General features: G+C 57.7%; 11 protein-coding genes and 2 long non-coding RNA genes across 37 annotated transcripts in view; 7 read left to right on the top strand and 6 right to left on the bottom strand.

Moving 5' to 3' along the window:
* Positions 1-2,389, bottom strand: part of CXCL16 (C-X-C motif chemokine ligand 16) — a 3,587-nt gene extending 1,198 nt beyond the window's left edge. Inside the window, exons 1-4 of the mRNA XM_043582840.1 lie at positions 1,868-2,389; positions 1,370-1,508; positions 1,020-1,102; positions 1-148 (exon numbers count right to left, since the gene is read on the bottom strand). The exon at positions 1-148 is cut by the window's left edge and continues 272 nt beyond it. Of these exons, the coding sequence (XP_043438775.1) occupies positions 1-148; positions 1,020-1,102; positions 1,370-1,508; positions 1,868-1,934 (437 nt within the window). The 5' untranslated portion in view covers positions 1,935-2,389. The remainder of the gene's footprint in view (positions 149-1,019; positions 1,103-1,369; positions 1,509-1,867) is intronic.
* A 74-nt stretch (positions 2,390-2,463) lies between these two features.
* On the top strand, positions 2,464-7,849 carry ZMYND15 (zinc finger MYND-type containing 15). Of its 2 annotated transcripts, XM_043582839.1 has the most exons (13): positions 2,464-3,527; positions 3,952-4,186; positions 4,285-4,440; positions 4,695-4,855; positions 5,304-5,456; positions 5,772-5,852; positions 5,998-6,114; positions 6,226-6,314; positions 6,396-6,494; positions 6,627-6,780; positions 6,862-6,920; positions 7,182-7,342; positions 7,553-7,849. In XM_043582839.1, exons 1-13 carry the CDS (start codon positions 2,942-2,944, stop codon positions 7,722-7,724), a joined length of 2,223 nt encoding a protein of 740 aa, XP_043438774.1. In that variant the 5' UTR covers positions 2,464-2,941; the 3' UTR covers positions 7,725-7,849. The 2 variants fall into 2 exon arrangements, with proteins under 2 accessions (XP_043438774.1, XP_043438773.1); XM_043582838.1 differs by having other exon boundaries at positions 6,627-6,920.
* On the bottom strand, positions 4,734-5,748 carry LOC122484835. The gene is made up of 2 exons (XR_006297726.1): positions 5,646-5,748; positions 4,734-5,492 (listed from the first exon to the last, which is right to left on the bottom strand). It is a non-coding gene; the product is annotated as an uncharacterized LOC122484835 (long non-coding RNA).
* An 18,545-nt stretch (positions 7,850-26,394) lies between the features above and the next one.
* TM4SF5 (transmembrane 4 L six family member 5) lies at positions 26,395-32,914 on the top strand. 2 transcript variants are annotated; one of them, XM_043582837.1, is made up of 5 exons: positions 26,395-26,770; positions 31,822-31,902; positions 32,241-32,377; positions 32,562-32,676; positions 32,823-32,914. In XM_043582837.1, the coding sequence occupies exons 1-5, from the start codon at positions 26,597-26,599 to the stop codon at positions 32,835-32,837; spliced, it is 522 nt and encodes a 173-aa protein (XP_043438772.1). In that variant the 5' UTR covers positions 26,395-26,596; the 3' UTR covers positions 32,838-32,914. The 2 variants fall into 2 exon arrangements, with proteins under 2 accessions (XP_043438772.1, XP_043438771.1); XM_043582836.1 differs by having other exon boundaries at positions 32,562-32,745.
* An 849-nt stretch (positions 32,915-33,763) lies between these two features.
* On the bottom strand, positions 33,764-37,110 carry VMO1 (vitelline membrane outer layer 1 homolog). The gene is made up of 3 exons (XM_043582835.1): positions 34,636-37,110; positions 34,391-34,506; positions 33,764-34,121 (listed from the first exon to the last, which is right to left on the bottom strand). Exons 1-3 carry the CDS (start codon positions 34,831-34,833, stop codon positions 33,824-33,826), a joined length of 612 nt encoding a protein of 203 aa, XP_043438770.1. The 5' UTR covers positions 34,834-37,110; the 3' UTR covers positions 33,764-33,823.
* GLTPD2 (glycolipid transfer protein domain containing 2) lies at positions 36,620-38,176 on the top strand. Of its 2 annotated transcripts, XM_043582833.1 has the most exons (4): positions 36,620-36,725; positions 36,834-36,898; positions 37,157-37,323; positions 37,412-38,176. In XM_043582833.1, the coding sequence occupies exons 1-4, from the start codon at positions 36,620-36,622 to the stop codon at positions 37,947-37,949; spliced, it is 876 nt and encodes a 291-aa protein (XP_043438768.1). In that variant the 3' UTR covers positions 37,950-38,176. The 2 variants fall into 2 exon arrangements, with proteins under 2 accessions (XP_043438768.1, XP_043438767.1); XM_043582832.1 differs by having other exon boundaries at positions 36,620-36,898.
* A 5,832-nt stretch (positions 38,177-44,008) lies between these two features.
* Positions 44,009-46,063, top strand: PSMB6 (proteasome 20S subunit beta 6). Its single transcript, XM_043582834.1, has 6 exons — positions 44,009-44,173; positions 44,604-44,671; positions 45,004-45,135; positions 45,251-45,380; positions 45,576-45,720; positions 45,846-46,063. The coding sequence occupies exons 1-6, from the start codon at positions 44,072-44,074 to the stop codon at positions 45,986-45,988; spliced, it is 720 nt and encodes a 239-aa protein (XP_043438769.1). The 5' UTR covers positions 44,009-44,071; the 3' UTR covers positions 45,989-46,063.
* Positions 46,064-48,997: 2,934 nt separating this feature from the next.
* On the bottom strand, positions 48,998-56,488 carry LOC122484825 (uncharacterized protein C17orf114-like). 2 transcript variants are annotated; one of them, XM_043582831.1, is made up of 4 exons: positions 56,381-56,488; positions 53,147-53,284; positions 49,736-50,184; positions 48,998-49,286 (listed from the first exon to the last, which is right to left on the bottom strand). In XM_043582831.1, the coding sequence occupies exons 3-4, from the start codon at positions 49,806-49,808 to the stop codon at positions 49,114-49,116; spliced, it is 246 nt and encodes an 81-aa protein (XP_043438766.1). In that variant the 5' UTR covers positions 49,809-50,184; positions 53,147-53,284; positions 56,381-56,488; the 3' UTR covers positions 48,998-49,113. The 2 variants fall into 2 exon arrangements, 1 of the variants encoding a protein (XP_043438766.1); XR_006297724.1 differs by having other exon boundaries at positions 49,175-49,286; positions 49,990-50,184.
* On the top strand, positions 55,312-67,687 carry PLD2 (phospholipase D2). The gene is made up of 25 exons (XM_043582827.1): positions 55,312-55,407; positions 55,885-55,994; positions 56,086-56,216; positions 56,331-56,473; positions 56,861-56,966; positions 57,056-57,121; positions 57,252-57,310; positions 57,482-57,574; positions 57,666-57,818; positions 58,311-58,460; positions 61,520-61,603; positions 61,736-61,814; positions 62,515-62,625; positions 63,052-63,222; positions 63,574-63,700; positions 63,860-63,978; positions 64,064-64,177; positions 64,295-64,399; positions 64,606-64,694; positions 64,807-64,920; positions 65,097-65,146; positions 65,338-65,472; positions 65,668-65,821; positions 66,569-66,683; positions 66,924-67,687. Exons 2-25 carry the CDS (start codon positions 55,886-55,888, stop codon positions 67,146-67,148), a joined length of 2,802 nt encoding a protein of 933 aa, XP_043438762.1. The 5' UTR covers positions 55,312-55,407; position 55,885; the 3' UTR covers positions 67,149-67,687.
* Positions 67,688-73,339: 5,652 nt separating this feature from the next.
* MINK1 (misshapen like kinase 1) lies at positions 73,340-116,366 on the top strand. 21 transcript variants are annotated; one of them, XM_043582814.1, is made up of 34 exons: positions 73,483-73,765; positions 100,303-100,368; positions 102,071-102,127; positions 102,209-102,334; positions 104,031-104,141; positions 104,510-104,600; positions 105,006-105,136; positions 105,364-105,418; positions 105,523-105,601; positions 106,067-106,242; positions 106,594-106,663; positions 106,927-107,140; positions 108,584-108,697; positions 109,146-109,232; positions 109,445-109,666; positions 109,811-109,984; positions 110,273-110,533; positions 110,972-111,057; positions 111,213-111,323; positions 111,472-111,581; positions 111,782-111,870; positions 112,071-112,094; positions 112,181-112,341; positions 112,561-112,663; positions 112,746-112,883; positions 113,043-113,151; positions 113,514-113,681; positions 113,786-113,929; positions 114,110-114,244; positions 114,401-114,501; positions 114,574-114,723; positions 114,806-114,965; positions 115,050-115,189; positions 115,524-116,366. In XM_043582814.1, the coding sequence occupies exons 1-34, from the start codon at positions 73,709-73,711 to the stop codon at positions 115,605-115,607; spliced, it is 4,104 nt and encodes a 1,367-aa protein (XP_043438749.1). In that variant the 5' UTR covers positions 73,483-73,708; the 3' UTR covers positions 115,608-116,366. The 21 variants fall into 21 exon arrangements, with proteins under 21 accessions (XP_043438753.1, XP_043438761.1, XP_043438741.1 ...); XM_043582812.1 differs by having other exon boundaries at positions 111,171-111,323; XM_043582806.1 differs by having other exon boundaries at positions 73,482-73,765; positions 110,333-110,533; positions 111,171-111,323; positions 112,746-113,151.
* A 3-nt stretch (positions 116,367-116,369) lies between these two features.
* Positions 116,370-122,301, bottom strand: CHRNE (cholinergic receptor nicotinic epsilon subunit). The gene is made up of 13 exons (XM_043582828.1): positions 122,055-122,301; positions 120,985-121,056; positions 120,627-120,769; positions 120,500-120,544; positions 120,287-120,396; positions 120,046-120,201; positions 119,815-119,915; positions 119,267-119,464; positions 119,076-119,190; positions 117,750-117,864; positions 117,469-117,655; positions 117,262-117,368; positions 116,370-117,176 (listed from the first exon to the last, which is right to left on the bottom strand). The coding sequence occupies exons 2-13, from the start codon at positions 121,028-121,030 to the stop codon at positions 117,027-117,029; spliced, it is 1,473 nt and encodes a 490-aa protein (XP_043438763.1). The 5' UTR covers positions 121,031-121,056; positions 122,055-122,301; the 3' UTR covers positions 116,370-117,026.
* On the top strand, positions 117,860-118,969 carry CE1H17orf107 (chromosome E1 C17orf107 homolog). Its single transcript, XM_043582830.1, has 4 exons — positions 117,860-118,058; positions 118,158-118,349; positions 118,464-118,742; positions 118,830-118,969. Exons 1-4 carry the CDS (start codon positions 117,993-117,995, stop codon positions 118,950-118,952), a joined length of 660 nt encoding a protein of 219 aa, XP_043438765.1. The 5' UTR covers positions 117,860-117,992; the 3' UTR covers positions 118,953-118,969.
* A 2,200-nt stretch (positions 122,302-124,501) lies between the features above and the next one.
* On the bottom strand, positions 124,502-125,787 carry LOC122484826. The gene is made up of 2 exons (XR_006297725.1): positions 125,288-125,787; positions 124,502-124,726 (listed from the first exon to the last, which is right to left on the bottom strand). It is a non-coding gene; the product is annotated as an uncharacterized LOC122484826 (long non-coding RNA).
* Positions 125,788-131,837: the final 6,050 nt, after the last annotated feature.

Here is a 131,837-nt window from a genome sequence, read left to right as displayed (position 1 = left end):
TGGGTGGACCGCACGGCAGGTGGCAGGTGCGTCTGGGCAGGGGAGCCCAGGTCTAAAGGTGCCGTTCCTGTGGGCTCAGGAACCTGGCTGCTGGGGGGAGGTGAGTGCTGCCGGGAGGCCGCGCTCCCAGCGTCCACATGTCCACATTCTGGAGAGGCAAGAAGTAAGGGATCAGGGCTCTGAGATGAGGGACAAGGTGAAGACGCAGAGGGAAGCGTGGTACATCAAGGAGAACATCAAGGTAACAGCAGATGGCCAGAAGAGGAAGGCAGAGGCAGAGGGGAAAGTGGGGGGCAAGGAAGTGAGCCGACCTCAACGGGGAACCACTACAACAGGCATGCGCTCTGCGCTGGGAGGTAGAGCGACCCCAGGGGTGGGGGTGGGGGGACCCTGGCTCTGCTACAAAGCAGTTGTGTGACCTGTCCCTTGCCTCTCAGCCTCTCTGGGACTCCTTTCTTTCAGTCGTAAAGCAGGGATAATGTTAGTACCAACGGCCACAGTAGCTAGGAGGCTTAAACGCAATAATGTAGGTCTCTGGAGCCTAACGTACATGCTGAAATGATGTGAGGTCGTGCCTGCAGCAGACTTGGAAACGCATCGGAAAGTAAGGCGGGCCGATGGTGGATGGAAGGACGGACAGACAGATGGACACACACTAAGGCAAATATGGCTTCCGTGTTGGAAACCTGATACTGTAAAATATAAGCTATATTTATGCGTACAAACTACACAAAATGCATAAAATATGAATATGTAAAAGCCACATACTGTAGAACCCAGGCCATGGGTATCTGGATGCTCACTATACAGTTCTTTCAACTTTTGTGTATATCTTTAAATTTCCTTAATAAAGTCACAGTGAATGATGTTGGGGGAACTGGGACGGAAGGGGCTTTGGCCGGCACCAGAAACCATAGAAAAGTGAGGTGTCACAGGAGAGGAGCCAGGTAAAGAAGACTGTAAGGGGGAGGACGCAGCCCTGGAAACAGATCTCAGGGAGGAGGGGGGAAAGCTCGTACCTCTGAGATCAAAGCAGTTCATCAGTTCTTGAACCCATTGGTCTCTGCTGCCCCCACACACACTCCGGACAGGTAGCTGGAACCTGCCGAGGAAAGGCGGGGTCTCACAAGCTGCACCCCTTCTCCCAACCCTTTCCTCATTCCAAAGATGTGAGGTCATCACCAACAGCAAGTGAGGCCTTTTTCCCAGAACAGGAAATTCCCACGTACATAAGACAGGGAAACAAAGCTGTGCACACTGTGGAGCAAACACAACCCGGAGAGGGGGCTCCCAGGGGTTCCAGTTTGACCAGAGGGGGGTCCTCTCGCCACCCGGAGGCGCTGCCCTCCCCAGCGGTCAGTGAGATTACCGGATGTAGGAGTTACAGCGATGATACACTTTCAGGTGCTTTCGGAGATGTGCCAGTAACTGACGCTTTGGAGGGGAGCCGGAAGAAATTGTTGTCCCGCAGTAACAGCTGCCAGTGACGCTGCCCTCGTTGCCATCGCCTGAGCGGGACAGGACAGAGGTAGTCGGCACAGGTTCCCGGCCGGAGGGGCTCCCCCGGCTGCCACCGAAGCTCCAACCCACTGCTCCGTTGCAGCCTCTTCGCTAGATCCCGGGATCTCACCACCGGGCACAACCCACCCATCACACCGCCAAACGCGTCCCTGATCGTCCCCCAGCCCAGGTGTCCCCCAGCCTGTCCCCAACCTCAGGCAGCTGGCCCCCTCGCTGCCCCGGCGGCCTGGGGACCCGGGCTCGGCACTTACTTACCCACCACAACCCTGCGGCCCTCGGCGCCCCCCTCCCATCCCGTCCCGTTCCCGGACTCGGGAGTCTGGGCGCCACCCCGCTCCGGACGAACCTGGCGGAGGCAGCAGCTCCAGCAGGAGGAGGAGAGCGAGGGACCGGAGTCCCCAGGGCCGCCTCATGTCGGGGACCCGGCGGCACCGGAGCGCGGCGTCCAAAGAGTTCCTCCCGGTCCCGTGGGCGCGAGCCCGGGTCGGGGGGCTGCGCGAGCTGGCGGCGCCCTCCTGCCGCGCACGCACCGTCCGAACCGACAGCGCGGTCGGTACTGCGAGGACCTCGCGGACCGCGCCTCCCGCCGCGGGGAAAACCCCGGAGGCGGGGCCCCGCGCCCCCGCGCCCCCGCGCCCGCCGGGAACGCGCGCCGAAAGCAAAGGAAAAGCCGGCTGCGCGGGGGGCGGGAGGCCCGACGGGCTGACTCCGGCTGCCGTCCGCCCGCCTAGGTCAGGCCTCGAGCTCAGGACTCCGACGCGCTTTCGCCTCCCGGCGCGCCCGGGTCACATGCCGGTGATGCCGGCCGGGGAAGTCCGGGCGGGGGCCGCACACCGGCCGGGCCCCCTCGGCGCGCGCTCCCGACGCGCGGGGCGTGGCCACCGAGGGCGGGCTCGGGCGGCCCTGACGTCACACCCGCGCCCCCCACCCCACCCCCCAGCCAGCCCCGAGGTATTTACCTTCGAAAAGTGGTGGCGGCTGCAGGTACCGGAGGAGCGGAGCGGCCGGGAGGGGCTGGGTCCCCTGGGGCTCCCCGCCGAACCGATCCAAGCCGGAGGGATGCCCCGGCTCAGACGGATCCCGGAGTCTTGCCTCCTGCCCAAACCCTTCCCCTCGGGTTGGCCCTCCAAACCTGCTCAGCGCTCGAACCCCGGTCCTGAGGGTTTGAACCCCCAATACCGCCTCTCTCGTGACTACTCCTCTTAAAGCCTCCTCGCCCCCTTCCAAGTCTATTCCCCATTCCCACCCTGAGCCCCGAAAACTAGCCTCTGCTCCTAACATTCCTCCAATCCAGAGGTTCCCCTCGTACGTGACCCTCAGACCCACGCCCTCCCCATCTTGTGACCCGGCCCCCAACTCCCCTCACCATACATCCGTTCCTCTGCTCAGTCTGGGCCCAGGCCCCTGTGGCCCTGAAGACATGGAGTTTGTATCTGGATACCGGGATGAATTCCTTGATTTCGCTGCCCTCCTGTTTGGCTGGTTCCGAAAGTTCGCGACGGAGCGCGGGGCTGTGGGGGCCAGCCTTGAGGGCCGCTGGCGCCAGCTGGAGACGCAGATCAGAAGGCTGCCCCAGGACCCCGCCCTTTGGGTGCTGCATGTTCTGCCCAACCGTAATGTGGGCATCAGCCTGGGGCAAGGAGCAGAGCCAGGCCCTGGATCGGGCCTGGGGGCTGCCCAGTTCCTGGGAGATGAGCCCCCACTCCACCTGCGAGACCTAAGCCCCTATGTCAGTTTTGTCAGCCTGGAGGAAGGGGAGGAAGCAGAGGAGGAGGAGGAGGAAGAGAGTGGAGAGGAGGAGGGTGCAGGCTTGGAGAAGGTAGATCCAGACAAAAATGGGGCCCCTGCCCCTACCAGCAGGGACTCCCCCCAGGAAGCAAACCCTCCAGGGAGGCCAGAGGAGCCGGAGCGACAGGCAGGAGGTGGAGGAGGTGGCCAGGATTGCTGCCGAGAAGACAAGGCAGAGGACGAAGCAGTCCCTGAGAGGAGGAAGGGGCGGAGAAGTGGTAAGACCCCGGGGTGGGGGCCTGGCCCTGCCCTGACCCCTCTCTGCACGCCCCCCCCCCCCGCCCCGCTTTGGAAGACCTCCTATACCTCTCAGAGCCTGGCCAGGAGTCACTGACGGTGGCCTGCAGGCTGATGTCGCCCGAAAAGGTGTTTTCATTGACCCACAATGTTTTTTTGGTTTTTGGTTTGTTTGTTGTTTTTTTTTAAAATTTGAGTCAACATTTATACATTGAAATTAAAAGCCAAACAAACTCAAGAAACATTTAAAGTTGCAACAGCAGGCCTGCATTTCTGCCTGTGCGGCAGTTGGCCCCAGCAGATGAGTCACGTCCTCTCTCCCTGGTCCCTCCTGTTCATTTTGTTGACTTGCCCAGCCCCCCTAGGCCTGATGTTCACACCCCTGACTTTCCCCTTCTTCCCCAGAGGCTGCCCCCCTGCACCTTTCCTGCCTCTTGCTGGTAACAGACGAACATGGCACCATCTTGGGCATTGACCTACTAATGGATGGAGCCCAGGGCAGTGCAGGCAAGGGCTCAGGGCCAGAGAACCTGGCCCCTCGGGCCTATGCTCTCCTCTGCCACAGCATGGCCTGCCCCATGGGCTCCGGAGACCCTCGAAAGCCCCGACAGCTGACTGTGGGAGATGCCCAGCTGCATCGGTACAGAAATCCAGTATCTGAGATCGAGGGGTGGGGGGAGCTAGGAGTCTGGACTCCTGAGCAACCCCGAGGCTGACTCCGTCTCCACCCCCACTCAGAGAGCTGGAGAGTCTGGTCCCGAGGCTGGGAGTGAAGCTAGCCAAGACGCCGATGCGCACATGGGGTCCCCGGCCAGGCTTCACGTTTGCCTCCCTTCGGGCTCGAACCTGCCACGTCTGTCACAGACATAGCTTTGAAGTGAAGCTGACACCTTGGTGAGCAGCCAGAAAGAGGGGGGTGACAGGGAGGAAGACCCCAACAGTCAGGCAAACAAGACAAAGCTGGCCGCTGGGGGGCCCAGGAGACAGAATGGGGACGGGGAAATAAAAGGAAGAAAAGGGCAGCTGTTGACAGCAGAATATACAGGAAAACAGACCAGGTGATATACGGGCAGCGGCAGGACGGACAGACAGCAGACCGAGGGCCTCCAGAGATTAACGCCGGGTGTCCCCACCCCCCGTGCCCCCAGCCCCCAGTGTAGCGCGGTCCTGTACTGCGGAGAGTCTTGTCTCCGGGCCGACTGGCGGCGATGTCCGGATGACGTGAGCCACCGGTTTTGGTGCCCGAGGCTCGCGGCCTTCATGGAACGTGCCGGAGAACTGGCAACGCTGCCTTTTACCTACGCCACAGGTACCACCAGGAGATCAAGATGGGGTGGGAGGAACCGGGGCTGGGTGCCCGGCTACGGGGTCCTGGGGCTGACGGGTTAGTAGTGCTGGGGGCTGGATCCCAGAAACAAGGGCTGGGGACTAGACCCCTGGAGCTGAACACACGGTCTGGGGCTGAGGAGTGTGTGCCTGGGTCCCTGAGACAGCTCAGGGGATCCGGGCAGCCCAGCTCCACCCCTAACTGGTGACTTAACTTTTTAGACCCTCTGTTTCCTCATCTGCAATATAAGTATATTAACAAATGCTCAAGCCCGGAAAATCGTTCTAAGGATTCTGTGGTGTTCACACCTGCTATGCTGTAGACACTCAGAACGAGATTCAGACCCAGGGTCCTTGGGAGAAACTGAGCAGAGCTGTAGTCTGGGGTCCTGGCCACCAGGCCCTCAACCCCTCCCCTCCTCCTTCTGCAGAGGTGACCAGTGAAACCTTCAACAAGGAGGCCTTCCTGGCCTCACGGGGCCTCACTCGTGGCTACTGGACCCAGCTCAGCATGCTGATTCCAGGCCCTGGCACGCCCAGGCACCCCCGGGGCAGCACGCCATCCCTCAGCCTTCTTCTCAGTGGTTTGTGGGGTTCTCTTCAGGCACGGGCCCCTCAGCCTAGAGGGAAGGACGGGAGAGAAACAAGTTGTCCGGATCCCAGATAATGCCTCTGCATAAGCACCAAACTCCACCATCACCCCCAGGGCTATCGTAGACGTATCCCCAGTCCTCAGGGAAGTCACCCCTGCCCGCCCCTTCCAGAAGCCTCACCCACAGGCCACTGTCCACTGCTCTTGCTTGCAACTCCGGGGAATACAACTCCTTTGGAAGGAAGAGGGGGAAGGGCTCGATGGGGGTCTCTCTGACACCAGGATCATCTTCCTTCCTTCCTCTCAGGAGATCCCTACCAGCTTCTCCAGGGGGATGGGCCTGCCCTGATGCCTCCTGTGCCCCCAGATCCACCCAGGAGCCTCTTTGGTGAGCTGGGGGGCCTTAAGGGAGCCACAGATAGAGACAGAGACCGGAGGACGCAGTCTGGGTGGCGGAGAAAAAGGGGGCTGTTAGACTGGAGGGGCTGGGGTCCAGGCCTGGACCAGGTCCCTCAGTAACCCACTCTCCCCAGGCTCATGGCAGGATTACTACAGGTGGAGGGGCCTCGGCTTGGACTCCCCCATGGCTGTGCTTCTCACCTACCCGCTGACTGTGTACTACGTCATCACCCACCTGGTGCCCCAGTCCTGTAAGGAGAGCCGAGCAGGGGGACAGAAGTGCAGGGGGCAGGGGGGCAGGGGGCTGGAGGGGGACGAGGGGAAGGGAGACCATCTTCTTAAGTAGCCAGCTTCTCCCCCAGTTCCTGAGCTCAACATCCAGAACAAGCAGTCACTGAAAATCCACGTGGTGGAGGCCGGGAAGGAGTTTGACCTGGTCATGGTGTTTTGGGTAAGTCCCTCCGGGACAGAAGGTTGGGTATGTGGAGGTGCGCGCAAGGTGAGCCCCTGATCTGTCTTCTCTGTCCTTCAGGAGCTCTTGGTCCTGCTCCCCCACGTGGCCCTAGAGCTGCAGTTTGTGGGCGATGGCCTGCCCCCCGAGAGTGACCAGCAGCATTTTACCCTGCAGAGGGTGAGGGCTGGTGGGCGGGTGGGGGTGGGGCCTGCTCTCCCGCCTCCCTCCCGCTCTCCCCTGTCTTGCCCAAGGCAGCTTCCCAGCGCCCTAACGTCTAGCCGTTTCTCCACTCCGCTCCTGGCTCCCCAGGATGGCCCAGAAGTGTCTGTCCGTCCTGGTTCCGGGGTATCGGGGCGGCTCAGCTCCGGGACCAAGGAGAAGGGGGGCCGCAGGGACCTGCAGATCAAGGTGTCTGCACGGCCCTACCACCTGCTCCAGGGGCCCAAACCTGACCTGGTTATCGGTAAGAGCCTGGGGGAGGCGTGTGGGGAGGCGGGAGAAGGCCACGGGCGACAGCATCTGCCCGCTCTCCCTCTATCTGCAGGGTTTAACTCCGGCTTCGGTCTCAAGGACACCTGGCTGAGCTCGCTGCCCCGGCTCCAGGTGGGGGATGGGGCAAAAGGGACCTGCTCTCTCCTCCTGCCCCGACCCCTCCTCCTTTTCCGAAAGCCTCTTCTTCCCACCATCCGCTCCGGACACGGGGCGCGCCCAGGGTCCTCCTGGCCCTGTCTGTCCGTCTGTCTGTCTGTGTGTCTGCCTGACTCGGGCCTCTCCCCCTCCCTGTCTGCCGCTGGCGCCCGGGGAGGGATTGGGGTGAGGCGCCGCTGGGAGAGACTGAGGCCCGCGCACCGCCCCCACCCCTAGTCCCTCCGAGTGCCGGCCTTCTTCACCGAGAGCAGCGAGTACGGCTGTGTGATGGACGACCAGACCATGGCGGTGGCCACGGGAGGGGGCACCAGCCCCCCGAGGCCCAATCCCTTCCGCTCCCCTTTTCGCCTGCGAGCGGCCGACAACTGCATGCCCTGGTAACTGCCCGCGACCCCCGCGGGGTCCTCCGCCCTCCTCCTGGGACCCCCTGCTCCGCCCCCGGCCCCGGCCCCCGGCCCCCGGCCCCGCCCCCGCGGGCTCCCGCCGCCTGCACCTGCCGCCCCGCCCCGGGGGCGTGTCCCGCCCGGGCCGCCCCGCCCCCCGCTCGGGCCGCCCCGCCCCTCCCTGACGGCGCCACGCCCCCTCAGGTACTGCAACGCCTTCATCTTCCATCTGGTCTACAAGCCCCCGCAGGGGGGCGGGGCCCGCCCGGCGCCGGGTCCCGCGCCCCAGGCCCCGCCCCCCGCCGCGCCCCCCGCCCCCGCCCGCAGACGCCGAGGGGAGAAGAAACCTGGGCGGGGGGTCCGCCGGCGCAGGTGAGGGCCCAGGTGTGGCCGCCCGGCGCCCCCCGCCCAACACGCCCCCGAAAGCAGATCGGAGCCGCGCACGGCCGGGGGGAGGCGTTTGGCGGATCGCGCGGAGGTAAATAAAAGTGCTCGTTTGAAGCCACTGAGTCACGCGCCTTCCGGTTATACGCCCCGGACGGGGTCCTTAAACGCGGAGGAGAGGAAAGGATTTCGGGATGACTCATTTTCCTCCAGCTTCTTTCCGCCCCGCCATGGCTGTCGCCTCCCTTCCCCGCGGCTACGACCCTCCTTGGCAATCCCAAACTCCTGGGGTGTGTGTGGGCGGGGCGGGGGGGGGGGTAAGTCATTTCCAGGCCCCTGTAACCCTCGGGGACCTGCCCCAACGCAAGACCCGAGAAGGGGAAAGTGGCTTCTCACTAGCAGGCAGGGCAAAAGCATACAGGCTCCCAGGGGCGCACAGACCCCGTGGTTTAGAGGCAGCGAAGGGCCCCAGGCCACCCAACCCTGGGCCCTCCTCCGTCCGGTCTCCACCTTCTCTCGTTCCGCATATCCAGTGAAGGGCCAATTTCTGAGTCAGCCTGCCAAAGGCATTCAAGTTCACCTGTTCGTTCACCAGGCAGAGAATTCCCTCTAGGGCATTAGTCCCCTGCTTCGATCCCCTTTCCTCCATTCTTAAAATCCCCGTGAGTGTGGGCTGGGCTTAGTGCCTCCGTGGCTAAGTACAGAAAGGGAAAAGTAACAGAGAAGCTTGGCACACACCACTTTCCCCCAGTGAGTAAGTCATGTTGATGTCATGTGCTCCCCGACCTGTTGCAATGAGGCCCCATCACCTTAGTGTTCTTCCTAAGAATCCCTAAGCTCTGTCTCATCCTGAGAAAACATCGGACGAATCCAACCTGTGGGACAGTCTACAGAACGCATGACCACTCCTGCCAAAGTGTCAAAGTCACGAGAGGCGAGGAAAGACCAAGAAACTGTGACAGACTGGAAGAGACAGAGGGGACATGATGTCTAAAGATGACGTGGTATCCTGGGTCGGATCCTGGGGCAAAGAAAGGACTTTGGTGGAAAAAACTGGGGAATCCAAATAAAATCTATATTTAGCTAACGGTATGGTGTCTGTGCTAATGTCTCAGTTTCCATAAACACACTGTGGTGGTTTAAGACATAACGTTAAAGGAAAATGGGTGAAGGGGTACAGGAACGTTCTGTCTTTGTAGCTCACCTATAAATCTAAAAATTATTTCATTTTTTACAATGTTTTATTTATGTATTTTGAGAGAGAGAGAGGCACAAGGGAGGGGCAGCAGGGAGAGAGAGAGGGAGACAGCACTCCAAGTAGGCTCCAGGGAGCTGGCTCACTGGCTGCATAAGGAAATGCAAATTAATAAGAAAAAGAAAGTGAAATACACAATCCCCTGGTTTGCATCTATAATAGCTAAAATGAAATTTTAAAAAAAGTTCTGAAAAAATTTTTTAACATTTATTTATTTTCAAGAGACAGAGAGTGAGCAGGGGAGGGTCAGAGAGAGAGGGGGAGACACAGAATCCGAGGCAGGCTCCAGGCTCTGAGCTGTCAGCACAGAGCTCAACACGGGGCTTGAACTCACTAACCCTGAGATCATGGCCTGAACCGAAGTCCGACCCTTAACGGACTGAGCCACCCAGGCACCCCCTATTTTTGGTTTTAAATCCTGCAGGGTAGGAGAACATGTTTGGGGCAATGTGGGACCCACAGCTCCCTATGGAACAACCACAGGTGTCCTTACACAGTCCAGACAGGCAGGAAGTCATTCCCCGGGGAATAATCCGGAAGCCAGCTGTCCAGCCGCCAAGAGTCACCGCATTAGCATACACTCAGGTACTGTTCAAAAGGCCGTATTATGAGTAACATAAGACCCTCCTCTCTCCCCTATTACTTGGGAAATTCCAAGATTTTAAGAAGCACTGTGCCAGGAACTGGGACACAGACAAAATATATATTATCATATCACAATATCACACCCCCAGCTTTTTCCCAGAGTGTTTGAAGGCACAGCCCAGACATCAGTCATCTTACTGTTATGCATCTATAACTAACTCATTAAGGGCCTTGAAAAAATTGTAACCACGGGGCCATTATCACACCGAAAAAGTTAGCATTTATTCTTTAATATCTTGTAATACCCAATTCACGTTCAAATTTCTTCGATTATCTCAAAGATGGCTTTTACAGCTGGTTTGTTGCAACGAAGAAATAAACAAGGTCCAGGGCGCCTGGGGGGCTCAGTGGGTTAAGCGACCGGCTTCCGCTCAGGTCATGATCTCATGGTCTGTGAGTTCAAGCCCCGGCATCGGGCTCTGTGCTGACGGCTCCGAGCCTGGAGCCTGCTTCGGATTCTGTGTCTCCTTCTCTCTGCTCCCCCACCCTTAAAAATAAATACACATTAAAAAAAGAAAGAGAGAAAGAAACAAGGTCCACACGTGGCTTTGGCTGCTGTGTCCCATCGGTCTCTTTTACTCTGTAAGGGGATTCCCTGTCTTTTTTCTTTCTTTTTTGTTTTCATGCCACTGTGAGAAACTGAATCATTTGTCCTGTAGAAAGTTTCTCATCCTGGATCTGGCTGACCGCTGACTCGGGATTTTTTTTTTTGTTTGTTTTTTAATTTGTCTGTCTTCCTTAGTGCCTGTAAGGGGGTAGATAGATCCAGCTGGGAAAGGCCCTTCTCGAGTGGCCTCTGCCAACCTCCAGGCAGGGTTCATGCCACCTTCCGCCCCCTCTCCACGCTCCAGCCAGCAGCCTCCAAATAAAGACATTGTGGAACTTCCCCCCTGTTCTTGCCTAAATATCACTTCCTTAGGAAAGTACAACTTCCTTGACTCCCAGATAAGGGTAGACCCGCCCACCCCACCCCCCCTGCTGAGCCCTCAGCACCCTAAAACTCTAAAAGGGAAGCCTAGATCCCTGCTGAATTGAGGGGGAATGGAGCTTTTTACCACTCTCTTGGCCAGAAAATAACCTTTCCCTAAATTCCTGCTGTCTACCGCATAAAAGTCTGAAAGGATATGGTTATCTCCGACTGGTAGGATTACTAAGGATTTGCTGGCTCATCTGACTCAGCCGTGTGGCTCATTTTTTTCCATAAGCATACGGTACCTGTAGCACAAAAATGTTTAATTTACGAGTTGCTGTCTTTAATAATTCACTTCCTCAGTACTGATTGAATGCACACGAGGCTTCGTGCTGTACTTTAGAGAGGTGACGGGGAGAACAGACATGCTTTCTGGCTCCGTGAAGCTTTCAGTCCACGGCAGGGGCCAGCAGGCTGTGGCCTCCGGCCAAATCTGGCCCTTTCGTACGACCTGCAGGCTACGAAGCCAAAAGAAGAACATTTTGTGATGTGAAAATTGTTATGAACTTCAAATTGCAGTGTCCCTAAATCTATGATGAAATAGACCCACAACTATTTATGTGTTGTCTGTGGCTACTTGAATGATGCAAACAGACTTGTGCTTGTGACAAACCATACGGCCCCACAAAGCCTAAAATATTTGCTAACAGGCTCTTCATAGGAAAAGCACACCGACCCCTGGTTAGGGCAGGATTTTCAAAAAGCAGGGGCCCTGGCTGGCTCAGTCGGAAGAGCATCCAACTTTGATCTCGGGGTTGTGAGTTCGAGCTCCCCGTACTTGATGTAGAGATTACTTAAACCTAAAAAGGAAGATTTTCAAAATGCAGATTTATGAGAGTTTATTAAGTCAATTTAGTGGGCCTCAAACAGTGTTCTATTTTTAAAAATTTTTTAATGTTTGTTTTTGAGAGAGAGAGAGAGAGGACAAGTAGAGGACGCCGGGCAGAGAGAGAAGGAGACACTGTTGCATCCACACGACTCCTGAAACAGAATGCTACGGGCACCAGTGACAGTCACAACAAAGTTTATTACGATGAGAGGCAAAGCCGATCGATCGGGACCAACACTCTTGATAAGAGTGTGGCCCCGAACAGCTGGGGTACAGAGTGTTTAAAGCTGATCACATCGATTTATCGTCACCTGGGAACAGAACAAAGAAACAGTTTCCAGATGAGTTAGAAACAGTTGCCTAATGAGGTGTTTACTTTAGACTTTCTGCCTCTAAGTTGCAACCAGTGGATCTCCTTGACCCTGCCTCTGATGCTCTTTCTTTGAACTTTTGTTTCCTTAATCGGGAAGCCTAATTTACAAGGGTATGAGGCAGTAGTTTAGCAGAGCAAAGCAAGGCTGTTATCTCTTAACCTTCAGTGTCAACACAAAGCTGTTATTTTTCAAGCTAAGCATTAGCCCTACACTACAATTTAACCCTTACAACACAGAATCCCAAGCAGGCTCCAGGCTCTGAGCTGTCAGCACAGTACCGGTGTAGGGCTCGAACCCACGAACCACGAGACCATGACCTGAGCCGAAGTCAGATACTTAACCAACTGAGCCCCCCAGGCACCCCGCACCATATATGTTTATATGTGTGTTGCATCATGATATGAAATGCATTCCTCACTGTAGACCATGGTCAAAACATCTGCAAGTCACTGGCTTAGAAGGAGGCCTGGAAGACACAGAGAAGTAACCAGAAAGTTACGGTACAGTGTGATTGCTGTGAGGGTGAAAAAGCTACAGACTTAGAGACAGAAGAGGCACTTAAGACAGCCTTGGGGTATCAGCGAGGTCTTCTTGGAAGAAATGACATCTAAGCAGTGACCTGAAGGACAACTAGGAGTTAGCCAGGTAAAGAAGAGAAAAGATGGTCACGGCATGTGCAAAGGTCCTGGGGCAAAAGTAAGTAAGGCCTTTGGGAGAAACTACAAGGGGTTCGGAGTTTAGAATGAGGTGAGGCTTCTTTAAATTACTTCTTTCCTTACTCTCCATCACATTACTCTTCCATTTTCATTGAGCAATTATCAGTTACTTGGTTATCTCATTGATTTATTTACGTTCATTACACCTCCTCCAACACATTCGAAAAAGTAAATTCCATGTCAGGGGACACCTGCCTTGTTTATAACTACGGCTTTCGCTTATAACAGCCACTCAGCACTTACTACAGGAGTTTCAGGAACATACCCCTGCTAGATTGGAGGGACGAACGGACCCTGGGAGGGTTAAGACTTGAGGAGACCCACCCACTCGGAGGCTTTGGTAAAATTGCGGGCGAAAGCTTATGGTGCCTTCGATGTTGGGGACAAGCAGATGGACGTTAGGGCTAATGAGGAGCCGGGTAGGATCAGCGAACGGATACTGGGGCCAAGAAATGAAGGGTGCTGGTGGCTCCCAGCTGGGGCAGCGAGACAGACACAAGAGCCACCTGCTCGTGACAGCACGGCCATGGACGTGAGGAGTGGAGTTAAGTAGCTAGAAGGGGGTCGGAGAGAAGGGCGAGGAGTTCAGGAGGCTCTGTGAAACGCGAGCCCTCTGTGGGCCTCCTCGTGACTCCGGAGGCAGCTGACAGAGTGATGGGGGCAGGGGTCACACAGCCAGAGGTGAGGGACAGCGTCCGGAGAGAGCGAGGTGCCTTCTCAGCAGAATCCTGGTGCAGGACAGGACAAGGAGGAAGAGGGGCCGGCAGGGGCATGACAAGTCCTGAGGGCGGCAGAAAAACCGGGAGAGACCGCAAACAGAGAGAGGGTGGTCAGCTGTGTCAGATGCTGACACAGGGTGCGTCAGGGAAGATAAGGTGATGAAGTGTCCCCTGGACGCCGGACCGGGACATGGGAGCATTCGATAGAGTGGCGGGTGCAGACTGGAAAGGGCAGGGAAGGGGGGGTGCGAATTAGAGGCAACCCTAAGAAGAAAATTCAAAGGACCCTTAATCCCAGCACCCGGGGACAGCCACTGTCACCGTGTCGGTGTGTTCACAGCCTCTGCACATCCTTTTTTTTTTTTTTTAAGTTTATTTATTTATTTTGAGAGAGAGAGAGAATCCCAAGCAGGCTCCACACTGTCAGCACAGAGCCCGATGCGGGTCTTGAGCTCACGAACCGCGAGACCGTGACCTGAGCCAACGTCGAGGCAGATGTTTAACCGACCGCGCCACCCGGGCGACCCCCTCCGCGCATCTTTTTACAAACCTTTAATGACCCCGATGGACACGGTGCCAACCAGCCTGCTTTTTTTCATATAACATGTGACCCAACGGATGTCCGCGTCCTCATGCACTCTCTCTTCATCGATGGCTCAAGCTGATCTAGTTTATGAACGCGACATACCCAGGCCCACACTGGGGACAGTTGGGACATTCCTGATTTTTCTCTGCGATAAATGAAAGAGGAAGTAGAGAGTGTCCCGGGACACAAAATAGCCTGAGCCTGCCTGGTGGGTGGGGGAATGCTTTGCACGGAGTCTCTGGCCGAGGACCGAGGAAGTGAAGTCCGTATCAGGGGGAAGGAAGGCAACAGGGGTCTGTGTGGGGCCCTAGTCCCAACCAGGACAGCGCCTGATCTCAGGACACAAAGTCACCCACAGAGGGAGCTCCTCCCCCTTCTCAGGGGACACGGTGTGGCTCTGAGGGGGGAGGACACTGAAAACCCCAAAGAACCCAGAAGAATGGCGCTGGCGGCCGGACGACTAGAGGGTTTGGGAGCTGTCACTTTGCACTGGGAGCATCGCCCAGGAGGGACAGGAGGCACCACGGATACGGGTACCCACCTGCTCGGGAGGTCATGGCTTTAGTCTCCCAAGTGTTTGGAGAGTCTCCTGCTGTCTTTCTCTCATTGATTTCCAGTTTGCGTACCTCGTGGTCAGAGAGCACACCCTGTGTGATTCCAGAGCCTGGTCTCGGGGCCCGGGAGAGGGTCCGTCTTGTATATGTCCCATGGGCACTTGACAAAAACGTGAAGCTTGATGTCGTTGGGTGAAAGGTGTTATCTGTCAGCCGACGGTGTGGCTGGCCTCTCTAGCCTTGCTGACTTTCTTCTGCGTGGTTGCTCAGTCAGTGGCTGGAGGTAGGTCATGGGTCCTGGGCTTAGACAAACCCGGTCTGAACCCAGGCAGATTCAGACCCGGAACCCTGGAGAATCTCGTGTGAGAGCCACGCTCTGTTGGCCTGGCACGGAAAACACAAAGAGGCAATATGCACGCAGGGCTTAGTCGAGTCGGACTGTGTTCTAAGCGCTTTATTTACATATGTGAGTAAGTAAGTTTCATCCTCGTAACAAACCTGGAGGTCAGGTGTTCTTAGTATCCCCGATTTTACAGATGAGAAGACTGAGGCACCGGGAGGTTAAGTCAGGTCACCAAGGTCAGTAGGGGAGCCTGGAAACAATATGTGCTTGTAACCTCTTGGGAAACTGCTTCTTGGAAAACAACACAACTTCCCGGAACAGATAACAGAGGGCTTACTTTTGAAAGGCTTTTATTTCCCCTTCATGATTGGCCATGAACAGAATCACAAACACGTCTGCCGAGTTTTCTGTGAAATTCATGGAGAGATTTAAGGGGGGGGGGGCTCCTGGAAATGGATCAGCGAGCTTCTAGAAAGATCACTAAACTCCCCCTGACACCGCCCGCCTCATCGCTGTTTGTTTGTTTTCAATGTTTATTTATTTTTGAAAGACAGAGTGTGAGCAGGGTAGGGGCAGAGAGAGAGGGAGACACAGAATTCGAAGCAGGCTCCAGGCTCTGAGCTGTCAGCACAGAGCCTGACACGGGGCTTGAACTCATGAACCGTGAGATCACGACCTGGGCGGAAGTCGGACCCTTAACCGACTGAGCCACCCAGGCGCCCCGGGCAAGTCCTGACTTCATGTGCCTCAGGTGTAAAATGCAAACTCAGCTTTGAAGACTTATTATTATGGAGAAAAGAAATAAATATCTCGTTAATAATATTTTATATTGATTACATGGTTAAATAACAACAGTTTAGGTATATTAGGTTAGTTAAAATATCGCCTTACTGGCGCCTGGGTGGCTCAGTCGGTTAAGCATCTGACTTCAGCTCAGGTCATGATCTCATAGCCCATAAGTTCGAGCCCCGTGTCGGGCTCTATGCTGACAGCTCGGAGCCTGGAGCCTGCTTCGGATTCTGTGTCTGTCTCTCTCTCTGTCCCTCCCCCACTCATGCTCTGTCTCTCTGTCTCTCTCTCTCTCAAAAATAAATAAACATTAAAAAATAATAAAAACATAAAATAAAAATTAAAAACCTTCTGGGGTGCCAGGTTGGCTCAGTCAGTTGAACGTCTGACTCGGTTTTGGCTCAGGCCATTATCTCACGGTTTGTGAGTTCGACCCCCGAGTCAGGCTCTGTGCTGACAGCACAGAGCCTGCTTGAGATTCTCTCTCTCTCTCTCTCTCTCTCTCTCTGCCCCTCCCTGCTTGCGTTTGCTCCCTCTCTCTCAAAATAAATAAATAAACATGAATGAAAATAAAATAAAATACCTTCTTAATGGGGCGCCTGGGTGGCGCAGTCGGTTAAGCGTCCGACTTCAGCCAGGTCACGATCTCGCGGTCCGTGAGTTCACGATCTCGCGAGATCTCGAGTGATCTCGCGTGAGTTCGAGCCCCCCGTCGGCTCTGGGCTGATGGCTCGGAGCCTGGAGCCTGTTTCCGATTCTGTGTCTCCCTCTCCCTCTGCCCCTCCCCCGTTCATGCTCTGTCTCTCTCTGTCCCAAAAATAAATAAACGTTGAAAAAAAATTAAAAAAAAAAAAAAAAAAAGACAAGCCTCAGGGGTCAGATGCCTGAGTTAGAATCCAGGCTCCCCGCTTACTAGCTTCACGATCTTGGACAAGTTGCGCTCTCTGCATCTGTTTCCCCACCTGCAGAAAGGGGACAGCAATAGGACTGTCATGAGCACGAGGCAGATCACTAACCCTAGATGCTTACGAGGTCTTTGGCACAGAGGCTTCCATAGATGCTGCACATTGTCATTACTAGCCCAGCAAAGTGCCGGAGAGGACAAGCCCGGGACGGAATCCACAACTGAGACGAACCCTCCACTTTCCCAGAGACGCCTTCTGACCCTGTTGGCCACCTGCCACCCCCCGAAGTCCACGTTTGCCAGGGCTTATCCCCGAGTGACGACCTCCTACCTCCCCCCATCGTGCCTCAAACCATCAGACTGTTTCTCAGCTGCCCTCTTGCTCTCGTGGGAACTTGGCTCTGCTCCGAACTGAGTCCTCGAAGGGACGGTGGTCTCTGCCACATGGCTCGCATCCTGAGGTGAGGCACGTGTCTTTCGGCCTCCCTGCTGCTGCTTCCACTCTGAGGTCTCTCGCCACCGCCCCCCCCCCCCCCCCCGCCCCCTGCCACCACCTTACTTGCAAAACCCCAAGTGCGACTGGACCAAACCCCACCGACGACGGGGACACTGTGCCCGAGCTCCCCAGCACGGCTGGGGGCGGCGGGTCTCGCTGCCGTGAGTCCCCAGCGGTGAAGCACCCGGAGGCTCTCAGCCCTGCCCTCCTGGGTTCTCTGGACGGACGACTGCGCACCGGCTCGCTCCCCAGAGGGCAGCACGGCGACTCGTCGCCACCCTCGGCCAGCCATCCCAGTTCTTCCCTTTCCAGAGAGGCCACTGCTCATCTTTCCCCTGGGACTTCTCACTGTGACCGCTCCCTGCAAATTCCTTTCTGTTTGTTTCATGGTCTTTTGTGTTGAATTTGCCCCTTGGGTGCCTTGGTCACCTCTGTCCCCCCGTTCCCGTCCCTGCCACTCCGATGGAGGCACCCTTGTTGAGACGGTCTTGCCAGACCCCATAGGCAGGTCCCACCCTCCGGGGGGGGGGGCGCATTTCACGAAGCTGCCCTCCCTCCTCGGAACTCGGCCTTGGCCTCCAGGACTCACACTGCCCTGGTCTTCCCCAGGCCTTGCCGGGCGACCCTCTCCTGGCCCCTCCACCTCTGGCCCGCCTCCTATTCTCTCGCCTCTTTTCTCGCCCACCCTCCCTCTCCAAGCCCTGCCCCACTCCTGCCTCCCCCCTGCCTCCTCACGTTGATAATGGCAGCCCCATCCCATCACCAACTCCAGATCTCAGGGTCAGCTCCCTCTTCACCTCGTGTGGTCTCCCCTGGCTCGCCAAGCTCGGGCTGCTCCGCCCCTCTGCCGCGCCTGCCACGGCCCACGCTCATCCCCAGGGCCTTTGCACATGCTGTTGGCTGCACCCCACACTCTCCCTGCCAAACCTCTCTTCTTTCCTGGTCGCCCCTGCCTCAGAAAGCCCTTCCCGGGCCCCCAGAATGACAGCAGTCCTCAACAGCTGTGACTTCAGTGCCTAAACTCCTATTTTTCTGCACGATTCATTGCTACCGAAGGCTGTGCATTCATTGGCTTACGTGCTTACTGTTTGCCCCTCCCAACTGAACCCCCAGCATGTTCAGCAGTGCCTGGTATCAGGGTGCCTGCGTGGCTCAGTTGGTTAAGCGACCAACTTCCCTCAAGTCATGATCTCACAGTTTGTGAGTTCGAGCCCCGAGTCGGGCTCTGTGCCGACAGCTCAGAGCCTGGAACCTGCTTCGGATTCTGCGTCTCCCTCTCTCTCTGCCCCTCCCCTGCTTGCATCCTGTTTCTCTCTGTCTCAAAAATAAACAAACATTAAAAAAAATTTTTTGGGGGGGCGCCTGGGTGGCTCAGTCGGTTAAGCGGCCGACCTCGGCTCAGGTCACGATCTCACGGTCCGTGAGTTCGAGCCCCGCGTCGGGCTCTGTGCTGACAGCTCAGAGCCTGGAGCCTGTTTCCGATTCTGTGTCTCCCTCTCTCTGCCCCTCCCCCGTTCATGCTCTGTCTGTCTCAAAAATAAATAAACGTTAAAAAAAAATTTTTTTTAAACCCCCCCCTTTTTTTTTTTACATCTCAGCACTTCCCCTCTGCCTACGTCATCAGGCCAGTGGATGACGCACCAGACCAATCACGAGCACAGGACTTAGAGTCTGACAGGCCCGAGTTCAAGTCCCGGCTTGAGCGGTCCCAGCTGTGTGGTCTTAGGCAAGTTACTCAGCTTCTCTGAGCCACGTAGACTCATTCTGCAAACATGTGCCGAGTGCCTACTTTACAACGGGGTCACCTTGCTACGCCCGTCCTAAGGATTATAGAAGATAACATAGGCCGTGTCTCTAGAACCAAGCCCAGCTAATTATGATTAAGTACTCAATCATCTGGTGCCGTTTATTCTTCACGTTTTGTCATGATACGGTCTCAGAGTCTATTTATAATCATCCATGTTTACAATCTGGATTTTCTCATTGGTCAAAAACTATTTAGGGCCAGGGCACCCGGCTGACTCAGTCTCTGGAGCGTTGAGACTCTTGATCTCGGGGTTGTGGGTTCTAGCACCACGTTGGGTGTAGAGATTGCTAAAAAAAATTAATAAATAAATACACTTTAAAAAATTTATTTAGGACTGCCTCGGGGTCCTAAAGGGGTTGGATTTTGTTACAAACACTTGGAAGTTTCCAGTTTATTGCACTGGGGGGGTCAGAGAATGTGGTCAGGTCAGTTTCAGGTTTGAGGAACTTGGAATTTCTTTCAGGGTCTAATGTTGATTTGTGAATGTTTCATTGGCAGTGAAAAGGTGTGTTCTCCATTTATAAGATACAAAGGTCAAGTATTTGAACACAAGCCCCAGGATGGATAATTTATGACTGACCACTGCTGTATTCCTGGCATCCAGCAACTGGCCTGATGTACATCATCCAGGTTCAATAAATATTTGTTGAATGAGTGGCTAATTAATCAAGCAACCTTATTATCACTTAGATTCTCAATACCTTTGTACCTTTGCATATTTTTTCCCTACTCCATCTGTCAAAGCCTGGTGAGTTATGTCACATCTTCCCATCCCAACCCATTACATATTTTTTAAAAGATTTTAGGGGCGCCTGGGTGGCGCAGTCGGTTAAACGTCCGACTTCAGCCAGGTCACGATCTCGCGGTCCGGGAGTTCGAGCCCGGCGTCGGGCTCTGGGCTGATGGCTCAGAGCCTGGAGCCTGTTTCCGATTCTGTGTCTCCCTCTCTCTCTGCCCCTCCCCCGTTCAAGCTCTGTCTCTCTCTGTCCCCAAAATAAATAAACGTTGAAAAAAAAAAAAAAAGCATTTTTAACTTGCATTTCTTGGTGCAAAGTTGAGAGCAAAATAACATGGCAATTAATCAAGAAATTAAACTGGGGCGCCTGGGTGGCTCGGTCGGTTAAGTGTCCGACTTCGGCTCAGGTCATGATCTCACAGTTCGTGAGTTCAAGCCCCACATTGGGCTCTGTGCTGACAGCTCAGAGCCTGGAGCCTGTTTCTGATTCTATGTCTCCCTCTCTCTCTGACCCTCCCCCGTTCATGCTCTGTCTCTCTCTGTCTCAAAAATAAATAAACGTTAAAAAACAAAAAAAAGAAAAATTAAACACATCGCCTTCCTGCCCTCCCCAGATAATAGTGACAGAATTACAGACACAATCTGGCCCCGCGGTTCCAATCTGTTCCAATCTGGCCCCAAGGTTGGAAGGGAGGTTTCCGCACCTGTTAGTGCCCCACTGTGGCTCCTGTAAAGTCCTATGTTGAAGTCCTAGGCTCCAGGACTTCCACATGTGGCTGTATCCAGAAGTAGGGTCTTTAAATAAGTTAAAGTGAGGTCACCACAGTGGGGCTTTACCCAAAATGACCGATGTCCTTATAAAAAGAGGAAATTGGGGCACAGACACGTACGGAGGGAAGATCACGCGAAGTCACAGGGAGAAGGAAGCCAGAGAAAGCGCACTCAGAAGCAGCCAGGCCAGGGGCGCCTGGGTGGCTCGGTTGGGCGTCCGACTTTGGCTCAGGTCGTGATCTCACGGTCCGTGGGTTTGAGCCCCGCGTCGGGCTCTGTGCTGACAGCTCAGAGCCTGCAGCCTGCTTTGGATTCTGTGTCACCCTCTCTCTCTGCCCCTCCCCCGCTTACGCTCTTTCTGTCTTTCAAAAATTAATAAATTTTTAAAAAATAAAGAAGAAGAAGAAGAAGCAGCCACCAGCCCTGCCAACCTCCTGATGCTGGCCTTCGGGCTTCCAGAACCGTGAGAGTAAATTTCTGCTGTTTAAGCCCCCAAGTCCGTGGTCCTTTGCTCCTCAGCCCCAGCAGATGAATACATCACCCAGAAGGGCCAGCCAGAGGGGAACCTATGGAGGGGACAGAGCATCCTGTGGTCCCAGCCAGGCTGCCCCCTGCTGGGGGCTCTTCCTTGCTGCTCAGCGGTCCCTAAGTAGGATGTGACCCACACCTCTCAGTAGCACTGAGCAGAGAGTGACCCTGAAATAAATGTACAATTGACTCTTGAACAACATGGGTTCGAACTGCGTGGGTCCGTATATACACGGGTTTTTGCAATAAATACAGTACGGTGCTGTAAATGTATTTTCTCTTCCTTATGACTTTCTCACTAACACTCTTCTGTTTTTACTTTAGAGAGAGAAAGAGAGCGCGCGTGCGCTTGCGCGAGTGGGGGAGGGGCAGAGAGACAGAGACCCTCCCACCCAAGCCGGCTCTGCGCCATCAGCACAGCCCCGTGCGGGGCTCCAACCCACGACCAGGAGATCGCGACCTGAGCCGAAATCGGGAGTCGGGCGCTCGAGCCACTGAGCCACCCGGGCGCCCCTTCCGTTGTTTTATTGCAAGAATACAGTTTATAATATACAAAAGATGTACTCGTCGACTGCTCGTGTTCTCGGAAAGGCTTCTGGTCTATGGTAGTACATCACTCTCAAGCTGGCGGGGTGGGGGGTGGGGGAGATCAGAAGTTACACGTGGGTTTCGACTCCGCACCCCCACACCGTTGAAGGGCCAACGGCTCGCGACTTTATAAGGGGTTAAGCAGCCTTCACTGCAACGCTTAGGCGCGTCCTCTCCTGGGGGGTAACGGGGAAGAGGTTAAGGAGTCTTCCTTCCCACCCTCCGCCTCCACGGCCTTGACTCCCCCACCGCAGGAAACAAAACGCCTGTCCATTCGGTTACTGGGACCCAAAACCGAGGAACCACCTGCGATCTTTTTTTTTTTTTTTAATTTTTATTTATTTTTCAGAGAGAGAGAGAGAGAGAGAGAGAGAGAGAGAGATTGCGAGCACCAGCAGGGAAGGGGCAGAGAGGGAGGGAGACACAGAATCCGAAGCAGGCTCCAGGCTCCGAGCTGTCAGCACAGAGCCCGACACGGGGCTCGATCCCACGGACCACGAGGTCATGACCTGAGCCCAAGTGCAACACTCAACCGCCTGAGCCGCCAGGCGCCCCTGTGGTATATCTTTTCACACGCTATTTGCCACTTGTACATCCTCTTTGCTGAGGTGTCTGTTTGGGTCTTTTGTCCAATTTTTTAAACTGCTTGTTCTTTTTATTTATTTTTATTATTATTATTGTTGAGTTTTAAGGGATCTTTGTATATTTGGGGGAACAGTCCTTTATCAGATGTGTCTTTTCCAAGTATTTTCTCCGAGTCTGTGGCTTACCTTCCTTCTCCCTCCCTTGCCAGTGTCTCTTGCAGAGCAGAAGTTGTTAATATTGATGAAGTCCAGCTTATCAATGATCCCTTTATGAATCATGCTTGAAACTTAGTTCTACCTTTGAACGTTTGGATCACCTGAACCAACAAATTCCCCTTTTGTTTCAGCAGAGGTGGGTTTTCTGTTATTTCATGGGCATTTCTTTAAAACGGACTCTGGGCACAGCAGGCGATAAGCAGTTGACATCCTGACTACTGTTTAATGTAACTTCTGGAATTTATATATATTTTTTCGCTTTAAAAGGATTTCCTTTCGGAAACTTACATTCAGTTTCATAACTACATTGACGAAAATTATTTACAGTCACGTCAAGACTTCCCCATTTTGGAGTTTTTCTTTGACTACATCTCTTGGTGACTTAAAATGCTTTCTTAAAAAAAAAAAAAAAAAGGAGAAGAAAGAGACGCAGTGGAATTTCAAACCCAAGCCTTCTCAGAAATGCAATTCTACTGCCCTTCATACACAGCAAGTACCTTGGATATTTATACAATTAAGTCATAGTTTTGTGTTTTTTTGGTTTTTTTTTTTTCCCTCTCAGAACTGTAGATGTTGTTCCTCTGTCTTCCAGTATTTAGTAACGCAGAGAAATCTCTAGCCAGACCACTTTTGTTTCTTTCTAGGTGACCTTTAATTCTGCCTACACGTACCCTTCAATGACATGGCTCTTCGAGATGAATCTAGATTAGTTTTGTTTTTTTTTTTTTAGTGTAATGTTTATTTTATTTTTAAGAGAGAGAGAGATGGGGGCGCCTGAGTGGCTCAGTTAGTTAAGTGTCCGACGTCAGCTCAGGTCACGATCTCATGATCTCATGGTTCACGGGTTCGAGTCCCACGTCAGGTTCTGTGCTGACAGCTGGGAGCCTGGAACCTGCTTCAGATTCTGTGTCTCCTTCTCTCTCTGCCCCTCCCCTGCTCATTCTCTGTCTCTCTCTCAAAAATAAAATAAAAACATTAAAAAAATTTTAAAAGAGGGGCACCTGGGTGGCTCAGTCGGTTAAGCGGCTGACTTCGGCTCAGGTCATGATCTCGCGGTCGGTGAGTTCGAGCCCCGCGTCGGGCTCTGTGCTGACAGCTCAGAGCCTGGAGCCTGTTTCGGATTCTGTGTCTCCCCCTCTCTCTAACCCTCCCCCGTTCATGCTCTGTCTCTCTCTGTCTCAAAAATAAATAAACGTTAAAAAAATTTAAAAAAAATTTTTTTAAAGAGAGAGAGCGCGTGTCATTGGGGGAGAGGCAGAGAGACAGAATCCCAAGCAGGCTCTGCGCTGTCAGCACTGAACCTGACGTGGGGCTCAAACCCACGAACCGTGAGATCATGACCTGAATCGGGCGCTTAAGGGACTGAGCCACCCGGGGCGCCCCTTCAGTTTGCTTTTCACATTTTCCCCAGGACGCCATGTGCCTTTCCAGAAGCTGACTCAAGTGGATCTGCGCCCAAGGCAGCCTCCTCCCGGCACAGACTGTGAACGGTGGGTCGCGGCCATCAGCTCCACAGGGTCTCCGGGAACAGTTTGCTCACCCAGCGTCTCCGTCCCATCAGCGTCCCTTCTGGTGCTTTAACTGCTGCTCTCTCTCCGAGTAGAGTGTTTTCTGGAGCGTGTCCCCCGCACGCCTCATCCACATGGGCCCAGTTACCGTCCAGCTCTCCAGCGGGACTGCGCTTGGATTCTCTGGGCGCATTTGGCGGTTCTGTGCCATTCTCCCTTTTCTCCCCCAAATACGTGGGGGCGCCCTCTCATCGCGGCCCTTTCTTTCTCGGTACTCTGCTCCCGCTTCCCAGAGAGAGTCCTGGCGAAAACCTTCCTGAAAATCCCATCCAAACCCTAAAGTAAATATTTCTCCAGCGTTCTCCTTTTAGTCTCCAGGATGATGAGCCCTTCGCTTGTTTTGCAGAACTTTTTTCACAATCCCTTTGGTTTTTTTAAAAATTTGCTTGTTTTCGGTATTCTCCACACCCAACGCGGGGCTTGAACTCACAGCCCCGAGATCAAGTCACGTCCGTGCTCTTCCAGCTGAGCCAGCCAGGCGCCCCATCCCTATGATATTTTTGCCACTATTTTAGACACAGAGAATTGTATAAACGTAACATCAGGAATACCTGTAGACCACCCCTCACCTGCTTCTTTGTCTCTTTACTCACCTAAAAAGCAGACCCACCTGTCAGACTCAGCGCTGATGAACCTGTAGACAGATACGTAGATTGCTCTGGATCCCACTCTGCCTGTGGGGGCAGGGCTGAGTCCCTCTCAGGGCGGGCAGTGGGAAGGCCCTCGACTGGGGGACACGATATTGCTCTGACAGTGAACATCACTTCTGGCCATAAGCTATAAAGCCCAGCACAGAAACCAGCTGTACCGAACCCGTCAAAGGAGGCTGCAGGGATGGGTGGTTCGGTTGGTTGAGCGTCCAACTTCTGCTCAGGTCACGATCTCCTGGTTCGTCAGTTCAAGCCCCACATCTGGCTCTCTGCTGTCAGCTCAGAGCCTGCTTTGGATCCTCTGTCCTCCTCTCTCTGCCCCTACACTGCTCATGCCCTTTCTCTCTCTCTCTCTCAAAAATAATAAACTTTTTTTTTTTTTTAAGAATACTTTTGGAGCACCTGGGTGGCTCAGTCGGTTAAGCGTCCAACTTCACCTCAGGTCATGATCTCACAGTTCGTGGGTTCGAGCCCTGCGTGGGGCTCAGTGCTGACAGCTCAAAGCCTGAAGCCTGCTTCAGATTCTGTCTCTCTCTCTCTCTCTCTCTCTCTCTGCCCCTCCCCCGCTCATGCTGTGTCTCTCTCTCTCTCTCAAAAATAAACATTAAAAAAATTTTTAAATACAAAAATAATAAAAGAATACTTCTGCAATGCTTACAAGCAACTATTACCAGGATTTCAAATATGCCTTCTGGAACACAGGAGAACGCAAAAAAAAAAAAAATTAATGAAAAGAGACAGAAAAATTAATGAAGAGACACATCAGAAATAACGTGGAAATGTTTTTAAGGCATTCAGCAAAACCAAATACGAGTTGTCACGTGTCCGTGAGTCCGAGGCGGGGCGTTGGGGGAAGTTCAAAGTATTTTCTTGTTCTAGGTACCCTCTGATTCAAGAGGCAAATTCTTCATAGGTTTTTCTCCATCCGGTTGTCTTATAAATAGGAGGAGTCCCTCCCAGAGTCTGGCATTCATCTGAGCAGTGAGCTTTCTGCACTGTCCATGCCTCTCTAGTGGCTTCAGTGGGCTGCTTGGAACAGCCACACGAGAGGCCACTGGCTGGACACGGCCGTGTGGCCGTGTGCGTGATGTTCTCAGGTGTCCCTCTGATGTCCTGTCACCCCGCCTCCACACTCCACATCCTACCTGGGCCTACGCTTTCCTTTCTGCTTCCCACGATGCCCACAGCCGGGTCTCACGCCCCCGGGCCCTGCCCACAGCAGGGGCCTCAGGAATGCATCTCCGTATGGAAAAAGATTCTCCACGGTGCAGTTGACAGAAACGCCTCTCAAACTGGCTCGCCAACACCTTGAAGGACCGATCAGGCTTCAGGCATGGCTTGATCTGCAAGTTCAGACAATGCCATCAGGACTGTTTGTCTCCAGCTTTTGCAACTTCCCCTCGACTGACTCCGCTCCCCAGCAGGCAGGCCTTCCCTTGTGTCGGCCACCACCAGCAACTTCAGCATCCCTGACAGAAACAGGACTTCGAGGACCCCAGGCCGATGACCCAAAGCAGAAACGAACTCTCACGGGACCAGCTTGGATCCTGTGGCCATCTCTGAATCAAACACTGAGGCTGGAGGCATAGAATGTTCTAATCAATCGGTCCCACCCTGAGAGACAGGCGGTGGCCTCACCAGGAGGAGGAGGGCTTGATAACCACACAGTGGCAGGAGATGTGGAGGGGACACCGAGGGTCCCCCGCCATCCTCTTAGTTTCTTTCCAGGAGGGCCCCTCCCCGGGGGACCACGGGAAAGGACAGGGCCACCGCACATCTGCTTAGCGCATCCCTGCTTACAAAACACTTCTCACGCTGTCCTGTTGAATCCCCACGACCCACCACGAGTGATGGGGGGCATCACTACACCCCTTATGCCTGGGAGGCATCCCAGAATCAGGGCATCGGGGCCTGGGCTGTCACACGCGACGGGGAGGGGGGGATGCAGAGAGGTGTGCACCCAAAGGAGGAAGCACACGCTGACCTCAGGCCACTTCCTGTGTCAGGCTCCCCAACCTCCCACCGCCTCCCCGCTACCCCAAGGCAGCAGCCCCTGGGCCTCTGCCTGCTCTCTGCCGGCTCCCCTGCCGCTCTCCCTTATCTCTTTCCCTGCCAGTGCCTGCCACACCCCTGTCCCAACCTTTGTACCTTGCTCCTGAATTGTTTTCCTCAGCCGCCGGCCTGGAGTCCCTTCGGCTCACTTTCACTCACCGGCTCTCCTCGAAAGCGCCCCACCATGTGCACTGGGAAGTGTGCCCGCTGCGTGGGCCTCACCCTCATCCCCCTGTCCCTGCTCTGCATCCTGGCCAATGCCCTCCTGCTGGTGCCGGGCGGCAAGACCACCTGGACCGACGGCCACCTCAGCCTGCAAGTGTGGCTCATGGCCGGCTTCATCGGCGGGGGCCTGATGGTGAGAGGCCGGCCCGGGGGCCACTCTGCGGGGCTCGGATCATTGGGGGGGGGGGACAGCTGCCCGGGGAGGGGTGGCCGCGGCGTGGTGGGGGCCTGGAGCCTCCCCTCTGCCCCCTGAAACGGAGCACCTGCGAGTCCTGGAGGAGCCCCGGGGTCCTGAGCTGAAGGTCCAAGGGAAAAGAGGAGGAAGGAGGGAGGGAGGGAGGATGTGCTCCTTGCGCCCCCCTGACCCCCCTCCCCCGTCCCTGCTGGTGCAGCAGATGCTGAGGACGCCTCCCTACAAGGGCCCGGTGCCAGGTCAAAGTGGGTTATCTGGGCAGGATGATGAGGGACACGGAGGGTGGGTGCGGGGACACTGGGGCCGGGAGCACGGTGGCAGGGGGGTCATCCCACCTGTGGCCCAGTCTGTGCTCCCGGATGCCCACCCTGCACCCCACACACTCAGAACCCAGGCCAGTGTGGCGGAGAAGGCACCCTGTGTCTGTCAGAAGTGGGGGGGGGGCTCCAGACCCCATCCTCTGAGCCCTCCTGTTCTGGAAGGTCAGGGCAGTTTAACATCCTCAAGGGCCCAAAGACCAGAGGTCTCCCCAGCACAGCCCCTCACGTCTCTGATGGACGAAACTCCCGGGGACAGGGCTCACCTTTGCCTGTTTCTCTGACCACAGTGACACTCCTCCCTCGCCCGGTGTCACATCCACCCCTCCTCCAGACCCAACCACCCTCCCCTCCCCACAATCCAACCAGCCTGCTTTGGGGGAGCCCCCTCCCCCCACCGAGGATGCCCCCCCTACCCATGCTCACTCCCAGCTGTGTTCTTCCCACCTCCAGGCCCTGGGCCACTCCTAAGCGACACTACACTACGGGGACACAGGCCAAGTCCCTGCTCTCCCTGAAGCTGGGCCCGTGGTGGGGGACACACACTATCGAGGAAGGGAGAAGGAAGCCCGGTGAGAGCAAGGACGGCCTGTTTTGCTGGCTACTGTGTGGCACCTGTTGTGTGCCGAGTGCCTAGTCCGGGGCCTTGGACTCGACAGGGGCTTGATTAATAGTCTGCGAACAAAGCAAACAAATGAGCAGGAGGATTTCAGATCAGAGGGCTCACCGAGGAAAGAAAGCAGGACGCTGTCCTGAAGGGCTCCTTCCGAGGGCAGGCGGAATGCCACTGCTCACAGCGTCTTCTGTTTTCATTTTAATCATCACCTACTATCTCCTTTAAATTTCATCTGTAGGCAAGAGTACACTTTTATCTTCTTTTACTGTTTATGTATTTTCGAGAGAAAAAGAGCAGGAGACGGTCAGAGAGAGGGGGAGAGAGAGAATCCCAAGCAGGTTCCACCCCGTCAGCACAGAACCCGATGTGGGGCTCGAACTCACAAACCGTGAGTACATGACCTGAGCCAAAACTAAGAGCCGGGCGTTCAACCGACTGAGCCCAGGCGCTCCTACTTTTATATATAAAAAAAAAAAATTCGTTTTTTACTTTAAGTAAACTCTATGCCACACGTGGGGCTCCAACTCACAACCCCGAGATCAAGAGTCGAAAACTCTACCGAATGAGTCAGCCGGGCGCTGGTTTATAGCATTTTCAAGGAAGGCCTCGATGAGACGCCATCCGAGCTGCGACCCACAAGACAAAAGTGAGGAGTCTGCCCCGCAGACAGGGGACTGGGAAGTACGCAGCCTCAAGCTTGCACCTCTGACTGCGTGAGAGGCCAGTGCACCCGAGGTTTAATGAGATGAGATCCGGCGTGGGCACCGGCCAGAGCACGTCCACCCTTGTGAGGAACGTGAATTTTTATTATGAAGTCAACAGGAAACCAGTGAAGGACGTTTTACCTTGTTTTGAGCCTTCGAAAAATTTTTTGAATTTTTTTTAAGTCCTACAGCTAAATGGCCAGATCCTTAGTAGGCAGCTCAATGCGTTTTTACAAAGCGACCCCGCCCATGTACCCAGCACTCCGACCAAGACACAGGTCGTTACCAGAATCCCAGACGTGCCTCCCTCACCAGGCGCTACCCCCCCCACCGACAAGAGTCCCCACTACGCCGACTTCTGCCCCGCAGGCTGGTTTGGCCCATTCAGCACTTTGCACAAACGGAATCATACGGTGTAGTAATTTTGTGTCTGGCTTCTCCAGCTCAATATATGTCTGTGAGGCTCCTCCTATCATTATAGAGAGTTCTAGTCTGTTATTTGTCGTGCATTCCAGCGTGTGAATATACCACAATTCATTTAAACATCCTACCGTTGATGGATGTTTGGACAGGCTCCCAATTTCGGTTTATTACAAGTAACGCTGCTATAAATGTTCCTGTAAATGTCGTTAGGTGAACTTACGTTTGCACTGATGCTGGATGGATATTTAAGGGTGGGATTGCTGATCTTTTTTTTTTAATGTTTATTTACTTTTAAGAGAGAGAGAGTGCACAAGTGGGGGAAGGGGCAGGGGTGGGGACAGAGGATCTGAAGCGGGCTCTATGTTGACAGCAGAGGCCGATGTGGGGCTCGACTCACAAACCGTGAGATCATGACCTGAGCTGAAGTCAGACACTTCACTGACGGAGCACCCCGAAACTGCTGATTCTTAAGTTATGCAAGTATTCAGTGCTAACAGATCTTGCCAAAGCGTTTTCGGAAATTCGTATACCAATTTCATTCCCATCAGCAAACTATGAGCGTATTAGTAGCTCCATACCCTGCTGGATTTGAGAAGATCCCACTGGCAGGGCGCCTGGGTGGCTCAGTCGGTTAACTGTCCGGCATCGGCTCAGGTCATGACCTCGCAGTTCATGAGTTCGAGCCCTGTGTCGGGCTTTGTGCTGACAGCTCAGAGCCTGGAGCCTGCTTCCGATTCTGTGTCTCCCTCTTTCTCTGCCCTTCTGCCACTCGTGCTCGGTCTCTCTCTCCAAAAAAAAAAAAAAAAAAAAAAAAAAAAGATACCACTGGCTCCCGTGGGGAATAAGGAGTCAGTAGGTGAAGCAGAACCAGACTGAGGTCACTGAAGTTGTCCAGGAGAGTGGATAGTGGCTGAGAATGGGCCGGGGGCCAAGTAAGCAGATTTGAGCTATAATCCCAGCGTTTCCTTCTATGCTTCTCTTGGCAAAGATACTTCTCTTGGCAGAGTAGACGTAGGCACAGAGTTAAGACAGAGGAGCTTGGACGAGAAAAAGAAACAAACACTTTGACTAAGAAAGTAAAAATCTCCAGCAGGTAGGTCATTCGAAACTGGTAAACCCCAAAGGCAATTCTCGAGGTCTTCGGATCTACGAGCTTCCCAGCCAGTGTCCTACCCAGAGAGGCTACGCCAAGAGCCTAGGAAGGGGAGAGAGGAAGCACCTGGCAGGAAGCCCATCCAATTCTGCGAGTGTTTCTATGAGGTCCCTACGGATGAGACAACAGAACTTGAACTCTCAGCCCCTCCCCGAGAGAGGAACGCAACGCTGGTTCACGCAAGGCACAGATCCAGACCGCTGTGAAATTCCAGAGATGGGCGCTGGGCAAAGAACTTGGCCTGGTGCAACAAGATAAGGCTAGAGCCAAAGTGAGAAGCCTCGAATGCCTTCTAGAGCTCAGCCTTGATGGGCTACTCTCTGAGGAGACCCTGAGGGATCTGAGCCAAGACCCGTGGAGAGGCGTTTACTCCGGGGGTAGCAACATTTCGGTGGAGTGCGCGGCAATGTGGAGGCACAAGAGGTATGGAAACCTGGCAGAGGGGCTGAGAACATCATCCTCGAGGGAGGGGGCTGGGGACTGACCCCGCAGACCAAGGAACAGACAGATTCAAGAACCATTAAAGGACAAGGCGAGAAGACTCGAGGTCTGGCTGGGTGTGGAGGATTCAAGCTGATCAGCCTGGGTGACCTACAGAATATTTCCACTGATGGAAATGAACAAAAAGTCACAGGGAGGCGAACTGGGGGAGCCTGGGGGGGAAATCATGAGGTCAGTAGCAGGCTGGCTGGGGTGAGCTAAAACCTAGACACTGACATGAACGTATCCTTGAGCAGTTACATTTGAAGCTGGAGGTGGGTACTGTTCCAGGCGACAGGTGACACCCTGAGAGGGGACGGGCTCTGTGACGAAGGCCACAGGGAGACAGGAAGACAGAAAAGGCCAGGGCGGTATGTTGGGGAGCCCTACACTTCCTACCAGAGCATTCGCTAACGCTCTCCTCCACCTTCCGCATAATCCCAGCTCGCCAGACCCTCCAACACGATTCCTTCCTGCTGCTCAGGGGACTTCTGGTCATTGTGACCGTTTACTCTGAGCCAGTCTTGACATCAGGCGGACCTGTTATTTCATTAATAAATCCTGACGGGACGCCTGGGTGGCTCAGCCAGTTAAGCGGCAGACTTTGGCTCAGGTCATGATCTCGCGGTCCGTGAGTTCGAGCCCCACGTTGGGATCGAGCCCCACGTCGGGCTCTGCGCTGACAGCTCAGAGCTTGGGGTCTGCTTCTGATTCTGTGTCTCTCTCTCTGCCCCCTCCCTGCTCACGCTCTCTCTCTTTCAAAAACAAACATTAAAAACATTTTTTAATATTTTTTATTATGAAATTTATTGTCACATTGGTTTCCATACAACACCCGAAGCTCATCCCAACAGGTGCCCCCCTCAATACCCATCACCCACCCACCCCTCCCTCCCACCCAAAAACTTTTTTTTTTTTTTTAAATAAAGCCTGAGAACAGCCCTGTGAGGTGGGTCTGGAAGACCGAGAGATGAATCAACTCATGGAGGGTGTTGGCATGAACCCCAAGCCCCCTGACTCCGGTTCAGGAGGGCCCCTGCTGTGTGTCAAGATTTGCAGAGGACATCATGATATGGGGCCTTACCTCGTGGAGGCCATGTGAACACGGATAAGTAGACACGTAAATAATGATAAATTGAGGTAGAGCCCCAATGCACTGCAGGGGCAGTAGAGAGAAGGTCTTCCTACAGTCCGAAGGGCTGAGGGCATCCTAAGCCCCCCAGGAGGAGGTGAGCGCCGAGGCAGGAAGGTGCTGAGAACGGGCGGGGGCTGGCTGCCACACTGTCCTTCCTCCACAGGTGCTGTGTCCCGGCATCGCCGCCGTCCGCGCAGGGGGCAAGGGCTGCTGCGGCGCGGGCTGCTGTGGAAATCGTTGCAGGGTAAGATCCAAATCAGGGCGGGATTCGGGGTTCGGTCTCTGCACAGGTCTTGGTGACCTGAGGCCACGGTCCCCCGAGCCACAGGAGCTCCCCTGCGGAGTCCCGGGCGCCACCGCGCCCCTCCGTCGCCCCGCCAACTTCGGCCTCGTTGGGCCTGCGGTGGGGACCGCGAGCCCCGGGGACGTCGGCGGCCGCGGGCCCGCGGGGTCAGCTAAGGCCAAGCCCCGGGCCTCGCCGGGAGACGGATTCTCCGCGAGCCTCGAGCCGGGCGAGGGAAGGTGCGCGCACCGGCGGGGCGGGCGCGGCCCCGCTCACCGCGCCGCGCACCCCGCATCCAGATGCTGCGCTCCGTCTTCTCCTCGGCCTTCGGGACGCTGGGCGCCATCTACTGCCTCTCGGTGTCGGGAGTCGGGCTCCGAACCGGACCCAAATGCTTAATAAACGGCCAGTGGGACTACCACTTCAAGGACGTCCCGTAAGGCTTCGCGCGCCCCCGCCGCCCCTCGCCCCCTGCCTTTGCCACTTGCATCGGGAACCCCGGCGGGGACCCAGGAGCCTGCCGCCCCCCCCACCCCCGCTCGGCGCCTGCGCGGGGCCGGGGCTGGGGGAGGGCCCTCCACGTGCCCTCGCTCTCTCACGTGACCCTGCCCCGCCCGCAGAGGCTCCTACTTGCGCAACCGCACGCTGTGGGACGCGTGCGAGGAACCGCCCCGCGTGGTGTACTGGAACGTGACGCTCTTCTCGCTGCTGGTGTTCGTGTCGTGCCTGGAGCTGGTGCTGTGCGGGGTGCAGCTGGTGAACGCCAGCCTCGGCGTCTTCTGCGGCGACTGCAGGAAGAAGGAGGTGGGGCGGCGCGGGGGGGAGCCGGGGCGAGGACCCCCTGGCTCCCTGGCCGCGTCCTCACCTCGTCTTTCCCGCAGGGCGCCCCTCGCTGAGGCCCCACCCGCCGCCCTGCTCGCTCCCGGACGCCGCCGGCCCTCCCCGCCCTGGAATAAACCTCTGAGCTCTCGTGCGCGTGCGCGTCTCAGGTTGCGCCCTCTGCGCTGGGGGGTCGGGGGGGGGGGGTGGGTACGTCCCAGGGCCTCCAGACACGCCTGGCCTCGGGGCGCTCCTCTGTGGCCCCCCGCAAGTTTTCTTAACACGTAGTTACTGAGCCGTTGGCGTGCCCCCGAATAAGGTGGTAAGCAAGACAGGCACGTTCTAGGCGCTCAAAGAATTTCACATTCCAGGGGCGTGAGATGGGCACGTTTTTTCAAAGGCAATAGATGACTTCCCTTTTTAAAAAACACGCCGGTAATGGGCTAGGTAGTGGCTGAGGGAGGGACTTTTTAAAATAAGATGAAGTCCGAGAAAGTGAAATGTGAAGCGGAAATTTGGTGAACGGCCTAACCGTCCGGATAGCCAGGGGGTTCCAGCAAGAGAGAAGCAAGCGTGACGGTCCTAACTTGGCAATCCCTACATCAAAAGCCACTCTTTGACTTTCGTAGGGAAAAGAAGGAGAATGTGGAAAAGACAAGCTAGAGTAAGCCCTAGAAAATGAAAACTCAAGGTGTCATAGCGTTTGGTAGAACCCAATTTGGCGGAAGTGTCTTAATCTGAGGTCACCGGTGCTTCAGAAAGGAAACAGTCTGGGCTCTTAACCGGGGCGATGTGTCTGCAGACGCCCTCAGAAAGGCAGGGACTTCCTTAATTGCACGTAAAATTGTGTTTAAGGGCATTTTCCTGGGTTGTGTGGGTCCGTGACTTTCAGCGGCCTGCCTGGACTCCCCAGACCGAACCCGAATTTGGGCCTGGCCCAGTGGTGGGCTGGGAGGAAGACTAGGACGCAGTTTCCTCCACCCCTGAAACAAAGGAGACCAAAGCCAAGACAGAGAAGCTTTAATAGCGAGAGGTGGGACTAGCTTCGGGGCGGGCGACCCGGTCAACTCCGACAGCAGAAAAAACGCACGTCGTTCAGGGCTGAGTCGTCTCGGAGGCCCCGCGGCCGCTCGACCTTGGTCTGCAAACCGCACATGCCTTTGGGGCAGGCCTTACTCCATTCTCCAAAGTCGCCCCAGGCCAGGCCGGGCCCCTCCAGCTCCGTGCCGTCGGAGCAGCGGAAGCGCACGTTGTTGGCCGCCGTGTCGTCCCCGGGGGCCGTGGGTGCCTCCACGCGAAGCGAGAAAGCCACGAGGAAGCTACCGCCGGGACACCACTGTGGCTCACTCCACGCGCCCCACCTACGAGGGCGGGGGAGAAGCGATGCTTCCGCGGTTGCCCCGCCCCCTTCCCAGCCCAGCCCCGGGGACGGGGGACTTGTCGCCAGTTGCTACGCGTCCCGGGGTGCGTTGGGTGTGGTCACCTGACCAGGGAGGTCTTCCACCCAGTCCCCAGGTCCACACTGCCCCACAGCCCCGGGGGGACATTCTAGCCCGGAGGGTGTGTGTGTGTGTAACGCAGGGGAAGGGCGTATCCCCATTCTCGGGGGCCCTTGGCCCGCGTCCCGCACCTGCCGGACTGGGACTCCACCACCTGCGTGTTGCGCTCCGCGTTCCCGCGTGAGCAGTGCAGTCGGATCCCGTTCAAAGCAGTGTCGTCGCCAGGAATGCCCTGGGGGGGCTCCACCTGGGTGGGGAGGAGAAGAAGGGCAAGGACCAGTTAAAAGACTGCCATCCTCTGTTCCCCAGCAGCGGGTGGGGAGGTGAGGGGATGTGCATCTTCCCCCTCCTCAGAGATCTCAGCCTGAATCCCCACCTTGAGCGAGAACCCGCTGGCGAAGAATCCATCGGGACACATCTCAGGCCAGGCCCAGTCGCCCCAGGGTCCCCCGTTGGTCACCTCGATGACCGACGTGTAGCCGCTCAGGTGGTCGGCTGTTGCATGTCCATAGCAGGTGGCCCACAGCAGCGGCAGCAGCAGCAGCAGCAGCTTGGCTGAGGCACCCTTGTCCATCCTGCAGCCTCTGAGAGCCGGGCTGGGCCCCTTATGCAGATTTATACCACCTCTGCCCCTGTGAAGTCTCCGGTTACGGAAGGGCCTCCTGGATTAAGTGACACCCGAAACTAATCTGCTCCCAGAACCCTGCAGACTCCACTCTCTGCTCTGGGAGACGGAGGTTCCCCTCTCCGGAGGAGGAGGGGCAGAGAGAGCGGACCAGCTGAGTTAACCACCACCTACAGAGCATCTACTATAGGCCACGAATTGTGGTCAGCGTTTTGCAGGCGTGTGTTAATCCTTACAACCCTTTTAAGGAGGTGCGAATGACCCTTCCTATTCACAGATGAGCAAAATGGGGTTTGGAAATGACAAGCAACTTGCCTAAGGTCACAGTCAGCAAGCTGGGGAACATTCCAACACTGGGAAACGGGGAGCCCATGTCTAGGGTTGGAAGCAATGACTCTGAAATGCTGGGTGGGGGTTCTCCTGACCTCCAGGATTTGGGGGAGCATTCGAGGGAGAGATAGGGCAAGAATCCATGAATTGTGGTAGCCAGAAAGGATCTTGTTAGTGATTGGGGCCCAGACTCCCAGAGAATCTGGGGTCCCCCTTCCCCTGAGAAGAAAATACACAGACAGGAACAATTCCAAGAACTTTTACAGACAGGGGATTGAGAGCCCCTAAGAACGGGGGGGGGGGGGGGCTGTTTCTTCCCTTGCTTCCTGTGTCCTTTCCCTGAATGTTGTCCCCGCCATGACCACTAGGCAGACTCCTAACTTGGGGGGAAAAAATGGCTCTGATTTGTCATGAGGTCACCACCCAATGTGCCTGTCCTTCACGCTTTCCTGTGTTTATTCAATATATATTTATATACCAATAATGTGGTTTTGGCCCAGGCAATATTCTCAGTGCTGTAAATAGAACAGCAGCCAAGAAAATCAAGGAAACAGATGATAAATTTTCCAATGGATCTTGAGCTCTGTGAAGGCACTTTTGTCTTTTTGAGGCCTACTACAGGGCCTGGATGTGGAAATAGTTCACAAGGTTTGTTTTGAAGAATAAGGGGCAGGGGGTGGGTGTGGTGTGATGTGGTGCGTCGTTGGCTGGCTCAGTCTGTAGAGTGCGACTCTTGATCTTGGGGTCATGAGTTCAAGTCCCATGTTGGGCATAGAGATTACTTTTTAAACACACACACACACACACACACGAATAACCAGCAAAACCAGAACCAACCTGGAGTTAAAAAATAATAAGCCACAAAAATGCAACCAGATAAAGCCTAAAGTATAAAGCACCCAGAAGACAGGTCCCCTGGAGACAGGATAGAGAATTTAGAAGTGGGTGCTTCCGGGATCCCAGGTGCCCTACGTTTGAACTTCATAGGTTATCATTTATGAAGCAATTGTGGTAAGTTTTTCCACCTACAGTGTTTGCACGTACATTATCATTTTAATCCTCGGATTCGAACGTGCAGTGGTGGGGATTCGGGCCAGTGCTGATGTAGGGCCCACATCACTGCTCAGTGGGGGGGTCGTTCCCAGCCCAGCCTCTCTTACTACAACCTGGCCTACGTGGAAGGCAAACGCAGAGACTTGCTAGGGAATCCCCCAAATCCTAGTCATCCGGTTTTGCACGCAGAGATGCTGTCCTCTGGAGCAAAGGGCACAGGGGAAGGGGACTTAGTAGGTTAATTATTAACCCTTAGCACCTCAGGGCACCTCGGACTTCTCTCGCCTCCAGGAGGCCGAGGGACAGGTACTGGTTTGGGGCTAACGAGGGGGCGGTGGTCCCCGCCCCAGCCATGGGGGTCGCGCTGCTAACACAGGTGTCTCGGCGCTACTTCCGCCACGCGATTCCTCTTGCTGTCCTCTCGCTGCTGCTGCTTTATCTCTGTGCTCGGAGCTTTCGTGAGTGGTCCCTTCCCTCATCTGCCCTGGGAGGCACCAGGAACCCAAGCGCTGGGGACCTAAGGCCCCCTCCTCGAGCCTTCACCGCTCGGCCTCGCCCCTCCCCAGGCGTCGTCTCAGGGTGCAGGTCCTGGGCACAGTCCTGCAATCCCGAAGGACCGCCGCCTGTCCAGGTATGCTCGGGACAGGGCTGAGACGGAGAACTCCGGGCGGGACCCTGATGGCGGGAAGCGGGACCAGGCTGGGGGTCTGGGGAAGGACGGGTCCTGCTCCTCGTCTCCCCTCTCGCGTCAGCAGCCGAGTGCGGCTGGAGAGATCCCAGCCAGACCTTAGGAGTAACTTCTGCAGGGCCCGACTGGGCTGCTTGGCCAAGGAGGCCCAGCTGGCTAGGGGTTCTGCTCCCGCCCCCTTCCGCCCGTGTCTATCCCCAGGTCCGGCGGCAGTCGGGCCCCCTGGAGGCCCCCAAGTGGAAAGAGCCTCCGTGTGAGGGCCCCCAGGGGGTGCTGGGCCGCGTGATGGAGCCGTTTCGCGCCAGTCTGAACCCCGAAGGCGACTTGGCATTGTCGCAGTACCTGGCCGGATGGAGGGCGCTGGTCAGGTAAGCGGCCTCCCGCCCCGCCCCCCGGGGCCCGCCCCCCAGCGGCTCCACCGCCCCTTCTCCAGCCCGCGCTCTCCCCCCGCCACAGGTTCCTAACTCCCCTCGGTTCCATCTTCGCCTTCGCCACGGACGAGGCCTCCGCCAAGGTGACAGCCCTAGAGGCTCGGGTGCACGGTCCGGAGGCGGCGCACTACTCGTCGCTGGCGGCCATGGCGGCGTGGGAGCGGCGGGCGGGACTGCTGGAGCGGCCCGGGATCGCCCCCCGAGACCCGGCCAGGTCCTCGGGCTCACGGACCCTGCTCTTGCTGCACCGAGCGCTGCGCTGGTCCCAGCTCTGCCTCCACCGGGTGGCGGCCGCGACGCCCGGAGGCCCGGAGGCCGGCGTGCAGTGCGGCGACGCGTACCGCACGGCGCTGGCCCCGCACCACCCCTGGCTCGTGCGCCAGGCCGCCCGCCTCGCCTTCCTCGCCTTCCCGGGTCGCGGCCGCTGGCTCGGGCTGGCGTGCCCGGGGGCCGGGGAGACGGAGGCGCGGGCCGCGCTGGCGCGGGCGGCGGCCACCCTGGAGGCCGTCTACAACCGCACCCAGGGCCTGCTGGCCGAGCGCGGGCTGCTCGGGCTGGCCTGACGCCCGCCGCGGTCGGGACCCGCCACGTGGAGAGGGCGCCCCGCGTTCGGCCCGCCGCCCACCCGGGCCCGGCCAGGGGCGGGGCCGCCACGGCCACGCCCACGTATGACGCCACGTCTGGAAGGCCCGCCCCCCGGCGGGGTGGGTGGGTGCCGAGCCCCTCCGTCTCTCCGCGGTCGCGGGACGCGGCGGGGAGGAGCTGTAGGGAATAAAAGCATTCTTTGGTAGCCGTGGATGTAGGGCGTCTTGTGCGGTGACGGCAGGCGCTTAAGGGAAATCGAAAACAATGGATGTGGGAAGATGTGTCATCCCTGTTCCCGGCAGCCGGGAGACTCACGCTCCCCCGGGGCCCCGTCTCAACCGCTCCCAAGGCCGCAGTCGCCAACGGCGTGCCAAGCCTCCGGCCCAGACCTGTGCGCCGAGCTCCGGCCCCCGCGCCGCCAGCTCCTTCCTGGACGCGCCCGCAGACCCCGCAGATGCAACACGTCCAACACGGATCCAGGCGCCTCCTCCCGGACGGCGCCTCTCCCCGCGTTCCCCGTCGCTGGGAATAAACGGCACCCTCCCCTGTCACCACCGAGAGCCTAAAACCTGTGCGTCAGGCCTCACAACCGAGCCGGCGCTCAGCTGAATAACGTAGGTTTTAAAAGACTCCTCGGTCACTCCCGCAACAATAGTGAGCGTGGCGGATTTCATACACTGGGAAGTCTCCGGTCGTGAGCCTGGCCCACTTTCCCCGCTGCACCCCAGAATCGTCTATACACACCGACTTGTTAGCCATCTTTGGCTGCATCCCTACGAGAAATAACAAACCTAACATGTCCAAAATGGAGCTTCTACTGCCCTTCCCTCCCCCAAATAGTCCCTTCACCGTCTTTCCTTGCTCAGTGAATGACCATTCCATTCTTCCAGGTCCTGAAACCAAAAACTTGTAGTCGCCCTGACTCTCCTGTTTCCCTTTCATCATACCCACATCTAATCTGTCAGATTCTGACCATCCCACACTCACCCTTGTCAAGTCCAACTTTCTGTCTAGGACCTGGGTTATCCTAAGAGCCTCCAAGTTGTCTCTCTGTCCCACATTCGGTGTCCCTATTGCGTGTTTTCTCTTTTTTCTTTTTTTAAATTTTTAGTGTTTATTTTTGAGAGAGAGAGAGCAAGCAGGGAGGGGCAGAGAGAGAGGGGGACAGAGGATCCAAAGGAGGCTCTGGGCTGATAGCAGGTTGCCCCATGTGGGGGCTCGAACTCACAAACCATGAGATCTGACCTGAGCCAAAGTTGGACGCTTAACGGACTGAGCCTTCCAGCACCCCCTTCATTGTGTGTTTTCAACGTTTATTTTATTTTTGGGACAGAGAGAGACAGAGCATGAACGGGGGAGGGGCAGAGAGAGAGGGAGACACAGAATCGGAAATAGGCTCCAGGCTCTGAGCCATCAGCCCAGAGCCCGACGCGGGGCTGGAACTCACGGACCGGGAGATCGTGACCTGGCTGAAGTCGGACGCTTAGCCGACTGCACCACCCAGGCGCCCCCATTGTGTGTTTTCAATAGAGCAACCAAAGTGATCCCTTAAATATAGATCCCATTCTCATGTCACTTCCCAACTCAAAACCTTCCAATGGCTTCCTATTCCACTCAGATGAAAAAATAAATTTTAATTTGAGCAGGATATTTTCTGAATCCTATTTTCAGGTGAGAATGATGAAGAGCTTTGTAAAGGCCCTATGTGATCTGACTGTGTGCTAGCCAAATTGACCTCTTCCATTTTCACTGTTTCGGGCATGATCCTGCCCCGAGGTCTTTGTACTTATTGTCTCTGTCCAGAATGCTTTCCCCCCAAATAGAGAAATGACTTCCCTCCTTACTTTCTTCTGGACTTTACTCAAATGTCTCTTCAACACACACACACACACACACACACACACACTTCCTGTTTCCCTTCCCTGCTTTTTTTTTTTTCTTAATATGATTCACTATCTAATATGCTGTATATTGTACTCATTTGTTTTGTTTTGTCTCTATCGAGAAAAGTAAGTTGCATGGGGCAAGGAATTTCTGTCCGTTTCATTCCCTGGTGTACCTCCAGTGCCTTTAACAGTGCCTATCACCTAGTAGACACTGAATAGCTTTTTGTTAAATGAACGTATCAGCACTAGAAATGGTTCAGATGGCTAGAGCCCAGAGTCAAAAATAAAAGCGAGGTTGCCCGCTAGTGTAAATGTATTTAATACTACTGAGTCAGACAAGAATGGTTCAAATGTTAACTTTTATGTCATGTTACTTATATTTTACTACAATAAAAATTAAGGGGCACCCAGCTGGCTCAATCAGTTGAGCATGCACCTTCGGCTCAGGCCATGATCTCGCGGTCCGTGAGTTCAAGCCCCGCATTGGGCTCTGTGCTGACAGCTTGGAGCCTGCTTTGGATCCTGTGTCTCCCCCTCTCTCTGCCCCTCCTCCGCTCATGCTATGTCTCTGTCTCTCTGTCAAAAATAAATAAACATTTAAAAAAATTAAAAATTAAAGAGGAGATGGGATTTTGGAAAGGTGTTCAGGAGCAAGTTCAAGAAGGTCCTTACAAGCTATCTTCTAGAGATAGGACTTTATCTCCAGAGTTCGTTTTAAGCAGGGGATTATTTAGATCAGTCTTTCAATACAGAAACCAGCCCCGGCTGTGGTATGTAGAAGAGTATGGCAAATTCACTGGAAGACCCCTCCACACGATAACGGCAGAATACACATTCTTCTCAAGTGCACGTACCATATCCTCCAAGAGAGACCACACGTGAGGTCACAAAAAAGTCTCGGTAAATTTAAAAAGATTGAAGTCACAGAATATCCTCTAACTAAAACGAAATGAAGCTAGAAATCGATACCAACAAGGAATTTGAGAAATTCACAAATAATGTGGAAATGAAACAACACACTTCTAAAAGGGCAGACATTTTGAGATGAGTGAAAATGAAAAGAAAACATACCAGAACTTAAGGACGCAGCATAAGCAGTTCTCAATGGGAAATGTGCTGTAAATGTCTGTGTTAAAAATGAGGAAAGATCACAAATCGTTAGTTGAATCTTCCTCCTTAAGACACTATAAAAAGAGCAAGCTAAAACTTAAAAAAAAAAAAAAAAGGCCGAAGGAAAGAAATAATAAAGATCAGAGTGGAACTAGAAGACAAACAATACAGAGAAACAATTAAACCAGAAGTCGGTTCTTTCAAAAGATCAACAAGATTGGCGACCGATAGCTGGACCAACACAGAAAGAAGACTCCCATTACGAAAATCAAGAATGATAGAGGGGTCATTTCTACCAACCTTATGGAAATAAAAAAGAGTATAAGGGAATACTATCAACAATTGTAGGCCAACGTAGATGACATAGATGAAATGGAAGATTCCTAGGAAGACACAAACTACCAAAACTGACTCAAGAATAAACAGAAAATATGAGTACACCTATAATAAATAAAGAGATCAGATTAGTAATTTAAAAAGTTCCCACAAAGCCCAGGCCCAGATGTTTTCACTGATGCATTCTACCAAACATTTAAAGAAAAATTATGGGGTGCCTGGGTGGCTCAGTTAAGTGGCCAACTTTAGCTCAGGTCATGATCTCACAGTTTGTGAGTTCAAACCCCGCATCGGGCTCTGTGCTGACAGCTGGGAGCCTGGAGCCTGCTTGGGATTCTGTGTCTCCCTCTCTCTCTGCCCCTCCCCCACTCACACTCTGTCTCTGTCTCTCAAAAAATGAATAAACATTAAAAAAACCAAGAAAGGGGCACCTGGGTGGCTCAGTCGGTTAAGCGTCCGACTTCAGCCCGGGTCACGATCTCTCGGTCTGTGAGATCGAGCCCCGCGTCAGGCTCTGGGCTGATGGCTCAGAGCCTGGAGCCTGCTTCTGATTCTGTGTCTCCCTCTCTCTCTGCCCCTCCCCCGTTCATGCTCTGTCTTTCTCTGTCTCAAAAATAAATAAACGTTTAAAAAAAATTAAAAAAAATAAAGAAAAATTAATGTCCATCCTTCAGAAACTCTAAAAAATAGAAAAGGAGGGAACACTTCCCTAGATGAGGCTAGGATTACCCTGATACCAAAAATACTACAAGAAAAAACAAGAAACTACAGAACAATACATTATATGAATGCAGGTAAAAAAGATCTTTAACAAAATACTAGCAAAACACATACAAAACAGATTGTATACCATGGTCATTTGATTTTTTTTTTAAATGTTTATATTTAGTTTTGAGACAGAGAGAGACAGAGCGTGAGTGCGGGAGGGGCAGAGAGAGAGGGAGACACAGAATCAGAAGCAGGCTCCATGTTCTGAATTGTCAGCACAGAGCCTCATGTGGAGCTTGAACTTATCAGCCGCGATATCATGACCTGAGCCTGAGCCGGAATCTCAACCGATTGAGCCACCCAGGCACCCCTATGGTCATTTGATTTTTGATAAAGCTGCCAAGACCACTCAAAGAGAAAAGAATAGTTTTTTCAACAAACAGTGCTTGAACAACTGGATATCCACTTGCAAAAGAATGAATTTGGGGGGCGCCTGGGTGGCTCAGTCGGTTAAGCTTCTGACTTCGGCTCAGGTCATGGTCTCACGGTTCATGAGTTTGAGCCCCACGTCAGGCTCTGTGCTGATGGCTCAGAGCCTGGAGCCTGCTTCAAATTCTGTGTCTCCCTGTCTCTCTGCCCCTCCCCCTGCTCACACTCTGTCCAAACATTAAAAAAAATTTTTTTAAAGAATGAATTTGGGCCCCTACTTCCCTCACATTATATACAAAGATGAACTCAAAATGGATCATAGACCTACAGATGTAAGAACTGAAACTACAAAACTCTTAGTAGAAAACATAGATGGAAATCCCTGTTGCCTCAGATTAGGCAAAGGTCTCAGGGATATAACGACAAAAGCACAGGTAACCAAAGGAAAAATAGAGGAACTAGACTTAATCAAAATTTAAAATGTTTGTGTTTCAAAGAACACCAACGAAGGAAGTGAAAAGACAACCTATAGTATAGGAGAAAATACTTGCAAATCATATATAAAGGCATATCATATACTATGATAAAGGCATAGTATCTAGAATATAAAAAAGAACCCCTACAATTTAACAATAAAAAGATAACCCAGGGATGCCTGGGTAGCTCAGTCTGTTGAGCGTCCAACTCTTGATATTGTCTCAGGTCATGATCCCCGGGTCGTGGGATTGAGCCATGCGTTGGGCTCAGCGCTGTGCCTGGAGTCTGCTTAAGATTCTCAACCTCTCTCTCTCTCTCTCTCTTATAATCATAATCATAATCATAATCATAATCATAATCATAATCATAATCATACAAGGTAACACAATTTGGGGATACCTGGCTGGCTCAGGCGCTGGAGCATGCAGCGCTTGATCTCTGGGTTCTGCGAGCCCCAGTTGGGTGTACAGATTACTTAAAAAAATAAAAATAAAACGGGCTAAGGATTTGAATAGACATTTCTCCAAAGAATATATACAAATGGTCAGTTAGCACATGAAAATATGCTCAACATCGCTAATCATTAAGGAAATGGGGGGGGGGGAGCACAGAAGGTGCCACTTCACGCCCACTCGGAAGACTAAAATTAAAAGTGCACGGAGGCAGTGAGGATGTGGGGAAGTTGGAATGTCACGATGCACACAGGGCTGGCGGGCATGTCAAACGGGGCAGCTGCTGTGCAAACTGTCAGTTCTTCGAAATGCTAAGTATCGTTTCTGCATCAGCCAGCAATGCTACTCCTGCTATATACTCCGACGTCCATACCTAACAGAAATGAAAACAGCGCTGTCACTCTAACTGAGACACGCTCGCGTCTGTCTCCAAGACTCTGAACTGCGACGCCCATCGCAGTAAGTCGGTCCCGCGCAGAAGCGGAGGCCTCGCACGCCGGCCGGGGCGCTTTTCGCCGGGTCTGCTTGCCACGCTGCCATCAAGCGCTCACTGTCGCAAAAGATGCGTCCCTGCGCGACTCTTTCCCCTTCCGCCGTCAACCGTGACTTCGCTGCGCCCGCAGACGGCTTTACAGCACGACTGGAGAGAGAGTGACAGAGCGCTTTACGACAGTCGCTTTGTGGCAGTGGCTGAGGAGGAAGATGGCGGCCACCTTAGTATCCGCTGGAGGAGCGGGGTCTGTCCCAGCCTGGGGTCCCGAGGCTATTGCCCCCGACTGGGAAAGCCGGGAAGTCTCCACAGGGGTGAGGAGGCACCCGGGGTTCGGGAGATGCGCACGAGGCTTGATGCGATGGAACGATGAGGGCTGAGGGGGCTCGGCGAACTGGCGGCGGGGGCGGGAGGTGGTGTGCTCTGTTCCAGCAGGAAAGAGGTATCCTGAAGATGCTGGAGAGCGGTGGGAGGTGGAGGGGAGGCTGAAGAGTGGAACGCTGGCATTTTGCGGGACGGGGGGGGGGGGGGAGGGGTGGTTAAGGCCGGGATGGGCCTCTGAGGATTTCAGGATTGGGATTCTGCTACTCCGCGGCGTGTTGGGGCCCCCACGAGATTTTTGATAACGGGTCGGTGGCGCACGACTTTCGGACTCCAGGGACCGCACTGAGGGATCATTGAAAGTTTGTGTGTGCTGGATAATGGGAAGCGGCCCAGATTCACCCCTTTTCTCGTTTCTCGCAGACCACTATCATGGCCGTGCAATTTGAAGGGGGCGTGGTTCTCGGAGCCGACTCCAGAACTACCACTGGGTGAGCTCAGGACACCTGCGTGGCAGGTCATCCCCGCTCTCCCTTCTTTCCTTGCCTGACAGTCCGTCCTTACCCTCCACAGTCCACCGTGGGAAGGGAGGTTTCTTCCCTTCTTGGAGATAAGGATCTGTTCCAGCTCCCACTCCTTCCCAGTTTCCCTCCTCCCCCTTGGCTGAAATGTTTGCAAAAGTCTGGTCTCCAGCTAGCTTCCGTTTGGGTGGGAACTGATAGGAAATGCCGGAATGCCTGTTCTGAGCCCTTGGAGTGGGTAGTAATGGGATGGAGGTGGGAGGCCAGCGGGATCGCCCCCTCACTGTTCTGCCATCCTGCAGGTCCTACATTGCCAATCGAGTGACTGACAAGCTGACCCCTATTCATGACCGTATCTTCTGCTGCCGCTCAGGCTCAGCAGCAGATACCCAGGCAGTAGCTGATGCTGTCACGTATCAGCTCGGTTTCCACAGGTACCTGTGGGCAGGGGAGGAGCAAGTACCTGAAGGGAGTTGGGACCTGGGATGCTAAATGGTCTAACTCCCAGATCCCGACACTGCCTCTCCTGTCACTCTCCTCCCCCTCTAGCATTGAGCTAAATGAGCCTCCGCTGGTGCACACAGCCGCCAGCCTCTTTAAGGAGATGTGTTACCGATACCGGGAAGACTTGATGGCAGGAATCATCATTGCGGGCTGGGACCCCCAAGAAGGAGGGCAGGTGAGACACCCCCAACCCCCATCAGAGCCCTGGAGCCATGCCTTTGGTCCTGTCCCTACCGCAGCCATTTTCTGTTTGTCTTCCCAGTCTCTACCTCCCTTACTGTCAACTCATCTCAGACCACCCGCATGGGCGGGTGTATGTACGTGTGTGGCAGAGGGTACAACTGGTGACTTTTCTCCTTCCGTCTGGCAGGTGTACTCGGTGCCCATGGGGGGCATGATGGTAAGACAGTCCTTTGCCATTGGGGGCTCTGGGAGCTCCTATATCTATGGCTATGTCGACGCTACCTACCGGGAAGGCATGACCAAGGAAGAGTGTCTACAATTCACGGCCAATGGTGAGAACTTGGGTTTCTGGGCCTGTGGACGTCAACCCTCTTATCCAAGCCAGGCCAACACTCCTCATTCCTTGTAGTGATCCCAGCACCTGACCCTGACCCCAGCTTTCTTCGTTTGTTCACAGCCCTCGCTTTGGCCATGGAACGGGACGGCTCCAGCGGAGGTGTGATCCGCCTGGCGGCCATCGAGGAGTCAGGGGTGGAGCGGCGGGTACTTTTGGGGGACCAGATTCCCAAATTCACCATCGCCACGTTACCGCCTCCCTGATTCCTAGAATTCTAGGATACAATAAGAGACACCCCATAGCGACGTAAAATTCAATAAATACTTTGTCAAAAAGAATCTGCTTTGAGGTTCTTTTCCTGACCTCGGGCCTGAACTTGTTCGGCCTACGCCCGCCTGTACGGACCACTGCTCTGAGCTGGGGGGGGAGTTGGAGACAAACTTTGGTGAGAGTGGTTTTCAAACCTCTTTCTCCAGACCATCCCCCCACACTTCCTTTCCCCCACCACACCCAGGTCCTTGGGGCACCAAGGTGTGGTTGAAACGGAGGCTCCCACCTGATGACCAGCCCCTTCCCTGTTCAGGCGCAGGGTGGGATTCAGAATCCTGACCGTCCCTGGGGTTACCTCCCCTCAGCCTGCCTCCGGCTCAGGCTCACGGTCCCCTCTTTCCACACCCGTCTCTGTCACCTCATCTTGCCAGGAGCAGCACTGTGGCTACGGTGGCTTTGGGGAGAAAGGTGGGCCTTGTTTGCAGATGGAGTTTAAGACGGATGTCGGGTGGGTGGGTGGGAGAGGACGGCCCCTGGGAGTCCTGTGGGCCCGCTGTGAACCCCACAGAGGTGCGATGGTAAATCAGTCTTTAGCTGCCTGGATGGGAGGCTGAGAGTAGACTCTGGCCCCCCGAGTCTGTGCCCACTCGGGCCAGGGGCCGAAAGGAGTTCAAGGGTGCTTGTTAGCAGTGCCTGGCTTTCTCAGCCTTGCCTAAACTTTCCTCCACTCTGTGGATAAGGGAACTGAATACCACATTCGAAAACTTTGTTCTAGAATATGATCCTGCCCTGGAGACTCTGGGAGGTTACACGGGAGGCTTCCTGAGGAGGTGGGTAGGTCTGGGATCAAGTGGAAAAGAGCAGAGAAGGCCCTCTGATCCCAAATATATGTACCTCAAGCTTAAAATAACCCATAGACGACTTTTGATTTTTTTTGCAAAACCTGTTTACCCGGTCCTCTTTCCTCAAGGCGTCTTGGATTCCTCTCATCCCCTTACACTCTGCATTGAGCCTGAACACTCCCCACCCACTTCCTGTCACTGGCACGTTGCTCTTCCGTAAGCCATGTTACCTGAGTTTCAGGGGCACAACCTAGCGATTCGACGACTCTGTGTGTTTGCTACGCTCACGCCACACCCCTGTCTTGATCCAAGCCACCATTGTGCCTTGTCTGCCAGATGGCAACAGCCCCCTCTGTGGCCCTGCTGTTTCCACACTCCCTTTCTATAATGTCCCCTAGAGCAACCGGAGTGATTTTTTTTTTAATGTTTTATTTTATTATTATTTTTTAAGTTTATTTGTTTTCAGAGAGAGAGGCAGTGTGCGAGGAAGGAAGGGGCAGAGCGAGAGGGAGAGAGAGAATCCCAAGCAGACTCCGCAGTCGGCACAGAGCCTGATGCAGGGCTCAAACCCACGAACTGTGAGATCGTGACCTGAGCCAAAATCAAGAGTCGGACGTTCAACCAACTGAGCCACGAGGGGCCCCAACTGGAGTGATCTTTAAATGTAAGTGAGAACACGTTCCCCTGCTTGACCTGGGATGGTAAGGAGGGTCTAGGATAACGTTTTACCTCCTTACCATGGTCTCGATGACCCACCAGTTCCCCCAATGTTGACGCTCTAGTCACTTGTTTTTTTCTCTTCCCTTGGACCTCAGGGCATTTGCACTTATACTGGCTGTGTATCTGCCAGAGATCTCCTCTTCCTTGATTTAAAAAAAAGAAATTCTTTTTTTTTTTTTTTAAGTAATCTATGCCCAGCGTGGGGCTCAAATTCATGACCCTGAGATCAAGAGTTGTGTGCCCCTCCAAATGAGCCAGTCAGGCACCCCCTAAAAACAAACTTTCTAATTATTAACTTTTTTAAATTTATTTTTCAACGTTTATTTATTTTTGGGACAGAGAGAGACAGAGCATGAATGGGGGAGGGGCAGAGAGAGAGGGAGACACAGAATCGGAAACAGGCTCCAGGCTCCGAGCCATCAGCCCAGAGCTTGATGCGGGACTCGAACTCACAGACCGCGAGATCGTGACCTGGCTGGTCGGACGCTTAACCGACTGCGCCGCCTAGGCGCCCCTAAATTTATTTTTGAGAGAGAGTGAGTGAGCAGAGGAGGGGCAGAGAGAGAGAAAGAAATAATCCCAAGCAGGCTCTGCACTGTCAGCCCAGAGCCTGACGCGGGGCTCCATCTCATGAACTGTGAGATCATGACCTGAGCCGAAATCAAGAGTCAGAGGCTTCACCCACTGAGCTACCTAGGTGCCCCCTAAAATACGCTTTTTGTAGAGCAGTTGTAGGTTCATGACAAAACTGAGCGGAGATTTCCCGTCTGCCCTTGCCTGCCCTCACAGGTGCACAGCATCCCTCACTACCAACATCCTGCGTCAGAAACATTTGTTACAATGACTCTACACTGACCCGTGCTTTCCCGGTTTCCACTTGGCTACTTACATTCAGGTCTCAGATGCCACCTTATCAGAAAGCCCCTAACTGACTGCTTGGAATTTCCAAGCCCCCCCCCCCACTCCTGCCCAACGTTCAAGGTACCGCGTGACTCCCTCCACAGCGTTCGCCGCCCTCTCTCTTAGCTCCTGTGTCTACGTGCCCTAGGAGGAGTTGAGCCCTGGGAGGGGGTGGGGGTGGGGTGGAGGATGGGGAAGAAGAGACGGGTCTCTGCTTGGTTCACTGATGCATCCTCAATGCCTGGAAGGGAGGGGACGCACATGCTTCCTCGCCTCATCCGCGGTCCCGTCTGGCCTCCAGCCTCTCCTCACCCTCAACTCTGAAGCTAGATTTCGGGGCACCCTCCCTTCTGCCACCCCCACCTGGGCCCCGAGTTAGATCAGCTGTGTCACTCACCACTCCCGCGTCCCCTACCATAGGTGCTATGCTTCCCCCCCTGAGCGCCGCACCCCAGCCCCGGAGCAGGGGGGGGGGGGGCTCGGCCCTCAACCGCTCCCCACCCCGCCCCCCCAACAGACACGCGCGCGCACACAGCACCCGGCAGCTCTGAGTATATTTAATGACAAGGTCGTGGGGGCTGTGGGGCCAAACAGGGATCACCCAGAAGTCTGGGGAGGGAAGGTTGCAAAGTTCAGCCCCAGGTCGGTCGTCCCCATCAGATGGTGGAGTCATTGGCCGTCGCCGGGTCGTGCAGCTGGTGGCGGAAGGAGAGTCGGGCCTTCCTGCTGAAGTAGGCGCCAGACCCTAGGGCGGGTATCCCTCCCTCAGCCACGGTGGGGGCTTCAGCCGGGCCGGGGTTTGGGTCTGGAGGGGCAGCCGGATCCAGGCCTGGAAGGGAGATGGGAGGAGGGAGAGGGGTGTTGCGGCCCGTGTTCTTCCTTCCTTCCCCACGGTGAGGACCCAAGAGGCCGGGGAGGCCACCTGGGGTCCTGGGGCCCCGAGAGGGGGTGTGGAGAGAGCAGGGCTGCTTTCACCGGCCTGCGACCTGGGCGGTCCCTCGGGACCTGCCACACAGAAGGCCCTGCTTGCTGTGATGCTACTGTCACCGTCACGAAGGTGCTATTTTTTTTTTTTTTTTTTTAACGGGGGCTTCACTTGCTCATTCGGCAGCGGCCCTGCGAGGTATTTAGGCGGCCCTGTGGGGAAGCCCACCTCCCACCCGCGAAACAGACCATTCTTTTCCCTCCACTGGCTTGACCGTGTACCTTTGTCCCCGGTGCGGTCTCTCTGCCTCCCTGCCAGCCCCCCTTTTTCCTCAGCCCCCCCCCTCCCCATACCTGCTCCTCTTCCAGTCCTCCGCTGCCTCCGGCACCCACACCATGGGAAACACCATGCCCCCTTGAGACCCATCTCACCAGTGGAGGAGACCAGGGTGCTGGGACTGGTCAGGAGGGCCCCAGGAGGAGGGGTGTGGCTGGCAAGCCCCCCCACTGTGGGCCAAACTACCACTTAGCCTCAGACCGCCTGGTGATTATAGGCGCCAGGGGATGGAAGGAGGAGGAGAGGGAGGAGGGAAGAGGTGGACGGATACCCCATTCAGACACCTATCCTGTCGCGCCCCCTTAATTTCGGAGCCCTCTCTGATCTCCAGGGAGAAGCAGGAGGCCACTGGGAGGGGGCAGGTGGCAGAGACAGACACGGAGGGGCTGGGACCACCGACAGGAGCCGTGAAAATCCGCTGACAGCTTGCTTCCAGCCTGGATGCTGCTGGGGACTCACTGGTATTCTGGAATGAGAATTCAGAATGCCCACGACGTAAAATCATAAAGAAAAAAAAAAAATAGTCTGTTCTCACGGAAGGTGAAATTGTGCTAGCCGAGGAAACGTTAGGTTCTCACTAAACGGTCCGGGAGCTCTTGTCGCCTTTAAAAAAAATTTTTTTTAACGTTTTTATTTATTTTTGAGACAGAGAGAGACAGAGCATGAACGGGGGAGGGGCAGAGACAGAAGGAGACACAGAATCGGAAGCAGGCTCCAGGCTCTGAGCCGTCAGCACAGAGCCCGACGCGGGGCTCGAACTCACGGACTGTGAGATCGTGACCTGAGCCGAAGTCGGATGCTTAACCGACTGAGCCACCCAGGCGCCCCCTCTTGTCACCTTTAATAGGACACTGACAATGGATTAGTTATGCTGTGCCAGGTAGATTCAAGGGACTTTTTACTTGTTATCTTGCTTAATCATGTCAGTGATGCCTGGAGGTACATGTTATCACTGTCCTGATTTTACAAGCAAGGTCACAGAGGCAGTTGGAGCGGAGACTCCCTCCACCCCCACCCCCTGATCCCAGCCCACTCTCTGCTCCGCAGTGAGCTTCCCCGCATCAGGTGCTGATGCCCTCAGCCGGGCAGGGGACAGGGGTGGGGGGAGCAGAGCACCCTCGTCAAGGACTCTAAACGCCCCCCAGCACAGCCGTGCAAATGTGCTCTTAACTTGGGAAGCTGCCGGCTCTATTGGACTAGCAGACTCAGAAATCTGTTTCTTGTTTCTTTCTTTCTTTCTTTCTTTTTTATTTATATAAATAAAAAGTTTATTTGTTTTGATTTTGAGAGAACAGCAGGGTAGGGGCAGAGAGAGGGGGACAGGGGATCTGAAGCAGACCCTGCGCTGACAGCAGAGAGCCCAATGTGGGGCTCGAACTCACAAACTGTGAGATCGTGACTTGAGCCGAAGTCGGACGCTTCACCGATGGAGCCGCCCAGGCGCCCCTGTTTCGCACTTCTAAATTACCGGTCTCAAGGGGCGCCTGGGCGGCTCCGTCGGTGAAGCGTCCGACTTTGGCTCTAGTCGTGATCCAGCCCCGAGTTGGGGCTGTGTGCCAACATCTGGGAGTCTGGAGCCTGCTTCCGATTCTGTGTCTCCCTTTCTCTCTGCTCCTCCCCTGCTTGTGCTCTGTCTCTCTGTCTCTCTCTCTCAAAAGTAAACAAATAAATAAACATAAATAAGTCACCTTTATTGAAGTGAAAATTTACATGCAATTGAATACACACATCTGTGTCCAGGTCTGTAAATATTAACAAGGGTACACACTCGTGAAATAATCACCCCAGTCGAGATACAAGACGTTCCCATCACCAACTTCCCTTCCTTGTCTACGCCTCCCACCCCAGGCAGCTACTGATCTCATTCCTGTCCAAACAGATTGGATTTGCCTGTTTCCGGGCTTTATTTAAGTGGAGTCCTAGAGTATTACTTCCGTCTGTCTGACTTCTTTCAGCATAACGGTTTTTAACTTCGCCCAAGTTGTATGTGTTTGCAGCTTACTTGAGGGGTGTTTTTTTTTTTTTTTGGTAACAATAGTTTTATTGAGATAGAATTGACATACCATAAAATTCACCCTTTTATTTTTATATATATTTTTAAATGTATTTTAAAAAAAAATTTTTTTAACATTTATTTATTTTTGAGACAGATAGAGACAGAGCATGAGCAGGGGAGGGTCACAGAGAGAGGGAGACACAGAATCCGAAACAGGCTCCAGGCTCTGAGCTGTCAGCCCAGAGCCTGATGCAGGGCTCGAACTCATGGACCACGAGATCATGACCTGAGCCGAAGTTGGACGCCCAACCGACTGAGCCACCCAGGCGCCCCTAAATATTTATTTTTGAGAGAGAGCACAAGCAGGGGAGGGACAGAGAGAGAGCGAGACACAGAATCGGAAGCAGGTTCCAGGCTCTGAGCTGTCAGCACAGAGCCCGACGCAGGACTTGAACTCACAAACCGGGAGATCATGACCAGAACCAAAGTTGGACGCTCAACCAGCTGAGCCACTCAGGTGCCCCTAAAATTCACCCTTTTATACGATCCAATTCAGTGGCTTTTACTATATTCATCAGTTGAGAAACATCAACTAATTTTATAACATTTTCGTCACCCTTGAAAGGGAGCCTGTACCCCCTGTCAGTCGCTCCCCTGTCCTTCTTCCCCCCAGCTAGTGGCTAGCCTATCTTCGGTCTCTACAGGTTTTGGACATTTCGTCTAAATGGACTCACATAATATATGGTCCTTTGTGTCTGACTTTTTTTCATTTAGCATATTCTTTTCTTCTTCTTCTTCTTCTTCTTCTTCTTGTTTTTAAAAAAATTTTTTTAACATTTTGTTTATTTTTGAGACAGAGAGAGACAGAGCATGAATGGGGGAGGGGCAGAGAGAGAGGGAGACACAGAATCGGAAGCAGGCTCCAGGCTCTGAGCCATCAGCCCAGAGGCCGATGCAGGGCTCGAACTCACGGACTGCGAGATCGTGACCTGAGCTGAAGTCGGATGCCTAACCGACTGAGCCACCCAGGCGCCCTGTTCTTCTTCTTTTTTTAGAGAGAGTGGGGTGCCTGGGTGGCTCAGTCAGTTAAGCGGCCGACTTCGGCTCAGGTCATGATCTCGTGGCCCATGGGTTCGAGCCTCACGTCGGGCTCTTTGCTGACAGCTCCGAGCCTGGAGCCTGCTTCCGATTCTGTGTCTCCCCCTCTCTCTGTTCCCTCTGCCACTCGTGCTCTGTCTCTGTCTCTCAAAAATAAATAAATGTATAAAAAAAGTTTTAAATAAAGAAATATTAAAAAAATAATAACAAAAGAGTTGCATGCTTAACCGACTGAGCCACCCAGGTGCTCCTTCCTTAGCATAATATTTTCAAGACTCGCCCCTGTGGTAACGCGTGCTAGCGCTCCACTCCTTTTTGTGGCCCAGTGGTGTACCTTGGAGGAACCACCATGTTCTGTCTGCCCATTCAGCAGCTGAGGGACGTTGGGTTGTTCCCACGATTTGGCTAGTCGAGTACTACCGCGTGCAGGTCTCTGTGCACCCGTGTGCTTTCAATTCTTTTGGGTCTTCACCTAGGAGCGGAATTGTTGGGTTGCCATAGGGTAGCTCTACCATTGACTTTTTCTCTTTCAGTTAAAGGGCGTTTGACACACAATGTGACCTCAGTGTTGGGCGAGTACGACACAACATAGCGATTGGACAACTGTATACATTATGCTACACGCCCCGCAAGCGTAGCTCCAACCCGTCACCACACGCGGCGCTGTTACAGTATCACTGACTATAATCCCTGTGCTGAACCTTTCATCCCCACGACTCATTCGTTCCCTAACTGGAAGCCTGGACCGCCCTCTCCTCTCCCCCTCCCCTCTGGTAACCACCGGTTTGTTCTCTGTATTTCTGGATCTGTTTGCGCTTTGTTTGGTCATTTTTTTTACATCTCACATGTAATGAGATTATATGATATTTGTTTTTCGCGAACTTATCTCACTTAGCATCATACTCTCTAAATCCATTGATGTTGTTGCAAATGGCAAGATAGCATTCTTTTTTTACGGTTGAGCAATATTTCTGTGTGTGTGTGTGTGTGTGTGTGTACCACTCTTCTTTCTCCGTTCAATCAATCAGTGGACGTTTAGGTTGTTTCTATATCTTGGCTATTGTACATTATGCTGCTATAAACATAGTGATGCATATATCTTTTTGAATCAGCGCTTTCATTTTCTTTTTTTTTTCTTTTTTTTTTACATTTATTCATTTTTGAGAGACAGAGAGCATGAGTGGGGAAGGGGCAGAGAGAGAGGGAGACACAGAATCTGAAGCAGCTTCCAGGCTCGGAGCTGTCAGCCCAGAGCCCGACGCGGGGCTCGAACCCACGGACCACAAGATCATGACCTGAGCCGAAGTCGGACACTCCACGGGCTGAGCCACCCAGGCTCCCCAAGAGCACTAGGATTTTAAACACAGAAGCCACATTCTGTGACAAAGTGTTTGTGATACATATATCGGCTAGTGGATTCGTATTCAAAATATACAAAGAACGAATTCAGTGATATGACATTGTTTTTAAAAAATTACCAAAAGCTAGAAGAGACACTTTGCAAAAGAAGATGCAAATGGCCAGTAAGCACATGGAACTCGATCAGCATCATTACTCCTCAGAGAAAGGCAAATAAAGCTACGATGATTTACTTACTTTAACCCTCAGAACAGCTAATGCTAAAAAGTTGGACCACGTCAGATGCCGGCCACGCCGTGGAACCCCCAGAAGTAACACAGACTGGTTTGGGAAATGCAAAACGGAGCGACCACTTTGGGAGCCAGTCTGGCAGTTTCTCATAAGGGTAAAATGCACTTTTTACAGGCCCTGGCAACGCCTCTGCGAGCTGTTTACCCAAGAGAAAGGGAAACGCTTATCCGCACAAAGACTCCTACAGGAATGTTTATAGGAGCTTTATCGCAATAGATTAGAAACAACCCAGATGTCCATCGGGAGAGATAAAGAAATCCGCATTTGAAAAAAAAAAAAGAGGGCATAGGGGCGCCCCAGTGGCTCAGTCGGTTGAGTCTGCGGCTTTGGCTCAGGTCGTGATCTCTCGGTCTGTGGGTTCGAGCCCCGCGTGGGGCTCTGTGCTGACGGCTCAGAGCCTGGAGTCCGCTTCGGATTCTGTGTCTCCCTCTCTCTCTGCCCCTCCCCTGCTCGTGCTCTGTCTCTTTTTCTCCGAAAATTAAATAGTTTTAAAAATTAAAAAAAAAATAAATAAAGGGGGCATATTTTGTCTTTTAGAACCTGAGAGTTTCCCGCCTGCTCCCGGACTGTGGGTCCCCGGAGAGCGGGCTCGGCGGCGGCCGGCTCGCTCACTGTTGTGCGTCCGGAGCCCGGCCCGGGGCAAGTGGCGAGACATGGTGCAGGAGCGGTGTAGGAGCGCACGTTCCCCAGCCCCCAGCCGCTGGCCCCAGGGCCCTTGCACCGGCCCTGCCTCTACCGCCGCCCGCCGCAGCCCCCGGGGCCAGCGCTCGCTCGACGGCCTTGCGGCGGGGCTGGCGCGGAGGTGAGGCCGGGAGACCCGCCCCCGGGGGCCGGCCTTTCCCGCCCTTCCCGCCCCTTCCCGCCCCGCCGCCCGGGTGTGGGCCCGGCTCCCTGAGCCGCTCCCTCGGCTGGAGGACCGGCGCGGGCGCCGCCTGGGGCTGCGGGGTGAGGGGCCCGGGGGGCGCGCGGCGGCGGGGCCCTGGCCCCGGGGGAGGGGGGCGGGGGGCGGGAAGGGGCGCGGGCTCAGCCGCGCGCCGAGATTTCAGGGTGTCCCTCCCGGGCGGGGCGCGCGGGACTTCCTCATTCCCGCTGGACGCCCCCCCCCCCCCCCGCTCCCGGCCTGGCCTGGCCGGAGCCCCGGGGTCCCCGGCGCCCCCCCCCCCCGCCCCGCCCCGGCTTCCGCTCCGCCCCGGCTCCGGGCCCCGCGGGCCCGGCGGGAGCTCCAGGGCGCGCCGGGGACGGGACGGGAGGCGGGGCTGAGGGATCCTGGATGCGGGACCCGGGGACCGGGTGGAGGTCAAGGCGGGTCGGCGGGGCGCTGCAGACCGAAGGGGAAGGAGGGCGCGCGAGGGAGGTGGGGAGGGTGGGGGGCCCGGGTTCTGCAGGGCACGGCACCTCCCTGAGGCCTCCCCCTGCGCCCAGGATGGCGGCGACCCCCCAGAGCCTCTTCCCCGCGGGAGGCGAGCTGGACTCCAGCCAGTTGCAGATGGAGCCCGACGAGCTGGACACTCTGAGGGAGGGGGAGGACCCAGGTAGGCAGGGGGGACGGCCCTGGGGGAGGGCGGGGTGGGGGGCGGCCGAGACCTCCTGGGGTTCACATTCTCGCACCTTCTCTCCTCCCAGCTGACCGGATGCACCCTTTCCTGGCCATCTACGACCTGCAGCCTCTGAAAATGCACCCCTTGGTGTTCGCCCCTGGGGTGCCCGTCACAGCCCAGGTGGTGGGAACCGAAAGATACACCAGCGGATCCAAGGTGGCTGGCCGGGCACTGGGGACGTGGGGAAAGGCAGGGCCGGCCCGGAGGTCGGGGAGGAGGGGGCGCTGCCACCCGGCCAGGGGACAACCGCTGAGCGCCTCCCGCCCCCAGGTGGGAACCTGCACTCTGTATTCCGTCCGCTTGACTCACGGCGCCTTTACCTGGACAACCAAGAAGAAGTTCCGTCATTTCCAGGAGCTGCACCGGGACCTCCTGAGGCACAAAGTCTTGATGAGTCTGCTCCCTCTGGCCCGGTAAGGGGACCGGTCTGCTTCCTGTCGGGAAGGCGGTGCCCCATCCTGTCCCTGCCCCAGCCGCCACCACTGCTTTCTGCCTGTGGCACCCTTTCCCTGCCCCAGCTCTGGCCCCTGGTGGTGGTGGGGGGGGGCCCCCCCTTCCCTGACCCCGGTTACCAGGAAACCTTCCCAGCGCGGCTCTCCCTGTCCGTGGTCCTGTGCCAATATCTCAGCCGGGCGGGGCGCCCAAAATGCCCTTGGCAGCCTCCCTCGTCTCCGTTCTCAGGATAGGGGGCCTTTGCCAGCCTCCGGGCCTCCCCCAAGCCTCCCGGTCTCGTGCTTCAGGGATCCAGGCACTCAGCTTCCTGGCTCCCACTTGACCCTCTTCCCGCCTCGCCTCCGCAGCTTTGCCACCACCCATCCCCCCGCCGGAGAAGCCGCCAACCGCGAGATGCCCTCTCTGCCTCGCGCAGGACCCGAGGGCTCCTCCAGACACGCGTCCAGCAAACAGGTGCGACCCGACGCCGGACCGCCCCGGAAGGCATTTCGTGCGCCCATGGCTCCGGTCCCATCTGTGTCTGTCTCTTGTCCCTGCTTCAGAAATACCTGGAGAATTACCTCAACCGCCTCCTGACCATGTCTTTCTACCGCAACTACCACGCCATGGTAAGGCCCAGGGGCTGGTTTTAGGGGGGGCAGTTTCATCAGACCCCCGGGGGGCAGAGGACCCCGGCCCGTGGGGTCTGAGGGGCTGGAAGCCAGAGTCTCTCCCCTGAGCCTTCGTCTTCCTCGGCAGACGGAGTTCCTGGAAGTCAGCCAGCTCTCCTTCATCCCAGACCTTGGCTCCAAAGGACTGTGAGTGTGCGACGTCCCGCGCCGGCCACGGGCAAACCCGCGGATCCCTCCCTGCCTGAGGATGGGGAAAGCAGCGCCCGGTGCGCGGGCAGGGGCGGGGGCGCGGCGGGCATCCGGATTCCTCTTCGGGCATCTCCCCACCCCACGCCCGCTCCCCGACTCTGTCCACAGGGAAGGAGTGATCCGGAAGCGTTCGGGCGGCCACCGAGTTCCTGGCCTCACCTGCTGTGGCCGGGACCAAGTGTGTTACCGCTGGTCCAAGAGGTGAGCCCCGGAGCGGTCAGCGGGGCAGCGGTGGGGGCGAGGAAGGAGATGCCGTGGGCAGGGAGGAACGGACGGAGCCCTCCCGCTCCAGGTGGCTGGTGGTGAAGGACTCTTTCCTGCTGTACCTGTGCCTCGAGACGGGCGCCATCTCCTTTGTTCAGCTCTTTGACCCTGGCTTCGAGGTGCAGGTGGGGAAACGCAGCACTGAGACGCGGTACGGGGTCAGGATCGACACCTCCCACAGGTAAGGCCTCCAGCCGGTGTAGACGGACACCTGGTGAGCCGAGAGCGCTGGGGGGGGGGGGGACGGGCAGTGAGTGGAAGGAAAGGAAGTATTTCCACCCCATCCCCCACCCCCATCCAACCCCCCCTGGAGCCGGCCTTGGTTTGGAACCAGAGAACTGGTCTGGCCACATGCCTGGGACTGCTCTTAGAACCTAGGCCCAGAGAGAGGGGGTCAAGTACAAGCTTGGGGGAGGGACTCCCGATATAAAAGAAAGGGCGCTCCGTTCATTCATTCGTTCCTGGGAGCAAACCCGAGTGCCGGGTGCAAAACTCCGTGCTGTGCCGGTGACCTAACTGTGTGCGAGGCACACGCCTGCCCTGTCCGGGTGGGGTGGTGAATTAGGGACTAAGGGAGGAAGCGGGAAAGAAGGGACAGCCAAAGAGGGAGGTATCGGGCGAGGCCGGGGCACGAAGGGTGAAGCCTGTGGTCCATCTCGTTGTTCCTGCTCAGGTCCCTGATCCTCAAGTGTGGCAGCTACCGGCAGGCACGGTGGTGGGGCCAGGAGATCACGGAGCTGGCCCAGGGCCCGGGAAGAGACTTCATACAGCTGCACCGTCACGACAGCTATGCCCCGCCCCGGCCCAGGACCTTGGCCCGGTGGTGAGACACTGCCGTCCCTTCGGAGCTTGTCTGTGGGCCTCGTGACCCTCTCCGTGTTTTCTGAGTCCTTTCCTTGGTCCTCTTTGATCTCCTCTGACCCGTTCTGGCTTCAACACCCTCCCCCTTTGACTTCTCCAGTCTTCCTGACCATCTGACCTCTAACCACACTGATTATCTGCCTTCCCTCTGATCTCTCTGACCCCCATACCCAGTCATCTCCAGTCATCTCCTCCGACCCTGGCCTTTCTGACCTCCTGTGACCTTTTTAACTGCCTTTTATCACACTGGCTCTCTCTGTGCCTTATGAGCTCTTAAAATCTCTCTGATTCACTCGTTCGTCCAATACACGTTTTACTAAGCACCTACTACGTGCCAGGCCCAGTGGCAGGAATAAGACACCCAGTAGGTGATTCAGTCACAGAACAATGGTAACTTCCGGCCGTTCCGGTGGTAGATACAGGGTACCGGGCCCAGCGGGGGAACATCTGCCCCCCCCCCCCCCCCCGTGGGCATGTCAGGACTGCCTTGCAGAAGGCAGTGACCCTGAGGTTGGCCTTAGGAAGAAAGCGGAGACTAGCCTGTGCACCGAGGCTAGAAGAAGCAGGCTGGCATGTTTGGTGACCCTGGCGGGGGGGGGGGGGGAGGAGTAGCCAGAGAACAGTCTGGGGGTTGACAGCGCCTGGGTGTGCCCCGTGTGCTAAGCTGAAGCGGTTGGACTTCATCATAGGCAGGAGGGAGTGGTGGAAGGATTTTTTTCTTGGAGGCGGTGTTGACATTCATTTGTTTCATAAGAACTAATAGCTGATACGTAGTTCTCACTGCGTGCTGGGAGCTGCGCTAAGTATGATTAAACCCTCTCGCGAACCCGACGAGGCAGGCACGGGTGCTGTGTCCATTTTACAGATGAGAATGTTGAGGCAAGGAGAAGCTGAGGAACTTGCCCAAGGTCCGACACCTTGTAGACAGTGGAAGCAGGATTCAAACCCAGGCAGTCTGGGTCAAGACCCCGCTCTTCACCAGCATACTCTTTGTTATACAAAAGCCAAAACGATACGACGCAGAAGCACAATAAGTGAAAAACTTAAGTTCCCCTTCGTTGCCCAGCCCTTTACTCCCTGGCCTCACGTCTGCCCTAGACCCAACAGCCCAGCTCTCTCCCCAGAAATAACCCTCACAACAGAGTCCTGTGTATCTTCTCCTTTCTCGGCCTGTACACTTTCATAGGCTTATGCGCATACATTACTTTTTGGTTTAATGTAAATGAGATCATGAACTTACTTTTGTGGCTTATTTTTTTTTCCCCCACTTAATGTGTGTGTTAGAGATTAGGCATTCAGATTCTTTCTTATTTTATCTTATCTTATTTTATTTAAAAAAAATTTTTTTTTCAACATTTTTAATTTATTTCTGGGACAGAGAGAGACAGAGCATGAACGGGGGAGGGGCAGAGAGAGAGGGAGACACAGAATCGGAAACAGGCTCCAGGCTCCGAGCCATCAGCCCAGAGCCCGACGCGGGGCTCGAACTCACGGACCGCGAGATCGTGACCTGGCTGAAGTCGGACGCTTTACCGACTGCGCCACCCAGGCGCCCCTTATTTTATTTTATATTATTTTATTTTATTTTATTTATAAGTAGGTTTCCCTTCCCTCCCCTCCCCTCCCCTCCCCTCCCCTCCCCTCCCCTCCCCTCCCCTTCCCATAGGCTTCTCACCCAGCACAGAGTGCAACATGGGGCTTGAACTCACAACCCTGAGATCAAGACCTGAGCTGAGATTAAGAGTTGGACGCTGAACCGACTGAGCCACCCAGGTGCCCCAAATTCTCATTTTACAAATCTTTTTTTTTTTTTTTTTAGGTTTATTTATTTTGAGAGAGGGAGAGAGGACATCAGCAGGGGAGCCAAATTCTCATTTCAAGCGATGTTGCACTGAACACAGTCTTTGCCTAAGCAAAGCATTTAATAGGATGCATCCCTAGAAATAGAATTACTATGTGCACTTAATGGTATTAAACAGTACGTGTGTCTGATATTCGGATACTGCCAAACTGTCTTCTAAGTAAGCTATAACCAGGGCGCCTAGGTGGCTTAGTCAGTTAGGCGTCCGACTTCGGCTCAGGTCATGATCTCACGGTCCGTGGGTTCGAGCCCCGCGTCGGGCTCTGTGCTGACAGCTGGAGCCTGGAGCCTGCTTCAAATTCTGTGTCTCCCTCACTCTCTGCCCCTCCCCGACTCACACTCTGTCTCTCAAACATAAATGAATGTTAAAAAAATAAAAATAAAAAGGCTATAACCGAAGTATATTCCCATAGTCTATGAGGATTCTCATTCTCCTGCACGCTAATGTTGAACATTGCCAGTGGTCTTTATTTTTGCCAATTTAGTGGATTAAAGACATGTTATTCCATTTTGATATCAATTTCCTTCTTTACTTTTTTTTTTATTTTTTTTTCAATGTTTATTTATTTTGGGGACAGAGAGAGACAGAGCATGAACAGGGGAGGGGCAGAGAGAGAGGGAGACACAGAATCGGAAACAGGCTCCAGGCTCTGAGCCATCAGCCCAGAGCCCGACGCGGGGCTCGAACTCACGGAGTGCGAGATCGTGACCTGGCTGAAGTCGGACGCTTAACCGACTGCGCCACCCAGGCGCCCCTCCTTCTTTACTTTTGAGATTAAACATCTTTTCCTATGGTTGACCATTTTAATCTCCTCTGTGAACTGTCAGTTCTTGATCTTTGTTCATTTCGCCGTTGGCCTGTGTGTCTTTTTCTTACTGATTCGCTGGAACTCTTTATGTATGATGCGTTAACGTTCCCCACCTTTAGTCATCTTCTTTAGCTTATTGTGCCTTCTGTAATTTTTAATTTTACTTAGCTTAAACTGGCAAATTTGTCCCCCTTTCATACGTCTGACACCGTCTGATTTCTCTGATCACTCCTGATCTTTGACCCTGCCGTCACCTCTGATCCATGACTGTCCTCCGGTCTTCACTCTCCAGAGCTTTCTGGCTTCTGATTCTGACCTCCTTGGCTTGACCTTCCCCTCCCCTCCCTCCAGGTTTGTGAACGGGGCGGGTTACTTTGCCGCTGTGGCAGACGCCATCGTAGGAGCTCAAGAGGAGATTTTCATCACAGACTGGTGGTGAGTAGGGGAAAGCTCAGGCAGGAAGGGGCAGGATAGGGCCTGCCCCGGATCAGCTTACAGGCCAGAGGAGGGAGGGGCAGGGAAGAAGTGGCTGGCTGCTCGCCCTTCACCCCCTGCCCTGAATCCCAGGTTGAGTCCTGAGATTTACCTGAAGCGTCCGGCCCACTCAGATGACTGGAGACTGGACATTATGCTCAAGAAGAAGGCGGTGAGGAGAGTGGCAGGTGGGAGGGGAGGTGCGTGGAGGTGGGTCAGAAGGGAGAAGGAAAGGAAGCTGAAGCTTCAGGGGAGGAAACACGTCTATCGTGGGCTGCTGTCTGGCAAGCATCACCTCCTTGTCTTCCTCAAGAGGAACTTACACCTCCCCCTTCATGCTCCTCCTCTACCTGGTGCAGACTTCTCTCCAAGTACCCATTACGCCTTGTGGCATTACCTGGGGGTGTACGTGTCTGCCTTTCTCACGGGAATGACATCGCTGGCCTCAGTGTAAGGCCCGGTGTCCGCCATGTTGGGGACATCCATAGACATTAATGGATAGACAGATGATCGAGAGAAGGGGCCGGTGGGTGGATGGATGATGGCAAGGGGGGATAGATGGAAGGATAGGAGGGTGGAAAGGTGGATCAGTAGCGGGGGGGGGGGAGGGGGGTAAGGGATAGATGGATGACAGGTGGCACATATGAGGATGAGTAAATGGCTGGGAAGATGGATGGATGGATGCATGGATGGATGGGCAGGTGAACAGTGTGCTCACCCACTGCTAAGTTTGCTGAGAGCATCAGAGCAGGGTGTGAGCACTGAGGATCCCCAGGCTGAGTGCACGGACGTACAGAACCCCAAGAATGGGGAAGGATTCGGGAGGTTGGAGGGGGGGCCGTTCTGACCCCCCCTCCCCCGCTCACCACCAGGAGGAGGGTGTCCGTGTGTCTGTACTGCTGTTTAAGGAGGTGGAGCTGGCCTTGGGCATTAACAGCGGCTACAGCAAGAGGGCTCTGATGCTGCTGCACCCCAACATAAAGGTGACTGTCAGGCGTCAGAGACGCCCCCAAAAACCACGACCCTCCTCGCCACACTTCCCCACCCCCTCGACCCTCCCTTTCTAATTTTTTTTAAACGCTTATTTATTCTTGAGAGACAGAGAGAGACAGAGGGTGAGCAGGGGAAGGGCAGAGAGAGAGAGGGAGACACAGAAGCCGAAGCAGGCTCCAGGCTCTGAGCCATCAGCACAGAGCCCAATGCGGGGCTCGAACTCCCGGACTGTGAGATCATGACCTGAGCCGAAGTCGGACGCCCAACCGACTGAGCCACCTAGGCGCCCCGCGACCCTCCCTCTCCTTGAACATCTCATCCCCCCATCTTCCTGTCCCCCCCCATCCTCCCTCCCAATGTCTCCATCTTCTCTCCCCTAAGCCCGTCCGCATGACCTCCCCCCACACCCGCTGCAGGTGATGCGTCACCCGGACCAGGTGACGCTGTGGGCCCATCATGAGAAGCTCCTGGTCGTGGACCAAGTAGTGGCCTTCTTGGGGGGGCTGGACCTCGCCTACGGCCGCTGGGACGACCTGCAGTACCGGCTGACTGACCTCGGGGACCCCTCTGAACCACCCGCCCCACAGGTGGTCCCCCCAGGCCTCCCTGAGCGTCACTAGGCGCACCCCTCCCCAGCGCCAGCCCGCCCCCGCTGGTCACTCGCGTGCTGCCCGCCCCGGGGATTCCTCTTTCTGGGACCCCAGGAAGGTGCCTTGAAGGAGGCCCAGTCCTCGCCCCACCCCCACGGCCCCGTCCCACTCCCCTGGGGTAGCGAGTGCGTCCGAAGGGGAGGGCCAGGGTGGGACTCTCTCTGTCTCATTCTTACTCTCTGTGTCTCTGTGTCTCACACTTTCAGTGCTCCTCTCTTCTCTGTGGCCCTGGCTCTGTGCGGCCTCCATGACCTCTCCTTGCCCCTGGCTTGGGTGTGTTCCCTACAGCCTCCCACCCCCGGCTCAGACGCTCCGGCCACCCCAGACCTGTCCCAAAACCAACTCTTCTGGCTGGGCAAGGACTACAGCAATCTTATCACTAAGGACTGGGTGCAGCTGGACCGGCCTTTTGAGGGTGAGGGTCCCCTCCTCCCAAGCCCCCAGAAGCTGAGAGTAGGGGCAGACATCGAGGCGGGAACCAAGAACAGGATGAGCTGGGTCGAGGGTAATGTAGCTCTCCCTCTGGTCCCCTCGTCCTCCTCCCTGCCCCTGATCCTCCCGGGGGGCCCCCCAGATTTCATCGACAGGGAGACCACGCCCCGGATGCCATGGCGGGACGTAGGGGTGGCCGTCCACGGTCTGCCCGCCCGGGACCTGGCCCGCCACTTCATCCAGCGCTGGAATTTCACCAAGGTGCCCACTCCCTCCTGCGGGGGCTGGGGGGGGGGGGGGGTCGGGAAGGGGCCGCCTCCCGCTGACTGCCATCACTCCACCTCAGACGACCAAGGCCAAGTACAAGACCCCCGTGTACCCCTTCCTGCTGCCCAAATCCACCAGCACCGCGGACCAGCTCTCCTTCACGATCCCGGGGGGGCAGTGCGCCACTGTGCAGGTGAGGCCCCCTCTTCAGCCCGTCCTCACGCCTCCCTCCCTCCAGCCCAGGGCCCCCGGCCCGAGAGCCCCTCCTCTCCTGGGGTCGGGAACCACAGCATATTCGCTGTTCCGCCAGGTCTTGCGGTCGGTGGACCGTTGGTCAGCAGGGACGATGGAAAACTCCATCCTCAATGCCTACCTGCACACCATCAGGGAGAGTCAGCGCTTCCTGTACATCGAGGTGTGACGGGGGTGAGGGCGGGGCAGAGAATGGAGCGGACCCCGGGGGATGAGAGGGACCTGACAGCAGCGGGATCGGTCCTTGAGGGCCAGCGTAGCCAGGCCTGGAGAAATGCGCAGCCCGGGGCCAGGGCCTGGAGCCTAGGCCTGGGGTTGGCAGGGGGCAGGGGCCTGGCTGCTGATGTCTCTCTTTGGTCCCTGCCTCAGAATCAGTTCTTTATTAGCTGCTCGGACGGGCGGACCGTTCTGAACAAGGTGGGCGATGAGATTGTGGACAGAATCCTGAAGGCCCACAAGTAAGTGAGGGGGAACTGGCCGCGGGATGGGGCTGTGGGCGTGGTTTAGCCCCTGCGGAGGGGCGGGGCTGGGGGGGGACAGGTGGGACCTCTGACTCCGCCCCCTTCCCAGACAGGGCCAGCGTTTCCGAGTCTACGTGCTTCTGCCCCTGCTGCCGGGGTTTGAAGGTGACATCACGACAGGTGGTGGTAACTCCATCCAGGCCATTCTGCACTTCACTTACAGGTGACCCCCCCCCCCATCCCCAGCCAGACTCTGCCTCTCCGTGGCCATCCACCTGTGCCCCTGCCCTGACTCTGTCCCCATCCCTTCCTGCTGGACTTCTGGGGTCCGCCTCTCTCCTGACATCCCCCACCAGCTCCCCCCAGCCTCCACCTCCCTCACCGGCTCTTTTCCCTCAGGACCCTGTGCCGTGGGGAATATTCGATCCTACATCGCCTCAAAGCCGCCAGTGAGTGCTGGGGGCTGGGGGGTTGCAGCCCGGGTCCTTCTTGCGTGTCTCTGGGGCTACTGCTCTGAGACGGCAGGCAGTTTTTACTGCAGGGAGACGCGCATAGACCTTGAAGTGGGGAGGCAGCTGGGACAGGGCTCCATCTGCCCATGAGGGCACCCCTCCCTACACCCCCACCCCCTTTCTCACAGTGGGGACAGCGTGGCGGGACTACATATCCATCTGCGGGCTTCGCACACACGGAGAGCTGGCCGGGCACCCGGTCTCCGAACTCATCTACATCCACAGCAAGATGCTTATTGCAGATGACCGGACGGTCATCATCGGTCAGTCCTGGATGCTGGGTCCCCGACAGCGCCGGGGGTGGGGGGGTGGGGTGGAGCAGGGCCCAGCGGGAGGTGATGGAAGCTGGCTGGTCCTCGGGCAGAGTTGATGGGGCAGGGCCCCCCCAGCCCCCCACCCTCTCCCCACCCCCTGTCCCCGGGCTCAGGCAGACACGTTGCGTCCTGCGCCCATCCCAGGCTCCGCCAACATCAACGACCGGAGCTTGCTGGGGAAGCGAGACAGTGAGCTGGCCGTGCTGATCGAGGACACAGAGATGGAACCATCCCTCATGGACGGTGGGGAGTATCAGGCGGGCCGGTTTGCTTTGAGTCTGCGGAAGCACTGCTTCAGGTAAGGCCGGGTGGGGAGCTACCGGGGTGGCGGGGAGGCACAAGTTGGGAGGGGGTTACTCTGCCTCTGGAGCGGGTGCGAGGGTTTCCCAATCTAGCATAGGGTACCGGGAAAGTAGAGATATCAAGACCATGAGAAACAGATATTAAAAAGATCCGAAGCAGGTTCCAGGCTCTGAGCTGTCAGCACGGAGCCTGACGCGGGGCTCCGACTCACGAACCGTGAGATCATGACCTGAGCCCAGGTCAGACGCTTAGCAGACTGAGCCACCCAGGCGCCCTGAGAAACAAATACTTTAAAAATAACTTGGTAGTTTTTTTTTTTTTTAAAGCATCAAAATAGTAGCCAAAGAAGATACAAAGTAAATTCTGTTGGATTCATTTGTGCTTATTGTACTGTTTAACATCGGGTTTATTTTGAATTACCTGCGTAGGAATAATCTGACTCTTCTGATATTCACCTTCTCCAAGGATCTTTTTTTTTAATTTTTCATTTTTTTAAATGTTTATTTATTATTGAGAGACAGAGACAGAGAGTGAGCAGGGAAAGGGCAGACAGAGAGGGAGACTTAGAATCCGAAGCAGGCTCCAGACTATGAGCCATCAGCACAGAGCCCAACGCAGGGCTTGAACTCACGAACCGTGAGATCATGACCTGAGCCAAAGCCAGTCGCTTAACTGACTGAGCCACCTAGGCGCCCCTCCAAGGATCTTAATCTGACCTTGGGGAGACCCTTTTGTCCCGTAGTGTGATTCTCGGGGCACATGCCCGGCCAGACCTGGATCTCCGAGACCCTGTCTGTGATGACTTCTTTCAGCTGTGGCAGGACACAGCCGAGAGCAATGCCAATATCTATGAGCAGGTGGGCACCGAGCGGAGCTGACTGTGTGGAAATCCACGGGTTATCCCGTCCGGGGTAGGATGGAGGCCCCACCGCCAAGCCGTTCCCAAAAGGGGGATGAGGGTGTGGGGGGGCAGGCACATCGTGGGATTCAGTGGCTCAGGGTCAGCGTGGGGGGATATGGTGTGGGGAGCGGGGGCATCTTGGACTCTTGGCCGAGGGTCTCCAAGCCCCACTGGCTTCTGTGCCCCCCACCCACAGATCTTCCGCTGCCTGCCATCCAATGCCACACGCTCTCTCAGGGCGCTCCGGGAGTACGTGGCCGTGGAGCCCCTGGCCACAGTCAGCCCACCTTTGGCCCGGTCTGAGCTCACCCAGGTCCAGGGCTACCTGGTCCACTTTCCCCTCAAGTTCCTGGAGGATGAGTCTTTGCTGCCCCCCCTGGGGAGCAAGGAAGGCGTGATGCCCCTCGAAGTGTGGACATAGCTACGGCTTCAGCCCGGGACAGCTTACCTGCCGCCGGGCTCCACCGAGGCTGGCTCCCTGCCCCCAACCCTCACGCTGGAGGGCAGTGCCCTCTGAGACCAGGGGGAGGGCAGGCATGCCGGAAGAGGACTAGAGAAGAGAAGCCACGGGGACCCTTCCTTGAGAAGCAGCTGAAGAGGTCACTCCGTCTCTGGGCTGGCGGGACGGGGGTTGGGGGGGCAGGAGGGCATTCCGAGTTCCCCCCTGCCGCCCAGTTCAAACCACTGTTTCAGGGCAGAGGCAAACCCTTGCCCCCACGCCCGGGATGCCTCCCTGGGGGAGGCCCTGTCCTGGGCCTTCCTCCTTCTGCCCCCGAACCCCCTCTCTGCCATTACTGCCAAGGTGGAGGGAAGAGTGAAGCCCCCCGCCCCCAGCTTCGCCCCCGCGGTGGGCAGGGCGGGGGCTGGGGTGCACACTTACCCCCTCCCCTGCCTGTGGACAGACACTAGCTTTGTATCCGTTCAGTGAGCATTTCATAAATAAACGCCTAGTCTAGACAAGGTCCCCGGCTCTTCCTGGGCCGAACCTTGGCCCGAGCGCACGCCTCCCCCTTCCCGCCCGCATGTGGCACTGGGGCCCCGCGCCTTTGCCCCACCCGCCTCCCGGCTCCTTCCTGCGGCCTCATCCCCACTGCACCTGCCTGTAGTTTCCGGAGCTCCGTCCCCTAGCTGCTGGGAAGGGGAGGTGTTGGAGAAGGAAGGGCAGGGCCACACCGGGACGCCTGGAGGGCCTGGGAGCCGCTGCTTCAGCTGCACGGGAGAGAAGGGCTGGGCTCAGAAGGGCCGTCCCTCGTTCCGCGGGTGACAGCACAGGAAGAGGCGTAGGGGAGCCCCTGTGGGAACGGTTAAGGGTACAGGCTTCAGGGCAGGAAGAACTGGGCCCGTATCCTGGGCTTGTCATCACCTAGGTGACCTTCTCAAGTCTTATCACTTCTCCGGGCCTCAGTGGTCCCAGCTGGGAAATGGGAAGGATTCTTCCATAAATGGCCGGCTGCAGAGATGTAGTCGGTGATTTATAGATTGGGGACGCGTCCGCCATTTGCCACACGCCGCCCTAGCAAGTGCTCGGTGGCCACTCGTGCCAGGGGTCAGCACATCAAGCAGTTACAGGCCGTTTGTATCACCACACAAAGTTCCACAGGCCAGCGCCACTGCAGAGGGAAGAGAGACAACCCAGGCATACTCAGCGGTAGAAAGGTCCCGTTCCAGACCGTGGCCATAAAGCCAACATTGCAGTAAAGTGACTCACATGAATGTTTGGGCTTCCCGGGGCACGTAGCAGTTAGGTCCACATTCTTGGTCTCTTTTACTTTGACGCACCAAGAAGCTGTTTCCGGTTAAACATTGTTGCGGCCGCTGGGTTTCATTGCTCTGTATTAACACAGGCATACGTGCCATTAAATCCTAACATCATAAAAAAAGGTTATGTTTACACTACACTGTAATCTATTCAGCGTGCAATAGTATTGTGTCTACCGACAAAAAAAAAAAAAATCAATGTACATACCTTAATTAAAAAAATATTGCCAGGGCGTTTGGCTGGTTCAGTCGGAGAAACAGGTGACTCCTGATCTCAGAGTTGTGAGTTCGAGCCCCACGCTGGGTAGAGAGATTACTTAAATGAACTTAAAAAAATTGGTTTTTTAATTTTTTTTAAATAAAAAATATTGCTAAAAATTGCTACACGTTATTCGAGCCTTTGGCGAGTCAGAATCGATCACTGATCACCACTGCAAACATAAGGATGAAGAATTTGAAATATCGCAAGAATTGCCAAAATGTGACCCAAAGTGAACGACAAATGTTGTTGGGAAAATGGCACCAACAGACTTGCTTGACACAGGGTTGCCGCAAACCTCCCGTTTTTAAAAAAAAATATGCTTGGGGCGCCTGGGTGGCTCAGTTGGTCGGGCGTCCGACTTCGGCTCAGGTCATGATCTCGCGGTTCGTGAGTTCAAGCCCCGCGTTGGGCTCTGTGCTGACAGCTTCGGAGCCTGGAGCCTGCTTCGGATTCTGGGTCTCCCTGTCTCTCTGCCCCTCCCCCACCCACGCTCTGTCTCTACCAAAAAATGAATGAATGTTAAAAAAATTAAAAAAATATATATGCTAAAACCAGGCCTGCCTGTAAATGCTATGAGTGTGGCACACATTGGGTTGAAGAAGGTCACGTCCCAGGGCAGGTGGGGAGGAGGCGATAATGGGTATACAGAGAGAGTTCTCCACGTGAATTGGTAGCATTTCTCTCTCTCTTTTTTTTAATGTTTATTTTGAGAGAGAGGGAGGGAGAGAGAATCCCAAGCAGGCCCCGTGCTGCCAGTGCGGAGCTCGACTCGGGAGATGGTGACCTGAGCTGAAATGGAGAGTCTGACGCTTAACCGACTGAACCACTCAGGCACCCCGTGTAATTTCTCTCTTAAGCTGAGTGGTCGGTCGATGAAGTTGTAATATACATATACCTATCTCTTTCTGTATCCGAACTACTTTGCAATTAGAGAAAAAGTTGAGCATAGATTCTGGCTTTCCGCCCGTGATGTCCCTCAGCCTCGGTCTTGGAACTGACCACAGGAGCGGGGAGAAACGAGCTGGGGGTGGGGCAGGGCAAGCAGTTTAGGAAGGCTTTCTGGAAGAGGGGGCATGCTGGTGGATGACAGACTGGAGGGAGGGGAGGCTCGCTGCCTGGCTCCCGGCCTTTGGATCCAGCCCTCCTTTCCTCTGAAGAAGCCCCCACCACAGAGAAATCCCCCCCTCCCACATCCAACGGTCCCCTGGTACTAATTGGCATTCTGCTAATTAGCCTCATTGTCAGCCTAAGTGCCTCCTTCCCTGGGGGACTTTTACCTCATTAACTGTGGAGGAGGGCGGTGGGGCGGCAGCTGTCCCGAGGTGGGCTGGGGCTGGTGGGTTTCTGCACCACACTGCTGGTCCCTCAGCACCACCCCCGAACCCCACATTAGTCCTGGAGTTTCTCGAATGGAGGCCACCATAGTGTGGGGGGCAAGCAGCGGGCTTGGAACCAGAAGAGGTGGCCCTAGACCCGGCAAGAGAAGGAATCCAGCCTCCCAAGGTGGGCGGGAGGTCCTGACGGCCCCTGGGCCCGTATGAGATGTTCATCCATCTCCGAGGGGTCCTATAAGTTGTTTTATTTTTTATTTTTAATATTTTAACTTTCCTTGAAGCCCGATCCAGGGTTTTCTCTACCACATCATCGCTATGTTTTTATTACGGACAGTCTCTTATACAAAAGACAATACGAACCCTCATGTATCCATATGTCCCTTTTTTTTTTTTTTTTTAATGTTTGGGGCCGGGGCGCCTGGGTGGCGCAGTCAGTTAAGCGGCTGACTTCAGCTCACGTCACGATCTCGCGGTCCGTGAGTTAGAGCCCCGCGTCAGGCTCTGGGCTGATGGCTCGGAGCCTGGAGCCTGTTTCCGATTCTGTGTCTCCCTCTCTCTCTGCCCCTCCCCCGTTCATGCTCTGTCTCTCTCTGTCCCAAAAATAAAATAAAAACGTTGAAAAAAAAGTTAAAAAAAAATAAATAAATGTTTGGGGCCAAGCAGTTCTTTAGTGATTTCATTTGTCCTCGGAGGAGGGGGTGTCTTTTTTTTAATATCTCAAGAAACCACTAAACTCTAGGTTAATTGACAGAATGCTTCCATAGGAGCCATGCAAACAGTGAGCATGACTCTGAGGACTGGGACAATTCTGCAGTGTATTCAGGTTCTAGCAGTTACTGTTAAAGGAACCCGAGGAAAACAAGTTCAGCAGGTCAGCCTCTCTGGAAGCCATCAGATGTGAAGATCTGCACAGAATGTGTCTGGTTCACAACCGGAATAAACCAACCAGGGGATCCTTTATAATTCGTGTGTGTGTGTATGGGGCTAGGGGTCACTATTACTGTTCTGTGGAGGGGGAGATTAGGGTCACTGTACATTGAATTTCTCCAGCTTCAGTAATTATGAGCACAGGGGGTCAGTCCTGTTTCTCTGCACTTCTCACCTTCCAGATTGCACTGCCTTTTGAGGTTTGAGGGCTATCCTATCCTTGTGGTCTTCATTTGGTCATTCATTGATTCAGTTGCTCCCCCCCCCTTTTTAAAAAATATTTATTGAAAGAGAGAGACAGAGAGAGAGAGAGAGAGAGAGAGAGAGTGAGCACAACCTGGGTAGGGCCAGAGGGAGACAGAGAGAGAATCCCAAGCAGCCTCCGCACTCCGATGAGGGGTTCCAACTCATGAACTGTGAGAACATGACCTGAGCCGGAATCAAGAGTCAGCCGCTTAACCGACTGAGCCACCCAGGTGCCCGAATTCAGTATCCCTTATTAAACACTGCCTATGAGTCGGGCATAAGTAAACTTATCAAAGACCTAGTATATGCCAAGTGCTTTACATATCTAATTTTACTTTATTAATCTCCCTATTATCTCTAAGTCTCTGAGAGATTAATGACCTGTCCAAAGCACTAACTTCGAATCGTTTTTTCCCTCCTCTCCCATGGTTTTGATCTTGCATGAGCGCCTGCCCAGATAACAGAGGGCTTCATTCACTTACGTGATACGGAACCTCTAATGGGTGCCAAGACCTGTACTGAACAAGGCTGACATGACTGCTGCCTTTAAGGAGATTCAACAGACACTTAAAAGTGTCAAACGTGAGCATGCATTGAAGCCAGGCAGCTAAAACAGAAGAGCTAAACTCAGCCCTAGTGGGTCAGGGAAGGCTTCCTGGAGGAGGTGACTTAGACACACGTAGGACAAAGCAAAAAATGCAGTGAGAGTGGGCATGGCCCGAATATTCCAGGGAGAAGAAACAGCGGGTGCACAAGCTGCAGGAGGGTCTGTTGCGTTCTGGCCACTGTGAGTAGATTTCAACATGGCTAGAATATATGAGACTGAATGGTGTTGTGGTGAAAAACAAGGCAGGAGAAGCAGGCAGAATCTTGAAGGTCTTTGGTGCCGTACTGTATTCAAAAGGCAGAGGGGAGGGGTGCAGCGAAGGGTCTCAAACATGAGTGACATCAGATGTGAGTTTCAGAAAAATCACTGTGGGTATGGAAAATTGACTTAAGAGGGTCCAGGCAGGGAGACCAAGCAGGTGGCTTTAAAGAGTAATGGGGGTAAGTGGGGATTGTGGCTTGGACAAGGACAACGACAAGGTAAATAGGAGGGGAGGGGAGCAAAAGTGGATGTGCATACGAATGGGCCAAAGAGAAGTGTCCGGAAAGGAGGATGTTAACCCCTATCCAAGGACTTTTCATTCTAACTCTCCTAAATGATGTTTGCATGAAGACCGCTGGCGCTGGCGGAGTCTTTCAGAGACAATACTGTTGCTGGAAGTGATCTCGGGGATCAAACGGCCTTCCTCCTCAACTTCACAGTTAAAGAAAAGCCCAGAGAAGCAAAGCAACTTACTCAAGGTCACACAGCACGACAGTGGCGGAACACGACTCCTCCTTCTTTTCACAGCATCACCCCGCCTCCCGTGAGGCTAATGGCTGGGGGTGCTGTGCCAACACCAGACCCAAGGTGACCCGCGCACGATTTGAAGAGGTTGGACGTGGGGTCCTCCTCCTCTCCCTACTACCCCTTCCCCCACCCGCGGCTCCAGCGATCAATGAATAATTGTTGAAACAGCTCCTTTGCGCAGAACGAGGGGTGCGGAGACAAAGGGGTGCGGTAGGATTCCCCGTCCCCTCTGAGGTCCCCCAGCCGGGGAAGGGGGTAAAGGGCACTCCGGAGGCAGCCGGCACCCCCGCCCAACTCCCACGTGGTTGCTCCAGCCAGATTCCCACCCTGAGGCCCCTCCCTCGGCGGCTCCACTGTTGCCATGGCAATCAGGTGGGTGGACAGCCCATCCTATCTAGAGGCCATCCAGCCCTCGCGTGGGGAGTTACCATAACAACCCCCCTAGTAATAGGGGGGCTAGGTCCCGCCCCCCTTCCCCCGCAAATTGAGGTGGGTGGCTTGATTGGCAGCTGGCACGCGAAAGAGGAGGAAAAGGGAAGGAAGAGCGTCAAAGGAGAGCGAAGGAGGAAATGCGGGAGAGAGAGGGCAAAACACAGGGGAAGGGGAGGAAACGCGTGTGCGCACGCGCACCGGCCGGTGGGCGCGCTCCGCGGCCGCCCGGCCACCGCCCACTTCTTCTCGCCCGGCTCGCGCGGTCGGTCGGTCCTCGCGCGCGCCTTGCGCTCCCTCTCTCTGCTGCGCCTGCGCGCAGGTGTCGGCGCCTAGGGGGAGGGGAACCCGGCGCGCTCGCGTCACGTTCCCTCGTCCACCCTCCCGGAGCGCGGCCGCTCCGCGCCTGCGCAGGAGAGTCGGGAGGCTCGGGTTGCGGACCGGGCGCCAGCTCCTGTCAGTCGGTGGGTCGGTCCTCCCGCCGGCCCTCCCCCTCCGCGTCCTCCGGGGGAGGCGCGGCGGAGTCCGCCCCCGGGATCCCCCCCGATGGGGGAGAAGCGGCGACGGCGGCAGCGGAATAACCGAGCCGGCGCGTGAGCGGCCCCGGGGCCCGGCTGCCCGCGGAGGCCATGGGCGACCCAGCCCCCGCCCGCAGCCTGGACGACATCGACCTGTCCGCCCTGCGGGTGAGCGCGCCGCCCCCAGTCTCGCCCCGGTTCCTGCCCCCCGCCGCCGGGGAGCGGCGCGGCCGCGCGCCTCACGTGCCCCCCGGGGCGCCCCCCGCCGCGGGGCCCCCGCCCTTGGCTTCCCCCCTGTCCGTGCACGCGCTGCGGATTCCGGGAGCCAGGTCGGTCCCCGCCCTGTGCTGCCCCGCCCCCACGCTCCCCCGCCGCCTCGGCCCGCACTCGGGCCCCGGACCCCTTCCCCCACCCCGCCTTCCCCAGACCTCGCCCCGCCACCTGCACGGTCGTGCCGGCGGTGCCCCTCCCTGGCCCCGTCCCCGCTCTCGGCCTCTTTCCAGCCTTGCCCCTGCTCGCGTCTCCTTCCTCCTCCTCCTCCCCTTTCTCGGCGCCTCGGATTTTGACTTTGCAACTGCTTCGACAGCCTCCCCCTCCTCGCCCGTCCTCCTCCTCGCCCGCCCCTGAATGGCACGTCCTCCCTGGCCGGAATTTCAGCCTTTCCGTCCGCACCCCGCGCCCCCCGCGGCCGCCGTGGTCCCCGTGCGCGGCTCTCCCTACGCCTGGTCTCGCGTTTCGAGTGCAGCAGCCCAGAACCAGGCATTTCCGGCCTCAGGGTCCCCGCATATTACATTACCAACTCTGCAGCGGTGTGGGGCTGGAGCCGAGACAAGTGCAGGGGGGAGGGGGGACGCGCTGGTTCCCTAAAGAAACCCAGGCTCGGGCTGGGGAGAGGATGTTTCTGTGCATGTACACACACATGCGTGTAGTCGGTGGGGGGGTCGGGATGGCAGCGGGCATGTCTGCGTGTGCTGGAGGGAAGGGGGAAGGTGATGGGGTCTCCAGGGAGGGGCTAACCAGAAAAGGGCACGTGCACGCCCTCATTTGGGAGCTCGTCGGCCGCGTTTGTACTGCTCGCAGCGCTGGCTTAAGGAGCAACTTAGTGATCTCAAGGTGAACACTCCAGACCGCCACCCAGGTGCGCTTTCTGTCCGGTGTCCTTCCGGCTTCCTCAACAGGCCCAGGTGTGCGGAGCGCAGGATTTCCCCTCTCGGGGTTGGGCTTCTCAGGAGGCCCGGGTTTGGTGTCTGGCTTTGGAGTTCGCCGGGGAACGTGGCCAGTAGTGGGAAAAGGCGGTCAACCGCACGGGTGCCCCGGATACGCCCGGAGGGGAGAGGGGAATTGAGGAGAGCAGAGTCATGTCGTTAATTGGGTCTCTCTAGGTGACACAGTTTCTCTCGACATTCAGGTCATAATTTGTTTGGTGCAATGTTGGGCCAGTTCAGTGTTCTCTCCTGCCTTGCTGGAGAGAAGGTGATGAACAGTTGCTCAGGAGGGAGACTAAGTATTGGATTTCATTTTGTGTGTGTGTGTGTGTGTGTGTGTGTGTGTGTGTGTGTGTGTGTGAGAAGGTGATGAACAGTTGCTCAGGAGGGAGACTAAGTATTGGATTTCATTGTGTGTGTGTGTGTGTGTTGGCCGGCAGAGGGTCTGAAGCCTTCAGGAGGGAACTTCTGAGGGTCAGTTTGAACGGGGATACTCAGCTGATACCCAGGTGGAGTAGGACAAGGTGCAGTTGCAAGCCCCCCGTAACAGGCTGTGCCCTAGGATGAACCCCCATCTTCCCTCCCCACCTTGGTTGTTGATTAACTCTGGCCACAGGCTCCCGTGGCTGCGGGGACTGACATGCAAGAAACACCGGGAGGGTCCAAACCGTGACCTTTGGTTTCTTCCCTGTGGGACTCTGCTTGGGCTTCTCTTTTCCTTTGGCCTCTTGGTAGTTTGGCCTGGACCCCTAGCCTGGGATTTCCAGCCACTGTGCAAATCTGACCTTGGACGTGGCATTTCCCTTCTGGATTTCTCTGCTAGAAGCCACGCTAGCCTCCTGCCTGATTCTCCTCTCCTTCCTCTCAGGAGAGGCCTCACACCTGCTCGAGGTGCTTTCTTGCCTCCTGCTTAAGGAAGTGCTCCCCTCCCCCTCCCACCCCACTACTCCAGGGCAGGAGGGGGAGGGGCTTTCTTTGAAAGGGAGCTAGGGAGGGCCTGCCTTCTCCTCGCTGCTGACCTTTTCTCAGTGCCTGCTCCCTCCACCCCACCTCCTGCAGAGCGAGCACCCCACCTCCTGGAGAGCGAGCGGCTGTGGGTGGCTCATCTCTTGTTTTGTCCCTGTTTTCCAGTGACAAACGGCGACCCGGAGAATTAGCGGCGACACCTGGTCTCCCTGGCCTGCACCATCTTGTGTTGGGGGCCCGGGGAGGGGCTGGGAGAGGACCACGTCCAGTCCAGCCGTTTTGAGCAGGCCTGGAGGGCCCGGGTTGTCTCTCTCTGGTTTCAAGCTAAGGCGTGGTTCGCAGCTGGTGCTGAGAGTAACAGTCTGGGTCGTCGGGGAAGGTGGGCCTGCCCGCACTCCCAGCACCGCGGGGAGAGGCCAGTGGACCCGCCCCAGGGTGACCTCGGGCTCCACGGGCTCGCTGGACCTCTCTGACACCCCGTTTCCCTACCAGCCTACGGGGCTTCCTCACTCACTGAGTCACCTTGGCCCCCGATTGGCAGCAAAGAGCCTTTCCTCCCAGCTCTACGTGGGGACAGTAATGGTGCCAAAGTTGAGAGTTGCTGCCAGAGTTCTGCGCATTAAGTCCCGGGTCCAGCTCCCGGCACAGGGGGCCCGTGTGGCGGCCCTTACCGTCGTTGCTGTCATCAGACGGCAGTCACAGCAGCCTCCCAGCACAGCTGTATCTGGACTAACGCTCCTTGGCCTGCTTTATTTTTACGCAGGTTTTATATAGCGTTCCCTTAGTCGGCTTTTACCGTCCTTCATCACGTTCATCGTCATCAGCTGACATGCACATTTGTTTTTATCGACAGGTTCAGCGAGAGCTAGGATTTTTGACTGTTTTGCTCATCTTTGCCTTTCCGGGGCCTGTTTTGCACATAAGGGGGGTTCAGTGTTTGTTGAAGAAACGCGTATTCCAACAAGTGACGGTCCCCTAGCACAATGCTCGCTCAGAGAAAGCATTCAATAAATGTCACGCTTGTTAGGGTTCCTCTTGCCCCTCTCTTGGAGACACACAATTAAGAACATCTTTGCTGAGTTGTTTTTGGAATCAGGCTTTGTCTGGTGGTGCACAGAGTTCTGGAAGCTTCCACCCGAGCGATGCCCTTGGAGTAAAATTAGGATCTGCCAAGAGAAAATATGGGCCTCTTGCCTCAGACCCTCTCCGTGTCCAAGCTTGGTTATGTTCCAGGAGAATCTTCTGACTTGTGGCTCTTGGCTTCTCGCAAAGGGTAGAAATCAGTAAAGTGGACGGGATGAGGGGGGAGCAGCCCCCAGGCCGACCTCTTTCCTTTCTGCGTTGCTCCTTGTGGGTGACCCACCTCCCAAATCAAACAGCTTCTCTTTCCCGTGCGGCCAGCTGGAAGTTTCAGACGGCAGGGTCCTCGGAACTCTGGAGCCACCCCCCGTGTCGCTGGGTTGAAACAACGTCACGGAGCCCAGTGAAGAGGGACTGGTTGATGGGTAGTAATGCTGCCCGAGGTGTTCTTTTTTGGATGATTTTGTGTGTTGTGTCTCTCCTTCCTCTTCCTTCTCTCCGCGCGAGGCTGTGGGGCCGGCGCCCTGGGAGAGTGGCGGCTCCGGGCACGTGTTCCCGGGGGGACCCACCCGTGTTCCGATGTGCTAGCTGCCCAGACGCTGGCGGTGGGTGCCCCAGGCACACCGACCCCCTGCAGCCCCAAGTAACTTAAGTAGTGACTCTTTCCCTGGAAAACTGCAGGGGGAGGCGGGGCCGTTGGGGAGCCCACGGTGCCGCTTGAGCCCACGCAGGGGAGGCCACAGAGAGCTCGGCTGGAGCCAGGTGTTCGGCCACTGCCCCCTTCCTGCCGTGGACAGGACGGGACAGGTTGTGGGCAGCGGGAGGGGCGGCAGCACCCCCCTCACACTCGCCCCAGGAGCTCAGTCAACGCTGTGCCGTGCAGAATCCGGATTTCGCACTCGGCCTCCGTTCCTTTCACCTTTGGACAGCTTGATACATACAGTGTCCTCCCGTCATTTGGGGGACGAGACGGCAGGAAGTATGTGGGACGCCCTTTATAGGCTTGTCCCCGGGCATCGGTCTATGAATGAGGAATGTGGTAATCTCTCAACCCAGAAACATCAAACAGCTCTGGGGCCAGAGAGCATCTCCAGAAGCCGTCCAAGAGTCGGCCTGACTAACGGTGCCGTCTCCAAAGTCGTACAGGACCTTCCTGCCGCAGTCACCGAGCGTTGGCGGGCACCAGGTTCCAGGTGCTCCGGGAAGGGTGTGACATTGGCCTCGGGGCTGCACTCAGCTGTTGACTCAGAGCTCTGAGGGCATTCAGCCTAGACATGCTTCCACAGGCTCAGCCTCCCCCTTTCGTTTTGTTTCCTTTAAGGTGTATTTATTTATTTTGAGAGAGAGGGAGGCTGAGGATCCCAAGCAGATTCCACACTGGCAGCAGAGAGCCTGACGCGGGGCGTGAGCTCACGAGCCGTGAGATCGTGACCAGAGTCGAAGTCGGACGTGCAACCCACTGAGCCACCCAGGCGCCCCAAAGCTCCCCCTTTCTTAACTGTTACTGCTTTCCTCAGTATCTTGGAATCCTCAAGGTCTGAAAGTTTTTGTCAATTCTGATTCCCGGGGATTCTACTCATTTTTCTCTTGTCCCGTGTTCGGTCATCTTGAATCTCAAGTCCTTTCTCTTCCCCAAGCATCCCCTTTACATCCCCGACTCCCTCAGTCTCTTCCTACGTTTAAGGAATAGAATGAAAAGTAACCAGGTTAATAAGTCGACTTTCAGACCGTTTCCTGAATGCGCACGGAATATAGGAACATTAGAAACTTTACTTGGTGAAAGCAGTGAGCCCTGGCCACACCCACGTTCCCTTCTCTTCCATCCTGTCCTTCCTGCTGGTCTCCTCACCAGCCGGTCCTTGACTTGAGTCTGGGGTTCTGCCATCTACAGGAAGCACTTCCAGAGGCTAATTGAGGGGGTTCTTGAGGGTTTTTGTTCTTTAGAAGGGTAGGGAATGTGAGGGAGGAGAAAAGGAAGGTCTGGAATTATACTGGCCCTGGGAGCCCCTGGAGATTTAGTCTGGTGGCCAGGCAGCCTGAGGGTGTACTTGCTAATTGTGGGGGAGGTTTCTTGTTTTGTTTGAGGAAAGATCTAGAACTAGGCACAGAGGTCATATTGAGGCACAAGGTAGACGTGGCTTTGCTACAGTCTAGGAGTGGGGAGAGGCATTACTAAAATGGCCATGTACGTAGTTATGCACGTGCGTCATCACAAACCACGATGTCATCACAAACCACGATAAAGGCCGTAGCAGAGAACTTTAGCGGGCCGCGAGAGCATATCACAAGAATCTTTCTTACTTTTCGTAAGACGAAAGTGTTTGGTGGTTGATTGAGGGACCGACAGGTCCCAGGTCAGAAAAGCGAGCTGGCAGCACCGAGAAGGAATAGGGGGCACCAGCGGGAGGAGTTTGGCGATGGCTGGAGTTGGGAGACCCTGGAATGGGGCAGTTCTTCGGGCGGAGCGTTCGGTTGACAGCTGAGGACCCGGGGCCTCCAGGCTTCGTTTCCACAAGGATTTCTTCTGAGCCTTCCTGGGCGGGGGGGGGGAGAAGTTTGTTTTGAAGGGTTAGGGCACGTATATGGGACGGGCCCATGACTCCTAGGACCCTTGTGTTTGTTTATTGAGGTAGGATCTCTGCATGCTGTGTGTGTGTGTGTGTGTGTGAACTACGAGTGAGCGTGCCTGTTGTCTACAGCAGGCGTGTGAGGGTTGTCCCTAGATGTGTGATTTTAGGTTGGTGACAGTGGTACAGACTCGAGGCGAACAACGTGAAGTCGCGACGTACGCACTCTAGGTGAAATGATCGCCACCGTCCGGTAATTAGCGTTTCCGTCTTCTCGCTCAGTCACCTGTAGGGGAGGGGAGGGTGTCCCCAGTTGCGGTGAGCTGAGTGGTGTCTGGGGCTGGAAGGTGGGGGCGTCCCCCAGAAATGGGCATGGACAGGCCCAGCCCCGGGCCTCGCTCCGGCCGGCCGTGGGAAGTGGGGTTCTCCCCGTTAGTAGACCCTGTGTATAAAGAGACGAGGTTCTCAGCTGACCCTGTGTGCCGGTGAAGGGTGAGTGGGGTGCGCAGGGGGAGTGTTCCCGACTCCGCGTGTCGCCAACGGAAAGGGCTGGGGCAGCCACAGTGCGGGGAGGGCGGCGGGCCGGGCGGCGGGCCGGGCTGCGGAAGGGGCCGCGGCCTCCGGAGAGAGATGGTGAGGACGGAACCGAGGAGACCGTGCCCAGGAAAGATGGAGATGGTGGGCAGGGGAGGGGGCCGGAAGGCCTCGGACTCCCCGGGAAGCGTCCCCACGGCAGGAGGACCTGCCTTCCAGGGGTGTTTGGGCGTCACTGTCACTGTATCCGGGAACCTCTAACGGCATCAGCGTGTGGGGCCAGTGTCCGCAGCACGGGGGACACTGGTCCCTCCGCCCAGGTTGCCCGTAGTGCCTCTTGTGAACCTGGCGTGGGCTCGGGAAGGCACAGCTTTCTGCCGTGAAGTCCCTCCTTCGCTGCCTTCTGGGTGGAGAGAGGGACGTAGGCAGTAAATGACTTCTGCATGGCACACGCCTCCCCTGACAGCTTTTATTTGTCTGCCAGCACACCTCCGAAGGTAAAACGGACAGGCTCCAAGCCAGACCGGGAGGAAGAAGATTCTCGTGTTCTCTCTTTACCACCCACCCGCTCTTTCTCTCAAGGCGCATTTGTGAGAAGGTGGCTGAAGCGTGTGTCGTACTCGGTCCTTAATTCTGAGCGGCTCAGGAAAGAGTCTTCGAGAAAAGAGGCAGGGGCGCTCCAGAGCCCAGGCGTCAGCGGCAGGAGCGGACGCCCACGGTGTCTGGGGAGAGGAGGCTAGCGCACTTCTCTTTCCTCTCCCGTCTTTCTCTTTTCCAGTGTTTTAAATTGTTTTACTTACAGAGGGCACGTGTGTGTGTCAGAGCACGGGAGGGGCAGAGGGAGAGAGAGAGAATCTCAAGCAGGCTCCGTGCTCAGCGTGGAGCCCCACACGGGGCCCGATCCCACACCCTGAGATCACGACCGGAGCCAAAATCGAGAGTCGGTCCCTCAACCGACCGGGACACCCAGGCGCCCTCCTCTCTGGTCTTTCTGTTCTCCGGTCGTTGCCTCGAAGACAGAGGTGCGTGCGAACGTCCTCTCAGATTGCAGAGGGAGGAAGGCAGCCTTCCTAGGGTGTGCTCTGGGGGAGAACGGCCCCCTGGGGGTGGGTGAGTGACGGGGGACAGAGCAGTGACGGGGACAGGTGGGGGAAGCCGAGGGACAGGGCTGCCGTCCGCTTCCCGCTGCCCCTGGACCTTAGGACAGCACAGCTTGATGGGCTGGGCTGGTCTCACCACGGCTTGGAGACCCTCTGGCCTCGACGGGTTCTTCACACCGGAACCCCCCTGGGCCCACGTGTCCCACAGCCCTGGGTTGGGGGAAGGGACAGCATGTGGCTCCGAGGCTTGTCGGTTCCCTTGTCCCTAGACCTCCACATGCTCCTTTCCCTTACTTCGGTTCGGAGCTCAGGCTGTTCCAGTACGAGTCCTTTATGCCTGGGCGTGGGGTCGCTGCAGAAGGGGTGTGGGTGAGACCGGTAAGCAGTCCTCGCAGCGCAGTTGGTTCTCTCCTCGTGTAATCTCGCCGTCCCTCCCAGAGCCCTTGGGAGTGGGCGACTCTCCCCTCGTCGCCCGCCCCGGTCGAACACGCCAGGGCTCATGGAAGGGAGTCCACGGACCTCTCTGGGGCTGGACGGCCAGTAAACGGCGGATCCCGGGGTGGGACTCGGGTCTGACTCACTGCGGAGCCCGAGCGTGTTGGCTCCTGTGCCGTTGGCTGCCTGCTCCGGGAGGCAGGGCCTGGCGGTGCGTGGGGGAGAGAGGGCCCTGTGTGGCCCACGTCCTAGGCCGTGTGCTTTGAGAGTGGTGTTTCCTCCTGACTTTCATCGTGAACGCGTGGGTGCAGCGAGCAGGCCTCGCGACCTCTCGTGGGAACACACCGCTGTCCCTGTGTCTGTGCTCACGCTGTTCGGAGGCTCGGGGAGTGTGGCCCGCGTCGTGGACGGAGGCAGCCTGCGCGAGGACTGCCTGCAGCCGGGTTGAGGGGCACGCGGTCCGGATCTGTGTCTCGACAGAGGACAGGCTCTGTTCCTAGACGTGGGGCGTGTTTCGAGAAGCGGGAGTGGGGCTCCAGCCCGAGTCTCTGGGGGCTGCGGGGGGCTGGCGTTGGCGGGCACGTGCCAGCAGTGCTGGCTTCCTGGGGCCCGTGCCCGGAACTGGCGGAGATTCGTGGGTGCCGGGCTGCCGGGCGGAGCACTGACGACAGGAGGGAAGGACACTCACGGGAATCCAGGAGATTGGGTTCAGAGGAGGGTAGACGGACTCAGAGAGGCCTGTCCTTCAGCAGGAAGAGAGGAAGACTCTCACTCCTGCCTTAAAAATGTTTTTTATCACAGCTAAACAGGCACAAAATGGAGCATTTTAGCCGTGTTAAGCGCGCCGTGCAGCCGTCCCCAGTGCCCATGTCCACACCCGTCTGTCCCCATGAAACGTGAACCCCGGCCCGGGACCCACCATTCCCGCCTCCACCCTTTGTGCGTGTGCCGAGTGGAGCTGGCCTGACGCAGCAGGTGCCTCACTGGTTGAGTCGGGAGAGCTGACCCCTCGCCCGCCCGCCTCCCAGGAGGCGCCAGGCCTGACACGGATACGCACCAAGTGGTGCAGGAATCAGTGGCGGACGAGGCAGCGGGAAGAGAAGCCAAGGGTCTCTCTTCCGTCGTCAGTGCTTCTGGCCGCCACCCGCTTTCCGGCTCGGCCTGGACCCACCGTGGCGCCCGTACCGGCTCCGACTCCTCATCCTGGGGGCCCAGGGCAGGGGCTGGAGGAAGGTGGGAAGGCCATTCGGGGGACGACGGTAACAAAACGCGGCAGCATCTCTGTGCGTGTTAAAGGGGAGGAAGAGACCCGCCCTGTGACGGTCCCGTGGGCCCTGCACCTCGCCGTTCGCGGGGGGTGGCCCGCGGGGGGTGCCTCTCTGCCCGGGGGCTCGGTTCCACACACCTGTGTTCGCACAGCGCCAGCAACCTTTCTGGGTGCCCAAGGCTCGGACGTGGACGGAGGGACGATTCGAGTGTCGGGTGGTGTCTTCCGAGGTCTCTTCGGAGGGGGGATGGGCCGTAGGAAACCCTGAACGGCCCTTGAGGCCCCTTTGATGACAGCCTCCTGGGCCTCCTGGAGCCCTGGCAGGCCGTGTCCCCGGTGTGGTGTCCACACACCAGACTCGGAGGGTGACGCAGAGTCGAGTTGGGTTTCTCAGAGTAGAGGTGGCCGGCACGGAGGGCTGCCCCGCTCCCTGGCCTTCCCTTTTCCACGCCACGTGCGGCGGCGTCATCGGCCTTCAAGGGGAGACGGAGGTGGGCTTGGCAGTCGGGTCACCTGGGAGGACGGGAGGGCGGAGAGCCCCTCGGCACACGGAGGCCTGCCTCGCGGGTCAGCGTCCAGGTCGCAGAGGCCTCTGGCGGCCGGTGGGCATGGTGACTTAGGTCCACCTCTCAGGGCTTTGTCCCCAGATCACCAGTCTTTGTGCCGGATCCCAAAGACAGACGGACGTTTTCTCCGTCTTCTGTGCACGACCTAGACGAGGCCACACGTGCTCCGTCCCCTTTCAGGGTCTGCCCGGAGTGCCCTCGCGCTCCCGTCTAAAGCCCCCTCTTTCCTTACGTCGAGCCGGGTGTGAGTGGGGTTGGTGCTCTTCCTTGAACCCAGCCTGTCGTGCCCAGCCCTGGTGCTCAGAGTTTGAGTGAAGGAGTGCTCCCGTCGCTCACTCCTGGGGCCGCCGCTCGCCTTGGGTCTTACCCTGCTGTCCGGCATGGCGCTCTCCCTGGATGTGCTCGTCCGCACCGTTCGCCGAGGAGAGTGAGAAGTCACCTAAGTGCTCGCGTGTAAAGCAGAGCCCCCGCGGGTCGTCTCACATCGTTCCAGGTGCCCGTGGGAGGCCAGGGGGCTCAGAGCTCGCTAGCTCGGACCTCCGGCGCTGCTCGCTGACCACGGCGCTGCGTTGCCCGGCCCCGTCTAAGTCGGGGGCTCGCGCGCGCTTGGCGGGCCCAGGGTCGCAGCCTCCTCACGTTGGGTAGACTTGACGTCTCCCTGGCTGCTGACCCCGGGGGGCCGGTGGAGCTCCGGCAACGCGATGCACGGGGCGGTGAGCGTGGCGTTCAGAGCCCGGAGACCCGGTTCCTGTTTCAGTTCCGTCTCTCGTTTCCAGGATGCGTGTCGGTGGCTGGGACTTGGCTTCCTCGCTTGCAGGATGAAGGGGCTCAGTCAGAGTCACCTGGGTCACTTCTCCAGCCTTCAGGTGCTGAGCGCTGCTCCCGGAGGCGATCCAGTGGGTCCAGGGTGGAACGGTGACACGTTAGTCCCCAGGTGATCTGATGCAGATCGGCCCCCAGAACTACGGGACCAGATGACCCCTAGGGTCCCTCCGGATCCAGGAGTCCCCTGCTCCCTTCTCCCCTCCCTCCCTCCCTCCCTCCCTTCCTGGAAAACCGCGAGTACCTACTGTGTGGGGTGCTGTTTGTTCTCAGTGTTGCCTTAACCGTGCGAGCAGGGAAGGGGTGCGATCTGCGACGTCCCGCGCGCAGGGAAAAAAGGCGCGCTTCGGGGGCGGTGACTGTGTGTGAAGCTGGGCGTGACGGAGTTGAGAGAAACAGGCCAGGGCGAGACGGCCAGGGATGAGGTCTGAGCTCGTCTAGGGAACACCGGCCCCTACTGTAGCGACCTCAGGGGGCCAAGTCGGGGTGTGGGTGGGGGGCTGGGCATCTGGGAAGGACGCAGGATAGGGGAAGGTTCAGAAGGCCTCCAGGCCTGCGAAGCAGGGTCATCACCGTCCGAGCGCAGCGGGGACTGAGCCCTGAGCCCACCGGTGCCGCGGAGGGCAGCGGCCAAACCCGGGGAGGGCTGACCTGGGGAGATCGGGCCTTTTACTGGGCTTTTGAAGACAGGGAGGGGCCTGGAGTAGTGGGGCCTTCCCATCACCACTCATCCCTAAGGGCACAGGCCCTGGAGACAGAGTTCAACTGACGCCCCAGTTCTGTCACTTCCTGGGTGACCTTTGGCGAGGGCCCATTTTTGTCATCTGTCACATGAGGGTGGCAAGGCCAAGGCCTGCCTCCCAGAGCCATTGTGGGGATGGGACACGAGCGTAGGTAAGGTGTCTGGTTGGATAGGTGGGGGCTGCCTGATTTCTCATGAAAGAAAGTCCCAGAAAGGGCATCTCCTGGGGTCTGGACATTCATGTTCTCCCTAGTGTTTTGTTTGGGAAAGAGAAGACCGTCTGGGCCGTGGGTGGGTGAGTCACTGAGCCCCCAGGTGTGAGCCCTCGGGGTCCCCTCTCCCTGCCCTAGAGCCCCTACAATCCCCAGAAAGTCCTCTAGCCTCGCCGGGGCCGGGACAGAGACCAAGTTCAGAATCTAGTGTCTCAACTTGAGAGTCCTGTTTGTCCTGCTGCCTGGGTGCAGGCGCTCTGGGCCCACCCAGCAGAAGCACCCGTGTCGGGGGGTGGGGGGAGCGGGGCCTCACCTGGGACGGTCTGATGGGGACGCGTGCCTTTGTTGGGACATGAGACCCGGGACCTGGACACAGAAGTGTGCAAAGTGCTTCACTGACTCCGGCCTGGGGCGGGGGCTGCCGGGCCCCTGGCCCAGGGATTTAGCCTTTCCTGCCTCAGACTTTCGCTTGCTGGGTGATTCTTCCGTGCCCTCTGGTGTCAGCTTACATGTCACTTCCCCAGCAGGCCCTTGGCCCCCTGGCCTGCTGTGACCTCACCTTAGTCCTTCCAGAAGCGCTGCTTCCTGTGGGCTCCGTGAGGGAGGCGGCATTCGTGGCGTGGTTTGGTCCCCGGCAAGCACTCGGTGTTTGTTGAATGAACGTGTGAACTGGCCCCCCAGGCGCAGCGCAGGTTTCTGAGGACAAACGGGAGAGGTGGGCCTGCTGAGAAGTTGGGGGAGCCTGTTGGCTTCATCCTGCCCCCCCCCCCCATCCCTGGGGCTGTCATTTATTCTGAGCTGGCCTTTGGTGGGGCCAAGGAGTATCTGGTCTCCACCCTTTGGAGAATAGCCCTGCTCTTCCTTTCTCAGTCTGTGATTCAGACACGCGTCCTTCCCCTCCCTGCCGGCCTCACCCTCCACCTGCTGTGCTGCCTGACTCAGCTCTGCGCCCTCTGCCCCCCTGCCCTTCCTGCTGGCTCTTTCCACACCCGCTCGTCCCTTGTCTTCCATGTGGCTCCCCCTGCCACCCCACGACACCTGGTTGGCCTCCCATCTAGAATTACTTTTATATTTTTTTAAAGTAATCTCTACACCCAACGTGGGGCTTGAATTCACAACCCCAAGATTTAAGAGGCGCAAGCTCTTCCGTTTGAGCCAGCCAGTTGCCCCCCCCCACCCCAATTTAGAAGGAATGAGGGAAGAGATCGTTCACAGGCTTCCTTGGTCATGAGGCTTCCCTGGTCCCTTCCCTTGGATCTGTGGACACCTGACTCCCACAGGAGGAGGTTGGCAATGAGGTGTAATGATCTGTTTGTGCTGCAGCAGAAAACCAGCAGTGAGAAGGCTTATTATTATCCGGCCCCTGATTACTGTTGTCCTCCGTGAGCTCGGGCTCAGTGTGTGCCAGTCTGCACGGGCTCAGCCCATCCCCTGCCACTGCCTCCTCCCTCTCCCTCCTCCCCTTCTCCCACCTCCCTCCCCCTCCTCCTTTTCCACCTCTTCCCTTCTCCTCCCCCTCCTTCCTCCTCATCTCCTCCCTCCACCCTCTCCCTCCTCCTCCTCCTCCTCCGCCTCCCTTTTCCTTCCTCTTCCCATACTCTGCCCTTTCTTGTTCTCACCAGTGTCGCCTCCCAGAGACAGCCCTCCCCAGCCCAGTCTCCGGGGCCTCGGATCTGTGCCCGCCCCCACCCCCTGCGGCCCTCAGCCGTCCTCCACTCGGTTCTACTTTCTGTCTGCTTTCTGTGTTCATGCGCCACCACGCTTCACCCTACGTCCCCGTGACCCCAATGGTCTTAACAAGTGACCTCTTGACAGCATTTTCCCTTCCTCTCCGGGAGGTAGTCTGTTCGTAATGATTCTGCAAATCTGCAGCACTTCGTGGATTTCAGAGTGTTCTGACATCCAGGAATTCTTGTGTGCCGGGACTGGGGAGACGGGAAGGAGGCTCTCGGACGTTCTCGGACGTGCTGGTTTGCCTCCATCACATGGTGCCCAGGCCTTTGGTTCTCAGTGGCTGTTCCCTGCCGCAGTGCACTTACCATCCCGCACCTCCGAACCTTCCTGGGCTCGGTCTTCTGAGGTGGGACCTCTGCCCTCCCCTCCCTCCCTCCCAGCCTCTGCCCACTTCCGTTTCGTTCCCAGAGTGCGCTCCTGGCTCCTCCGGGACGCCTTCCCTTCATCTCTTCTTGCCCAGTTGCGTCCCAGTCTTTGGATCTTTATTAATGTTCTTGTTTGGGTTTTGCCAACTATGTACGAGTTCACTGCTTTAAAACAAGTGCCCTTTCCGTTGACACGTAGTATTTACAAAGCGTATGAATCACGGAGCGCCGGTTCACGTGACAAAAAGGGACTCACTTTTACCGGCTGCCCGGTGCGTTGCTTTTAAGTGAATATTCGTGGATGATTAGAAGAGTGGAGAGAAACCCCAAACTAGCATTAGAAACCATTGATTGCGTCAGGGAGGAAGGAAGGTTTTTCTAGAGAGCACCAACTTTCTTTTCTCTTTTCTTTCTTTTTCTTTTTTTTTTTTTTTTAAGTTTTATTGAGTAGTTTCTACACCCATCACGTGGCTCAAACTCATGACGCTAAGATTGAGTCGGATGCTCTTCCACCTGAGCTAGCCAGGTGCCCCAACTTTCTTTTATTTTTGTATTTATCATTCAGCAGACAGATTTTGAACGTGGCCCTGACCCCCAAGAACTTAGCCTGGCAGAGGAGACAGACGACTACAAAATTTTTCACGCGGATGTAACTGGTGCCGCGAAAGGGGCAGTAGAGGGTCCCGTGGGAGCAGGTAGGCAATCCGGGAAGCCTCCTGGAGGAGGCCGTGTCTGCACTGAGCTCTGGAGCGACGGGCCGGCCGGGAGCGGTGCGATTGGAGGAGCGAACGGCAGGCACAGAGCCCCAGGTTCCAGCTGCACCTTGGCAAACATGTCACTCCTTGGAGCCTTGGTTTTCTCATTTGTGAAATGGGCGATAACTCCCGCTTGGCTCCCTTCCCTTGCAGGTATGAGGTGCAAATGAGATGGTGGCCGTGAGCCATGCGGCTGCGACGTGCGCGTGCGGCGTTTGGCTGTTGGCCGCGGTGGCCCCCAGCCGCAAGGTGACGGAACTGACTGCTGTGGCCAGAGACAGAAGCGGGTTCCGTGGCAGAGCCATGATCAGACTGCCGTGACTCCGTATGACACGTTGACAGCCAAGTCCCTTAGTCGCCGGGGAGGTGGAGGAAAGGCCGATGCGGGGTGCGGCCTTCACCCCGAGGCCAGAGGGTGCCCCCCTTCTCTCTCTCCCCCAGAACACCCTGTGGGCAGGCCGAGCCTCAGAAGCAAGCTGTTTATCTTTTAGGTGTTGGGGCTTATTTTTAAATTTCTGACTGTGGTGGTATTTATTTTTTCCTTTCCCTTTCCCCGCTTTCTCCAGCTCAGCCTCAGAAAGAGACCATCTGTCCCCTGCCTTGCCTGTGGCCATTTTAGAACCAGCACCGGGGCTGCCGGCCCCCCTTCTCCTTCCCTCCCTCCCCACTGCTGACTCCCCTGCCCCTTGCCCCACGCCGCTCCCCGGGCACCCTCCAGCTCGCCAGGGGGGTCCCGGTCTGCGCAGCCGGGTCTGGGGGCAGCCCGGGCATCGAGGCACGCGGGGAACCGCTCCCCCTCTCCTCGCGTGGGCAGGGCCCTCTGCTCTGACTGGTTTCCCATTAGAGCAGTCTTTGTGCTTGTGCGTGCGTCGTGTCTGAACCTGTTCCTGCCTCTGCGCGTGTGTGTGTCCTTCTGCCACAGGGACCGGGAGGAGAGACTCGAACTGTCCCTCCCCCAGCACATAAACGTCTCCTGGTTTCTGTCCTTCCCCTCTGCTCCCTCCGTCCCGCGCGGCACCCCCACTGAGCACGTGAGGACACGTGTGGTGGTCACCGACCCGAGGGCCGTACTTCCCCTCGTGGAGCCAGAACCCGAGGGTCCGATTCGGCCCCAGTGTGAGGGCAGGTTGGCCAGAGGGGTGGATGGTCGGGTTTGGGAGCAGGGGACATGGGGAAAGGCGTCTTGGCAGGTTTTCTTTACTACTGGACGTGCTGGCCTCCAGGGAGCCGGTGGAGGCTTAGCCCTCCTGGTGCTCATGCCCTCCTGGCCCTGGGCAGTGGGTGGGCTTCCTTCCTCGTTCCTGGGGCACGGGGTTCGCCAGAGGGCCAGGCTTGGCTTCGAGCCTGCTTTCCCTGCAAGCCCTCAGGGTATAAATGGGCTGATGGCACCCTGCCCCCCACGCGTGTCGCAGGCACGGGGGTCCCGGGCACGACACTGGCTCCCCCAGGAGGGCCGTCTCCCGCGGGGGTGGGGGAGGCGGGGAGGTGTTCTGATGAGACCCCGGCCCCTCCGGTGCCCCGGCCACCGCCCCAAGACCCCCCCTCACCCACACACTCTTCCTCAGAGACACGCCCCCACCTGTGGCACTGTGGGCGTCCATGCACACGCGTCCTCTGGCTGCTCACGACCAAGTGAAGGGGGTCAGTGTGTACGTCCCTGTGCGGAGTACTGTCCCCTCCATGTGTCCCGGGGACCAGCCTGCTAGGGCACCTGTCCACCCTGCCCCTCAGCCCCCTGCCCTGCCCGGCTTGGCTGCGGTGCTCCGGCTGGCCGTGGTCCTCTGACCCCGGGGGTGGGGTTTGAAGCTGCTCTGCAGGGCAGGGCAGCCCCGTTCAAGCTCGCGCAGGCTGGGGCCCTTTCCCCAGGCCGGGCCTTGGTACCATGTCGCCCCTGCCCCTCGTCCCCTTTGTGGGGGCCTCCTCGGTCACAGGAAGAGCTCAGGAAAACAGGCCTATTATGTGGGGCTGCCGTGTGCAGCCCGGTCTCTGCACCCGGTAAGTGGAGGCTCCGGGGCCCCGGCAGCCGCCGATCCAGGCTCTTCCACGCGGGAGAGGCGTCTGGCGCAGGATTCCGCTGCAGCGCCCTCGGGTCCTGCTGTGGACACGGCTCCCCACTCTCTTCCCTGGAGCCCCTTCCCCGTCCGCCTGGTAGGAGTGAGCCCGCCTCCACTGGGGGGGCGGGGGGGGGGCGCCTGCGGCCCCTCCCCCAGCCCTGGTCCTCCTGTCCAGGGCAGCATGGCACCTCTGGGCCCCGGTTACAGTGGCAGGACCTGCCAGGGCACATCCCAGTGAGTGACACTGCTGGGCCTGCAGCACAGGGCAGACCGGCCCTTCCCCATCCTTGTGGTTCTAGTTCTTTCTACCACTCCAGAGCCTCCTAGAATCTTCTGGGAGTTCTGAGTGGATAGACCCTTCTAGCTCTGAAATTCTGTATTTATAAGACCCTGGTGGGGGGAGGGGAGGGCCTGGCTGGCTCAGTCAGTAGAGCACGTGACTCTTGATCTCAGGGTTGTGAGTTTGGAGTCCCATGTGGGGTGTAGGCCCCCAGGTCAGCAGAAAAGTAGGGGGTTGGTTTCCGCATCCTGCCTCCTTGCCCTGCAGTCGGCTAACCTCTCACGTGGTGGCATATGTGACTCCTGTCGGCGTGTTCCTTCCCTCTGTGTTGGTGTCTGACTTAGAAGCTCCTAGAAGGCACAGCCAGGGTATTTAAGGAGGCACTGTTTGACAGGCTCTTAAAAAAGATGTGGTGATAACAATTTGCATTTGCTAAAGTACTTCACAAAACCTTCACCCCTCAGGGGGTTTCAGTGCAGGAGGTGTGGGGGGAGGCCTACCTTAGTGCAACCGGGCTGGAGACCCGGGCTCAGCCCTGCCAGGTCTGGGCCACTTGTGAGAAATGTGCCCCCAGGCCTAAGGTGCTTGCCTCCTTTGGCCCATCTGTCACCTGCCCCTTTCCTCCTGGACCCCGCAGGGCCCAGGCCCTCCTGTCCCTGTCTGGGAATTCCCCCCAGTTGTGAGGGAGGAGCTGGGGTCTCTCCTTCCCTTGCCCGACGGCCTTGACCTCAGCCCTGAACTTCAGTTAGTAGCCCCACTGCCTCCACATCGCAGCCCCCTGAACCCGACTGCTCTTGGGAGGAGGACGCGGCCTTCCTCTGCACCCTGACCTCAGTCCCAAGGGCTCCCTGCTTCGGGAAGGGGAAGGAGGCGTCAGCCGGGGCCCCAGCCCTGCTTGTCAGAGTTGTGAGTTGTGAGCACTGTTTCCCCTTTTCTTCCTCCAGATGGGAGTCTTAGGGGGGGAAGCAGGTGAGAGAGAGCCAGGCGCTGGCCCTGGGGGTCACCATTTAGGACTGAGGAGGAGGGTCCGGAGGGACAGTCCCTTCCTCCTGCCCTTGGTGTGTCCTCGCACGCGGTGTCTGTGCACCCAGCCGACTCCCCTCAGCTGCCCTTGCTTCGTGGGGCCCACAAGCGCCAAGTCGCCCAGCATCGGAGGAGCACCTGGAACCGGAGGAGCCCGGCCTGGGGGCCGGGCGGTCCTGTGCACGGACCACACCACCCAGCTGGGGGGACACCACCCTTGCAGCGCACGTGTGGCCACCACTGCGGCCGCCTCTTTGCATCTGAACGTGCGTCATCGGACATGGCGAGTGGCGTCACGCAGGAAAGCCAGCGCCCCTAACCTGGCCCTGCCACTCTGCCCTGCTACTTGTGCCCGAGCCCCGCCCGGCAGTCGTTGCTTCCGGCATTGTTATGACGCCCTCTGTGTCTCCCCCGTGGCCTGGAGGCTCACCTGGAGGCCTTACAAAGTTGTTTTTTTTTTAAATTTTTAAATGTTTGTTTATTTTTGAGGGACAGAATAGAGACAGAGCGTGAGCAGGGGAGGGGCAGAGAGGGAGACCACAGAATCCGAAGCAGGCTCCGGGCTGTCAGTGCAGAGCCCGACACGGGGCTCAAACCCACGAACTGCCAGATGGTGACCTGAGCTGAAGTCGGAGGCTTAACTGACCTAGACCCCAGGCGCCGCACGTTACAAGGTTGTAACGTTTGTAAAACATGGAAGGTGAGAAAGGCTTCAGTACAGAAGCTCTTGCGAGGGAAAGAGCACAGACGGTAAGTGTGCGCCCTCTCCGTGCAGCAACGTGCGGCCGACCCTGGCCCGCCGGGGTGCCCGGGGCACGGACGCCCGCAGCCCCAGATCTGTGTGGTCTCGGCCTCCCCGCAAACTTAACTACCGATGGCCTGCTTCCGCTGCAAGCCTTAGCGACCCACGGTCAGGGGATTGTGCGCTGCGAGAAAGAAAGCATACAGGAGAGAAAACGCATCTCCAGTGCTGGCCTGTGTTCGCGGAAGAAATCCACGCGTGTTCGGAGTCCGCTGTGGTCCCGCGTGTGATGCCTTTTCACTCAGGCCCGTCCGGCGTGGCGCCCGCGTACCCCCCGAGCGGTGTTCCATCCGTAAAGAGCTTCTGTCCCGGGCGGGAGATGAGACACGTAACCGTGTGACGAGTAGCGATGGGGTCCCGCTGGCTCGGGGCCGGGTCAGATCGAGGGAAGGTTGCGTCACCGGCTCCGGAGCCCGTCAGCTGCTTGCCTTTGGACAAGTCACTTCCCTTCCCCGAGCCTCCGTTTCCTCATCTGTCGGGCGGAAACGACAGCGGCTTCCGTGTCCTGCAGTCCTGTGGGGTTCAGTTACTTGGCACGTGTAAAGCTCGTGGAGCAGGGCTGGCCACCAGGAGTAATTTTCACTGACTTTCAGCCCAGAATCTCACTGCGGTCTGATGCGGCACAGCCGCTGTTTTGGCTCCGGGGGCGGTTCCGGGTTCCTGGTGACACCAGGGGACAGCTGGAATCCGTCGGGCGTCCTGTCCTCACTTCCACCCCCTCCGCTCTGCCCTGTTCTCGGGGGCCCTCCTCCCACTAACAGCCTCCGCGTTCCTGCGTCTGACCTGCTCACGGCCTCTCCAGCCCTGACTCCGTGTGCCGTCTGGCGTCTTCCCTCTGGGTCTTAGTCGGGGAACGGCTGGCGTGGGAGGTCCGCCCCAGCGTGTCTTTTCTCTGTGGCCTTGGACTGCCTACCTTGGGTCAGGAACCCGGCTGAGGGCCAGGAGCTGTGACTCGGGGAAGGAAGGAACCAAATCGGGGGGTACCTGGCCGGCCCAGCTGGTGGGGAACGTGTGGCTCTTGATCTCTGGGTCGTCAGTTGGAACCCCATGTTGGGTGTAGGTATCACTTAAAGCTTTAAAGAGCAAAGAAATGAGACCAAATGGTTGGAAACATGGTCCCTTAGGCAAAGGAGCTTTGAGCAGGGCAACGCAGGCGTCGGAGTCAAAAGTTTTTAGGGCAGAGCTCGGCTCTGCCACTTTCTGGCTCTACTCGACTCCGGGCGGGAAACGCACTTGTTCCAAACCCCCTTCACCTGTGACTCGAGCGAGCCACCAGCACCTTCCTCCACGTCTGTCCTGACCCTGTACTTCCGGAGCCCTCAGCAGCGCCGGGAAGAACGAAGATGCCAGGTTGCCGGCTACTTAATTGTTAAAGGGCTGTGGGAAGAGTGGGCCGCGAGACAGGTGTCTGAGACAGACATGTAGGCGGGACGGGTAAGGGCCACACGGAAGGGACAGGTGATAGCGTCCCCTGCCCGTAGGAGAGCACCGGAGGGCTCTTAGACCCTGCCGTCCTCACTAGAGCCCCTCCCTGAATTCCTGGACTTGGGAAGGGTGTTGTCCTAGTGCCCTGATGTGTCTGTGGCACAGACAAGCCCCTCGCTTATAATTAAAGTGTTTGCCTCCCCCCTCAGACTGTCAGCAACCTTGTGGCAAAGACCACCTCATTTCATTCACCGCTGCATTCCTGAGCCCAGCATGGACCCTGGCGCACGGGGAGGAAGTGATGACCTAGCCATTAGGTTGACAGCTTTGTGGGGAGTGGATTTGAGCATTTAGAACCGTAGAGAGTGAGCCGGAATGTTCTCTTGTTGACCGTGACCTCAGAGAGCTTAAGTGACTTACCCCCAGACACACAGCCTCTTAGCAGCAGAGCCAAAAACGGGAACCGAGTTCCCTAACTCTGAATCACGTAGATTTTATCATTTTCTGTGCTTGGCTCAGGACTTCGTATGTGTTACCAGACCAAGAGCACTTTGAGGGCCCCCTCCCACGTTTGTAGGGTTGCTTTCTTCGTGTGGAAACCGTCCCCGATCAAAACAGTCTATTGAGTGCCGTGGGACATGCTCATCAGATTTTTTTTTTAATTGTGTTTTGTTTTTATGAAGTAATCTCTGTGCCCAACGTGGGGCTCAGACTCACGACCCTGAGATCTAGAGTCCCATGTTCTTCTGCCTGAGCCAGCCGGGCACCCCAGCTTTGTCGATACTAGAGCTCACATAGCACAGGGTTCTGTAAAGTAGACGCTGGTGGCTTCACAGACTTGCTGTCGCCGCAGTCCAATGTCAGAGCGTTGTCATCAGCCCCAAGTCAGATCCCGTGCCCGCTGGGAGTCACCGCCATTCCCCTGCTCCCGGAAGCCGCCACTACTTTCTGCCCCTACGGATTTGCCTGCCATTGACATTGCACAGAAATGGAGCCATTCAACACGGGGCCTTGCGACCGGCTTCTTCCACTCGGCGTGTTTTCAGGGGTCGTCCACGTTGTGGTGTGGGTCATTGTTTCATACCCTTCCGTTGCCAAATAATATTCTGTTGCACGGGTATTTATCCGTTCACCAGCTGATGGACATTGGGTTATTGCCGCTTCTCGGCTGCTGAGAATAACGCTCATGTGAACGCTGCGTGTACAGATTCCTGCGTGTACGTATGTTTTCCGTTCTCTGGGACGTCTGCTTGCTGAGTCATGTGGGAACTTTCTGTCTTACATTTTGCGGAACTGCCAAACTGTTTCCCAAAGTAGCGGCACCATTTTACGTTCCCACCAGGGCTCCAAGTTCTCCAATGCTCGCCAGTGCGTGACGTTGTCCGTCCTTTTGAGTTAGCCCGTTCGTGGCCGTGTGTGGCTAATGATGCTGAACATCTGTTGAGGTGCTTATTGGCCACACTGTAGATCCTTGGAGAAATGTCTATTCAGATCCTTTGCCCGCTTTTTTTTTTTAACTTTTAATCTTTTATTTATTTTTGAGAGAGAGAGTGTGTGTGTGAACGCGTGTGTGTGTGAGCAGGGGAGGGACAGAGAGAGAGGGAGAATCTGAAGCAGGCTGCAGGCTCTGAGCTGTCAGCACAGAGCCCGACATGGGGCTCGAACCCACAAACCGTGAGATCGTGACCTGAGCCAAAGTTGGACGTTTGAGCCACCCAGGTGCCTCCTTTGCCTACTTTTTAATTGGGTTGTCTTTTTATTATTTTATTCTTAAGGAGTCCTTTTTGTATTCTGGATACAAGTCCCTTATCTGATATTTATTTTTTCATTTATTCATTCATTTATTTGAAGCTGATTCATGTATTATTTCTGAGAGAGGGAGAGAGAGTGGGCGTGTGTGTGCGTGCACAAGTCAGGGAGGGGCACAGAGGGGGAGACAGAATCCGAAGGAGGCTCCAGGCTCTGAACTGGGGCTCAAACTCATGAACCATGAGATCATGACCTGAGCCGAAGTCAGATGCTTAGCCAACTGAGCCACCCAGGTGGCCATCTGATACATAATTTAAAATGTTTTCTCTCATTATGTGGGTTGTCTTTTTGCTTTCTTGTTGGTGTCCGTTGAAGCTCAAAAGTTTTAAATTTTGAGGAAATCCAATTTATGGTTTTTGTTGTTGTTTATGCTTTTGGTGTCATTTGTAAGAAACCATTGCCTGATCCAAGGTCATAAAAATTTACTCCCGTGTTCTCTTTTAAGGTTTCTGTGGTGTTAGGGGGCAGGGGAAAAAAAGATTTCTATGATTTTAGCTCTTATATTTTTAGATTTGTGATCCATTTTGCGTTAACATTTGTCTATGGTATGAGGTAGGGATCCAGTGTCATTCTTTTGCATGTGGACACTCAGTTGCCCCAGCATCATTTGTTGAAAAGACTGTGGAATGACTTGGTACTCTTGTTGAAAATCAATTGACCACAAACTCAAGAGTTAATTTTTGGATTCTTTAGTTCCAGTCCGTTGATCTTATGTCCATCGTTATGCCGGTACCATACTGTCTTTATCACTGTGCCTATGTAGTCAGTTTTGAAATCGGGAAGTGTGAGTCTTCCAACTTTGTTCTTTTTCAAGATTGTTTGTGTCTTCTGGATCCCTTGCATTTCCATAGGATTTTTAGGATAAGCTGGTCAGTTTCTGCAAAAGTGCCCACTGGGATTTGATAGAAGTGCATCGAATCTATAGATACTAACAATATTAAGCATCCTGATCCATGAACATGGGAAATCTTTCTGTTTACGTAAGTCTTTAACTTATTTCAACAATGTTTATAGTTTTCAGTGCACGTGTCTGACACTTTGGCTAAATGTATTCTTCTGGATGCTAGTATGAATGGAGTTGATTTCTTAATTTCATTTTTGGGTTATTCGTTGTAGTACATAGAAATACAGTTGGTTTTTGTTTATTAGTCTTACATCCTGCAACCTTGCTGAATTCATTGATTAGTTCTAATAGATTTTTAGTAGATTCCTTAGAATTTTCTGCACCCTTGATTATGTCATCTGCACAGAGAGACAGTTTCTCTTCTTCTTTTCCAACCTGGATGCCTTTTATTTCTTCTTTCCTAATCACCCTGGCTAGAACCACCAGTGTAACATTGAATGAAATGGCAAGAGTTGACAACCTCGTCTTACTCTCAGATTATTTTTTAAAAATGCACGTCCCCTTAAATCTCACCATCTCCACCGTGACATCGAAGTCGGAATTCATGGGTGGGATAGCTTGGAAGACTTTCAGGGAGGACTTCCTGAAAACAGCGGGATTTGGCTTGGCTGACAGGAAAAGGTCATTTGTAGGCAGGGCTGGTGTGAGGACGGAGGGGCTGAGGGGCCATCACGGGAGGGCAGTCGTTCATCAGTTCGTGGCACAGAGATGCTGCCCGCGCTGCCGCCCGAGGTCACGCAGACCTACTGCTACCGGGGACCCCACACCCCATCCCCTGCCAGTACCTCCCTGAGGTGCGGCTTCTCGGAGTGTGTTAGAACCGCCGGGAGGGGTGGGGGGAGGGGGGGCAGGCATCTCTTAAATGTATAGATTCTGCTCCTCCCCCCAGGCCTGTGTGCTAAACCAGAGCCCCTGGAGCCAGGTCTTAGGAGTCCGCTCCCGAGTGATTCTCCTGTACCGTGAGGTTTGAGAGCCCGCACCCCGGACATCCTGTGTAGGCCTCTCTTCCCCAGCTTCTCCTCCCTATCCGGGCCCCCCCCCCCCCCCCCCCCCGAGTGTGAGCACCGAGAGGAAGGGCTGGAGGAGGCCTCCAGCAGTGTCGTCATGGGGCTGGGCCTGCGTGCAGGGGCCGGGACTGGCTGGTGCTCCCCAGGAGCAGAGCACCTCCCCTGGAGGGTCCTCCGGATCCCCAGCGAAGAGAGTGACTGAGCACATGGACAAGGCAGGTTCCACGGGCCCGCGTGTGAGGCCAGATCAGTGCAGGAATCCCATTTGAACTGGGCCTTCTGAATCCTCGGGTGTGTGCGTCGGGGAGAAGTCAGACTTGTGCCGCGTCACCACTGTAAACCCGTGGGGCGTGCCGTCTGCACAAGGTGGGATGTATACGGACACACACGCCCTCACGGGCCCCGAGAGACCCATCCAGCGCTCCTCATCGGTCCCCTGTCTCTCTGTCTTCTTCCTCCGCGGTCATGAGACGCCTTCCCGTCTCCACAACCATTTGTCTGCCCTGCTGCCTGTCACCTGATCCCTTCCTCTTGGCCAGGCTTCCCCAGGGGCTGCTGTGCCCCTGGGCTCCGCTGCCCCTCACCCGCAGCCCCTCTGGCCACACGGATGTTCCCGGTGCTCCCCCCAGGCGTGCTTCCCCCAGGCTGTCCTGCTATCCCCGTGGGGATGCACAACTGTTCCTCAGGGGCCAGCCTCAGCTCCTCTGTTCCTCCTTCCTGTCCACTCCACCCAGTGTGGTCTCCTCCAGGAGCCTGTGGGACGTGCCGGGCCTGACTGACGGCTGTCCCTGAGGCTGTGAGAGGGACCTTTTCCCAGTTCGACGCCCCGAACCGGTCAGTGCCCGCGTCCTCCTGGAAGGTTGCTCTGCAGGAGCCTCCACTCCACTGGAAGCTTCTCGAAGCCTGGACAGCCCACAGTGTTCTTCTGGCATAAAATCCGCACCGCTGCCTCGGGGCACTCAGCCTGTCGACTGCGGGTCCATCGGGGACCCTCTGTGCTTCTTGTGTGTTGGGCTCCATTTGTGTCCGCTGGGGGGTCGCCACCCTGGATTATCTGTGCTCGGTAAACGTTTAACAGGCGAGAGAAGCAAGGGACAGCTGCCTTTCAGACCTCCCTGCTCAGGGCCCAGCCCGGCCCAGGGCGGGCACAGACCCAGCCTCGGAAATGGTCCACCGGCTGGCTACCGATGGGGGCAACGCAACCGGCATGGAGGTGTCGGGGCTCTGTTCCGGGAGCTGGAGGGGACCGGGAGGCAGGAGCCCGGGGCCGGGGCGGGACTGAGAGGAGGGGAGGAAGGACAGGGTGACCGGTGTGGAAAACGGTGCCACTGTTGACAGGCGGAGGAGGGACAGCCTCCCGAGCATGTTCCGTGCAAGCTGTCGGGCACCGTGACTGCGTGTCACATGCCTGGTCTCGACCTGATTCTCGGAACGACCCTTCCCAGCAGGTGCGGCCGTCCTGGTTTGTGGGTCAGGAAACGGGCCTGGAACCGCATACCCGGACGCTGTGTCTGACCTCGAGGATGGCCTGCGTACTCCTGTGTCTCCCACACACGTGAGGAGGAGGCGGGTCGGGGTCCGAGAGGAGATCTGTCTGTGCCGATTTGAGGTGCTCGTGGTGCAGTGGTCGGACTCGTGGGGGCATCGTGCTTCCCTTGGCTGAGGAGCACCCCTCTTGGTGTCTCCGTCTGTGTCGGAAGCGGGGACCTGCCCACAGGCAGAGGTCGGAGGTGCCAGCGCGGGTGAGCCCGTCCTGGGGGCTGCGGGGCCCCCTCCCCGAGCGTGGAGCTGGGGGCGCTCGAGAGAACAGGGCCCGGTCTCCTCACACGTCTCGGTTCAGACAGACCTGGCGCTGGTCCCCCCACGGTGACAGCTTGTCCCTCTCCTGTGGGCCCGCTGTTTGTCTGAGACCTGGTCAAGGTTGCCTTGTTGGTGTGGTTTTGGTTTCGGCCACACAGAGCCACGACAAAACCCCGGGCAGGTCAGCGCGGCCCCGAGAGGAGGGGCAGCCCCGCCCCGCGGATGACCCGAGCGGTCGGGATGGGCCGTCGGCCCCGGGCTGCGCTCGCCGCTTCCCTTTCTTCCGGCTCCGGGGCACGGTGGCGCACGCTGTGACCAGGGAGGTCGGTGTGGATGCTCTGCGGAGGCCTCGGGCTGGTGTCTCCCTGCTGATGGCAGTGGACCCAGGGTGAGGGGCTCTTGCGTTTGGTTTTCCAGAAATCCTAGCTTGGTTTTCAGAGTCGGGGCGAAAGGAGTTTCGGGTCGTGTCCTTTTCAGGTTGTCGGCACAGACGCCCCGGCCCGGCTCTTCTCGTGACGTCCTCCCCGCGTGTGGGGCCCCTCGGGCTGGCGCGCCCAGCCTCCCGCTCCGAATCGAGTCCCGCCGGCGGGGGTGCGGGTGGCCGCCCAGCAGCTGCGGTCCCGCGGGCCGTGAGCCTCTGTGGAGGCTCTGTCTGAGCCCCGTGCCTCTCCTGGCCCCGCTGGCTCCGGAAAGCGGGGGCTGAGAGTGCCGCGTCCCCACCGCCCCTCCCGGAGGCCCTCTCGCTGTCGCCTGCTCTCCCCGGGAAGAAGAGGGACGGGGGCCCGGGAGGGAGGCTCTCGAATCCGGCCCTGCGTCTACAAAATGAAGTGACAGTGCCGATTAACTCGCATTGCACACGCGCTCCGTGCCAGGCAGGGGCTCAGGCTTTTTATGGGCGTCGCCTCACTTCAAATTGACCCCAGCTCCAGGGGCGCGTCCTCGGGCGCCCCCGCTTCGCACGTGAGGCCACAGACTCAGCGTGTCACTGAGCGTGACGTCAGGAGCACGTCTGGAAAGCCACCTGGTCCCCAACGTCCATTTTCTCTCACCTTCTTCTGACTTTTCCTCTAGAACGTGAACTCTGAACCGGCCCAGGAAAAGCGCAGCTGGCCGTCGGGGTTCCCCTGAGGCCCTTCGTAGTATGCCAGGGCGCCCTCTTCCCGCTGGATTCCTCTTCCCCGCTCTGGCTCATAGTCCTGTTCTGAGGCCCTGACGCTTCCTCCTTCTCCCCCCCTCGTCCCCCTCCTGCAGGACCCCGCTGGAATCTTTGAACTGGTGGAGGTCGTGGGCAATGGAACTTACGGGCAGGTGTACAAGGTGAGACTCACGTGTGGGAGGGTGCCCGTCGTCCGCGGGGCCCTTTTGGGAGGGTGACAGAAGTGGACCATAGGTCTGGGGATCTGGGGGGGGGTGGGGAGGGGGCGCGGGGAGAGAGGGTAACGATGATGGGGGAGGGAAGCCCAGGAGGGGGGCTGTTTTCGCTGGCCTGTGTGGCGAGCGCAGACGTGCTGCGTGCTGCGGGAGCAGGCCTGGTACCGGGTGGGTGTGGGCAGGGGCGCGGGCCGGGGCGCTCCCCTGGGGACTCAGAGAGCGAGGCTGTAGGTTGGCTGCTCCCAAGGCCGCAGGGAGACCCAGCCTTGCAGTTGGTGGAGCTCCGGGGCCTCCTGGGCGGAAGTGGTGTGCCTGAGCTCCCGAAGCCGCCACCCCTCTCCCCCACACAAAGTAGCATCTCCCCACCGGCTGCTTGTAGCGTTAGCCTGGCGGCACCCTTGGAGGGGGGCGCTGCCCGCCCGGCAGATGAATCCAGGCAGGGTGCTGCCCCAGAGCTGGAGGCCCCGAGGGCACAGGCCCCGGCACGGAGCTGAGCCCGTTCACACGTCCCCGTGTCGCAGGGGTCACGGGGACCAACCACCCTGTAAGCTTTGGGGAAAAGGCATCCCCGGTTCACCCATCTCTTGCCTGGTCGTTGCCATGGCAAGAGTAGCTCTGTTCTCTACTGCCTCTCTGGGCTTGGGGTCTCAAATGACTGCTGAGGATAAAGATAATCCGCGGGCTGGCCATACCCATGTCCGTCCCCACAAGGGGCTGCCTCCCCCCATCCTGCCCTTCCCTTGGGAGGGCTTGGACCTTCCTGTCCAAGGCTTCTGCTAGGAACGTCAGAAGGCTGGGGGGAGGGGGAATGGCAGGGACGCGTTCTAGAAGTTACTTTCCCACTCGCACTGGTGATGGGGCATCGACGCACGTCAGCCAGTCTTCTCTGTTTCCCCGAGATTCCCTCCAATCTCAGCTCTGTCTTTATTCTTCCCTGTGAGTGCTACTAAAAACAGAGTAGGGGAGGGGCGCCTGGGTGGCGCAGTCGGTTAAGCGTCCAACTTCAGCCAGGTCACGATCTCGCGGTCCGTGAGTTCGAGCCCCGCGTCAGGCTCTGGGCTGATGGCTCAGAGCCTGGAGCCTGCTTTGGATTCTGCATCTCCCTCTCTCTCTGCCCCTCCCCCACTCATGCTCTGTCTCTCTCTGTCCCAAAAATAAATAAACGTTGAAAAAAAAAAAAAAATTAAAAAAAAAAAACAGAGTAGGGGAGATTCTGGGGAAGGCTTCCTGGGCAGAGGGGGCGGGGTGGGAAACCAGGTGCTTTTGTCCTGCATAGAAGCTGCCAGAGAGGCAGAGCCCTCGTTCAGCCCCCTCCAGCCCCCTCCCAGGGAGCAGAGGATCTCTGACTCACTGCTCTATCCTCTAGACTGTGGCAAATCCACGCCGGGGAGGCCACAGCAAAGCGTAGGCGAACCCCACTCTCCTCCCTCAGCTGTTGTAGGCGGGAGGCCCTGGATCTCTACCCAGTGTAGCGCTTTTGGTCCTCGGAGCCCTGTCTGCCCCTGTGGCCGACCCATAAGTGAAGGGGTCCGGTACCACAGGGACACTGCCTAAGACAGAAAACAGCCAAAAGGGGTGGCCTCTCCCAGAATCCAGCCCTCCCTGGATGTAGACCCACACCCTCCACTCCTGGCTCTCTGTCCCGCAGGGTCGGCACGTCAAGACTGGGCAGCTGGCTGCCATCAAGGTCATGGACGTCACGGAGGTAGGGGCGGTGGGGGCCCAGGGAGAGTGGGGGCGCAGGGAAGGGCTGGGGGCTCGTGGGCTGACCCCCTCCCACTTACAGGACGAGGAGGAGGAGATCAAGCAGGAGATCAACATGCTAAAGAAGTACTCTCACCACCGCAACATCGCCACCTACTACGGGGCCTTCATAAAGAAGAGCCCCCCCGGAAACGACGACCAGCTCTGGGTGAGCGGCGCCCTCCCCACGCGACCCTGCGCCCAGAGCGGCCCCCTGATGCGCGTGGTGCCTCGCGTGTTGCCGCCTCTCGTCCACTGCGTGTCTGGGGGGCAGCGTCCTGGGGTTTGCCCACACTTCTGTCCTGACCGGCACCTCGCCCTGTGTGCGGCACGTGCTTACTAGGTGGCAACAAGCAGGGGCTGCGAGAGCAGGTGCGCCCGTCCGTCCTGCCCTGGTACCCCGCCCCCCGCGAGAGCAGCAGCCCCAGACGCCTGTGCTTCCGGCAGTTCAGGCCCTCCTGGCAGTGCACAGGCCCTCCTGGGTGATTAATCCACCCGGAGGTTGCTGAGGCCCCTTTGGGCCTCCCCCGTGTTCCCTCCTGGTCCAGAACATCCCTGAGAGTCGTTGCCCTCCCCAGCCCGGGCCTCTTCCCGGCCTCACCCTTTCTGCTGCCCAGCCCGGCCCCTAGGGGAGAGCGCCAGGGAGCCTGGTGGCAGCCGTGGGGAGCTTAAAGCTGGTGCTAGGTCCCCCCTCCCACCAGTTGCCAGACCAGTACTTATTGAGCACCTTCTGTGTACCCTGCACGGAGAGACGCGAGTCAGGGTACCCTGCTTCCAAGGCACTTAGCAGAAGTACCCTGCTTCCAAGGCACTTAGTCTTTTTAGAGATACTCACACAGACTGTGCACACAGAGCAAGGTGAGCAACACTTCCTGTGACGTCACGGAGGACTGGGGGCGCTGGGCTGGGCGCTCCCTTCCGGGCGCGATGGACGCCGTCCTTCCCCTCCCAGCCCGCTCCCCTGAGCTTGGTAGAGGGCGAGGCCCAGGCCCGGGCGCTAGGCACGCAAGTGACCTTTCTCGCACTTGCACGTGTATATGTCCGACCAGCCTCCTTCTGCGCTGCACGTGGCTTTTGGAAAACGTGCAGGGAAGCACTTGAACAGGCGTCCGAGTCCCCAGGGGACCGATTTGGCCCCTGCCTCTGTGCTGGAGTCTCACGAGGTTTCCCCCTGCAGCTCTCTGGCGGACCCCCCGCACTGCTTCGTCTCTGGCGGACCTGGAGAATCGCTGGTCCTTAGCCCCTTGCTTGTCTCTGGGTCAGGCTGTGGCCGACTTTCTGTGAAGGACCGGAGAGTAGATGTTTGGGGCTCTGCGCATCATACAGTCTCTGTCCCAGCCACTCAGCCTGGCCGCTGAACCGGGAAAGCAGCCACAGGCAGTGCATAAACGAATGGGAACAGGAATGTCGCTGTATTCCCAGAAGCCTTTATTTAGGATGCTAAACTTTGAATTTTGTATGCTTCCTTTTTCGATTTTTTTTTAACCATTTAAAAATGTAAATTATCAGCTCCATGGCCAAGGTTGCCAACCTCCACGCCAGGGAGTTCTAGTTTGGGGCTTATGGGTCCCAGCGGGGGCCTGGTGCAAACATCGGGCGCTCCTCAAGGAAAACACGCACGTGCGCGTCATTTTGTGTGACGCGTCCCCGGTTCCTTGGGCTCCTACTTGGGACCCAGCCTGTCTTTCCCCCGGTGTTGCCTTTTCCTCTCCTAACCTCGGGGAGCCTGTGGCCTCTGTGAGCAGTCTCATACCCCTGCTCTGCGGCTCACGTCGGCTGGGGCCCTGGGGTCCTCCCCGCGGGAGGCCGGCAGGGGGACGCCTTGCCTGACCGATGCTTTTCCCTCCGGCGCCCCTGGGCCGTAGCTGGTGATGGAGTTCTGCGGCGCTGGCTCCGTGACAGACCTGGTGAAGAACACAAAAGGGAACGCCCTGAAGGAGGACTGTATCGCCTACATCTGCAGGGAGATCCTCCGGGTGAGGCCCCAGCTGGCACTGCTGCCCACACCCGGGCCTTCCCTGCACGGGAGGCCCCGCAGTGGCATCCTTTCCAAGCAGCGGTGGCCGAGGGGGGCAGGGATGGACAGGGCCCCAGCTTTGGCGTGATCTCAGGCGGCCGGGGGGACAAGCCTGCCCCTTTGCCGGTGGCCCTGCGGCTGCCGGGGACCCTCGGGGGCCACCACTCTGAGGACGCTCCCCGTGAAAACCCAGCCTGCGCTTGGGCTCCGGGGTGGCGGGGGCCGCGCCTTCCACCCGGCCCTGTGCATGCTGGTGCCTGCCCCGCTCCTTGGCTCCCGTACGCGTCCTCCAGCACCGAGGCTCACCTCCCCACTGTCCCGCCCCAGGGCCTAGCCCATCTCCACGCCCACAAGGTGATCCATCGGGACATCAAGGGGCAGAACGTGCTGCTGACAGAGAACGCCGAGGTCAAGCTGGGTAGGTCGCTCTCTCCTGAGGCGAATGGGGCCCCGGGACAGACCTCCAGGACAGAAGGGGAGGCCCCTCTATTTCCTCTGATGGCTCAGGTCTAACCACCTGCAGGCTGGGAGTCTCTCTTCTGCCCTTCCTCATCTCCCCCGAGAGGCCCCGCCACCCATATGTCACAGGTGCTGTGTAGGTCCCCCGGGGAGACGGGGGATCCCAGCCCCCTCCTGCCTGTCCCTTGGCCTTTTCACGTGGGTGTCTTGCCACAACACGGAGATTAGGTCAGGCTCTTCGAGACGAGACGTTGATGGGGCGGAAGGGCCAGAGAACGTCTGGGTGCCCTGGGGCGCACACGGCCCAGGGCAAGGAGAGCAGGCATGGCCCTCTGTCGTGACCCCTCCCTCCATGTCTTCCCAGTGGATTTTGGGGTGAGTGCCCAGCTGGACCGTACTGTGGGCAGGCGGAACACTTTCATCGGGACCCCCTACTGGATGGCCCCGGAGGTCATCGCCTGTGACGAGAACCCTGATGCCACCTACGATTACAGGGTACAGAGCAGAGTGGGGTGCACGGAGACTGCCAAGGGCAGGAAGCGAGGGGGGGGTGGTAGGGAGACCAAAAGTCGGTCAGGGTGACAACACGAGCTGTAATGGTATGTGGGTGGTGAGGGGTGGTCAGGCTGGAGACTGGCCTGGGGAAGGGGTGGGGACCCAGACGTGGCCCTGAAGAGGCTTGTCTGGAACATGCTCCTGTCCCTTCTTCTGTCCCTCTGTAGAGTGACATCTGGTCTCTAGGAATCACAGCCATCGAGATGGCAGAGGGAGCCCCCCGTAAGTGTGGCGTCTGGGAGCGCAGGGAGGGGTGGTAGGAAGGGCTCCTTCCAGCTCTTGGCATGGCTGCGTGAGGGACTGATGGTGTTCCTCCCGTGTGCCAGCTCTGTGTGACATGCACCCCATGCGAGCCCTCTTCCTCATCCCACGGAACCCACCCCCCAGACTCAAGTCCAAGAAATGGTAGGTCTCTGGGGGTTTGCGTGTCAGGGAAGGAGGGCCTCTGGACAAAGCCCCACCACCACCTCCACCCAGCACCTCCTTACCCCCAGCATCCCCAACTAGCCTTACCCCTGCGTCCCCTGCTGCCTTACCCTGTGTCCTCTGCTAGCCTTGCCCTTTGCATCCTCCACTAGCCTTACCCCCCTGCGCCCCCACCACCTTATCCCCTCTGTCCTCCACTACTTTTACTCCCTGCATCCCTCACTAGCCTTACCCACCGTGTCCCCTGCTGTGTCCCCTGCCGCCTTATCCCCTGTGTCCAGGTGTGGGTCTGCACCACTAGAGGGGCAGGGCCAGGGCCCAGGGTCGGGACACGGATGAGACAGGAGAAATCGAGGGGGCTTTTGGATGAGGGATTTCCCTCTTCTGCTTGCGATCTCCCCCTGCCAAGAGGGCCCTCCCAGTGTGAGCACCCTTCATTTCCAGGTCTAAGAAGTTCATCGACTTCATCGACACGTGTCTCATCAAAACCTACCTGAGCCGCCCACCCACGGAACAGCTGCTCAAGTTCCCCTTCATCCGTGACCAGCCCACAGAGCGCCAGGTCCGCATCCAGCTCAAGGACCACATCGACCGCTCCCGCAAGAAGCGAGGCGAGAAGGGTCAGTGGGCGAGCGAGAGAGGCACCAAGTGTTGGGTCTCGGGTCTCAGGACGCACCCCCACCTGGCTCCTCCTTCCCGCGGAGACCGCCTTCCCGAGCTTCCAGTCCCAGTGGGGTTTTCCTTCTTTGACCGCTGGTCCCAGGCGACCTTCCCAGGGAGGGCCCCCCTTTTACATCCTTGCAGAAGCGCGTGCGTAAGTGCGCGTGTGCGGTCTGCCGCGTCCCGCCCCCGGCGGGGTCTGGGCCCAAGCTCCACACGGCAGGTGTCGGTCGTCCCCATCGAAGGTTTCCCTAGACCTGGGTGGGATCTGGGACGCTGGCTGAAGAAACAGCGGTGACCTCCCCCTGCAGAGGAGACGGAGTATGAGTACAGTGGCAGCGAGGAGGAAGACGACGGCCACGGAGAGGAGGGGGAGCCGAGGTGGGCCACCACCCCCCCGGCGTGGGGACCCTTGCTGTGGGGTGGTGGGCCAGAGAGGCAGAGGCCGTGGGACACCCCTGAGCGTGGAATGGGCGGAGGGGGTCAACCGGGGGCCGCGGGCTGGGGATCCGGGCGGCAGGGCCCCCGTGGGCAGGCAGGTGGGCACGCGTCCCACCCCCTGGCCGTGGCCGGAGACTCCCACGGGGACAAGAGCGGTGGCCGGGCTCTGACCCCCGTGCCGGCCGGGCTGCCCTGCCCCCCAGCTCCATCATGAACGTGCCCGGGGAGTCCACCCTGCGCCGGGAGTTTCTCCGGCTCCAGCAGGAGAATAAGAGCAACTCGGAGGCTCTGAAGCAGCAGCAGCAGCAGCAGCAGCAGCAGCAGCAGCGGGACCCCGAGGCGCACATCAAGCATCTCCTGCACCAGCGCCAGCGGCGCATCGAGGAGCAGAAGGAGGAGCGGCGGCGCGTGGAGGAGGTGGGGCCGCGCGCCGGGCTCGCCCTTCTACCCCCGCCCCGGAACCCGTTCCCCTCGCGGCCCGGCCCCTGGCCTGCAGGTCCCTGCGGGGAGGCGCCGTGCGGGGTCAGAGGCCCGGCCGGCCCTGTGTGGGTGGCCCCCCAGGAGCCAGCCTCTCGGGCCGTCTGTCCCGGTGCCGCCGCCCGTTCCCCCCCGCCCCCCGCCCCGAGGTCCCCCCCCCAGTGTCTGCGCACTGCAGCGCCCCGGGCATCTGGGCCACAAGCAGCTGTGCGCCCTGCGCGGGAAGCTCCTTGTAGAGACCCTTCTTTTACTTTTGGTTTTGGGGCTGAGATTTGCTGGCAAATAGCCCATCCGCTCATTGGAGGTGGATGGGGGGGGATACCTTTTCATCAATAATCTTCCTTTTAGCTTCTTTTAAGTTTTATTTATTTATTTTAGAGACAGAGAGTGGGGGAGGGGAGGGAGAGAGGGGGAGAGAGAGAATCCCAAGCAGGCTCTGAGCTGTCAGCACGGAGCCCCGATGCAGGGCTCGAACTCACACACCGTGAGATCATGACCGGAGCTGAAACCAAGAGTCAGACTCTTAACCGACTGAGCCGCCCAGGCGCCCCGATAAGCTTCCTTTTAGATAGATGCAGGGTTTTCTTCTCACCAATTTAAAAAGCATGTATTTGTATACACCCGTGCTCAAATGTATTTCCTCTGCAGGAGGGTCATGGTGAGGAAGGAGGTCTAGGTTGGTTTAAAAATTGCCTGAATGATGGGATTTGGGCTGAAACGTTCCATGGTGTTAAAGTGTACGGAGAGCCAGACTTCACACAAAAATCGTCCAAGTGATGGTATAGACAGAAGCATCCCCACGCTCCGGGTCCGACTTCCCGAAGCGGCCCCTGCTTCCCCCGAACCAAGGACACCCTGTGGGAAAGCCTGGCCCCGCGCACAGATTGCCGGAGTGGTAAAGGCTGCTGGCGGCAGCGGAGGGCCAGAGTGTCCCCGGAGCCGCTCCTCCGAGCCGCGCTCCGCTCAGGTTGGGGCGGCCGGGCCTGGATGCCGCCGCGCCTGTGCGCGCCTGCCGCCCCCTTGTGGCCAGCGGCCGTCACTGCGCCGTCGCCCGCTTGCTTGCGGGAGGAGCTGACAGGTGTCCTCCTAGGTGGCCCACCGTGGGCAGCAGGCACGCACAGCCTGCACGTCCCCGGCGCGGCCGCCTCGCCCAGCGGTTTTTCCTGAGCCGAACCCGCTCCCCCCCCCCCCCCCCGGGGCTCTGGGGCCGGCGGGCTTGCGGAAGCAGGTGGGGGCCGCCGCCTTTCACCACCAGTGTCCCGAGGGGCAGGTTCTGCCCGCGCCGTCCAGTGGGCGTCTCCGCTCCGGCAGGGGACCCGATCCCCCTTCGGGCCCTGCCGAGTTCGGGGGCAGACCCGCAGACCACCCCTTCCCCCCTCACAGCAACAGCGGCGGGAGCGGGAGCAGCGGAAGCTGCAGGAGAAGGAGGAGCGGCGGCTGGAGGACATGCAGGCGCTGCGGCGGGAGGAGGAGCGGCGGCAGGCGGAGCGCGAGCAGGTACAGCGCCCGCCGCAAACACCCGGCCCTCCCTCGCCTCCCCCTGCGCCCGCCGCCTGCCTCCCTGCACCCGACACCTCTCCGCTTCTTTCCCGACCCCCCAGATTCCCCCTATCTTTTCCAGCTTCACTCTCTCTCTCTGTTTTCTCCCACCCTTCGACCCGCACCCCGGCTCCCTGCCCTCTTCCTGTCTCTGTGCCTTCATTCCCCATCTCTTCGCCCCATCCTCGCCGCCTCACCCCTGCACCGCCGCTCGCGGGGCCCTGCACGCCCGCCTCCTCCTCATTGCCTCCCCCGAACCCCGTCTGTCCTCTCTCTGATTCTCCCCGCTTTCCTCTTCATCCTCACCCCACCGATCCCGCCTTCCCACGCCGCCGCCGCCGCCCCCCACCCCCTCGCCTTTTCCTCCTCTCCCCCTGCCCTTTGCCCTCCCACCCCGCCCCCCCAGGAATATATTCGTCACAGGCTAGAGGAGGAGCAGCGACAGCTCGAGATCCTTCAGCAACAGCTGCTCCAGGAACAGGCCCTGCTGCTGGTAACGGGGTCCCCGGCTTCCTCGGGGAAGATGCGGACTCAGAGCTCCCGAGCCGGAGCGGGGGCGGCGGCGCTTCCGGGGAGGGGACCCCGCCAGGCGCCGGGGGGAAGACGCCCGTTCCCCACCCGGAGCGGCCGGAGGAGGGCAAGGGCTCGCCCGCGCCCTCGTGGGGCCGCCCCGCGCTGAGCCGCCGTCCCTACCCTTGGGCCCAGGAGTACAAGCGGAAGCAGCTGGAGGAGCAGCGGCAGTCCGAGCGCCTGCAGAGGCAGCTGCAGCAGGAGCACGCCTACCTCAAGTCCCTGCAGCAGCAGCAGCAGCAGCAGCAGCTGCAGAAGCAGCAGCAGCAGCAGCAGGCCCCGCCCACAGACCGGAAGCCGCTGTATCACTACGGCCGGGGCGTCGGTCCCGCAGACAAGCCCGCCTGGGCGCGCGAGGTACCCGCGGCCCCCGACCGCTGAGACCGAGACCTTGCACGCGGCGGGCACCGGAAAGGGGAACGGGGCGCCTGGCGCGGAGGGGCGGGGGGGGGGGGTACCTGTGGTTTGAGAAGGGGGGACGCAAGCCCTTTCCCACCGCAGGTGGAAGAGAGAACGAGGATGAATAAGCAGCAGAACTCTCCCCTGGCCAAAACCAAGCCCGGCGGCGCAGGGCCTGAGACCCCCGTCCCCCAGGCCTCCCCCGGGCCCGCGGGCCCCCTTTCCCAAACTCCTCCTATGCAGAGGCCGGTGGAGCCCCAGGAGGGACCGCACAAGGTGAGTCTGTCCCCGTTCCCGCGATGACACACGCAGGAGCCTCGCTCCGCACAGCTGTGTCACGTGTATGTGTCTGCACGCGAGCGCGCGCACCCTTAGCCAGGGACCATGGGGGCGCTGCGGGCCCCGTCCTGGCTGTTCTCGGCCTTCAGGAGCACGTCTCCTTCGGCGGACACTCGGAAGCCCGAGGCTTTCCTTGCTCCTTCCTCCCGGGCCAGGCACCCCCCCCTCCCAGGTGGGGACGTGCCTCAGAGCGGGCAGCCCACCCTCCCTGGTCTTTCCCTGCAGAGCCTGGTGGCACACCGGGTCCCACTGAAGCCATATGCAGCGCCCGTACCCCGATCCCAGTCCCTGCAGGACCAGCCCACCCGAAACCTGGCTGCCTTCCCGGCCTCCCACGAGCCCGACCCTGCCGTCCCCACACCCACTGCCGCGCCCGGCACCCGAGGAGCGGTCATCCGCCAGAATTCAGATCCCACCTCGGAAGGGCCTGGGCCCAGCCCGAACCCCCCATCCTGGGTCCGGCCGGACACTGAGACCCCACCCAAGGTACGGGTGGGGCCGCCGGGTCGGGGAAACGGGAGACAAACAGCCTGGGAGGGAAAGGGTGGCGAGTGGTGGGGAGCGGGCAAGATGGAGAGGCACTCAGGGCTGGAAGGGAGGAGGAGGGCCGGCTGCCGCTGCTGGCGGGAGGGCAGGAGGCCTGCCCGGGGCTGTGTCCCTGTCCCGAGGGATGATTGAGAGGAGGGGAGAATGCCCAGGGTGCCAGGGGAGCTCTAGGGGCTGGTTTCCTGGGGTGGAGTCCCCGCTCCGTGACTGTGGACAAAGTCCTCAGCTTCCCTAGCCTCAGTTTGCCTGTCCGTGCGAAGCGGGGAGTGTACCCATCTGGGGCCTAGATGAGGCCGCACGCTTGAGGAGCGTCTGGCCCGGCGCTGGCACCGAGCACACTGACCCCCTCCCCGCCCCGCCCCGCCCCGCCCTCCTCAGGTGCCTCAGAGGACCTCGTCCATCGCCACTGCCCTTAACACCAGTGGGGCCGGAGGGGCCCGGCCGGCTCAGGCCGTCCGTGCCAGGTAGCACCCGGGGGCAGTCGCGTGGTGGCCCGGGGTGTGGGGCGGGCTGTGCAGAGGGGAGTCTACCAGGTTACCTGCCTCGGGGCGGGTAGGCCCCCACCCCGTCACCTCAGCGCCCCCGCCCCGCCCCCGGCACCCCTGTGCTCCCTCCACAGACCTCGCAGCAACTCCGCCTGGCAAATCTATCTGCAAAGGCGGGCCGAGCGGGGCTCCCCCAAGCCTCCGGGGCCCCCCGCTCAGCCCCCTGGTCCGCCCAACGCCTGTAGGTAATGGAGTTGTCTGTCCCCTCCCCAACTCACTCCTGCCCTCGCTCCTGCCACCTGCTTCCCCCCCCCGGTGGTGGCTCCCTCTGCTGTGCAGCTCAGCGCTCAGGGGGACACCTATCTTCCTGACCTGTCTCTGCCTTCCCCACAGTAACCCCGACCTCAGGAGGAGCGACCCTGGCTGGGAACGCTCGGAAGGTGCCCTCCCCTCGCACGGGCACCTGCCCCAGGCTGGCTCGCTGGAGCGGAACCGCGTGGGAGGTATGGCGCCAGCCTGGACAGCCTCCTCCGGGGCCGGGACCCAGTCTCTGTCACAGGGATCCTGCCTTTGGCAACTTTAGGCAGGACACCCTTGGGCCCCAGGCTGGGCCCGGCTGGATGTGGAGCCTGGCTGAGCTCTGGGGTCCGCCCCGAATGACCAGGTGTCCGTGACCTTCCTTCTCCCGCTCTGCCCCACGCAGCCTCCTCCAAGCTGGATAGCTCCCCAGTGCTCTCCCCCGGGAACAAAGCCAAGCCTGATGACCACCGCTCCCGGCCGGGCCGGCCCGCAGTAAGTCCGCAGCTGCGGCCCTGACGTCTCCTGGGTGGGGGCTGGGAGCCTCGGGAGCCCCCAGGAGCCAGGTGCTGGGCTGGGGCCTTCCTTAAGCCTCGTGCCAAGGGGCTGCGGGCTGCACTTCTCGGCTACTGACCTTTCTTCACCTCTCTCCTGCTTCCTCCTGGCTGTCCTTCTCCCCCCGCCGCCCCTCCCAGAGCTATAAGCGTGCCATCGGCGAGGTTAGTGAGAAGGCCTGCTCGGGAGCCCCTCCCCTCTGGCACCCCCTGTACCCCCCCCTCCCCTCCTCACGCGACGCCCTCTGCAGGACTTCGTGCTCCTGAAGGAGCGGGCCCTGGACGAGGCCCCGCGGCCTCCCAAGAAGGCCATGGACTACTCGTCTTCCAGCGAGGAGGTGGAAAGCAGCGAGGACGAGGAAGAAAGCAATGGCGAGCCATCAGAGGGGAGCAGAGATACCCCTGGGGCCCGGTACGGGGGCGCTCTGGGGGAGGGCAGGGTTCTCCTTTTCCTAGGGGACCCTGGCCGTCACTGCTGATCTAGACAACGGGGTCTGCTCCGGGGTCCCCATCGGCCCCCCACTGCCATGTCCACCAGGAGCCAGTGCGAAGCACCCGCCGGTCCCCCTCTGTCTCCACCCTGTGGCAGGCAGGACCTGGGGGCTGATGGCCGTCCTCTCTCCTGTGGCAGCGACGGAGACACAGACAGCGTCAGCACCATGGTGGTCCACGACGTGGAGGAGATCGCGGGGACCCAGACCCCCTATGGGGGCGGCACCATGGTGGTCCAGCGCGTGAGTGGGCCCCCCTTCTTCCCGGCACCTGCTCTCCCCGGTCCTCAGCCGGGCACTGGCTCCCTTCCCTCTGTCCCTGCAGACTCCTGAGGAGGAGCGCAGCCTGCTGCACGCGGACAGCAACGGCTACACAAACCTGCCCGATGTGGTGCAGCCCAGCCACTCGCCCACCGAGAGCGGCAAAGGTCAAAGCCCCCCGTCCAAGGAGGGAGGCAGCGACGTAAGTGGGCGGATGCAGACCCACGGGGCAGTGGGCAGGGGCGCTGGGGGCCACTGCAGGGGGTGGGGCGGAGCTCGGCAACCTGGGGGTGGGGGCGGGGCTGGGGGGCCCAGGGGCCGGGTGTCCGCTGTTTGCCTGACTGCTGCCCCACCCCCACAGTACCAGTCTCGTGGGCTGGTAAAGGCCCCTGGCAAGAGCTCGTTCACGATGTTTGTGGACCTAGGGATCTACCAGCCCGGAGGCAGTGGGGATACCATCCCCATCACAGGTGAGGACAGGAGGACAGACTTGCCATGAGGCCTGGTGAAGGGCACGGGTGGGCCTCTGATGGCGCAGCTTTAGGAGGCAGTGGTGGCCTCCGCTTTGGCCCGACGCCCCCACCCTGGCACAGGGGCAGCAAGGGCGCCTAAGGCCCCTTAGAGCCGCGAGGAGAATTGCTCAGAGTGGCCCCGGCACCTGACTGGATACGGATTGTTTGAGGCCATTTGCTCCTTCTCCTCCCTCCCCTTTCCTGCTGAGCGTTCGTTCGTTCGTTCGCAGGGGCCTCCACCAGATGTAGGGCTGGGTTCAGGAGGGACAGGGGAGGGGGCCACAGCCCTCCTCCCCTCCCCCTTCTCCTCTTCCCCGCAGCCCTGGTCGGGGGAGAGGGCGGTCGGCTTGATCAGCTCCAGTACGACGTGCGGAAAGGCTCCGTGGTCAACGTGAACCCCACCAACACCCGGGCCCACAGCGAGACCCCCGAGATCCGGAAATACAAGAAGCGATTCAATTCCGAGATCCTCTGTGCGGCCCTTTGGGGTAAGCCAGGGCCGGGAAGGAAAAGAGGGGTCCGGCGCACCCCGGGGCTCCCGGTCGGGTGAGGGCCTGGCTGCCTCTCATCTGCCCAAGGGCTCCCGTTGCAGGCGTCAACCTGCTGGTGGGCACCGAGAACGGTCTGATGCTGCTGGACCGCAGCGGGCAGGGCAAGGTGTACGGGCTCATCGGGCGGCGGCGCTTCCAGCAAATGGACGTGCTAGAGGGGCTCAACCTGCTCATCACCATCTCAGGTGTGGGGAGGGGGGCGAGGGGAGGGCTCCGCTCTGGGCTGCCGGCGGCCTGGGAGGAGGGCCCGGAGGCGGGGCCGCGGTTGCTCAGCCCCTGTGGGGGGGGGGGGGCAGGGGAAGGGGAAGGACGGCGCAGAGGTGGATGCTGGACCTCGGGTGGCGGGGTGTGTGTCCTCCCTTCAGGGAAAAGGAACAAACTGCGGGTGTATTACCTGTCCTGGCTCCGGAACAAGATTCTGCACAACGATCCGGAAGTGGAGAAGAAGCAGGGCTGGACCACTGTGGGCGACATGGAGGGCTGCGGGCACTACCGCGTGGGTGAGGAGGGCTCAACGCGGTGGCCAGGGCGCGCTGCTTCACGAGAAGCCGGAAAGGGGGCCCTGAGCTCAGTGGCTGAGCCTCGAAGCCAGAGGCTGGGCGACTGGGTTTGGGGTCTGGCGACCGACCCGTGGGACTCCTCTTCCCTGCCCCCAGTGAAATACGAGCGCATTAAGTTCCTGGTCATCGCCCTGAAGAGCTCCGTGGAGGTGTATGCCTGGGCCCCCAAGCCCTACCACAAGTTCATGGCCTTCAAGGTAGTCCCCACCGCAGCCCCTCCGCCGGCCCAGCACCCTGGCCGCGTCCCTGAGCCCTTCTCTCCTCCACAGTCCTTCGCCGACCTCCCTCACCGCCCTCTGCTGGTCGACCTGACCGTGGAGGAGGGTCAGCGGCTCAAGGTCATCTACGGCTCCAGTGCCGGTTTCCACGCCGTGGATGTCGACTCGGGGAACAGCTACGACATCTACATCCCCGTGCATGTGAGTTTGGCGGGGCTCCGGGAGGAGCGCCACCGCCACCCCGGGCTCTGGACACGCGTGCGACGCGTGCTCTCGTCCCCAGATCCAGAGCCAGATCACGCCCCACGCCATCATCTTCCTCCCCAACACGGACGGCATGGAGATGCTCCTGTGCTACGAGGACGAGGGCGTGTACGTGAACACGTACGGGCGCATCATCAAGGACGTGGTGCTGCAGTGGGGAGAGATGCCCACCTCTGTGGGTGAGTGGGCCCCGCCCCCAGGCTGCCCGGGGTGGGCGGCGGGCCGTGGCCCACTCACTGCCGCCCGACCCCCTTCTCCCCCAGCCTACATCTGCTCCAACCAGATCATGGGCTGGGGCGAGAAAGCCATTGAGATCCGCTCCGTGGAGACGGGCCACCTGGACGGCGTCTTCATGCACAAACGAGCCCAGAGGCTTAAGTTCCTGTGTGAGCGGAACGACAAGGTGGGAGGCCCTTTGCCCTCCGGCCCTGGAGCCGGAGAGGGGGGGGTGCAGGGGGGGGGTGCAGGGGGGGGGGCTGGGGGATCTTCGTGAGACCGGGTCCAGGGGGCATAGCCTGCGTCACAGCCCGCCCTTCCTCGCCCCCCGTCCCTGAGAGCGCCCTGGACACCCAGGAGGCCTGCGGCTGCCCCCCCCTCCCCACCCCCATCACCAAGCACCTCTGCCTTTCGAGGGGAGGGCGCGGGGCTCTCTGAGAGGCTACTCGCAGCAGCTTCTCTCTGGCTCTGTCTCCTGGCTGAGACACATCCCCCCCCCCCCCCCTTCCTACCCCACCCAGGTGTTCTTTGCCTCTGTCCGCTCCGGGGGCAGCAGCCAGGTTTACTTCATGACCCTGAATCGGAACTGCATCATGAACTGGTGACGGGGCCCGGGCTGGGGCTGCCCCAGTGGACCCAGCTCTCCCCACCACAGCCAGACTCCCCAGGCCTCCCTTCTTTCCCCTCCCTGGGCTTTTGCTTTTTACTGGTTTGATTCACTGGAGCCTGCTGGGAACGTGACCTCTGACCCCTGATGCTTTTGTGATCACGTGACCATCCTCTTTCCCGATAGGTTCTCCCCCAAAACCTGTGCCTGTCCCAGCTTCTGGGGAGAGGCACAGCTTCCCCTCACCAGGAATTGAGTGGGCCTAGCCCCACCCCCCCTTTTCTCCATTTCAGAGGAGAGCGCTGGGGGGGGGGGTTGCTCAGGCCCGGTCCCCCACTGCTGCTGACTGGGCAGGGCCCTGGGCCCCTTCATTTGCACGTCAGGGGAGCCGGCTCCCCCCTTGAATGTACCAGACCCTGGGGGGGGTCGCTGGGCCCTAGGTTTTGGGGGGGGTCACCAGCCACTCCAGGGGCAGGGACCATTTCCTCATTTTCTGAAAGCACTTTAATGATTCCCCTCCCCCCAAACCCCAGGGAATGGAGGGGGGACCCCGCCAGCCAAAACATTTCCCCCTTTCCGACCCCATTTCTTTCTAGCCTCTGTCCTTCCCTGGTGGCGGGAGGGAGCAGGGAGCTCTCACCCCCTCTGCACCCCCTTGCTTGCCTCTGTATATAGTGTGAGCAGCAAGTAGCCCCGCCCCCCCCTCAATGTAGTGGCCTTGGATATTCCGTTTGTTAATAAAGACAATTCAACCAGCTCCCACCATCTCGGGCCCCCTTTTATTTCCGTTTTCTCTCCCGGTCCTGGACACCAGCCAGGATAAGCCAGCAGAGGTGGGAGAGAGGGGGCAGACGGGGCGGGGCAGAAGCTGCAGGAGTGGGTTTTGGTGGAAGCGGTCAGGGGGGCCATGCTGGGTAAATCAGAAGTGACTGAGGGTGCCCCGGGGCACCCTCAGCCTTACCCTGTGGGCGGGGGTGGGGGGGGTGGTGGATGGAAACCTTTGCTGAGAGCCTGTGGCCCCTGCCCACTCCAACAGGGAAGGGTCAGGCTTCCGTCAAGTCCTGCCAAGGGGCGTCTTCGCTTTGGTTAATCAAGGAATAAAGAGCGCTCAGAAGCTCACAGGGCTGGAGGGTAACGCGGGACGAGGGCCTCAGAAGAGCTGGGAGGTCAGCAAGGCTGAGCGGAGGGGCGGGCATCCGTTTCCAGACTGGCACCCAAGAGCCTGCCTGAACTGTCTGCCCTCTGCTTCTGCCCCCTGCCCGGTGGCCAGACCCACCACGCGTGTGCGCACACGACTCCTCTTGAGACGGAAAGGCCCGGGTTTATTATCGGCATTGGGAAAGAATCCCACTACGGCAGCGACCGCAACTTGGATTTTTCACGCCCGGTTTCCTCCCGGAGGCGGTGGAAGAGCCGTCTACATACACGGCGGGTAGGGCAGCTCGGGCACTTGATTGAAGTAGCCCCCCAGAAAGATGAGGCTGGACCCCACGCCGAAGAGCACCAGGGCGGCCCAGAAGCAGATGTTGTCGAGGGCCTTCCCCATGCGTACCCAGTCGGACACCTCCTGGGGAGGGAGCAGGCACCGGCTGGGGCCGGGAAGGGGCCTCCCCCGAGCCAGCACCCGCCCCGCCCTCCCGTGCCTGCCGCACCTCGCCGGAGGCCTCCTGGTCTCGCGTGCTCTCGGCCACGAAGTTCACGGCGTCCACGCAGCAGCGGACCTCGGGGGCGGCGGCGCCCAGGCTCTGGCAGAGGGCGGCTGGTGGGGACGCCCGGGCGGGGAGGGGGGTGGTGGTCACTGGGAAGCCCGCCCCGCCGCGGGCGCCCGCGCCGAGCCGCCCGGAGTCCTCCCCGCTCACCGGTCCAGGGCCCATGCCGGTGCCTCTGCCCCTCAAACACGAGCTCGCTCCGCGGCTTTTTCAGTATCAGCTCCTCGGCGCGGAGCAGCAGGCCCACCGACGACGCGCGCCGGGGCGGGGAGGCGGCCCGGGGGGGCTCGGGCGGCGCGCCGGAGCCCAGGAGGCGAGGCAGCAGCTCAAGCAGCACCTGGCGGCGGGGGGCGGGGCGAGCTCGAGGCCCCGCCCCCCGCCGGATCCACGCGCCCCGCCCACCCGGGCCGCCCACCTCGCCCCGCGCTTACGTGGCGCAGCCGCGGAGACGCGGCGTGCGTGGTGGGCGTCCGCAGTGACAAGTTGAGCACGATGACGCAATTCATGACGATGATCGTGGCGACCACCATGACGAAGATGAGGTACCTGCGGAGCCCGCCGCGCGTGACCCCACTGCGGCCCGCGGCCCGGCCTGTGACCTCACAAACGACCCTCTCCGGCGGCGGGACCGGACGCGTGCCCCGGTGGCCCTCCTTCCGCCGCCGCCGCCGGCCATGCAGGGGACCCCCAGCTCCCTGGAGACCCTGCTGTGGGTCTACCACTTCCACAGCTCCACGGAGGTGAGACTGCGCCCAAGGCTGGCAGCCCGAGGCCTTGGGAGGTCTCCGGTGCCCCCACCCCGTGACCCGACGGCCCCGCTGCCCCTGCTCCTCCTCCAGGTGGCCCTGCAGCCCCCGCTCCCGTCCTCCCTGGAACTCGCTGTGGCCGCGGCCCATGAATTTCTGGAGCAGAGGTTCAGGGAGCTCGAGTCCCTGGAGTCGCAGCGGGCGCATGCCCCGAAGCCCACCCTGGGGCTGGTGCTGAGAGAAGCCGCGGCCAGCGTCGTGAGCTTCGGCGCCACCTTGTTCGAGGTGGGGCGCGGGGGGGCTGCAGAAGGGCGGGAAAGGGGGACAGGGACCCCTGCGTCCCCACCAACTCCTACACCCTCCTTTCTTCCCCCCTCCCCCCCCCCCCCTCAACGGCAGATCTCCGCCCTGTGGCTGCAGCAGGAGGTGCGGCGGCTGGACGGCGGCGCCGGCAGCTCGGGCCCAGCCCGGGGCGCCGGGGATCCGGGCGGAGCGCTGGCTCGGGTGGCCCGGGCCGCGGTCCGGGGGGCGCGGCACGCGGGGGCAGCGGCGGGCACTAGCGCCCGGCTCGCACTGCAGGGGGCGTGGCTGTGCCTGTGCGGGCGGGGCCTGCAGGGGTCCGCCTCCCTCCTGCAGCAGTGGCGAAGTCAGCTGGGCCTGGGGACCCCCGGGGAACAGGTGAGTTCTGGATGGGGGGGGGAGGAGTTGGGGGCTGGAGGCGGTGGGGCTGGGGTGGGAGGCACTGAGCCGACCCGCCCCCGACAGAGATACTCTGGAGACCTCCAGGTGGCATCCAGTGGCGGCGCGGAAAACGGGGGATCAGAGAGCGCGGAGAACGGGGGATCAGAGAACCCACCGCCGCCGCAGCCCCGCCCCGCCTTCCAATAAAGCCCAGACGGGACCGACCCAGAGCAGCTCCCGGTTTCGCGTGCCCTTGGCCGCGCCCCCGGCCCCGCCCCCACACGCTGGGCCCGCGCACGCGTGGGCTCCTCCGCGGCCCTCTGCCTTCACCTGCCCAGCATCGGCACGCTCAGCGACGTCTCGGGGGTTTTCTGGGCGATCAGGAACAAGAAGACGGTCTGCGCCAGCAGGACGTTGATGGATACGGTGCACTTCTGGCCGCCGGCTGGAGGGAGCGGCCGGTGAGAGCGGGTCCCGCTCCCAGCGTCGAGCCCGGGGTTGGGGTCCCGGCGGCCCCTTACCCTGCGCCGGCAGGAAGTAGGCGAGCAGCACCAGGCCCGAGATGAGCACGCAGGGCACGATGATGTTGATTGTGTAGAAGAGTGGCTTCCGGCGGATGATGAGCGTGTAGATGACGTCAATGCCCCCCGGGTCGTCCGCGGTGCCCCCGTGGTGATGGATCAGTCCGGGGCAGAAATCGATGGCCCATTCGCCGTTCTCTGCGGGGTGGGAGGCGCGGTCAGCCCTCGTGGGCCCCACGCCTGGCCGCGGGCCCCCGGTTTCTGGGCAGAGGGAGCCGTTGCGGCCGGTCCGCCCCTAGTGGTCTGGGTGGCGCGGGCAAAGGCAGTTCGGGATAGACGGGCCCGCCCGGTGCAGGTGCACAACAGACGCAGGCCAAGGAAGTCATGCCGGGCTCACTGTCGAGGGTGGTTTCGGGAGGGGGTCAAGGTCGAGCCTGGCTGCCAAAGCCAAGGCCCAGTGTCGGTGGCCGGGGGCAGCCCCCCTCGGTGAGTGTCCCCTGTCTGGGCCCCGTCTAGAGGCGGGTTTTCGGAGCAGAAGGGGGCCTCACCAGTGTAGGCCTCGGTGTCGATGTCGATGTTGCTGATGGTCTCGCCCTCGTCATCCACGGCGAAGACGAACTCCACCTCTCGGGCGTTGTACGTCTGCGAGCTGCGGGGCCAGGGCCGGCACAGACCGGGGCTGCTGGGACCCGAGCTGCGCCCAGCCCCACCCCCACCCCCACCCCCACCCCCGTCTCGCCGCCCCGCAACCACCCCCGCCTCTGAGCATGTGGCCCCACCGGAAGACGAGCGAGCAGTTCTGCCAGTCGAAGGGGAAGTAGGTGACCTCCACGGCGCAGCTGCTGCGGTAGATGGCCGGGGGCAGCCAGCTCAGGTAGCCGCCCTCGTAGACCAGCACGTTGGCGTCGTAGGCCACGCCGAACTGGCCGTCGATGCTGTGGACTCCGGGAAACGCGGCGTTTGCGCGCGGCCGCGACCCCCTCACCCTCCCGGCCTCCGCTGCCCTGGCCCAGCACTCACTTGTTTTCCAGCACGATCTCAGGCAGCCACACGAGCTCCGAAGGGACCCGCAAGGTTTCTATGCCCCCAAAGTCGTCCTTACTGAAGTTGAGTCTGTAATCCTGCCAGTCCTGAGGGGTGGGATGGAAACACGTGCGCCCCGGGGCCCCACGGGGGCTTGGGGGAGAGGGGTCCCCGCACCAGACCTCACCCGGCTCCCCACGTCAGACTCACGATTCCAATCCAGACGCTGGTGGTGAGGGTCTCCTCTTTCTCGTTCTGCAGGTGGGGGATCGGGGTGGTCGGGGTGGGGCCCCAGGGTCACACACACAATTTGGGGTTTCAGGCGGAAGTATCTTACTAGTGAGATCAGGTTGGTCAGGGTGACCTTGAGGGTGATGGTGACAGTGTCTTCAGGCTCCTTCACCGGCCGGCGTTCTGGGTCATAGTTGTCGAAAAGATGGTGGTAGAGACGTAGCTCTTCGTTCTTGCCGTCACCTCCACCTGGGGATGGGGTCACCTGGGCTCACCGCGGGGACGGGGCTGGGGGCCTCCTTTGCCTCTGCGTCTGTCTCTGAGGCTCTGTGATCTCCCCGCCTCCCGAACCACATACTGAGCCTGGGGACCAAGTTTTGGGCCTCAGCCTCCTTCTCGGCCCCTTGTCTTTGTCCTGTGCCCTGTGTCATTGTCCCGTGCATGTGTCCCACCCCTGTCCTTACCGAGGAGCTCCAGGAGGAGCAGGGCACCCAGCAGAGCCCCCGCCATCCCGCCGTCCGGTCCTCGGGGTTATTCTGAGCGTTGAGGTTGGGAGAGGGAGTAAGGGGAGGTGTTAGTTCCGGGCTGGGTAGGGGACTGTCACCTAATCCTCCCCACCCCACCCCCCGCTGCCGCTGCTGCTCCTGCAGCCAGAGAGGACTTGGCCGTTTCCAGAGGCAGCTGCCCCATCCCAGCATCCTCTGCCTGGTGAGCGTCCAGCTCGAGGGCCGCGGACCCGATCCTCGTGACTCGAGAAGCCCGGTGCAGGTGGGGGTCCTTTAGAAGCACCTGGGACCACAAGCCCGGCGGTGGGGGTGGGGTAATACCCCACACGTGTCCCTGGAGTAAGTTGCCTGTGCAGGTGACATCCGTGGCCTCCTGTCACTAGCGTGGAACACACACCTTGTCACCACCTACACGGCCCAGCCAGGGTCACGCCAATGCAGTTTCTGCCTGCGGTTTGGCAGAGTCTGCACAAAGATAGGGTAACGAGGCAGGCGGCCACGGGGGATTACTCAGCAGTAAACCTCGGTCCCAGGTGGGCCGGCCCCACCCGCAGCTCCTCTCTGGGCGCTGGTTCTCCCTGCTGCCACCTCGTGGCCGCAGGTGGTGATACATGTGGTCTTGGGGCGGGGGAGGGGCAGACTTTTTTTTAATGTTTAGTTTTTGAGAGACAGAAAGAGAAGGAGACACAGAATCCGATGCAGGCTCCGGGCTCCGAGCTGTCAACACAGCCCGATGCGGGGCCGGAACTGACGAACGGGGAGATCATGACCTGAGCCTGGGCTAAAGTCGGATACTTAACCCTCTGAGCCACCCAGGTGTCCCCCCCCCCCCCCGCCCCCCAGACACTTTACGGATTCTTAGAGTGTTTGTCCTAAAGTCTCCTTGGACCGGCCTGTCACCTGAGGTGCTCGCTCACAATTCGTGTTCTCAGATCCCACCCCCAAAGAACCCTGCTTCAGGAGGGTGCCGGAGACCTTTTTGAGGAGCTCTTGGTGTTTCCTCAGGGAGTGGGGGTGCCGTGTCTTACCTACTGCTTCCTCACAGCGGTGCGGGAAAGCGGTCCCCATAGGTGCGAAACAGGACTCCGTCGGGTCCGCGGTCACACAGGTGTAATGGCAGTAACACACGGGACCAGTCGATCGGCTTTCCTGACCACGAGCACCTGTGTTCGCAGAACACGTGCACGACCGTCATTTGGGGGGTCCCCTCCCTCTAACTGTGAGGGTCCGCGCAGCTGGGCCGTTTCCCACACATCCTGCAAGCCGCCGCTGACGCGTTCCTTGCCGTCCGGCGTGTCCAGCCCCCCGGGGGACCCGTCGGGCCCCCGCTCGCCCCCCTACGGGTGGCCGAGCGGCGTGTGGGCTCAGATCTGCGCTGCCGCTCGGGCCTGGGCCGAGAGTTCTGATAAAGCAGAGACGTCTTCGGCCATTAACGGGCACCACGAGGTCCCCTGCTCTGGGCCGGCCGCCCCGATTCTAGGCGTGAATAAACCGTGGCAAGGCGGGAGAGCCGCAGCCGGTGACCCCGAACGGGCCCAAGGGTAAAAGGCAAGAGTCACGGGCGCTGTGGGCCGGGCACCGTGTGCTCGGCTGCCCTGCACTCCGAGCATCGGCCCCACCTGCAGCTCGGATGACCCAAGTCTCCTGCTGCTGCTCTGCTCTGTGCTCCTCTGGCTCCTGAGCCGCCGCCGGTTCTCCCCGTGAGCCCCTCGGTGGTGCGGTCGTGGCTGTCTCGCGGGTCCTTCCACCGGGTCTTGGCCCCAGACCCACCTCTTGGCCGCACTCTACGGATGCGGCCCGTTCAGTCCTCGTTCCCGCTGCCCTCTGCCTAGCGCCGTGAGGCCGAGGGAGCGGCCCGGTGTCCCCAGAGGGTCTGCCAGGTGCTTAGAGACGCCCGCCCTCCGGCCAGGGTTGATGGGTCCGGGGGAGGACACCCAGCCCAAGCCAGGCCAAAGGAAGCCCTTCCCGGAGAACGTCGGGAAGCCGGCGCCCTCTGCCGTGGGGGCCACAGGAGAGGGCACTTCGGTGCGGGGTGGGGAGGGGGGCGGCGTGGTCTCCACGTGGAGAGAGAGACTGCGCCTCGGATACAGAGTCGAGCAGAGACGAGATCCCCCCCCTTTCTTGACTTAAAAATGGCATTAAAAAAAGGAATCAACTAGTAGAAAGAAAACAGAAATGCCCCCTGACATAAGACCCAGAAAACCCTTCTGACAGCAAGACTGTAATCCGTGCTTTTCAAATCTATTACACCGATCCTACGCCTCCGCCGCCGCAGACACGGAAACCTGTCCCCAAATAGCCCGGCGGCAGCACCCACCATCCACTGACCAGCATCGACAAGAAGGGAAGCCCCCGGCCGGACTGTAGAGACGCGGGGTCCCCGCTGTCCCCAGACCTCGCGGGCAGCTTGGCACACAGCGCGTCCTTCATAAAAACGAGCTTCGGTGATTCTAATTCCGTTCTCGCCTAGGTCCGAACCATTTCTTTGCTCATAGAAGAAGGCATTTTCCTGCTCTCCGGGTCCCGGGGGGGACATTATTGGGATAGGTTCACGGGTCGGTGGTGTTGAGAACCAAGTAGTAAGGATCCAGGAGATGGTGGAATACAGAAAGCTGGAAAAGCATAAAGCAGGAACCTGCAGAGTGGGAACGGAAGGTCTGAAGGACAGGAGCAAGTTAACGGCATCGAGGTCAAGTCAAGTCAACCTAAACTCTGAGGGTAGGTACTGCCCTCCGCCCCGCCCCGTGATAAGCACCTTTTGTTCAGATCATAAAGTATATCTTCCCTACACGTGTGGATAGAAAACGTGTACAGGTAAGAAAGCAATAATAAACACTCATGTGCCCACCACCCAGGCCAAGAGATAGAACGTGACCGTCCTCGGAAGCCACTCTGTGCCCTCCCTGATTGAACCCCGCTTCTCGGCGGTAACCACTGTCCTGGCGTTGGAATTATTCTGGTTTTCTTCCAGTCGCCACAACCTACGTGTCCCTGTGTTGGAACAGGGAAGGATGGAAGGGAAGGGAACGGGGAACCTAGAAGAGTAATGTGTGTTTACAAAAAAAGTAGGGCTCCTGCTGGCTCCGGGGGCTAACTAAGCGTCTGGCTTTTGACTTGGGTCCAGGTCATGATGTCACAGTTCGCGGGCTAGAGCCCCGCATCGGGCTCTGTGCTGACAGCACGGAGCCCGGAGCCTGCTTCAGATTCTGTGTCTCCCTCTCTCCCTGCTCCTTCCCTGCTCACACTCGGTCTCTGTCTCTGTCTCTCTCAAAAATAAAGGTTAAACAAATAAAGTTCGTGCATTTAAAGAACAAAAAACTGTTGGCGACTTTTGCCAAATTGTTCGCCAAAGCACGTGCCCACTGACACCCCTCAGGCCGACAGAGCACAAGAACGCTGTCTTACTCCTTCCCCAGGACAGCATAGCCTCAAACTAAAAAAAAAAAAAAAAAAAAATGTGTTTGCCAAACCAATAGGTGAAAACTGCTATTCATTGTTTTGATTTACGTGTGCTGATCAAGAAGGTCGATTTTTTGTTCCAGTGTACGAGAATCTGCCATACGATGAAGGGAAAGTGGTACGTTTGGTGTAGAAAACGAGGCTTAATCAAGTGAGTCCCGCTGGGACAACTGGAAACAGTCATCAAAATGCCAGCAGACCCTCAGCTGTCGACTGCTGGGGGCGGGGGGAGGTCGGACACCTGCATGTAAAACCACACCAAGAAAGGCCCACGGTAAAGCCAGCATTTGTCCTCTTGGAGCGAGGGAGGCCTTTCTCCCCTTCCCTGGAGCCCCAAATCGGAGACCATAAAGAAAAAGAAAAATTTCCGTAGGGTCAAAAATAGAAAACCACAGGCCAGCGAAGACAAACCGGGAGCAGATGCCCGCAGCCCAAGAGCGGCTCATCTCTGTCCCTACAGAGCTGGCCGAAAGCCCTAAGAGGCTGGCGAGGTGCTGAACCCCCGGGGCTGCTGGGTCCCTCCCCAGGTGTAAAAACACCGACAGGTGGCGGGGGAGGGACTCCTGGCGGGGAGACAAGGCCATGAGCGGACCGGAGCAGAAAAAGACGTAGGTGGTAAAGATTAAAAAAAGGAAAAAAATGAAATGAGAGAGAGAGAGAGACGGCAGGGGTGGGGGCGAGAGCAAGAAAGTGGGGGGTGGCTGCCCCAGGCCCAGGAGGCCGCGTGCCGCGCCCCCTCCCCGGGAGGCGACCTCTTTACTCAACTTGGCTACCGAAGAAACCAAAAGTCCTTGGGACTTACCGGCGCAGGAAAGAAGGAAGTCCGTGGCGGTTTCTGGGCGCCTCGTCGTAGGAGAGCTCAAGTCGCCTTCTCCTCTCAGAACAGAGGCGACAAGAAGGTGAACCGGGACGGCAAGTCTCCGCATCGGCCAGGCACAGACAGGACGTTCCGGGGAAGTTTCTAGGGCGTCGTGGGCTTGGCTGCAGAGAGAGAAGGTGGCGCGGCTTGTAGATTCTGCCATGAAGATTCCTCTGGTGATTCTGGAAGCCCGGGGAGAAAATGATTCCGACTCAGAGGAAAAAACCACGGCCAAGAACCCCAGGCTCCTCGGCAGCCGGCCGAAGCCACGCTCTGCAAACAAAAAGGCTGCAAGAAACAGTTATAAAATGTTGCGAGTTAGATCCAAGGATTCGTACTCCGAGGCTCTTACTGACTTTTGATTCTTCTGGTATTAACACACAGTATCTATATGAGTCATATTGAGCTCAAGGGTTTTTGAGCTCAAGGGTTTTTTTTTTTTTTTTAAAGTCCACCAGAGGGGCACCTGGGGGGCTCAGTCGGTTAGGCGTCCGACTTCAGCTCAGGTCACGGTCTGTGAGTTCGAGTCCTGTGTCGGGCTCTGTGCTGACAGCTCAGAGCCTGGAGCCTGCTTCGGATTCTGTGTCTCCCTCTCTCTGACCTTCCCCCGGTCACGCTCTGTCTCCCTGTCTCAAAAATAAACATTAAAAAAAAAAAAAGATTTTCTTTTTAAATAAGACAGACAGACGGATGTCCCTCGTTTGATCCTGTCTATTTAATAATATGTAAAACTGATTCACATATGATCAAAGTGAAATTAATTTTCTCCCTGTGGTCTAAACGTAGAGAAAACAGATTCCTGTATCTGATCGTGATTTCTTTAACCACATCACCTAAACATGGGGAGAGGCTCTGTTGGGCAAGAATCTGAAACAGGAAATTGTCTTCACTTTATCCCAAACCTGGGTTTTGTTTTTATTCATTCTTATTCATTCATTATCAAAGGTAAGTGCCACTTTGTATATAAAAGTAGGGATGTCAGTTCCCTGAGGTAGAGGGCAGCAGTGAGAAGGCAGTGAAAGCCTGGCCCCCACAGCGGCCCAACGCCCCGGTAGCTTTATAGGTGAGTTCTCTCAAACTTTCTTTCTTTCTTTCTTTCTTTCTTTCTTTCTTTCTTTCTTTCTTTCTTTCTTTCTTTCTTTCTTTCTCTTTCCTTTCTTTCTTGGAGACAGAGACGGAGCATGAGCGGGGGAGGGGCAGAGAGAGAGGGAGACACAGAATCTAAAACAGGCTCCAGGCTCCGAGCTGTCAGCACAGAGCCCGACGCGGGGCCCAAACTCACAGACTGCGAGACCATGACCTGAGCCGAAGTCCGACGCTTCACGGACTGAGCCACCCAGGAGCCCTTAGTTCTCCCAAACTTCCAAGGCATGATCATCAGATTTCACACAAGTTCTCCCGAAAATAGAAGAAGAAGGCGGCAAGCCAACTTGTTTTACGAAGTTCTCACTTCAGCTAAGGTGAACACGAGAAAATAAAAACACAGGCCTCATTCACTTCTGAACATAAATGTGAAAAATCCTCCATAAAATATGGGCCAACCAAACCCAAAAGTTGACCGAACTAGAAACTGCCAATTAAGTCAAGTGACTTAAGTCAAGTGTGTCCCACACGTGCAAGGGCTCAAGGCATTTCTCTCTTCCCAACAGAGCCCCGTCTTGTTGAGACGCGGAGCGCGTGCCCGGCCCCGGGGATGAGTCACGATGACGCACAGTGTCCCCGGTCTCGTCTGCCAGACTCTCAGAATGCAGCCCTGTCTTGCAGCCAGAAGCATGCCGCGATCCATTTCTGACCAATGTCGCCAGAAGTCGACCAGGGGACGGGGCTGCCGGGAAAGTCTGTCCTCTGCTGGTACAAGGACAGTCACTTACGGTGAGGCACTGCTGTGCCCCTGCTCCTTCCCTGTCACCAGGAGATGTACGCCTTGAAGGGTGCCCGCCATGTTGCAAGCGTGAGGTGACAAGGACAGGGACATGAAAGCCAGCGTGCTAAGGATGGAAAACGGGAAGGACAGGTCTACTGGATGATGACATCCTGCTGCTAGACCCACCTGTGAGGGCCCGTCTCCAGACCGCTGGTTAAGAAGTTAACACCCTCAGGGGCGCCCGGGTGGCTCAGTCGGCTGAGCATCTGACTTCGGCTCAGGTCATGATCTCACGGTTCGTGAGTTCGAGCCCCGCGTCGGGCTCTGCGCTGACAGTGTGGAGCCTGCTTGGGACTCTCTCTCTGCCTCTCCCCCACGCACGCTCTCTCTCCCCAAATAAATACATAAACTTAAAAATTTTTTTTTCAGGAAACAACTTCCTTAACTTGAAAAGGACTTTTAAAAACCTCCAGTTCACATGGGTCATGACGCCCTCACTGTAAAAACAGGAATAAGGCAGGACTGTCTTCACGGCAACACTGGGGGTCCTGGCCAACACGCTAAGAGAAGAAAATAAAAGAAGCAGAGGAAAGGAAAAGATTAACTATGTGAGGGTATAATTACCAACGTGGAAAGCCTTGCAGAGCAACAATAAGCCACCAACAGGAGAGTCAGGGACTTCCCTGGATGTAAGAAACATCGACACCAACAGCTCTCCTCACCCCCGTGGTAAGAAGTCACAGACAACAAAAGGTCGCTCACAACAGTAACAAAGTCTCTCAAGTATTCAGAACTCAAAGTAATTAAGGATGTTCTTTAAGTGTATGTAAAATCTTAACGGCAACAATGCGAAACTGCTGTGTGTGTGGGTGTGTGTCTTTAAGTAGTCTTCACGGCCACCACGACCCTGAGATCAAGACCTGAGCTGAGATCGAGAGTCGGACGCTCAACCAACTGAGCCCCCCAGACGCCCCATAAAAATGTGAAACTGTTAACGGGCATGAAAGTTGACTGTAAATGGAGAGATACACATTTTGTTTGGATGAGCTGATTCCCGATTATAAAGATGTCAGTCCTCCCCCAAATAACCTATAAGTTAAATTTTTACAAACTTGAGGAACTTCTTCTAAACTGTTTATGACAATCTAGAGACGCCTGGAGGGCTCAGTCGGTAGATCAAGCGACTCCTGGGCTCGGAGTTGGGAGTTCGAGCCCCACGTTGGGTGTAGAGATTACTTCAGTAAATAAATGTTAAAAAAAAAAAAAAAAGACAAAATGCTTATGACGGTGCAAAGGTCTGCAAATAGCCGCATCGGTTTTGAAAAAGAGGAGGGAGTCACCCCGACAGATATTAAAACATCCAACAGAAGTTACAGCAACAACAATTACACAAAAGCCCAACTGGTTCTGCTTAGTTGCTAAAAACCAAAGAAAGGAACCGGGTAGGAGCCATGGAGCCACCCGTGTGCACACAGAAGTGTGATACGGGCTGCGTGACCTCAGGGGGGTGACCTCAGGGAGGACCGGTTAGATTAGCAGACACGGGGGGCCGCTGGGTGGCTCAGTCGGTTAAGCATGTGACTTCAGCTCAGGTCACGATCCCAGAGTTTGTGGGTTCGAGCCCCCCCGTCAGCTCTGTGCCGACAGCTCGGAGCCCGGAGCCTGTTTCGGATTCTGTGTCTCCCTCTCTCTCTGCCCTTCCCCCACTCACACTCTGTCTCTGTCTCTCAAAAATGAATAAATGTTAAAAAAAAAAAAAGATTAGAAGACACAAGTGGCTGCCTCCCTCTATAGAGAGAAAAAGAAATAAAGCCGTATCCCTATTTCATACCATACGCGAAAGTAAACTCCGGGTGGATTAAAGACTCTAAAACGAAAGGTGAAAAACTAGAAAGTTAACAGATGAAAACGTGGGAGAGTATTTTTGTGACCTTTGGGGTGGGACTTTCTTTTTTTTAAGTTTATTTATTATGAGAGCGACAGAGAGGGTGCAAGCAGGGGAGGGGCAGAGAGAGCGGAGGGGGGAGAATCTCAAGCAGGCTCCACGCTGCCAGTGTGGAGCCCGATGCGGGGCTAAAACCCACGAAGCTGCGAGATCATGACCTGAACTGAAACCAAGAGTCGGATGCTCAACCGACTGAGCCACCCGGGCGCCCCTAGAGGTGTCTTATTTATGTGGCCACACCTCCTTCAGCCCATGGAACAGGGTCTACCCCTTAAGAGCACGGGCGGTGTTTCTGAGGGCCTGCTGTCCCAAAGTTTGCCAGCTAGAGGGGTGGACAGATGTTAAAACAAAGTGTCACAACGGTTTCGTCAGGCCTACAGGAATTTACAATACGGTAACTAATCCAGTCTAGACAGCTCACAGTCCACATTCCGCCCCACCGACCGAGGCCCACGCTCAGAGTCCGAGAGACCTCAGGAGAAGGCTCAGTTAGTGGCTTTGCCGTGAAAACACTGGGTAGAGACATTCCCTTCCAGCCGATAGCACTCAGGATCAGTTCCACGAAACCCTGCTTCTGAGTCTAATGTTCTGTTTTCACTGGGTTCTTTTGGTTACGAGGAAACGGAATGAACTGAAATCACCTAAAAATACGGTTCTACAATAATCGGCCCAGACGAGAGTCACCAACGGGTGCTGTACTTTGCAGGCCAGAGTTGAATTAGGAACAGGATCTCCCCACAAAAGTGCTTCTTCGTGAGAAAAGAGGAAGCAGTATCTTGACGGTGGAAAATCACGGATTCCACCTTGACCAAGTATCAAAGTTAACAGCACCCCCGCAATAGGTCAAATTGATATGAAGTATTTCCTGATACGATGCCCCCAGAAAGCCACATCCCTTATGTAACAGTCATGCCGGAGAAACATACGGCAAATCCAATTGTGAGAAGCATCAGACGAGTTGAGGGAAATTCTACACAGTCGAGGGACATTCTACGTAATTGCTGGACTGTAGTTTTCAAAAATGTCAAGGACATAAAGAATCAAGACAGTTTGGGGAACTACGGGAAACAAAAGAGCTATGGTCCCGGATGGGTTCCTAGACGTGGGCGGGGAGGGTGGCGGCGGGAGCTACGAAGGACATTTTTTGGACAATTGACAAAATGGGAATATGAACTGCAGATTGGATCATACTATCCCATCGGTATTGAATTTCCACATTAATAACCATACTGCAGTTCTGTAAGAAAACGTCTTTGTTTTTAGGCAACACACGTTGAAATTTAGTGGCGATATCTCCGAGTTAGTTCAGGGAAAACCCTCGGAGACACAGGAGACACAGGAATAAAGCCAACGAGACCAAATGTTAACAAGTGGGGAATCCGGGCCAAGCGGATCCGTAAGATTAACCCTCACCCGGTATGTTTAATGCCAAGTGTGAGAAATTGAGAAGCCTGCAGAAGGTGGCAATACCCACCAGGGAGATCTCCGCTTCCGGCAAGATGGGTGTGTCCTTCGCTGTTCCGCCCATTAAGTCCAACCAAATCCGGGACATTCTATATACACCCAAGAAGTGAAGGAATTCGCAACCTAGAAACAAAAACGTTTACTGCCGGTGGGATGAGCCCTTTGTGTTTTTTCGGTTTTGTGTATAATTTTTTTTAAAGTTTATTTACTTATTCCGAGAGAGAGAGACACAGAGAGAGAGAGCTAGCAGGGGAGGGGCAGATAGAGGGGGAGAGAGAGAATCCCTAGCTGTACCCCTAGTGCAGAGCCTGATGCAGGGATCAAACTCATGAATGGTGAGATCATGACCTGAGCCGAGACCAGAGTCAGATGCTTCACTGACTGAGCCACCCACGTGCCCTAATAGTAATAATAATAATAATAAGCCTGCTCTCTCCAGCCAGAGGACCAGGAAAGGGGTAGCCTAAGAAGGCAGAACTTGGGAAATGGCCACTCTATTCCAGACATTCTACCACGGACAAACTGTGGCCACCCCCACACCAGCAGCCAAAGGTTGAGCCTAGATTTGCACCCTCCCCAGGCTTGTCACCAGGTGCCCCAACATCCCTGCCGGGCTGGCAGACTCTCTGGGAAGGCCAAGTAGGGGAGCAGGGACTTTCACCCCAGCCAGCTGGTAACCACAGGGGAGCCTGGATGTCCATCCCAGATTGACCACCATGCGGCACCCTTCCCATCCCCACTGGGATGGCGTCAGGGGGCCCCAGGAGGGTCAGGACCGTCAGTCATTTCTGTAGCCAGGAGGTCATCCTCACCCAGGTGGCTCCCAAAGGACAGAGGTGTTAGGGTTCTCTGGGGAATATTTTATTTTTTTGATGTTTATTTGTTTTTGAGAGAGAGAGAGAGAGAGAGAGAGAGCGTGAGCAGGGGAGGGGCAGAGAGAGAGAGGGAGACCCAGAATCCGAAGCAGGCTCCAGGCTCCAAGCTGTCCGCACAGAGCCTGACGTGGGGCCTGAACCCACAACCCATGAGATCATGACCTGAGCCAAAGTCGGACGCCTAACCGACTGAGCCACCCGGGCGCCCCTGGAAAATATTTTAAAGCAGCCACGATAAAAAGGCTTTAACGAGAAATTATGGATGCACTTGAAACAGATCAAACAGAACTTCAGCACAGCCACAGAGGGTCTAAGGAACCAAATGGGGACTGCAGAGCTGAAAGA

This window comes from Prionailurus bengalensis, chromosome E1, assembly GCF_016509475.1.
Source record: "Prionailurus bengalensis isolate Pbe53 chromosome E1, Fcat_Pben_1.1_paternal_pri, whole genome shotgun sequence".
In the NCBI taxonomy this organism is placed as follows: Eukaryota; Metazoa; Chordata; class Mammalia; order Carnivora; family Felidae; genus Prionailurus; species Prionailurus bengalensis.
Note: the sequence above shows the minus strand (reverse complement) of the source record. Positions and strands in the feature narration are given on the sequence as shown.

Bases quoted from the DNA above. Each gene is read 5' to 3' on its own strand.
- MINK1 (XM_043582805.1), top strand. From the start codon at position 73,709: ATGGGCGACCCAGCCCCCGCCCGCAGCCTGGACGACATCGACCTGTCC. The intron at 73,766-100,302 runs GTGAGCGCGCCG...CCCCTCCTGCAG, and splicing joins TCGACCTGTCCGCCCTGCGG to GACCCCGCTGGAATCTTTGA. The intron at 113,682-113,785 runs GTAAGCCAGGGC...CTCCCGTTGCAG, and splicing joins CCTCTGTGCGGCCCTTTGGG to GCGTCAACCTGCTGGTGGGC.
- TM4SF5 (XM_043582836.1), top strand. From the start codon at position 26,597: ATGTGCACTGGGAAGTGTGCCCGCTGCGTGGGCCTCACCCTCATCCCC. The intron at 26,771-31,821 runs GTGAGAGGCCGG...CTTCCTCCACAG, and splicing joins TCATCGGCGGGGGCCTGATG to GTGCTGTGTCCCGGCATCGC. The intron at 31,903-32,240 runs GTAAGATCCAAA...CCCCGCATCCAG, and splicing joins GCTGTGGAAATCGTTGCAGG to ATGCTGCGCTCCGTCTTCTC.
- ZMYND15 (XM_043582838.1), top strand. From the start codon at position 2,942: ATGGAGTTTGTATCTGGATACCGGGATGAATTCCTTGATTTCGCTGCC. The intron at 4,856-5,303 runs GTACCACCAGGA...CTCCTTCTGCAG, and splicing joins GCCTTTTACCTACGCCACAG to AGGTGACCAGTGAAACCTTC. The intron at 6,315-6,395 runs GTAAGTCCCTCC...TCTGTCCTTCAG, and splicing joins ACCTGGTCATGGTGTTTTGG to GAGCTCTTGGTCCTGCTCCC.
- CHRNE (XM_043582828.1), bottom strand. From the start codon at position 121,030: ATGGCGGGGGCTCTGCTGGGTGCCCTGCTCCTCCTGGAGCTCCTCG. The intron at 119,916-120,045 runs GTGGGGCCACAT...CTGGCCCCGCAG, and splicing joins AACTGCTCGCTCGTCTTCCG to CTCGCAGACGTACAACGCCC. The intron at 117,656-117,749 runs GTAAGCGCGGGG...CCCCGCCGCCAG, and splicing joins CGTCTCCGCGGCTGCGCCAC to GTGCTGCTTGAGCTGCTGCC.
- VMO1 (XM_043582835.1), bottom strand. From the start codon at position 34,833: ATGGACAAGGGTGCCTCAGCCAAGCTGCTGCTGCTGCTGCTGCCGCTG. The intron at 34,507-34,635 runs GTGGGGATTCAG...CTCCCCACCCAG, and splicing joins CCAGCGGGTTCTCGCTCAAG to GTGGAGCCCCCCCAGGGCAT. The intron at 34,122-34,390 runs GTGCGGGACGCG...CCGCCCTCGTAG, and splicing joins GTGGAGTCCCAGTCCGGCAG to GTGGGGCGCGTGGAGTGAGC.
- PLD2 (XM_043582827.1), top strand. From the start codon at position 55,886: ATGGCGGCGACCCCCCAGAGCCTCTTCCCCGCGGGAGGCGAGCTGGAC. The intron at 64,695-64,806 runs GTAAGTGAGGGG...CCCCCTTCCCAG, and splicing joins AGAATCCTGAAGGCCCACAA to ACAGGGCCAGCGTTTCCGAG. The intron at 64,921-65,096 runs GTGACCCCCCCC...CTTTTCCCTCAG, and splicing joins ATTCTGCACTTCACTTACAG to GACCCTGTGCCGTGGGGAAT.
- LOC122484825 (XM_043582831.1), bottom strand. From the start codon at position 49,808: ATGGGTCTCAAGGGGGCATGGTGTTTCCCATGGTGTGGGTGCCGGAGG. The intron at 49,287-49,735 runs GTATGGGGAGGG...TCTCCCTTCCAG, and splicing joins GAGGACTGGAAGAGGAGCAG to GCCTGGATCCGGCTGCCCCT.
- CE1H17orf107 (XM_043582830.1), top strand. From the start codon at position 117,993: ATGCAGGGGACCCCCAGCTCCCTGGAGACCCTGCTGTGGGTCTACCAC. The intron at 118,059-118,157 runs GTGAGACTGCGC...CTCCTCCTCCAG, and splicing joins ACTTCCACAGCTCCACGGAG to GTGGCCCTGCAGCCCCCGCT. The intron at 118,350-118,463 runs GTGGGGCGCGGG...CCTCAACGGCAG, and splicing joins TCGGCGCCACCTTGTTCGAG to ATCTCCGCCCTGTGGCTGCA.
- GLTPD2 (XM_043582832.1), top strand. From the start codon at position 36,620: ATGGGGGTCGCGCTGCTAACACAGGTGTCTCGGCGCTACTTCCGCCAC. The intron at 36,899-37,156 runs GTATGCTCGGGA...GTCTATCCCCAG, and splicing joins AAGGACCGCCGCCTGTCCAG to GTCCGGCGGCAGTCGGGCCC. The intron at 37,324-37,411 runs GTAAGCGGCCTC...CCCCCGCCACAG, and splicing joins GGATGGAGGGCGCTGGTCAG to GTTCCTAACTCCCCTCGGTT.
- PSMB6 (XM_043582834.1), top strand. From the start codon at position 44,072: ATGGCGGCCACCTTAGTATCCGCTGGAGGAGCGGGGTCTGTCCCAGCC. The intron at 44,174-44,603 runs GTGAGGAGGCAC...CGTTTCTCGCAG, and splicing joins GCCGGGAAGTCTCCACAGGG to ACCACTATCATGGCCGTGCA. The intron at 45,721-45,845 runs GTGAGAACTTGG...GTTTGTTCACAG, and splicing joins TCTACAATTCACGGCCAATG to CCCTCGCTTTGGCCATGGAA.